Here is a 144,179-nt window from a genome sequence, read left to right as displayed (position 1 = left end):
GAGGCAGAGTCCTCAATGATTGTGGCTCTGCAGGGTAGGCTGAGACAACTGGTGAAGCAGGTAGAAGACCCGGACAGTAGTTCATCTTGTCGACACGAGATGGCAGGGTCGTGAGGACAAAGCCAGGGGTGTCCGAGGATGAGTGGCTGTTTGGGGGATGAGAGTTCCATGAGTTGAATGGTTACGGTGTGGAAGACTCTAATCCGGAGGATGCGTAATGAACCCTGTGCCCAATTGCTACCCATCCAGGGTGTTAATCATCAGGCTTTGATGATTTGAATCAGGTGTGTAGTGCTAGAGAAAAAAACAAAAATGTGCCCCCTTTGGGCCCCCAGGACCAGGATTGAGAACCACTGCTCTAGAGAGAGGGGGCATATTGAACATGATCCAGCTCTCTAGAGAGATAGGGCATATTGAACATGATCCAAGTCTCTATAGAGATGGGGTATATTGAACATGATCCAGGTCTCTAGAGAGATGGGGCATATTGAACATGATCCAGGTCTCTATAGAGATGGGGCATATTGAACATGATCCAGGTCTTTGAGGAAGCAAATTGAACACGACCCAGATCTCCAGAGAGAGGACGCATATTAAACATGATCCTTGTATTCTCTAGAGTGAGTAGGCACATTAAACATGATCCAGGTGTCTGGAGAGAGGAGGTATACTGAACATTGCCCAGGTCTTCTCCAGAGAGAGAATGCATATTAAACATTATCTAGGTATTCTCTAGAGGGAGGAGGCATATTGAACATGACCCAGGTCTCTAGGGAGAGGAGGGATATTGAACATGACCCAGGTCTCTAGGGAGAGGAGGAATATTGAACATTACCCAGGTCTCTAGGGAGAGGAGGGATATTGAACATGATCCAGGTCTCTAGAGAGAGGAGGCATATTGAACATTACCCAGGTCTCTAGTGAGAGGGGACATATTGAACATTACCCAGGTCTCTAGAGAGAGGAGGAATATTGAACATTACCCAGGTCTCTAGAGAGAGGAGGCATATTGAACATTACCCAGGTCTCTATGGAGAGGGGGCATATTGAACATTACCCAGGTCTCTAGAGAGAGGAGGCATATTGAACATGATCCAGGTCTCTAGGGAGAGGGGGCGTATTGAATATTACCCAGGTCTCTAGAGAGAGGAGGCATATTGAACATTACCCAGGTCTCTAGGGAGAGGAGGCATATTGAACAGTGATCCAGGTCTTCTCTAGGGAAAGTGGGCATTTGAGAGGATCCTGACTGAATGCCACTGTAGCTACCCCCAATGCAGTCTGGAAAGGATTAATGTTTCTTTAGACAGTGTAACCAGTCACTAGGTGAGTCAGAGGACATCAGTGCTCCAGTGGAAGGAAATTAAGTGTAATGACAGGGAAGGAGAAGATGATGGTGTGAGCCCGAATGGGACTGCTTGTTCTAACATTGTAATACGAGGTAAATCCTGGGGGACCAGCATATCATTTAATAACATGTCTGATTTAAACGATAGTCTTCAAATTTTACTCTATTACTGTAATCCCACAGTAAGCTTTACTCTAACCCTAAACCGAACCATAACCATAGCATAGCAACAGAGTTTAACCCTAAACCTAACCATAGCATAGCAACAGAGTTTAACCCTAAACCTAACCATAGCATAGCAACAGAGTTTAACCCTAAACCTAACCATAGCATAGCAACAGAGTTTAACCCTAAACCTAACCATAGCATAGCAACATAGTTTAACCCTAAACCTAACCATAACCATAGCATAGCAACAGAGTTTAACCCTAAACCTAACCATAGCATAGCAACAGAGTTTAACCCTAAACCTAACCATAGCATAGCAACAGAGTTTAACCCTAAACCTAACCATAGCATAGCAACAGAGTTTAACCCTAAACCTAACCATAGCAACAGAGTTTAACCCTAAACCTAACCATAGCATAGCAACAGAGTTTAACCCTAAACCTAACCATAGCAACAGAGTTTAACACTAAACCTAACCATAGCATAGCAACAGAGTTGAACCCTAAACCTAACCATAGCATAGCAACAGAGTTTAACCCTAAACCTAACCAGAGCAGAGCAACAGAGTTTAACCCTAAACCTAACCATAGCATAGCAACAGAGTTTAACCCTAAACCTAACCATAACCATAGCATAGCAACAGAGTTTAACCCTAAACCTAACCATAGCATGTTGAGTTAGTCCACTCTAATGTCCAATGGAACACAGAGCCTGTTGAGTTAGTCCACTCTAATGTCCAATGGAACACAGAGCATGTTGAGTTAGTCCACTCTAATCTCCAATGGAACACAGAGCATGTTGAGTTAGTCCACTCTAATGTCCAATGGAACACAGAGCATGTTACCTTTTGACACAATGATTTGAGGATTAATAAAATGGCTCATCTACGCAGTTTGAAGTGTGTTGTTGTTGTTGAAATGTCCACGTTTGTTACTCGTACGTCATTGATGTTGGATTCATGTCTGGCCTGCTTCACTGAAACCCAACCACACGGCTTTCAGACAAGACATTTGGGAAAGCGTTCAGACTGATTAAAAGAGGCCCTGTCTGGAGTGATGAGTTCCTTTACAGCCCAATGTGGGCCATGAATTAAGTCCCACCCATGTGTGGCGCATCGGAAGACAGGAGACGGATAGTCCACAAGGGGAACGAAGAGAAACACGCGTCCATCCGCTACACATGTCATCAAAGGGATGCAGCTGACGTATCCCCCCCTCAGTGTTCATGATCTGGGTTGAAGATGATGTTGTGACCAAACTCATTGGGTTACGTGATGTATGCTACATGTGCTGTATTGATGTGGTGGGCTATTGTCTAAGATATAGAGGTCAGAGGTCACACATTTTTTTTCTGAGTCAAGATCACTTTCGCAGTCAAAACGCAAGCTGAGATTTTTTTTAGCTCAAAATGAACATTAACCTGATAAGACCAGTTCTGTACTAATTAGGTTCATTCAGTAGTTCAATGAAGGTTAAAAGGCCTCCTGGGTGGCGCAGTGGTTAAGGGCGCTGTACTGTACTTCTGTGCCATCAGAGACTCTGGTTTCGCGCCAAGGCTCTGTCATAACCAGCTGTGACCGGGAGGTCCGTGGGGCAACGCACAATTGGCCTAGCATCATTAGGGAGGGCTTGGCTGGTAGGGATGTCCTTGTCTCACACCAGCGACTCCTGTGGCGGGCCGGGTGCAGTGCGTGCTAACCAAGGTTGCCAGGTGCATGGTGCATGGTGTTTCCTCTGACACAGTGTGGCTGGCTTCTGGGTTGGATGCGTGCTCTGTTAAGAAGCAGTATCGGAGGATGCATGACCTTTGTCTCTCCCGAGCCTGTACGGGAGTTGTATCGATGAGACAAGATATTAGCTACTAAAACAATTGGATACCATGAAAAAGGGGTCAAAATCAAAAAAATAACTAAATAATATAGGTTAAAAAAATAAATATAATACAAATAAAGTAATTAGACCTAATACATTAACACATTATATATATATGGTTGTATGTCTGGCCTGCCAACATTGTTCATATAATATTTCTAAACTTGAATTTTGTTAACAAAATAGATCAGTTGGTGCGAGGCACAGCTGAGCATACATTTTTTTTTCTTTTTCTATTTTACTGAACTGCATCTGATGGTCATGGTGCTTTCAAGACATTGGGAAATGTAAAAAAAAAGTCAAATCATGACATCAGTAATCTTCAGGTTGCAAAGTCAGAGCTCTAGAAAGATACCTGAGTTTACGACTTGGAATTCCGAGATGGATGGCTGTTCAAAACTCTTTTTTTGTTTTACTAGTTCTTGAACTCACTGAAGTTGGAAGTCGTAGATTTCAGCGATCCCAGTTGTCTAGAACTCACTGAAGTTGGAAGTCGTAGATTTCAGCGATCCCAGTTGTCTTGAACTCACTGAAGTTGGAAGTCGTAGATTTCAGCGTTCCCAGTTGTCTTGAACTCACTGAAGTTGGAAGTCGTAGATTTCAGTGATCCCAGTTGTCTTGAACTCACTGAAGTTGGAAGTCGTAAATTTCAGCGTTCCCAGTTGTCTTGAACTCACTGAAGTTGGAAGTCGTAGATTTCAGCGTTCCCAGTTGTCTTGAACTCACTGAAGTTGGAAGTCGTAGATTTCAGCGTTCCCAGTTGTTTTCTACAGGGCATTAGACTCAGCGGAGGGAGGGAGAAAGCAGCAGAGGGTTCGCCTCACAGTCCCTGCTCTCTCCTTTCTCCTACTCCAGTGAGATTTACCAGAGAGAGGGGACACTAATTCATGTTGTTCCTATGACCAGAAGAAGTGGAATATTCCTTGATAATAAAATACACAACGAGCTGCTATTAACAATAAAAATGCAGGGCTATCGATACACTTGCCAACCCTTTCATTGCAGCTGCAGCGCGAGTAGAAGTAGGGACAAGAGTGTTTTATGTTTTGTAATGGTGTTGAATAAAAACAGTGTTGGCAGAGCTGAATAAAAACGTAGAAATGACCTCACTCGTAAAAATAGGAGCTTTTTGTGTATTCTTTGACAGTTTCTCTCTCTGGTCATGCTTTTAAAAGTTCTGAAATCTCAAGTAGGCTAGTATGAAACTTTGCTGTGGCTGGGGTCATGGAAGCTGTAGGCACGGTGACTTGAACTATCTGATTGAGCGGCAGGGTAACCTAGTGGTTAGAGCGTTGGACTAGCAGCCGAAAGGTTGCAAGTTCAAATCCCCGAGCTGACAATGTACAAATCTGTCATTTTGCCCCTGAATAGGCAGTTAACCCACTGTTCCTAGGCCGTCATTGAAAATAAGAATTTGTTCTTAACTGACTTGCCTAGTTAAATAAAGGTAAAATAAATTTTAAAAATTGAGCAGTGCAGTAGGCATTGTCGATTTAGCCACAGCTCTTCCGGCCCGGGTAGTTTGTCTTTCAGACAAATGAAATGGTTCAAATAGATAACACTTTGCCTACCTGGTGCCCTGGGCTTTGAATTAACACTTTGCCTACCTGGTGCCCAGGGCTTTGAATTAACACTTTGCCTACCTGGTGCCCAGGGCTTTGAATTAACACTTTGCCTACCTGGTGCCCAGGGCTTTGAATTAACACTTTGCCTACCTGGTGCCCAGGGCTTTGAATTAACACTTTGCCTACCTGGTGCCCAGGGCTTTGAATTAAGTGCCAACAGCAAATCACCAACAACAATAAAAATAATCGCAAGCCTTTATCGTTGGCTTTTCTACAGAGATGTTGGGTGATCGACTAGAAATGGCTTGAAGATCACAATAGACCGGTTGGTGACCACTGATATACAGTAGGTTATTCAAATATTGTGCTGTTTGGTATGCTATTGTCATTAGTTCACATCCATTTCTAATACACTATTGAAAACTAAAATGGTTTAGACATTAATGGCTGTGTGTTGAGTTGTTTTGAGGGGACACCAAATTTACACTGTTATACAAGCTGTACACTCACTACTTTACATTGTAGCAAAGTGTCATTTCTTCAGTGTTGTCACATGAAAAGATATACTCAAATGTTTACAAAAATGTTTACAAAAATGTTTACAAAAATGTTTACAAAAATGTGAGGGGTGTACTGTTACAGGACCATCTGAATTATTAGGACCAATCAGAGTTGACCGTTATGCAAATAGACCTTTGCCACTGTCTTTACAGCATGAGCAGTCATAGGTAGATGAGCTTGTTTTTAAATCAAATAGATAGCTACATGTAGCGAGGTGCACATTTATACATTTGTTCATATTCTTTGCTAGTTACAGAGTTATTAGCCCAGCTATAGATAATTTGTAGTCAGTAATGGGGGAGTAATTGTTTCCTACAAGAACACAACATGTGTGCATTTCTATATTTGAAAAGTGAGTCAAAGAGCTTTTCTCTTAAAGGGGCAGTGTTGTATTTTGAAACAGGCTTGAATAAACTAAGTAGCCAATAGGCAGAGGGCAGCATAATGTGTCTTTCTCTGTAATAATGGTATGGGAATAATAATGCATTTTATTTTGTAAAGTGGTTTCTTGCATCAAACAACACAACAACATTTTCAGTCACCTCCTTGTCAAATCAAATCAAATAATTTGTATTAGTCACATGCGCCGAATACAACAGCTGTAGGTAGACCTTGCCGTGAAGGTATTACTTACAGGTCCTTAACCAATAATTCAGTTCAAGAAATAGAATTTAAAAAATATTTACTAAATAAACTAAAGTAAAAAAAAACATTTTAAAAAAGAACACAAGAAAATGACATAAAAATAACGTGGCTATAAACAGGGGGTACCGGTACCGAGTCAATGTGCGTGGGTACAGGTTAGGCGAGGTCATTTATGAAAGGACTAGGCATCAATAATAAACAGCGAATAGCAGCAGTGTAAAATCAAAATGGGGGGGGGCATCAATTTAAAGCTAAGTTGGGACCAGGCCAGCTAAGTTTTAGGGCCAGGTGAGTTATAGGACCAGCTGTTTGGCCTCCATCAAATGCGTTGGCATGCCTTGCAGACTGCATGTTAGCACAAGGACACTTCGGGCTAGTCTGGCTGCACTAGTAGGTCAGGGGAAAAGGGAAAAAGAGTGCCCCTGATTTTAGAACTCTCTCAGGTATTTCCTTCAATCTCTTCAGGGGGGATACGCTATATATAACTGTTTTTAGATTGATCAGGTAGTTCCTTTAATCTCTTATATACTGTACAGATCGTATGTACTGTACACTATATACTGTAGAATACACACATTCATATGACTGTAGGATGTGAAATTATATTTCTTGTTTTCAAAAAAAAAACATCCTTCTCCTTGTCACACTGTCTGGTTGAGATACCAAACCACGGTCATTGGTCAAAGTACAGACCCCACAAGTTGACAAGCATGCAGTTTTAGTTGGCTAATCACTAGATTCGACAAACAATCTATTCTGACAGGTTTTTTCTGTACAACGCCAGACACATAGGCACCAGTAAGAATTCTGCTAATCTCTTAGCTTTGTGAATCTGTTTATTGATGCAGAATATCTGATGAGTCCAACATCTGGTTTTAATACACTCTTAGATTTAAAAAATGTGCTGTCTAGAACAGAAAAAAGGGTCCACATAGGACAACCCTTTCATAAACCCTTTTGGTTCCAGGAAGAACCATTTTGGTTCCAAGTGGAAATCCTTTTGGGTTCTACCTGGAACCAAAAAGGGTTCTCCTATCGGGACAGCCCAAAAACTATTTTGGAACCCTTTTTTTCGAAGAGTTGTTCCTTTTTCATTCCAAAGAGCCTGTGTATACTATTTGAAAGGTCCAAACTGTCTATGTTCTCAACCAAAACTGAAGATGCGTGATTTAGCAGAACTAAATGTATCTGACCACACTTTCCGCCACTATACACTCAAGTTTAGGTAATGTAGTTATTTTTGTGAATCGTCTAGGTTCTGACTAATTGTATCTCACACGGTCTCCAGCTCTTTTTTCAAAGCGCCATAGTTCATTCTTGAATCTCCATAGTTCATTCTTGGTTCTCCATAGTTCATTCTTGGTTCTCCATAGTTCATTCTTGGTTCTCCATAGTTCATTCTTGGTTCTCCATAGTTCATTCTTGGTTTTCCATAGTTCATTCTTGGTTCTCCATAGTTCATTCTTGAATCTCCATAGTTCATTCTTGGTTCTCCATAGTTCATTCTTGGTTCTCCATAGTTCATTCTTGGTTCTCCATAGTTCATTCTTGGATCTCCATAGTTCATTCTTGGTTCTCCATAGTTCATTCTTGGATATAGCTGGAATCTCTTCTGTCACAGAAGTTCTGTTCCAGCATGATTTTTATTAAGTTGTCCCACAGTCTGTGAATAGGTAGCCTGGAATCTACTGTTCTGTTCCTGCAATGTTTTATTAAGTAGTCCTTCCGCCTGTGAATACGTAGCCTAAGCCTATCCTTTCTGCGGAATGCAAACCAGACAATATACATTTGAATTGGAAAATTGATAAATCCCTCTGAATTGAGCCAATTACGAGGACTCATGCAGAGCCTGCAGCCTGTGGCTAAATTCTCCCCAGCTGGAGAAAGGTTTGACTGGGTACTATTACTCCTGCACTCTCTGTCACAGCCGCATGCATCGCCTTCAGAAAGTATTCACACATCTTGACTTTCTCCACATTGTGTTGTTTTATGGGATTTAAAATGGATTTGTCTTTTTTTTGTTTCTTTAGTCAACAATCTAAGTAAAATACTCTGTAATGTCAATGTGGAAGAAAAAGAATACACTAATATATGTTGATTACATACATATTCAACCTCCTTAGAGGCATCTTTGACAGGGATTATAGCTGGCTTTCTGGGTAAGTCTCTAAGAGCTTTGCACACCTGGATTGTACAATATTTATTCATCAAGCTCTGTCAAGTTGGTTGTGTATCATTGCCAGACAGCCATTTTCAAATCTTGTCGATTTTAAGTCAAAACTGCAATTAGGCCACTCAGGAACATTAAATGTTGTCTTTGTAATGTCATCTTCGTAAGCAACTTCAGTGTATATTTTGCCTTGTGTTTTAGGTTATTTGTCCCGCTGAAAGGTGAATTCATCTCCCAGTGTCTGTTATAAATCAGACTGAACAAGGTTTTCGTCAAGGATTTTGCCTAGCTCTATTCCTTTTTTTTATTTAAAAAAACTCTCTCCTCCTTGCCAATGACAAGCATACCAATAACATGATGCAACCACCACCAAAATATGAAGAGTGCTACTCAGTGATGTGTCGTGTTGTATTTGCCCCAAACAACACTTTGTATTGAGAACAGTCAATAGTAGTTAATTACTTTGCCACATTTTTAGCAGTTTTACTTTAGTGCCTAATTGCCAACAGGATGTATGTTTTGGAATAGTTTTATTCTGTACAAGCTTCCGTCTTTTCACTCTGTCATTTTAGGTTAGTATTGTGGAGTAACTACAATGTTGTTGATCCATCCTCAGTTTTCTCCTATCACAGCCATTTAACTCTGTAAATGTTTTGAAGTCACCATTGGCCTCATGTTGAAATCCCTGAGCGGTTTCATTCCTCTCTGGCAACTGAGTTAGGAAGGACGCCTGCATCTTTGTAGTGACTGGGTGTAATGATTCACCATCCAAAGTGTAATTAAAACCTCTTAAGGATCCGCCCCTTTTTTTCCATTTTCCTCCTAAAATGACATACCCAAATCCAACTGTCTGTAGCTCAGGCCCTGAAGCAAGGATATGCATATGCTTGGTACCATTTGAAAGGAAACGCTTTGAAGTTTTTGGAAATGCGAAAGGAATGTAGGAGAATATAACACAATAGATCTGGTAAAAGATAACACAAATAAAAATAAAAATAAACATTTTAGACTGATCCAATGAACCATTGAATTTCTGTTCAAAATGTTGTATCAACACTGCCCAAATGTGCCTAATTTGTTTATTATTAACTTTTCATGTTCAGAATTGTGCACTCTCCTCTAACAATAGAATGGTATTATTTCACTGTAATAGCTACAGTAAATTGGACAGTGCTGCAGTTAGATTAACAATAATTTAAGCTTTCTGCCAATATCAGATATGTCTATGTCGTGGGAAATTTTATTGTTACTTACAACCTCATGCTAATCGCATTAGCCTATGTTAGCTCAACCGTCCTGTGGATTGGACACAAAACACTATTATTGCACACAGAATGAGTCCATGCAATTTATCATGTGACTTGTTAAGCATATTTGTACTCCTGAACTTATTTAGGCTTGCCATAAGAAAGGGGTTGAATACTTATTGACTGAAGACATTTCAGCTTTTTATTCTTAATACATAAAAAAAAAAAAAAATTATCATAATTCCACTTTGATGTTATGGGGCATGGGGCACAGCTAACACTGGGGACAGGGGGGACATGTCACATTCTAAATTATATATTTTTATCTCCAAGTTTTATTTTAGGAATGTGATACAAAACAACGCAAAGGTGTTCTTTATGACCATGCGGACGCATCTGAGAAGTTGGGTAGGCTGTTTTATCGGTCTGGATAAAAATGTGTAATAAAACAAAATATATATATACATCACCTGTCAAAAGTTTGACACACCTTGTCATTCAATGGTTTTTCTTTATTTTTACTATTTTCTACATTGTAGAATAATAGTGAAGACATCAAAACTATGAAATAACACATATGGAATCATGTAGTAACCAAAAAAGTGTAAAACACATTTTGTATGTTAGATTCTTCATATTAGCCACCTTTTGCCTTCATGACAGTTTTGCACACTCTTGGAATTCTCTCAACCAGTTTCACCTGGAATGCTGAGCACATATGCTGAGCACTGGTTGGATGCTTTTCCCTCAATCTGCGGTTTAACTCAACCCAAACCATCTCCACTGGGGTGAGGTCAGGTGATTGTGGAGGCCAGGTCATCGGATGCGGCACTCTCCCACTCCCCTTCATTGTCAAATAGCCTTTTCACAGCCTGGAGATGTGTTGGGTCATTGTTCTGTTGAAAAACAAATGATAGTCCCACTAAGCGCAAACCAGATGGGATGGCGTATCGCTGCAGAATGCTGTGGTAGCCGTGCTGGTTAAATAAGCCTTGAATTCGAAATATATCACAGACAGTGTCACCAGCAAAGCACCCCCTACACCATCACACCTCCTCCTCCATGCTTCACGGTGGGAAATACACATGCAGAGATCATCCGTTCACTTACTCTGCGTCTCACAAAGACACGGCGGTTGGAACCAAAAATCTCAAATTTGGACTCTTCAGATCAAAGGACAGATTTCCACTGGTCTAATGTCCATTGCTGGTGTTTCTTGGCCCAAGCAAGTCTCTTCAGTTTGGTGTCCTTTAGTAGTGGTTTCTTTGCATCAATTCGACCATGAAGGCCTGACTCACGTAGTCTCCTCTGAACAGTTGATGTTGAGATGTGTCTGTTTCTTGAACTCTGTGAAGCATTTATTTTGGCTGCATTCTGAGGTGAAGTTAACTCTAATGAACGTATCCTCAGCAGCAGAGGTAACTCTGGGTCTTCCCTTCCTGTGGCGGTCCTAATGAGAGACAGTTAACTCTAATGAACGTATCCTCAGCAGCGGAGGTATCTCTGGGTCTTCCCTTCCTGTGGCAGTCCTCCTGGCAACGTATCCTCAGCAGCGGAGGTATCTCTGGGTCTTCCCTTCCTGTGGCAGTCCTCCTGGCAACGTATCCTCAGCAGCGGAGGTATCTCTGGGTCTTCCCTTCCTGTGGCAGTCCTCCTGGCAACGTATCCTCAGCAGCGGAGGTATCTCTGGGTCTTCCCTTCCTGTGGCAGTCCTCCTGGCAACGTATCCTCAGCAGAGGAGGTATCTCTGGGTCTTCCCTTCCTGTGGCAGTCCTCCTGGCAACGTATCCTCTGCAGAGGAGGTATCTCTGGGTCTTCCCTTCCTGTGGCAGTCCTCCTGGCAACGTATCCTCAGCAGAGGAGGTATCTCTGGGTCTTCCCTTCCTGTGGCAGTCCTCCTGGCAACGTATCCTCAGCAGAGGAGGTATCTCTGGTTCTTCCCTTCCTGTGGCAGTCCTCCTGGCAACGTATCCTCAGCAGCGGAGGTATCTCTGGGTCTTCCCTTCCTGTGGCAGTCCTCCTGGCAACGTATCCTCAGCAGAGGAGGTATCTCTGGGTCTTCCCTTCCTGTGGCAGTCCTCCTGGCAACGTATCCTCAGCAGCGGAGGTATCCCTGGGTCTTCCCTTCCTGTGGCAGTCCTCCTGGCAACGTATCCTCAGCAGAGGAGGTATCTCTGGTTCTTCCCTTCCTGTGGCAGTCCTCCTGGCAACGTATCCTCAGCAGCGGAGGTATCTCTGGGTCTTCCCTTCCTGTGGCAGTCCTCCTGGCAACGTATCCTCAGCAGCGGAGGTATCTCTGGGTCTTCCCTTCCTGTGACAGTCCTCCTGGCAACGTATCCTCAGCAGCGGAGGTATCTCTGGGTCTTCCCTTCCTGTGGCAGTCCTCATGAGAGCCAGTTTCATCATAATGCTTGATGGTTTTTGCGACTGTACTTTCAAAGTTCCCGCATTGACTGACCCCCGTGTCTTAAAGCATTGACTGACCCCCGTGTCTTAAAGCATTGACTGACCCCCGTGTCTTAAAGCATTGACTGACCCCCGTGTCTTAAAAACTGACCCCGTGTCTGACTGACTGACCCCCGTGTCTTAAAGCATTGACTGACCCCTGTGTCTTAAAGCATTGACTGACCCCCTGTGTCTTAAAGCATTGACTGACCCCCTGTGTCTTAAAGCACTGACTGACCCCTGTGTCTTAAAGCATTGACTGACCCCCGTGTCTTAAAGCATTGACTGACCCCCGTGTCTTAAAGCATTGACTGACCCCCATGTCTTAAAGCAGACTGACCCCTGTGTCTTAAAGCATTGACTGACCCCTGTGTCTTAAAGCATTGACTGACCCCTGTGTCTTAAAGTATTGACTGACCCCTGTGTCTTAAAGCAGACTGACCCCTGTGTCTTAAAGCATTGACTGACCCCCGTGTCTTAAAGCATTGATGGACTGTCATTTTTTCTTTGCTTATTTGAGTTGTTTTGCCACAATATGGACTTGGTAATTTACCAAATAGGGTTATCTTCTGTATACCATCCCTACCTTGTCACAACACAATTCATTGTCGCAAATGCACTAAGACGGAAAAAAAATCCATAATTTATCTTTGAAGAATCTAAAATCTACAATATATTTTGATTTGTTTAACACTTTTTTCGTTAATACATAATTCCATGTGTGTTATTTAATAGTTTTAAAAAATGCACTATTATTCTACAATGTAGAAAGTAGGAAAAATAAGGAAAAACCCTTGAATGAGTAGGTGTGTCCAAACTCCCCCCCAACTTCTAAAACCACAGTTGCTATGGGATATCTATGGGGTATTGTTTGTAGGCCATTGACATAAAATCTAAATGTAAATCATTTACAATTCAGGCCGTAACACAAGAAAATGTGAAAAAAAGTCACTAGGTGTGAATACTTTCTGAAGGCACCGTATAGCACAAGGGCTATGTTCATTAGGGACCAAACGTACGACAATGGGCTGAAACAGGGAGGGACTGTCTGGACTTGTCCAATACGAAATGCTAATGTACACGACCACGGACATCTGTGCTGTTTTAATGATTATGAGGGTTCTTTTGTTTACCTCTTAAAGACTGAGATCTCAATGTACTGTTCAAAGACTTGAAATATGAGCATTTGGTATCAATAGTGACCCTTAACGAGTGGAGAAAATGGTGCACAATTAGAACCCACATTTCTTAAATTACTCCGTATAATTAATAGCTGCCATTTAACAGACACGTTTTATCCACATCGACTTGCAGACATACATTTTACATATGGGTGGTACCGGGAGTTGAACCCAAAACACTGGCTTTCCAAGCACCACGCGTTACCAACTGAGATTACAAAGGACCTCAAATTGTTGTTGTATGTATACATCCATATTTTTTTGATATCAATGTTAGCTATAGTATGTGTAAGAACAATTTGTTTATCAATTGGTCCTCTCATACAAAAAAATGTTGAGGTTGTATTTTTGTTGTTGCCGTTCATCCAAAGGGCCTTAAGTGCTCAGTTGAAGCCAGTAATCCTCCTGATATCAGTACTAACTCAAGTATGTCGTTTCCCCCTTTATCTGTGGAAACAAAACATAGGCTCATCCTAAATAAGCAATTTTCCCTAATGATGTAATGGGTTTGTCTAAACACTGAGGGGCCCCCACCCCCCTCTCTAATGGAGGATCCCAATCCTATCCCTCTCTAATGGGGGGTCCCAATCCTATCCCTCTCTAATGGGGGATCCCAATCCTATCCCTCTCTAATGGAGGGTCCCAATCCTATCCCTCTCTAATGGGGGGTCCCAATCCTATCTCTCTCTAATGGGGGTCCCAATCCTATCCCTCTCTAATGGGGGTCCCAATCCCATTCCTCTCTAATGGAGGGTCCCAATCCTATCCCTCTCTAATGGGGGTCCCAATCCTATCTCTCTCTAATGGGGGTCCCAATCCTATCCCTCTCTAATGGGGGTCCCAATCCCATTCCTCTCTAATGGAGGGTCCCAATCCTATCCCTCTCTAATGGGGGTCCCAATCCTATCCCTCTCTAAAGGGGGGTCCCAATCCTATCCCTCTCTAATGGGGATCCCAATCCCATTCCTCTCTAATGGAGGATCCCAATCCTATCTCTCTCTAATGGAGGATCCCAATCCTATCCCTCTCCAATGGAGGATCCCAATCAGTGGGTCCATTACATATATTTACATTAGGACCCAAATAAATAACATGGCCTCTTTTTTTCCTTGTTCACCCCCCACCCCCTCCCCCTCCTTTTTGTTTGATGTGGCCAATGAATTGCTTGTCGGTAACTGCTCCTGTTTAGCAGATTGGTCTGTCTGAGGAGGAAGCTAGTTATTGGGTTGACGTTGTATGTATGTTTCCTGGGGTCAAAGGTCAGGGTCAGCACCCCCGTGCTGCATTTTTGTTTAACCTACCTCAGCCACATAAAATACCAAGAACATTGAAATAGTGTCTTTTTGGGCTTGTTGGAATAGGCTCAGTCAAGGACGTCTCGGGTCTGACTTTGGTTTCCTCAATGAAAAGTGTGTTTCTTAATCGTTCAAATTACAACAGCCGAGCAGAATTATGCAGGCTTCGCAAACTGGGCAACAGCCCATTCATAGGTGGCTCATTTCCCCTGCCGTCAAGTAGATACAGAGTATGTGACCACAAATACAACCTGTAGCTACAGATTGATCCAGTGCATCAAATCCCTTAAGATCTGGAAAGCCTCTCAAAAATCTTCATAATTGTGATATTTACTTGTGTCCATCACAGAGCTCATAGCATATGATAAGTGAAAACATTGAAAATGAAAAATGTTTCATTCAGCTAAGTCGATTAATTTACGGTGTGGTAAAAGGAGACTGTACTGGAATGTTCCACTAAAAGTGATAGATTCTTGACTACGAATGCATTGGGCTCCCGAGTGGCACAGCGGTCTAAGGCACTGTATCTCAGTGCTAGAGGTGTCACTACAGACACCCTGGTTTGAATCCAGGCTGTATCACAACTGGCTGTGATTTGGAGTCCCATATTGCGGCGCACAATTGGTCCAGTGTGGTTGATTCATAATGTGTTGATATGCCTGTTTGATTCCAGACAATGTGGTTGATTCATAATGTATTGATATGCCTATTTGATTTCAGACAATGTGGTTGATTCATAATGTATTGATAAGCCTATTGGATTTCAGACAATGTGGTTGATTCATAATGTGTTGATATGCCTGTTTGATTCCAGACAATGTGGTTGATTCATAATGTATTGATATGCCTATTTGATTCCAGACAATGTGGTTGATTCATAATGTATTGATATGCCTATTTGATTCCAGACAATGTGGTTGATTCATAATGTATTGATATGCCTATTTGATTCCAGACAATGTGGTTGATTCATAATGTGTTGATATGCCTGTTTGATTCCAGACAATGGTTGGTTGATATGCCTGTTTGATTCCAGACAATGTGGTTGATTCATAATGTATTGATATGCCTGTTTGATTCCAGACAATGTGGTTGATTCATAATGTGTTGATATGCCTGTTTGATTCCAGACAATGTGGTTGATTCATAATGTATTGATATGCCTATTTGATTCCAGACAATGTGGTTGATTCATAATGTATTGATAAGCCTGTTTGATTCCAGACAATGTGGTTGATTCATAATGTAGTGAAATGCCTATTTGATTCCAGACAATGTGGTTGATTCATAATGTATTGATATGCCTATTTGATTCCAGACAATGTGGTTGATTCATAATGTATTGATATGCCTATTTGATTCCAGACAATGTGGTTGATTCATAATGTATTGAAAATGCCTGTTTGATTCCAGTCAATGTGGTTGATTCATAAGGATCGAACAGGTGAGTGCATTGAGTGTTCTGTCTTGCTCTCACTTGTAAATGTTTCTATTGGCGAGTTCATTTATACATTTATTTATTTATGTATTTGCATTACCAAAGCATAGTGACACAAACAACATTATTGTAAGTTTAAAATTTGTCATTTAATTGAAGATACTGGAAAAGTATTGCATTAGCAATAGAATTGCCAGTGATTGTTGTTCTGGAAATGGCTCATTGGTTAATTGGCAACTCTTTTCATTGAGAGTGAAGGGACTGACAGTGAGAGCAGACCACTACCTCCATCGGTCTCACGTAGTTATGTCCCCTGCAATAACAGGTCCAATCCTAAGCGTCACATTTGCATCTGAAACCATTGCAGAGCCGAGTCAATGGGGACATTGTGTCTGGCTGAGCAGACAGAGTGGAGTCCCAACCTTGGTTCCTTCTGAGAGAAATCCCAACCGGACAAACTAAATGTACAGGAAGTAGCATGTATTCTGCTTCCTGGTTCAAGGGCTAATTCCTGTCTCTGACTATTTGACCTTTGACCTAGTTGGTGTGTAATGGGATACCCCTGGATCGTCATCTTAACGTGTTAAGTCCAAGTGAAGAGGTAAACAGTCTGGGACAATGAGATACACATATACGTTGGTCCAATTATAGTGTTATGACTACTAGTAAATGATTTGCCCCGTGACTCTCACTGAAGGCATTATATTTTTGAGAGGCAAGTGGTTCAGGATGTAGTGCATTAGACATGAGACATGTTTTTTTTTCGGGGGGGGTGTATATTCCATCCATAAAGTTGTTGTTTTTGAAATGGATCAAAAGCCATGATTGATTTCCGATGTAATTTTAGGTGATAAAGAATTACGATTAAATAAGAGAACACCCCGTTTAGTATCGACAGCAAGGCAATTGTGTTTTGTAATGACATTCCCTTTTTTTAATAAATAAAAAAAGCACGTATAATGAATTACTTTTTTGTTTCGTTTTTTTTGCTGACGATGCAAGCCTTCATTCAAATGTGTAGTTTAATGAATTACATGTTTTAGGGCACAATCTGTTGCCGTGTGTTCAATAGTTGATGAATATGTTGAGACCAACCCACTCTATTCTTCTAATAAAGTGAATAGGCAGTCTGTTCATAAATCATTTATATTAAACTTTGTTTGGCGCATGTGTTCTGGCATCGAGCCCACTCAGGAACAGGTGTTTTTTAATAACTGTGAACTTCCTGGGTAGTGAAGGAGCTATATTATCCTACAACTCTCTGACCACATGACCAAGGGACAACTTGTACCTGCCAAACGATGGAAAAGTATTGGTTAACAAGGGTGTGTAGTCTGAAACAACGCAGGTACTGTATACTGCTGGAGTATGAGCTGTCAGCGTTCTCTCTCTCTCTCTCTCTCTCTCTCTCTCTCTCTCTTTGTCTCTCTCTTTGTCTCTCCCTCTCTCTTTGTCTCTCTATCTCTTTGTCTCTCTATCTCTTTGTCTCTCTCTCTCTTTGTCTCTCTCTCTCTCTCTTTGTCTCTCTCTCTTTGTCTCTCTTTGTCTCTCTCTCTTTGTCTCTCTCTCTTTGTCTCTCTCTCTCTCTCTTTGTCTCTCCCTCTCTTTTCTCTCTCTCTCTTTGTCTCTCTCTCTCTTTGTCTCTCTCTCTCTCTCTCTCTCTCTCTCTCTCTTTGTCTCTCTCTCTCTCTCTCTCTCTTTGTCTCTCTCTTTGTCTCTCTCTCTCTCTCTGTGTTATGAGTCTGGTTATTATACTTGGACAGTCAAGACTGGCTGGGACTTTGCCTGGAGTGTTTCCTGTGCTAGTCAAGGATAACAACGTAGCATTGACTTGGGAGCACACACAAACACACCAGGACACCAGCAAACCATTTCTTTTAGAGAGCCTAACCAGAGGAGGTCCATGCTATCTATCATAACGGACTGAAATCGGAAAATAAACCATTTAAAAGAACACGTGAGGTTTAGCAGGCTTGGCCATACCCTTTGTCGATGCAATTTCTCAAGAACCCATCCGAAAATGGGCAGTGGTGATGTCAGCGGCTGAAAGAACCCTTATCCTATTACCTGTCAATCAGAGAGCCAGGATTAAATTACCCAGGGTACCTCTGGTGTCCAATTACCCACATGGCAAGGCGAGGTGTCAAAATATTGATTCAATTAATGTTTCCACTCCAAATAATGACACTTGCTGAAGACTTATGACCACCTAGATAAAGGCTGAACTAATCAAGTGTGGCAATGATGAACAGGGTGACATTTGGGACTCGTACCAAAGCCTTGTGCCGGAACTCTCAGAGCACTCAACACACACACACAAAGGAGATCCTAAGAGAGCAGTGATGTGATCCGTCTCATCCTATTGATCTACTTCAATTTCACTTGGCCTTTTTAGCTAAGGGGGCCTCTGAGTGGCCTTTTAACTAAGGGTGCCATGGAGCTGCCTTTTAGCTAAGGGTGCCTCTGAGCGGCCTTTTAACTAAGGGTGCCATGGAGCTGCCTTTTAGCTAAGGGTGCCTCTGAGCGGCCTTTTAACTAAGGGTGCCATGGAGCTGCCTTTTAGCTAAGGGTGCCACTGAGCTGCCTTTTAGCTAAGGGTGCCTCTGAGCTGCCTTTTAACTAAGGGGACCTCTGAGCTGCCTTTTAGCTAAGGGGGCCACTGAGCTACCTTTTAACTAAGGGTGCCTCTGAGCTGCCTTTTAACTAAGGGTGCCTCTGAGCTGCCTTTTAACTAAGGGTGCCTCTGAGCTGCCTTTTAACTAAGGGTGCCTCTGAGCTGCCTTTTAAATAAGGGTGCCACTGAGCTGCCTTTTAGCCTAGGGGGCCACTGAGCTACCTTTTAGCTAAGGGGGCCACTGAGCTGCCTTTTTACTAAGGCTGCAACTGAGCTGCCTTTTAACTGAGGGTGCCACTGACCTGCCTTTTAACTGAGGGTGCCACTGACCTGCCTTTTAACTGAGGGTGCCACCAGTGATCTCCTGGTTCTGAGGTAATGAGTGTTGACCAATCAGGGCTACTTGGGATTGTACGAATAGAAAAAAACATCTTAACTCAATTCACGTTAAAACGCTTTAGTTGGATTCTTTCTCTTCACAACTGGCTACGTGATAACTGCAGCTCAATGGCTGTAACTGTTGTTGACAGTTTCGATACCTTTTGGAAACACAACACGTTTTAATAAGGAGGATGGGATCCACCCAGAATCATTTGGGTTCCTGGATCCTTTCACAGCATTATAAGGCTGCGTTGAGCCAGTGTCTTATCAATGACCCAAGCCCAGCTCGTTTAATTCTCTACCAGTGTCACCTAGTCGTCATAATGCTTCAGCACATATACATTATCCCAGGGGTGTTGGAAGACACAATGTATGTAACCTAATTTATGTCCCTCTAACTGACCTGAATGCCTCTGCGTAAGCTACAGCTATTGTATGCAGTTATCATGTGTCTATGAACCAGAGTTATACTGTTAGCACTGAGGCGGTGTGCCCTAGAAAGAAAGTCCACTGTGTGCAGCTCACTCTGCACTAACAAAAATAACAAAAATGAGAATATCTACTTTTGCTAAGCTTCCTAGTAAAACAATGAAAACAGATGGCATTCATATTCTGACATATCTCTGAAACACACTTTATACAGTGGTAGCAATACATGGCTATAACATCTACCGAAAAGACAGAAATGCCAATGGGGGCGGTGTTGCGGTCTATATAAAGAACCACATTCTTGTAAAGATTAGAGAACATCTAATGTTAAATACTGTTGAAGTAATCTGGCTACATGTTCATCTGACTCACCCAAAGCCCATTCTGGTGGGAAGCTACAATAGACAATAGACTAAAAGTCAGTATCTGGATAACATGTGTGAAATGCTTGATAACGTACAGTGGTTGCTCAACTTAAAGTTTTGAGATTATGCTGCGGGACTTAGAGGTCATTTGTGGTTTAGTACGGTACCCTGCGTCACTGCTTCATTGCTTCAGAACACCACAAGGGGGAGTTAGAGCACTGACTATGCTTTTGGGTTAGAAGGCGCTAATGTGTCTCTAACTGACAATGAATGGACGATATAAACCAAATAGAAACTGAGAATTGTGCACAACTTCAAAATTGAATTTCAATGAACTGAATGATGTGGATGAAGAAGGTGATATAATTTAGAACAACCGCGCACTACGGGAAAAATACACTTATTTTTTTGTTTCTACTTGTCAGTATTACTTAGTAAAACTGTTGTTACAGTAAGGTTTTTGTTCTAAGAGAAACCAAATGTACCTGGATGGATATACGATATTATAGTCTCTAAAAGTACCAGGATGTACAGTATTATAGTCTCTAAAGGACCAGGATGTACAGTATTATAGTCTGTAAAGGACCAGGATGTACAGTATTATAGTGTCTAAAAGGACCAGGATGTTCAGTATTATAGTCTCTAAATGACCTGGATGCCATGTACAGTATTAAAGTCTCTAGAAGGACCAGGATGTACAGTATTATAGTCTCTAGAAGGACCAGGATGTACAGTATTATAGTCTCTAGAAGGACCAGGATGTACAGTATTATAGTCTCTAGAAGGACCAGGATGTACAGTATTATAGTCTCTAAATGACCTGGATGCCATGTACAGTATTATAGTCTCTAAATGACCTGGATGCCATGTACAGTATTATAGTCTCTAGAAGGAACTGGATGCGAAGTACAGTATTATAGTCTCTAGAGGGACCTTGATGCCAAGTACAGTATCAAAGTCTCTAGAAGGACCTGGATGCCAAGTACAGTATTATAGTCTCTAAATGACCTGGATGCCATGTACAGTATTATAGTCTCTAGAAGGACCTGGATGCCATGTACAGTATTATAGTCTCTAAATGACCTGGATGCCAAGTACAGTATTATAGTCTCTAAATGACCTGGATGCCATGTACAGTATTATAGTCTCTAAATGACCTGGATGCCATGTACAGTATTATAGTCTCTAGAAGGACCTGGATGCCATGTACAGTATTATAGTCTCTAAAAGGACCTGGATGCCATGTACAGTATTATAGTCTCTAGAAGGACCTGGATGCCATGTACAGTATTATAGTCTCTAAAAGGACCTGGATGCCATGTACAGTATTATAGTCTCTAGAAGGACCTGGATGCCATGCACAGTATTATAGTCTCTAGAAGGACCTGGATGTCTTGTACAGTATTATAGTCTCTAGAAGGACCTGGATGCCATGCACAGTATTATAGTCTCTAAATGACCTGGATGTCTTGTACAGTATTATAGTCTCTAGAAGGACCTGGATGCCAAGAACAGTATTATAGTCTCTAGAAGGACCTGGATGCCAAGTACAGTATTATAGTCTCTAAAAGGACCTGGATGTCTTGTACAGTATTATAGTCTCTAGAAGGACCTGGATGCCAAGAACAGTATTAAAGTCTCTAGATGGAAAAATATTACCACTGTCTCTTGCCCGTGTCATTTTCCAGATTTGCCTTAACAAAAAATGCCTATTACATATTAACTTAGAATCCTCCAATCTAAGTGTAATTATTACAGGAGAGTCATATAGATTGCAAAATAGTTGGAAAGAGATTTTCAATGGCACACCCACATTTCCTTTCTTCCTGAACAATATACTGCGCTTCACAATTATTAGGAAAATTGTATTCCTCAGGATTAATTGTATTGTTTTATAAACTCAATGCTCTCAGTCAAACCAAAATGTTATTGAACCTCAAACCTGAACGTTTAACAAAGGAAAAGTGAGTTTTGTCTTTTTCCGGGGAATATATTAGTGTGCAAAATTATTAGGCAAACTAAATTCCAAAAATAATTTATCCTGACTCACTTGTTTATTCTACATTTTTAGAGTAAGTGTAACAAATAAGTAACACAAAATTAGAGTTAAATAACATTTTGGGCCTTTCAAAAATATTCAGTGCCATAGATTTCTGTTGCAGCCCACAAGCTGTATAAAGAAACAATATATGTGATATCAACAGAGAGGTATATTTTCTGGATTATTTAAATATTGACTGGCTTTCATCAAGCTGTCCACTCAAGAAAAAGCTAAACGCTGTAATCAGAGCCTGCAACCTGGTTCAGGTCATCAGTCAACCTACCAGTTACAAACAGCACAGGAATGACATCATCAATATGTATTGATCACATCTTTACTAATGCTGCAGAAATGTGCTTGAAAGCAGTATCCAGATCCATTGGATGTAGTGATCACAATATAGTAGCCATGTCTAGGAAAACCAATGTTCCATATAGTGTATTAGAGGACAAACAGTACATTTTGTAGTAATTCCTATGTTTTTGATGTGAAGAATATTTGTTGGTCGGTGGTGTGTAATGAGGAGCAACCAGATGCTGCACTTCACACATTTATGAAATTGCTTATTCCAGTTACTAATAAGCATGCACCCATTTAGAAAATGACTGTAAAAACTGTTAAATCCCTGTCGATTGATGAGGAATTTAAAAATTGTATGGTTGAGAGGGATGAGAGAAAAGGAATAGCAAATAAGACTGCCTGCACAACGGATTGGCAAACATACTGCAAATTGAGAAATCATGACTAAACTGAAAAAAAAATTAAGAAACTACACTATGAAACAAATATAATTGATATAAAGAATGATAGTAAAAAGCTTTGGAGCACCTTAAATGAAATTTTGGAAAAAAAGGAAACTCTGCTCCATCATTTATTGAATCAGATGGCTCATTCATTACAAAAACAAATGATATTGCCAACTACTTTAATGATTTTTGCAATGACAAGATTAGCAAAATTAGGCATGACATACCAGCAACAAATGCTGACTACACATCCAAGTATTTCTTACCAAATTATGAAGACAATAATTGTAATTTTGAATTCCGTAATGTGAGTGTGGAAGAGGTGAAACAAATATTGTTGTCTATCAACAATGACAAGCCACCGGGGTCTGAAAACTTGGGTGGAAAATGACTGAGGACAATATCAGAAGATATTGCCACTCCTATATATCTTCAATTTAGGCCTACTAGAATCTGTGTGACCTCAGGCCTGGAGGGAAGCACAATTAATTCCCTAAGAATAGTAAAGTCCCCTTTACTGGCTCAAATAGCCGACCAACCACCTGTTACCTTGATAAAGTTGAGGAAAAAAATGCTGTTTGACCAGATACAATGCTATTTTACAGTAAACAAATTGACAACAGACTTTCAGCACACCTATAGGGAAGGACATTCAACAAGCCCAGCACTTATAAAAATGACTGATGATTGGCTGAGAGAAATTGATTAAAGATATTGTGGGTCTGTTGTGTTAGGCTTCAGAGCAGCTTTTGACATTATCGATCATAGTCTGCTGCTGGAAAAATGTATGTCTTATGGCTTTACACTTCCTGCTATATTGTGGATAAAGAGTTACCTGGCTAACAGAACACAGAGGGTTGTTCTTTAATGGAAGCCTCTCCAACATAATCCAGGTAGGATCAGTAATTCTCAGGGCAACTGTTTAGGCCCATTACTTTTTTCAAAACTTTTCCATGTAGAATCAGGAATTCCCCAGGGAAGCTGCCTATGCCCCTTACTTTTTTCAATCTTTACTAAAGACATTACTGAAGGCTTTAAAGGAAAGCCAGTGTGTCTATGTATGCGGATGACTCAACACTGTACATGTAAGCTACTGAAACACTTTTTTAATTTTAATTTTAATTTAACTAGGTGAGTCAGTTAAGAACAAACTCTTATTTACAATGACGACCTACCCCAGCCAAACACTCACCCGGTCGACGCTGGGCCAATTGTGCGCAGCCCTTTGGGACTCCCAATCACAGCCAGTTATGCTACAGCCTGGAATCAAACCAAGGTCTGTAGTGACACCTCTAACACTGAGATGCAGTGCCTTAGACCGCTGCGCCACTCGGGAGCCTAAAACTTAACAAAGAGCTGCAGTTAGATTCAGAATGGGTTGCAAGGAATAAGTTAGTCCTAAATATTTCAAAAACTAAAATCATTGTATTTGCAACAAATCATTCACTAAACCCTAAACCTCAATTAAATCTTGTAATAAATCATGTGAAAATTCAGCAACTTGAGATGACTAAACTGCTTGGAGTAACCCAGGATAATAAACTGTCATGGTCAAAACATATTGATACAACAGTAGCTAAGATGGGGGGAAGTCTGTCCGTAATAAAGCGCTGCTCTGCCTTCTTAACAACACCATCATCAAGGCAGGTACCACAGTTCCTAGTTTTGTCATACCTTTGACTTCTGTTCAGTCGTGCGGTCAGGAGCCACGAAGAGAGACTTAGGAAAATTGCAATTGGTTCAGAACAGGGCACCACGGTAGAGAGCTAATTTTAAGAATATACATGTTATTTTCTCCTGGCTCAAAGTAGTGGAGAGAGGGACTTCATCACTACTTGTATTTGTGAGGGGTATTGACATCTGTCTGTTTAAATGACTATCACTCAATGCATACCCCACAAGACATGCCACCAGAGGTCTCTTCACAGTCCCCAAATCCAGAACAGACTATGGGAGGCGTACAGTACAGACATGACTACATAAAACTCTATTCCACATCAAGTAACTGATGCAGCAGTAGAATCAGATGTAAAAAAACACCTTATGGAACAGTGGGGACGGTAAAGCAACACAACAGGCACAGACACATGCACACACATGCACACACACACACACGCGATAACACACACACTAAAACACACACGTACACATTTTGTGTTGTAGATGTGAGGTAGTGTTGTGAATTCTGTAATTAATGATGGTAATGTTTTTTTAAAAATTGTATAACTACCTAAATTTTGCTGGACCCAGAAAGAGTAGCTGCTGCCTTGGCAGGAACTAATGGGGATCCATAATACATACAAATACCTTAGGGCAATTATTATTAAGGCTTCAGGAGTGCTTCTAATAGAATACAGGCACAGAGAAATATTTGGACAAGAAAAATGAAATTTTATAATATGGTGATAAACCATATAGCACACTAACGACAGGGGGGCTCCCGAGTGGCGCAGCGGTCTAAGGCACCGCATCCCAGTGGTAGAGGTGTCACTACAGACACTGGTTCGATTGCAGGCTGTAACACAACTGGCAGTGTTTGGGAGTCCCATAGGGCTGTGCACAATTGACTGAGCGTCGTCCTGGTTAGGGTTTGGCCGGGCTAGGCCGTCACTGTAAATAAGAAATTGTTGGTAAGTGACTTGCCTAATGAAAAAAATATGTCGTCACAATGGTGGTTTTGCATAGATTTGTACCTTACCCACTCCATCCTCATATTAACACTATGTTGTTAAACTTTGGGTAGCCACGTCAAAGAAATATCACCAGCTGTTTTGGATACTTGTGAGAATTCTTCTAATTGTAATTTTGGATACTTTGAGAAGAAACATTTGACTTATAGTGTGTGTGTGTGTGTGTTGCTTTAATATACCCACTAGAAGCTTCTCTGAATTGATAGCGCTACCAACTGAAGTGGCGTGGTCAAGTGGTCTATAGGAGGATTAAGTTACTACTCTTTTCCACCAATCGCTTCAGAATATTTCCAAATTAATCATGAGATGCACATCTGTGGGAGGTAGGGGTGCTGAGGGTGCAGCTCCTGATAAATCACAAAAAACAAATACAATTTAAAATATATATATATATATATTTACACAGTACCAGTCAAATGTTTGGACACACATTCAAGGGTTTTTCTTTATTTTTTAAAACTATTTTCTACATTGTAAAATAAAAAATAAAATAAAAATCCAAATAAATAAATAAATAAAAAATATATATACATTATTTGAAATGAAATGAAATATCGTAGATTTGATGTCTTCACTATTATTCTACTGTGTAGAAAATAGTAAAAAAATAAATTAAGACCCTGGAATGAGTAGGTATGTCCAAACTTTTGACTTGTACTGGATATAAAATACATCCACCAAATTATTACACTAGGCCTTTATCACCCAAAAATATTTTCCCACAACCATGACTAAAAACGGTATTTTGTATAAAGTCTAGGGAATGGCCTCCTGTGTCTGAAATGGGATTTCAACAACCATCTTGTATTAAAGACCAATGTGGCTCTTTGTGAAACATTCCTGCATTAAATAACAACGAAACTACAAAGTTGGACACCTTGTTACTGCCTTACAAGTTCCTCAGAGACTAGAACAGTGTTTTTTTTGGGACGGGGGAAACAAAGTGTAAATAACAGGTCTGTCTCTATCTCTATCTTACGGCCGGTCAAGCGCAGTGACATGGTTTAACGAAACCTGCAACACATTTAAACATTTACTGGTAGAGAAGGGAGAAAAAAAATAATACTTCTGAAACATTTCATGCCAGAACTGTTTCGCGGCGCCAGGGGGACGAAATTGGTTTACAAGTTGATGCATTAGGAAAAACACTGATGAAAACATGATTAAAAGCACAGGGCTATCCCAGGGTGCCAGCGAGACCACGTATTAATCACGAGCACACAGACAGGTAATAGGGGCTGTGGACAGCAGGTCACAGACAAATAATCGGCACATTTTCCTTGAAAAGAGACGATAGCTAATTCGCACCAGACCGACCGCAAAGTTAGATAGCAACGCTTGTTTATGAAAAGGGACAAGGGTTATTACCTCAGTATTTTATGGCAGTTTGGGGACAGCTCCATTGAGCTTTTAAAGTGTTGCTGTGTTAAAGTGAACGGGCCAAGAAGTGTCTAGCTGGCTCTGTCCAGTCTTGCTCCGTCCAAGCCTCCGAGCAGGTGTGTGTGTGTGTGTGTGTGTGTGTGTGTGTGTGTGTGTGTGTGTGTGTGTGTGTGTGTGTGTGTGTGTGTGTGTGCGTGCGTGTGCGTGTGCGTGTGCGTGTGCGTGTGTGCACGTGTGTGTGTGTGTGTGTGTGTGTGTGTGTGTGTGTGTGTGTGTGTGTGTGTGTGTGTGTGTGTGTGCGTGCTTCTATTTATTACTTGGACTTTTGTTGAAATCTGTATATGGTTAAGTTGGTTGGGTCAGGTATTTAGCATTTAGCAAAGAGTAAATAACAACAATCCTGCTACGTCCAAAACATTTACCACAGTATAACAGATATCTGACTAGGACACATTTACCACAGTATAACAGATATCTGACCAGGACACATTTACCACAGTATAACAGATATCTGACTAGGAAACATTTACCACAGTATAACAGATATCTGACCAGGACACATTTACCACAGTATAACAGATATCTGACCAGGACACATTTACAGATATCTGACAGTATAACAGATATCTGACCAGGACACATTTCCCACAGTATAACAGACATTGACTAGGACACATTTACCACAGTATAACAGATATCTGACTAGGACACATTTACCACAGTATAACAGACATCTGACCAGGACACATTTACCACAGTATAACAGATATCTGACCAGGACACATTTACCACAGTATAACAGATATCTGACTAGGACACATTTACCACAGTATAACAGATATCTGACCAGGACACATTTACCACAGTATAACAGATATCTGACTAGGACACATTTACCACAGTATAACAGATATCTGACTAGGACACATTTACCACTGTTTAACAGATATCTGGCTAGGACACATTTACCACAGTATAACAGATATCTGACCAGGACACATTTACCACAGTATAACAGATATCAGACCAGGACACATTTACAGCTATTTAACAGATATCTGGCTAAGAAACATTTACAGCTATTTAACAGATATCTGGCTAGGAAACATTTACAGCTATTTAACAGATATCTGGCTAAGAAACATTTCAAACTTTCAGACAAGGAAAAGGAGTCAAGCCATTTGAGAACACATCATTCAGCTTTTGTGCCATTTCTCAAGCTACATGAGTTTCTTTTTAATAATCTTGGAATTACAACAACTAAAATGTAAATGATAGGCAGTTGTTTCTGTACTGGGTAAGTATTCCGTTGGCTGACATGAGCAGAAAATTACTGCAGCGGCCAAACAAGTATTTACTCCTTTTAAACATACCCCAATTAAGCCTGTCGAGGTTACATACTTTTAGTCCTTCCAACAAATTGCTGCTCTTGTGGTAAGCTGGCTGGCAGAGAATCCATTGCTAAAATTTTAACTGTGCACACCTGTGTCTGAGAAAGGGTCTGCTTGACTGGATCACTGCTGGGTCTATGCGCTATTATCGACTTTTGTCTAATGCAGAAAACAAACTGTAGTCTTTTTTTTGCATTTTTAAAAATATTGGTACTACATTTAACCCACACTGTTTACCTCCAAACTATATAGAGTGGATCATTTAGGTCTAAATATAATGGGGGATTCATTAATTGGTCATTTTGACGACAAAAACAACACATAATACAGCGTGGTTAATTTGATATAGAAGATGATAATGCGTTATTTAAGTGACAATGCCAGATAAACCGGTGTTTTGGAGGATATATAGGCACGGGTGTTGTTACAGTCGGTCTGAGACGACGTGCCAATATGTCCTCCAAACACCGGCTTCAAGGGCATTATCACTTTTATACAATGGGTTACTAACATATTTAAATTAATGGTTGACATATTTTCATGACATTTTTATTTTATTTGGATTAATTAATTCATCCTGTTTCATCCTTCCATGAGATATACACAACCAGTCAAAGGTTTTAGAACAAAAGCTTTATTTTTACTATTTTCTACATTGTAGAATAATAGTGAAGACATCAAAACTATGAAATAACACATATGTAATCATGTAGTAACCAAAAAAAAGTGTTAAATAAATGAAAATATATTATATGATATATTTAAGATTCTTCAAGACAGCTTTGCACGCTCTTGCCATTCTCTCAACCAGCTTCATCTGGAATGCTTTTCCCACAGTCTTGAAGGAGTTCCCACATATGCTGAGCACTTGTTGACTGCTTTTTCTTCATGAATGCCCACCCTAGTCACACCCTGGCCTACCCAAAATAGAGAATAAAGCCTCTCTATGGCCAGGGCATGACAATCTCAAACCATCTCAACTGGGTTGAGGTCAGGTGATACTTTATTTATTTTATCTTTATTTAACTAGGCAAGTCAGTTAAGAACAAATTCTTATTTTCAATGACAGCCTAGGAACAGTGGGTTAACTGCCTGTTCAGGGGCAGAACGACAGATTTGTACCTTGTCAGCTCAGGGGTTTGAACTTGAAACCTTCCGGTTACTAGTCCAACGCTCTAACCACTAGGCTACCCTGCCACCAGGTCATCTGATGCAGCACTCCATTACTCTCCTTCTTGGTAAAATAGCCCTTACACAGCCTGGAGGTGTGTTAGGTCATTGTCCTGTTGAAAACAAATGATAGTTCCAAACCAGATACTTGTAGGAGTAGGTGTTCTAAAGCGTTTTACCGGTAGTGTAGTCCCGACACAAACCTGAGGTTGGTACCCAAGAGTTTGACTTGTGTAAATATTTTCTTTTGTAATCAGAGTGCACAACAGCAACAAAACGTGTATCACAGCAACTGGTTTGATACGTTGACCTCTGAAGGTAAATCATGTACTTACATTCAGCAATCTGGCTCTGATTTGTCATCCTGAGGGTCCCAGAGATAAAATGTAGCATAGTTTTGTTTTGATAAAATCAATTTTTATGTTCAAATGTAGGAACTGGGTTTTACAGTTTGACCCCACTGTTGTCTCTGGCTCCACACCCACCCTGCCCAGCCATCTAGATGTGTGAAAGTTAGTGTATAAGCTATGTATGATCCATCATGTAGGACATTCCTGGGAGTGTGTAAACTTAAATGTTTTTTTAGCATATCATTTTTGTATGTTCTCTACCGTGTTATAATCTCCTACATTATTTTCACATTTCCACAAAACTCGTGTTTCCTTTCAAAAAGTATCAAGAATATTCATATCCTTGCTTCGGGTCCTGAGCTATAGGCAGTTAGATTTGGGTATGGGTATCAACTTAGGCGAAAATGTAAAAAAAAAAAAAAAAAAAAAGGTTTTCGATCTTTAAGAGGAACCAATCATCATCCAGGATTAGACCCACCCATTGTATAATTATGATCACTCTCCTCACAGTGAGCTCATGCCTGAGTAACCAAAGTGAGGGGCTATTGATGTACAGTAACCATGTTTTCATCAACAGTTTCTACGCAAGTAAAGTCACACCATATAAAATCATGACTGCTGTGATGGAAACAGTTTAGGTACATTTAAAATAAAATGCAGACAAAATAGTTTGTTTGTTCGACATAGTGGGATCTTTTTGTTTCGGTGGAAATGCCTATATGATAACCATCACATCAAAGTAAACTTAGAGTCACACGATGACATAGTGTGTGGTCCTCCCACTACGACTCGGGAAACCATGCAGTTTATTAGGTTAGAGATTAAATACATTTACCTCACAGGGTGATGAAAGTGCACGGTGATGTGCTTGATGCTCCTTTTCCAAAAATATAGAGGGTCTTAATCTGGTGACATGATGATCAATGCTGGACTGCTGTTTGATGAAAAAATTTATCCATAATAATCAATAGTTATCTATAACAATCCATAATAATCCATAATAATCCATAGTTAACCATAGCTTTATATAATAATCCATAGTTATCTATAATAATCCATAGTTATCTATAATAATACATAGTTATCCATAGTTAGCTATAATAATCTATAGTTATCTATAATAATCCATAGTTAACCATAGTTAGCTATAATAATCTATAGTTATCTATAATAATCCATAGTTAACCATAGTTATCTATAGTTATCTATAATTATCCATAGTTATCTATAATAATCCGTAGTTAAACATAGTTATCTATAATAATCCATAGTTAGCTATAATAATCTATAGTTATCTATAATAATCCATAGTTAACCATAGTTATCTATAGTTATCTATAATTATCCATAGTTATCTATAATAATCCGTAGTTAAACATAGTTATCTATAATAATCCATAGTTAGCTATAATAATCTATAGTTATCTATAATAATCCATAGTTAACCATAGTTATCTATAATAATCCGTAGTTAAACATAGTTACTATAATAATCCATAGTTATCCATAAAAATCCATGGTTATCTATAATAATCCGTAGTTAACCATAGTTATCTATAGTAATCCAAAATAATCCATAGTTAACCATAGTTTTCTATAGTAATCCATAATAATCCATAGTTAACCAAAATAATTAATAGTTATATTTAATAATCCATAGTAATCCATAATAATCCATATTTATCCATAATAATCCATATTATTCCATATTATTCCATAGTTTCAATAGTTTCCATAGTTTCCATAGTTTTAGTTTCCATAGTTTCCATAGTTTCAATAGTTTCCATAGTTTCCATAGTTTCCATAGTTTCCATAGTTTCCATAGTAGTTTTCACTATTCCACTATGTCATGATTTCTTTTCTGCAACAAGTCATGTTGGTGGAAACACACCACTGGTAGGGAAAATGCACATATTTTCAGAATATTTTCGCATGAAAATCTGTCGCCAATTGGATGAGAACGTAGCTAGTTGACGAGTCAGAAAGTTATTTAACTTCATTGGAAGGGATGAGAAGTTGTTATGTCTGCTGATAGTAAGGAGATACGACTAATGGGACTCTTTTGAAAAGGCAGAAAATTAAATCAGCTGAATTACTATGACATCACTACAGATGTACAGTTTGTAGCAGTTATTGGAAAAACATACAGCTCCAACCAATGGGATGTGATTATAAAACCATAACTAAATTGTAATGGGATAGTTTAGTAGGTCATGGATAAAGTATCAAGGCCATAAACTATACATTCTTACCGAGACCTGAGACCGGATAAACTGGTTTTCTTTGTGGCTTTAATAATCGCTCAATGGCTCATAATAATCTCACTGTCTATTTGTTTGGGCATCAACTGATCCTCCCACCAAAGGTTTGTTTTGGCGAAACCGCAGGTAGAATACCAGCTCTCTGAAACTATGCGTGGCAGCTTGCCAGTGCAATTATTTTCTCCCCTTATCCATCTGCAAATCCCATTTCTCCCTTCTCCCTCCACCCAGTCAAGTGTTTCTATTCCAACACCTGACAAGCCCATCGGATGTGCGCATGTATTCTTCCTGGAGAGTGATGGACAACATTCCTCTAGATCTGTTAATTCCATCCGCAACCTATTCCCAGCAGCTACAACCATCCAAATAGGCAGTCATCCACCGATGCAGTCATCCACCGATGCAGTCATCCACCCAGGCAGTCATCCACCCAGGCAGCCATCTACCCAGGCAGTCATCTACCCAGGCAGCCATCCACCCAGGCAGCCATCTACCCAGGCAGTCATCCACCGATGCAGTCATCCACCGATGCAGTCATCCACCCAGGCAGCCATCTACCCAGGCAGCCATCTACCCAGGCAGTCATCCACCCAGGCAGCCATCTACCCAGGCAGCCATCTACCCAGGCAGCCATCTACCCAGGCAGCCATCTACCCAGGCAGCCATCCACCCAGGCAGCCATCTACCCAGGCAGTCATCCACCGATGCAGTCATCCACCGATGCAGTCATCCACCCAGGCAGTCATCCACCCAGGCAGCCATCTACCCAGGCAGCCATCTACCCAAGCAGCCATCCACCCAGGCAGTCATCTACCCAGGCAGTCATCCACCCAGGCAATAATTCGCCCAGGCGATCATCCACCCAAGCAGTCATCCACCCAGGCAGTAATTCGCCCAGGCAGTCATCCACTCAGGCAGTTCCAGACAGACACAGCCCAGGAAATCTCTGAAGTAGGTTTTGAGCTTCTCGGTCCACCTACTTCCACATTTGCCTCAGCGGAGCATTCAATGTATTTTATAGGGCTGCCCCCTGGGTTTCCTCAGAGAGTAATGAGATGGTTACGGTGATGTGAGCCCTCAGGGTTGACTGGAAAGACCAAGCGCCATGTGGAATCTCCTCCTCTGGAAGGGCTGATGTCCAGTCAGGGGCTACCTCCCCCCATGCCTCATAATTTGCAGTGTCTTTTCTCTGATCACCGTGACTGATCGCTGATGAATGTGAGTGATTGGATTGTCACGGAGGGTTTGTCATCATGAAATCTACTCCTGGGATTTGGAGAGGAGAGGTAGAATCCATCATAGCAAGGAAGAGAGCTGTCTGGGTAATTTATGCTCAAGTGTCACTCAGCAGAGCGCCATGTTGTGGGCAGACTGAGAATGTACACCTTAAAGGTCACCATTTTAGAGCAATCTGTTGAAGGGTACCCTAATAAGAAACCCACATTGTGAATGAATCCTGACTGACCAAGCACGGGTTCAAATTCATTAGGCATCAAATGGAAGAAAACAGTTGAAACAAGGAGAGAGTACCTGGACATGATCAAGAAACAATATTCATTTTCGTTTCTATAAAAAAAAAAAAGGTTTTCAAAACATTTTCCGTTGCCCTATAATGAAACATTATAACAAGGGGTATGTGTTTAAAAACAATCTGGACCTGGGAAACAGACTAGACTGCAATAAAGACAGTGATATAGAAAGTAGCCATTCATATCTGACACATTCACTCACCCTTGCCAAAGACCTAAGCATCATCTGGCAGGCATGTAGATCTCTCTGTACTTTTAATCCGTGTGAATTATGCTGAAGTCATGTAGCCTCCCTCATCTGTGAGCAATCCCAGACAGAGGATGACTACGGTGGCCCCTAAGGGACAGAGACAGCCGGGCTACAGATAGCTGTCATCAAAACAATCAGACTGCACTGTGGTTGTTCCTGGAATGATGCTGGGCGACCTGCAGGAAGTACAGATTAATGGGCTTTCTCCTTCACCAGCTCAGGGCTTCTCAATCAAAACATTACCCTCAGGTTTTAAACACACACACGCGCACGCACGCACACATGCACGCACGAGCACACACACACACACACACACACATGTATACACACATACGCACTCATGTCAACATGCACACACACATACACACACACATTCCTCCCTCTCTGTATCTGATTAATCTAGTCATTAATCTGAGCGTGGGCGATTGCTATAAAACAGAATTGATAGTCCATGTGGCCTTCATGTCAACATACTCCCCTGTACTTAAGTGAATGGATGCCCATGTGTGCTTCCCCACACAGACGGGTAATTAACATGTTACCACCACAACACCACTTCATTCCAGAGGGAGGGAGGGGTACTTAAGAGTAAAAGGAATTGAATTGATTAGAAGAAGAAAAGGTAGGTTGTTTCAGACAGAACGGTTTGAGAGAGGAAGAGAGAGTGAGAAAAGAGTTTGAGAGAGGAAGTCAGAAAGAGTTTGAGAGAGGGAAGAGAGAGAGAGAAAGTTTGAGAGAGGGAAGAGAGAGAAGAGAGAGAGAGGAAGAGAGAGAGGAAAGAGAGAGAGGAAGAGAGAGAGAGAGGAAGAGAGAGGGGAGAGAGAGGGAAGAGAGAGAGAGAAAAGAGTTTGAGAGAGGAAGAAAGAGAGAGGAAGAGAGAGAGAGAAGAGAGAGAGGGAGAGAGAGAGGAAGAGAGAGAGAGTTTGAGAGAGGAGAGAGAGAGAGGAAGAGAGAGAGAGGAAGAGAGAGAGAGGGAAGAGAGAGAGAGAGGAAGAGAGAGGAAAGAGAGAGGGAAGAGAGAGAGAGAGAGTTTGAGAGAGGAAGAGAGAGAGAGGAGAGAGAGAGAGGAAGAGAGAGAGAGAGAGTTTGAGAGAGAAGAAGAGAGGGAGAGAGAGAGAGAGAGAGAGAGAGAGAGAGTTTGAGAGAGGAAGAAAGAGAGAGGAAGAGAGAGAGAGAGGAAGAGAGAGAGGGAAGAGAGAGAGAGAGTTTGAGAGAGGAAGAGAGAGAGAGGAAGAGAGAGAGGAAGAGAGAGAGAGAGGAGAGAGAGAGAGAGAAGAGAGAGAGAGGAAGAGAGAGAGAGGAAGAGAGAGAGAGGAAGAGAGAGAGAGAGGAAGAGAGAGAGGGAAGAGAGAGAGAGAGAGAGAGTTTGAGAGAGGAAGAAAGAGAGAGGAAGAGAGAGAGAGAGGAAGAGAGAGAGGGGAGAGAGAGAGAGTTTGAGAGAGGAAGAGAGAGAAGGAAGAGAGAGAGAGTTTGCCAGCACTAGGAGTGAAGGATTCCTTTGAAGATGAGAAAGTGAAGGACTGAAAAAGACTCTGAAGAACGACTGGCAAAGCTACAGCATTTTTTTATGGTCTCACTTGTGTCATGTCCAGCTTCAAATAAATCCTTTGTGTTTTTGGGCTTATTTCTTCTTGCATATAAAAAAATATAAATAATCAAATATGCTTCTTTCAAGAAAATAAAAAGTTTTTGTTCCCCTTGGTTTAGGTTGAGAGCAGAATGCTTGTGTTAGTGAGAAAACGCCTCTGGTCGAGCTGTCGAATGCAGTGATTGGAGCTGTGGCCTCTCTCTCTTTCTCTTTCTATCTTCCACTCTTTCTCTCTTTCTGCCTGCCTCTCTCTCTCTCTCTCTCTCTCTCTCTCTCTTGCTATCTCTTTCACTCACATACATCCTCAGACATCATCGAGCCCTCTATCCATTCCCAGGCAGTCCTTCAGGATCATTACAAAGGAATGTGCAGGGTAAATGAATTGATGAAGGTTAAAAATAGCCCTTCTTCCAGAGCCCTATGGTACAATTAAATACTGTTAAAAGTCTTCAAAGTCAGATCAGAGAGCCAGTGGAATTACCTTTTTATCGATGCCATATCGTTTGGGTTCGCTTCGCTTGCAGACTCCATTGCAGACTCCTATACGGCCCTTTTTCCTGATCGTCTGTAAAGACGTGCCGGAACCAGAACGACACGGGCCCGAACCAGAACAACACGGGCCCGAACCAGAACGACACGGGCCCGAACCTGAACGACACGGGCCCGAACCAGAATGACACTGGCCCGAGCCAGAATGATCACTCACTCTCTCTCTATCTATCTCTCAAACTTGTTTCCCTTCTTGTTCTCTGAGAGGCAGACAGGAGGATAGTTAATGGTTATAGTAACCTCCATAACCATAGATCGTCCCTTTATTCAAACTTGTTTCCCTTCTTGTTCTCTGAGAGGCAGAGAAGAGGATAGTTAATGGTTATAGTAACCTCCATAACCATAGATCGCGCCTTTATTCTTTCCTGCGACTGGACAAATTGTTGTTAAAGTCACTTAACTTAAGTGCCTATTTTGATTTGCTAAGCTAATTACGGGTGCAGTAATCGTGCTTGGGTTTCTTGGGTGGAAATTGTTTCATGATAGACAGTGGTAATTACGGAAGTATACAAAGTGGAAACCTTACCATTATAGTTTTGTTATCACTGCTTCATTACACTTGTAATAAAGTACTTTACTTACACTACTACAGTTATGGTTGTATATATATATATATATATATTATTTTTTTTACATTTATTTAACTAGGCAAGTCAGTTAAAGAACAAATTCTTATTTTCAATGACGGCCTAGGAACAGTGGGTTAACTGGTCTAGGAACAGTGGGTTAACTGGTCTAGGAACAGTGGGTTAACTGGTCTAGGAACAGTGGGTTAACTGGTCTAGGAACAGTGGGTTAACTGGTCTAGGAACAGTGGGTTAACTGGTCTAGGAACAGTGGGTTAACTGGTCTAGGAACAGTGGGTTAACTGGTCTAGGAACAGTGGGTTAACTGGCTTGGGTTAACTGGCTTAGGAAGAGTGGGTTAACTGGCTTAGGAAGAGTGGGTTAACTGGCTTAGGAAGAGTGGGTTAACTGGCTTAGGAAGAGTGGGTTAACTGGCTTAGGAGCAGTGGGTTAACTGGCTTAGGAAGAGTGGGTTAACTGGCTTAGGAAGAGTGGGTTAAGGAAGAGTGGGTTAACTGGCTTAGGAAGAGTGGGTTAACTGGCCTAGGAGCAGTGGGTTAACTGGCTTAGTGGGAAGAGTGGGTTAACTGGCTTAGGAAGAGTGGGTTAACTGGCTTAGGAAGACTGGCTTGGGTTAACTGGCTTAGGAAGAGTGGGTTAACTGGCCTAGGAGCAGTGGGTTAACTGGCTTAGGAAGAGTGGGTTAACTGGCTTAGGAAGAGTGGGTTAACTGGCTTAGGAAGAGTGGGTTAACTGGCTTAGGAAGAGTGGGTTAACTGCCTTGTTCAGGGGGGCAGAACGACAGATTTTTTATTTATTTTTATTTTTTAACCTTTGTCAGCTCAGGGATTTGATCTCGCATCCTTTACGGTTACTAGTCCAACGCTCTAACCAGTAGGCTACCCTGCCGCCCCCACGACAGTATACCATTGACTAATCATATACAATATTAATATATAGTATATATTAATATATATTAATACTAAATAGTATTTGTTATACATGACAACCAGGTCAGTGCATCACCCATTATCTGCTTCTACTAAGGTCATGTACAATACATGGTTCTTTAAGAGGATCATATAGCCTGAAATCAAAGTTGTAGCATTGTGGGAGGTGGCAGTCTAGGCACGACAAAGCAGCCTGGACCAAATTACAAAATGGCCGTCGGGGGTGATTGAAGAATATGTGTTCCAATATTATTCTGCATCTTCCAGGCTTCTCCGACACTATTATTAGATTACTTCCTTCACTTCTCCAGAAACACGCAGGAGGCGACATCTTGAAGTCATAGGAGTTCAAACCCAAGCCAGGGATTAGGAAAGAGGTACTGAAAAGGGCATTGGAAGGGGTATAGTTGCCAGGATGCTGCCAATGTGGGAATTAACCCACAGCACTTTATATTTTGTGCACAAAATCCTTTATTTCCCCCCCCCCCAGCTAAAATACTATATACCATGCATACAGAAAGTGATGCTGTAAAAGATAGACTATCAGACAGAAAGAGGAACAGAACTTCTCTATTTCTGTCTTATTCCTCTGTTCTTCCAACGTTTGGCACACGACCAATGTGCGAAACACCGAAGATAAATACTTGTCTTACACATACTTTTCCCCAAACCCAAACTCTCACAAGCCGCAGAACGTACGCACACATGAGTGAACTCCATGCCATCAATTATGCTAATTAAAGATAAGGCTAGGCGAAAAAAGGGGGGTGAGGAGGGGGGGGGGGGCTAGTTAATACCAGGTGGAGATAATGCTGGAGATAGACAGGGGCTAATTCCAAAGGTCTCTCCACGGCTGAAATAGTTCATAAAAGGGTGGTGCGCTGGAGAGAGTGGCAGCTGGGGAATTTAAAGGTTGGTGCCACAGCAACACACGCAGTAGTAGAGAGAGGAGGAATACAGGCAGAAGCAGCAGTCTCCTTGGAGACGAAGAAGCTTATTAAAACAGACTGCCAAAACAATGTTATCATTTTTCACATATTTATTTGCTCAGCTTTGCATGTGTAAGCCTAGACTGCCATTAGTCTCTGAACAGAGAAGGCAACTGAAACAACTTTGTAGTAATGGGGTGATGAGAGAGAGAGAGAGAGAGAGAGAGAGAGAGAGAGAGAGAGAGAGAGAGAGAGAGAGAGAGAGAGAGAGAGACAGAGAGAGAGACAGAGAGAGAGAGAGAGAGAGAGAGAGAGAGAGACAGAGAGATGGTGCATAAGAGAGAGAGAGAGAGAGAGAGAGAGAGAGAGAGAGAGATTCTAAAAAGCACTTTGAGACAGAGAGAGAGAGAGAGAGAGAGAGAGAGAGACAGAGAGAGAGAGAGAGAGAGAGAGAGAGAGAGACAGAGAGAGAGAGAGAGAGACAACCCGCAGAGAGAGAGAGAGAGAGAGAAAGAACATTCTAAATTTAAAGACAGAGAGAGAGAGAGAGAGAGGCCAGTAAAGTGTTACACCTTGAAGGGGGAAAAACAAATTAGGTAGCACGTATCAAAGCTTTGAGGGACTAAAGGACTAAACATAAAAACAACCTTTCACAAGTAAATCCTCCATCTTGTCTCTCCACAAACACCTTGCTCCCTGCAATTTCTGCTTTGTAATCAACTGTATAGAGGAAACCTGTTTAACTGCGGCAAGTCAGATTACCGAAACCTCTCTTGTTTTTCCAGTCCAAGCAGACTGGATCAAAGATGTCTGACCGATGGTGCATAAGAAATACTTCTGGATTCGGCATTGTACTCCATAAATGTTTTTTTTTTTAAATCGGCAACTGGCCCAGGAGGAGGAATGCAAATTGATTCTAAAAATGTGCACTTTGTTTCTCAGACAGGCGAGACAGGTTTTGAAAAAAATCCCTCTCGACTAATCACCCTTCTGGTCCAAGCCAGCAAGCCTTCGAGTTTTAGAGTTTGTCTGCACATTGAAAGTGCCTTTATTCACTGTCTCTGCTTCCATGTCCACGACAAAAACCCACAGATACCACAGTCTACTGATATAAAGTCAAAGGGAACAACCCGCAGTTGAAACCATCAGAAAGGGTGCTTCCTGCACTGTTTGAGTAAAAAAGCTGTGGCATGGGGCTGGAAAAATGTGAACATTCTAAATTTAAAGACAGAGCTATGGATGCAACATCTAACCATCCATGATATCATGGATTATAGTTTTAACCGTGTTTTGAGGCAATTAGCTTTGTTTACAAACAGAGTAAAACAAGCTTGTATTTTTGGGGGGTGTTCTGATGAGGTACCACAGTTGAACTAAACTCATTAGTCATTTATAAGTTATATTCAAGAATCAATGGGTATAGACTGATGTAGTGATAAAACAAAAGTTGGTCAACTGTTATCGCCAGTCGCTCGACAAAAGTAAATATCTCTGTAATTTCAATGCATTTTTCCACACAAGGTGGGTAAAAAACTTAAGTGGGTAAAACGATGTGTACACTGTTAACTCTCCGATACTCCACTGTGTTTACCCTCCACTATGTTTACCCTCCACTACTCCACTATGTTTACCCTCCACTACTCCACTATGTTTACCCTCCACTACTCCACTATGTTTACCCTCCACTACGCCACTATGTTTACCCTCCACTACTCCACTATGTTTACCCTCCACTGTGTTAACCCTCAACTACTCCACTGTGTTTACCCTCCACTGTGTTAACCCTCCACTACTCCACACTGTGTTAACCCTCCACTACTCCACTGTGTTTACCCTCCACTGTGTTAACCCTCCACTACTCCACTGTGTTAACCCTCCACTACTCCACTGTGTTTACCCTCCACTATGCCACTGTGTTTACCCTCCACTACTCCACTGTGTTTACCCTCCACTACTCCACTGTGTTAACCCTCCACTACTCCACTATGTTAACCCTCCCTACTCCACTACTCCACTGTGTTTACCCTCCACTACTCCACTGTGTTTACCCTCCACTACTCCACTGTGTTTACCCTCCACTACTCCACTGTGTTTACCCTCCACTACTCCACTGTGTTAACCCTCCACTACTCCACTGTGTTAACCCTCCACTACTCCACTATGTTTACCCTCCACTACTCCACTGTGTTAACCCTCCACTACTCCACTGTGTTAACCCTCCACTACTCCACTGTGTTAACCCTCCACTACTCCACTGTGTTTACCCTCCACTACTCCACTGTGTTTACCCTGCACTACTCGACTATGTTTACCTTCCACTACTAGCTTCTATTACAGAAGCCGAATCTATGGAACCTCTGCAACCTCTGCAAAACCTGACCCAAACAGAACCTAGAAGGTTGTCCTAGCAGGGTGACCCTGAATCCCCTGGGATAAACTCACCTGAAAGACCAGGAGAGTAATAATCTACTACAGCTCAAGTCAAGAGCATCTGAGGAGGAGATCAAGCGAGCCATCAAGAATACTGAAGTTAGGCAGGGCACCAGGAAATGACACTTGTTCTAAAAACAGACATCAGTGCACCTGCAGAGGTCTTGCACAGCTTACTGAACAAGATCTTGGTAAAAAAATAAGAAGTACCAACAGCATGGAAGACAGTTTTTAATGATTACAATCCCCGAGAGAAAGGAAAACTCAGTGAGTGCAAGAACTGGAGAGAAATTATGCTCCTCTCAATCCCCAGCAGAATCCTCTAGGATGCAGGAAGCACTCAACAAGAGACTAGGAAAGGAGAACTGGCTTTAGGAACAACTCTTCCTGTGCAGACCACATTGAAAACTCAGGATAAGTGTCAAACAGTGCATTGAATTGCAGACACCACTAAACATCAACTTCGTAGGCTTAAAAAAAAAGCTTTCGATAATATACACAGAAACAGTCTATGGAAACTTCTACGGCAACATGGCATCCATCAAAAATATATGTGAATCTGATCAGGAGTATGTACGAAGGGTTCTGACCAGGTCATCTCCAACGGACAACATTCAGATACACTCCACATCTAATTTGGAGTACGCCTGGCAGCTTACTGTCCCTTCTGTTTTTTCTAATAGCATCGACTGGACCATGAGAAGAACCATAGCCCACAAAAAACAGTGAGGTGTTGAGCCATGGTGGATGTGTAATACTCCCAAGGAGCCAGTGAGGTAAAGAGCCATGGTGGATGTGTAATGCTCCCAAGGAGCCAGTGAGGTAGAGAGTCATGGTGGATGTGTAATTCTCCCAAGGAGCCAGTGAGGTGGAGAGCCTTGGTGGATGTGTAATGCTCCCAAGCAGCCAATGAGGTGGAGAGCCATGGTGGATGTGTAGTGCTCCCAATGGGCCAAGAGGATTAAGTCAAGTCACAATAGAATCGTGTCAATAGTTACAGTTGAAGTCGGAAGTTTTACATACACCTTAGCCAAATACATTTAAACTCAGTTTTTCACAATTACTGACATTTAACTGTGTTAGGTCAGTTAGGATCACCACTTTATTTTAAGAATGTGAAATGTCATAATAATAGTAGAGAGAATTATTTATTTAAGCTTTTATTTCTTTCATTACATTCCCAGTGGGACAAAAGTTTACATACACTCAATTAGAACTTGGTAGCATTGCCTTGTTTAACTTGGATGAAATGTTTCGGGAAGCCTTTCACAAGTTTCCCACAATAAGTTGAATGAATTTTGGCCCATTCCTCCTCACAGAACTGGTGTAACTGAGTCAGGTTTGTAGGTCTCCTTGCTCGCACACACTTTTTCAGTTCTGCCCAAAGATTTTCTATAGGATTGAGGTCAGGGCTTTGTGATGACCACTCCAATACCTTGACTTTGTTGTCCTTAGCTATTTTGTCACAACTTTGGAAGCATGCTTGGGGTCATTGTCCATTTGGAAGACCCATTTGCGACCAAGCTTTAACTTTAGCTTCAAACTTTAACTGATGTCTTGAGATGTTGCTTCAATATATCTACATCATTTTCCTACCTCATGATGCCATCTATTTTGTGAAGTGCACCAGTCCCTCCTGCAGCAAAGCATCCCCACAACATGATGCTGCCACCCCCGTGCTTCACAGTTGGGATGGTGTTCTTTGGCTTGCAAGCCTCCCCCTTTTTCCTCCAAACATAACGATGGTCATTATGGCCAAACAGTTCTATTCTTGTTGAATCCGACCAGAGACATTTCTCCAAAAAGTAGGATCTGTGTCACCCATGTGCAGTTGCAAACTACAGTCTGGCTTTTTCTTCACAAGGTCCTTTGCTGCTGTTCTGGGAATGATTTGCACTTCTTGCACCAAAGTAAGCTCGTCTCTAGGAGACAAAACGCATCTCCTTCCTGTGCAGTATGATGGCTGCTTGGTCTCATGTTGTTTATATTTGCGTACTATTGTTTGTACAGATTACAGTGGTACCTTCAGGCGTTTGGAAATTGCTCCCAAGGATGAACCAAACTTTTGAAGGTCTGCATTTTTTTTCTGTGGTCTTGGCTGATTTCTTTTGATTTTCCCATGATGTCAAGGGAAGAGGCACTGAGTTTGAAGGTAAGCCTTGAAATACATCCACAGCTACACCTCCGATTGACTCAAATGATGTCATTTAGCCCATCAGAAGCTTATAAAAGCCATGACATCATTTTCTGGAATTTTCCAAGCTGTTTAAAGGCAACTTAGTGTATGTAAACTTCTGACCCACTGGAATTGTGAAACAGTGAATTATAAGTGAAATAATCTCTGTAAACAATTGTTTGGAAAATTAAAAAAAGTGTCATGCACAAAGTAGATGTCCAAACCGACTTGTCAAAACTATAGTTTGTTAACAAGAAATGAGTGGAGGGGTTGAAAAACTAGTTTTAATGACTCCAACCTATGTGTATGTAAACTTCCCACTTCAACTGTATGTACAATTTTGACAAGACCATTTCTCCATAATATTCATATCCATTTAAGGTATATTGAATAATGGAGAAAATAAATATTCACATTGACCTCTGCTTTAATTCAGTTCACAGTCAGTAGGTTTGTACAGTATTTGTTTTATAAATATTAATATGACAACCAGTGATTGGATGTTATACTGGAGTAATGACACATTTTGAATACTTTGTCTCTCTTACTAAAGCCTCTAGTGTACACTGAAGAGAGTCTAAGATGAACGGTCAGGGAGTGAACAAGCACTCCCTGTGTGTGTGTGTGTGTGTGTGTGTGTGTGTGTGTGTGTGTGTGTGTGTGTGTGTGTGTGTGTGTGTGTGTGTGTGTAGTGTACACTGAAGAGAGTCTTAGATTAACGGTCAGGGAGTGAACAAGCACTCCTAGTGTGTGTGTGTGTGTGTGTGTGTGTGTGTGTGTGTGTGTGTGTCTACTGTACACTGAAGAGAGTCTTAGATGAACGGTCAGGGATTGAACAAGCACTCCCAGGGTGTGTGTGTGTGTGTGTGTGTGTGTGTGTACACTGAAAGTGTGTGTCAGGGAGGAACAAGTGTGTGTGTGTGTGTGTGTGTGTGTGTGTGTGTGTGTGTGTGTGTGTGTGTGTGTGTGTGTGTGTGTGTGTGTGTGTGTGTGTGTGTGTGTGTGTGTGTGTGTGTGTGTGTGTGTGTGTGTGTGTGTGTGTGTGTGTGTGTGTGCATACATAATGTGAAGCGTGTGTGTATCCTTACTGTCCAAAAAGTACCTGCTGAGTGCGGGAGAGAGGCCTTGTGCCTTGTCTCCATGGCGTCCTTCATCACTAATGGCCTCCCACTGGCTGCAAGGCATCCTGGGATTAGGTTTGCACAGAGGCGGCTGATGAGGTGTGACCGTTAATCCACTGATACAGAGTCAGTCCGGCTGATAGGCCCTACCTGCCCCCTTCTCCAGAGTCTGCAGGGGGGGGTGACAGTGGGAGTGGGTGTCATCAGGTTTTGGGGGCTGGTGGATAGCTTTACCCTGCATTTTGGAGGGGATGACGAACGCAAACACTTTGCCTGAGGACCTCCTTAAGAAATTCAGAGCGTATTGGGCCACATAAGGTCGCTGGACAGCTAGCAGTGGAAAAGCATGGAGCTTGTAAGTTTTGTCGAAAGTGATGTTTGATTCATTGGCGTTTTCTCTTCAGTTTGTAAATGTAGCTGTAGGAGTAATGGAGGTTAAGGGTGGTTTTAGTATTATCTAAGTCTCTCACAGAACATAATCGTGGTTAACTCTGTGCGTCGTGGTGAACTGTGTATAGTGGTTAGCTTGTTAATATTACAGGGAGAGCATCAACAAGGTTGAACCGAACCCAGATGTCCTTCAAGTGACAATATTTGGTTGCGTTGACAACCAAGCACAATTTAATATCGCTAAATATCATTACATTTGAAATCGACACGAGCATTAAACCCTAGGCCTATTGTATTGTTGATTTGTTGGTTGAATTATGGTTTGAATTGAAACAGCTGTTGATGACTTTACTATAGGCTGTAAAAGCATTATTGATGAAATGCAGTGCATTGGGAAAGTATTCAGACCCCTTGACTTTTTCCACATTTTGTTACATTACAACCTTACTCTGAAATTAATTAAATGATTGTTTTTTTCACTCATCAATCTTCACACAACACCCCATAATGACATCACAATACCCCATAATGACACCACAATACCCCATAATGACACCACAATACCCCATAATGACATCACAATACCCCATAATGACATCACAATACCCCATAATGACATCACAATACCCCATAATGACATCACAAAACCCCATAATGACATCACAATACCCCATAATGACATCACAAAACCCCATAATGACATCACAATACCCCATAATGACAGAACAAAAACAGGTTTTTAGATGATTTTTTTTGCTAATGTACAAATTTTGGGGGGGAAATATCATATTTACATAAGTATTCAGACCCTTTACTCAGTACTTTGTTGAGACACCTTTGGCTGCGATTACAGCCTCAAGTCTTCTTGGGTATGACGCTACAAGTGGGATGCTCTCATGATCAAATGCTCTCATGATCAGTCAGGTTGGGTGGGGAGTGTCACTGCATGGCTATTTTCAGGTCTCTCCAGAGATGTTCGATCGGGTTCAAGTCAGGGCACTGGCTGGGCCACTCAAGGACATTCAGAGACCAGTTCCAAAGCCACTCCTGCGTTGTCTTGGCTGTGTGCTTAGGGCCGTTGTTCTGTTGCAAGGCGAACCTTCGCCCGATGCTCAGGTCCTGAGCTCACTGGAGCAGGTTTTCGTGAAGGATCTCTCTGTACTTTGCTCCGTTCATCTTTCCTTCGATCCTGACTAGTCTTCCAGTCCCTGCCTCTGAAAAACATCCCCACAGCATGATGCTGCCACCACCATACTTCACTGTAGGTATGGTGCCAGGTTTCCTCCAGACGTGACGCTTGACATTCAGGCCAAAGAGTTCAATCTTGGTTTCATCAGACCAGAGAATCTTGTTTTTCATGGTCTGAGAGTCCTTTAGGTGCCTTTTGGCAAACTCCAAGGTGGCTGTGATGTACCTTTTACGGAGGAGTGTCTTCCGTCTGGCCACTCTATCATAAAGGCCTGATTGGTGGAGTGCTGGAGAGATGGTTGTCCTTCTGGAAGGTTCTCCCATCTCCACAGAGGAACTCTTGAGCACTGTCAGAATGACTATTGGGTTCTTGGTCACCTGCCTGAGAAAGGCCCTTCTTCCCCCATTGCTCAGTTTGGCCGGGCAGCCAGCTCTAGGAAGAGTCTTGGTGGTTCCAAACTTCTTCCATTTCAGAATGATGGAGGCCACTGCGTTATTGGGGACCTTCTGAGAGTCCTTTGTGTCTTTTACTGATGGGAAGCTTCCGTCTGGCAACTCTACCATAAGGACCTGATTGGTGGAGTGCTGCAGAGATGGTTGTACTTCTAGAAGGTTCTCCCATCTCCATCGAGGGACTCTGAAGCTCTGTCAGTGTGAGCATTGGGTTCTTGGTCACCTCCCAGACCAAGGCCCTTCTCCCCCGAATGCTCAGTTTGGCCGGGCGGCCAGCTCTAGGAAAGAGTCTTTGTGGTTCCAAACTCCTTCATTTCAGAATGATGGAAGAAGGTTTGAACTCCAACCCTCTCCAGGTTTGGATGTTAAATTCTCCAGTAGGAGGAGCTGCCTAACATAACATTTTTTTTCTTCTGATAGTGGAAGATCTGACGTTGTTTAAAGGTACAAATATTTGTCTGTGTTGAAATTCGGTTACCATGACACAACCCTGTGCTCGACTCTCTCTCTCTCTGTCTCTCTATGTCTCTCACTCTCTCTCTCTCTCTGTCTCTCTCTATGTCTCTCTATGTATCTCTCTCTCTGTCTCTCTCTCTCTCTCTCTCTGTCTCTCTCTCTCTCTCTCTCTGTCTCTCTATGTCTCTCTCTCTCTCTGTCTGTCTCTCTCTCTCTCTCTCTCTATGTCTCTCTCTATGTCTCTCTCTCTATGTACCTCTCTCTCTATGTCTCTCTCTCTCTCTCTCTTAGATGACTAGCTCCCCCACCTGAACAACCAGGCCAGCTGTCATTTCTGTGCGAGTGCAGACTGCATGCCAATACAGTAGCCAATGAGAAGCCCAGTTCCCGTCGTGACTGAAGGCCTGCACAGCATACAGAGAAGACTGACACTTTACATGTCAGAGCTGTCTGCTTTCCACAGGAAGGCAGGAAGTCAAAAAAAGAAAGATAGTTCGGAAAGTCAAAAAGCTGGAAAAAAAGATTTATTTTTTTTAAATGTTGATTTTCTGACATCACCAATAAACGGTTATTTAAGACTAAGTGAAATCAACAGGGGGGGAAATCATTGCCTGGGTGAGTCGATAAAAGCATGGTGAAGCAATTGTTTTAGACTCGTGCAGCTTACAGTAATGTCTTCCCAGCGCGGAACGTGAAGAGGCCGATGCTGCATGGAGCAGCAGATCTGTCATAATCTGCCAGCCAGTCTGCTATCAGCGCTGCATAGTGCACCGGTAACGAGGTGCCTTCTTTAACTGCCAGTTTCTAACTGCCAGTCTCTCTCTCTCTCTCTCTCTCTCTCTCTCTCTCGGGAGTCCATTATAGAGGTTGAGGCTCTCTCTCTCTCTATCTCTCTCTCTCTCTCTCTCTCTCCCTATCTCCCTATCTCTCTCTATATATATCTCTCTATATATCTCTCTCTCTCTCTGTCTCTCTCTCTCTCTCTCTCTCTCTCTCTCTCTCTCTGTATCTCTCTCTCTCTCGGGAGTCCATTATAGAGGGTGAGGCTCTCTCTCTCTATCTCTCTCTCTCTCTGTCCCTCTCTCTCCCTATCTCTCTCTCTCTATATCTCTCTATATCTCTCTCTCTCGCTCTCTGTCTCTCTCTCTCTCTCGCTCTCTCTCTCTCTCTCTCTCTCTCTCTCTCTCTATATCTCTCTATATATCCCTCTCTCTCTCTCTCTCTCTCCCTATCTCTCCCTATCTCTCTCTCTCTATATCTCTCTATATCTCTCTCAATTCAATTCAATTCAATTCAATTCAAGGGCTTTATTGGCATGGGAAACATGTGTTAACATTGCCAAAGCAATCTCTCTCTCTCTCTCTCTCTCTCTCTCTCGGGAGTCCATTATAGAGGGTGGGGCTCTCTCTCTCTCTCTCTCTCTCTGTCTCTCTCTATCTCTCTCTCTCTCTCTCCCTCTCTCTCCCTATCTCTCTCTCTCTATATCTCTCTATATCTCTCTCTCTCTCTCTCCCTCTCTCTCCCTATCTCTCCCTCTATCTCTCTCTCTCTCTCTCTCTCTCTAGTCCATGGAGGAGTGATGAGGCGGGGAATCCTTCTCCACACAGCGTCCCCCTCAGACATGTCATCACCCGGTTAGGCCCTGCTGGCTTCCACCACCAGGAGCATGTTGGGAAATTGAGACGTCCAGTTCTTTCCTGCTGTTTCCCACTTTGTCTTTCATCTCTCTGTCATTACCTCAGAACATCATGTCTTTCATCTCTCACCGTCTCCACCTGCAGGTGTTTCTCAACTTCAAGTGGCCCAAATATCTTTTTCTTCCTTCCTGGCTGAAGGTTTGTGCGTATTGCTTGGGGTGAGTGGAAGAAGGTTGGGAGCTGGGATGAAAAGCATGTATCCACTGTAAAAGACGTCTGAGCTCCCCTTATGTTCGTGATGAATTGTAAATGTTTCCCAGCTAAGTAAACACAAGACAATTAATGTGAACCTTGAATTCATAGAAGAAGAAATAACTTGATTTGTGTGCTGTTCCATTTTTAGTGAAGAAGAAGAAAGCTCTTTAAAGCTTTGGAGACCAGAGCGGGACTCCATCAAATTCCGTTCATGCATGATTAAACTTTTTTTTTTTTAAATAGTTAACTGAGCTCCTTTTAATCTTTCAAGTCTTATTCTATTATCGTAACTGCTTTCAGAACCCCACTTACCCTAAAGCCATGCTCTGTGGCAAATAATCAAATTAAGATATATTACAGAAAGATATAGATCAAAAGTAAGTAGAAAATCAACAACGGGGAACGGACTGTAATGTGTTATTACTCTCTAGCACATTTCCTCATGAAAGGAAAACTCTTTATGCATGTATACTGACAGAAAACGAGCTATGTAACCCATTACGCAATAGCAATATCAAACCAAATATGTATTATATATACTGTATCATAAACAGCTATTAGAGATAAACTGAAAGGTGTTTTTTTCCTCTCCTGGTGTAGGAAATTAGATAAAGATGTCACGTTCTGACCTTAGTTCCTTTATTATGTCTTTGTGTTAGTTTGGTCAGGGCGTGAGTTGGGGTGGGTAGTCTATATTATTTTTTCTTGTTGTATTTCTGTGTTTGGCCTGGTATGGTTCTCAATCAGAGGCAGCTGTCGATCGTTGTCTCTGATTGAGAATCATACTTAGGCAGCCTGTTTTCCCCATGTTGGTTGTGGGTGATTCTTTTCTGTTTAGTGTTTCTTCATCACCTTACAGGACTGTTCGTTTGTCGTTTTTGTTGTTTTGTTCGGTGTTCAGTTGTTTTATTAAAATAATGGACACTTACCACGCTGCGCATTGGTCCTCCTCCCCTTCCACCTATGAGAAGCGTTGCAGAATCACCCACACCTACCGGACCAAGCAGCGTGGTACTCAGGAGCAGAGGGTTCTGGACTCCTGGACATGGGAGGAGATTTTGGAAGGTAGGGGACCCTGGGCACAGGCTGGGGAATATCGCTGCCCCCGGGAAGAGCTAGCACGGCAGCGCAACAGGGACGAGAGGCAGCCCCAAAAATGTATTGGGGGTGGGCACACGGGGAGTGTGGCTAAGTCAGGTAGGAGACCTGAGCCAACTCCCCGTGCTTACCGTGGAGAGTGGTGGACCGGGCAGGCACGAGTGGCAGTGTTATGCCACGAGGCGCATGGTGTCCCCAGTGCACAGGAATAGCCCGGTGCGCTACATCACCGCCCTACGCACGGTGTCCCCGGTTCGCCAGCACAGCCCAGTGCAGTCTGTTCCACCCTGCCGCACTGGCCAGGCTACGGGGAGTATCCAGCCAGGACAGGTTGTGCAGGCTCGGTGTTCGAGACCTCTAGTGCGCCTCCACGGTCCGGTCCATCCGGTGCCTCCTCCACGCACCAGGCCTCCGGTGGCAGCCCCACGCACCAGGCTGTCTCGCAGTCTCCTCCTTCCAGGTGCTCCCTCCTGTCCAGCGCTGCCAGAGTCTCCCTTCTGTCCAATTCAAATCAAATCAAATTTAAATCAAATTTTATTTGTCACATACACATGGTTAGCAGATGTTAATGCGAGTGTAGCGAAATGCTTGTGCTTCTAGTTCCGACAATGCAGTAATAACCAACAAGTAATCTAGCTAACAATTCCAAAACTACTACCTTATAGACACAAGTGTCAGGGGATAAAGAATATGTACATAAAGGTATATGAGTGAGTGATGGTACAGAGCGGCATAGGCAAGATACAGTAGATGGTATTGAGTGCAGTATATACATATGAGATGAGTATGTAAACAAAGTGGCATAGTTAAAGTGGCTAGTGATACATGTATTACATAAAGATGCAGTAGATGATATAGAGTACAATATATACATATACATATGAGGTGAATAATGTAGGGTATGTAACATTATATTCGGTAGCATTGTTTAAAGTGGCTAGCGCTGCCAGAGCCGCCCTTCACTCCGGCGCTGCTGGAGTCTCCTGCCTGTCCGGCGTTGCTGGAGTATCCTGCCTGTCTGGCGCTGCTGGAATCTCCCGTCTATTCGGGGCCCACTGGTAAGGGTCCCCAGTCCGAGGACGGTTGGGAGGGTCGCCGCTCCAAAGGCGCCACTTAAGTTGGCCGAGACTATGGTGGAGTGGGGTCCACGTCCCTTACCAGAGCCGCCACCACAGACAGACGCCCACCCAGACCCTCCCCTAGAGGTTAGGGTTTTGCGGCCGGAGTCCGCACCTTTGGGGGGGGGGGTCCAGTTACGTTCTGACCTTAGTTCCTTTATTATGACTTTGTGTTAGTTTGGTCAGGGCGTGAGTTGGGGTGGGTAGTCTATATTATTTTTGCTTTGTTGTATTTCTGTGTTTGGCCTGGTATGGTTCTCAATCAGAGGCAGCTGTCGATCGTTATCTCTGATTGAGAATCATACTTAGGTAGCCTGTTTTCCCCATTTTGGTTGTGGATGATTCTTTTCTGTTTAGTGTTTCTTCATCACCTTACAGGACTGTTCGTTTGTCGTTTTTGTTGTTTTGTTCGGTGTTCAGTTGTTATATTTAAATAATGGACACTTACCACGCTGCGCATTGGTCCTCTCAATCTCCAGACGACAACCGTTACAAAAGAACAGTCGCAGCAGTGGTATAGTTGAAGTGTCAGCCGGCCTCTTTGTCTTCTCAGTGGTGTGAAGCTGTGTTCAAAACATTTGTGAAGGAGGGCAAAGGTGCACTGAAGGTGGACCGCATCGCAGGGTGTGAAGCAGTAAAGCTTCTCTCTGTGTGTTTGTTTGCTAAGCTTTCTGTGTGTATATTTGCTAAGTTCTGTGTGTGTGTGTGTTTGCTAAGCTTTCTGTATGTAACTTTGTTAAGCTCTCTGTATGTGTATCTTTGTTAAGCTCTCTGTGTGTGTTTCTTTGCTAAGCCCTCTGTGTGTGTTTCTTTGCTAAGCCCTCTGTGTGTGTTTCTTTGCTAAGCTCTCTGTGTGTGTTTCTTTGCTAAGCTCTCTGTATGTGTATCTTTGCTAAGCTCTCTGTGTGTGTTTGTTTGCTAAGCTTTTTGTACGTGTATCTTTGCTAAGCTCTCTGTGTGTTTCTTTGCCAAGCTCTCTGTGTGTGTATCTTTGCTAAGTTCTGTGTCTGTGTATCTTTGCTAATCTCTCTGTGTCTGTGTATCTTTGCTAAGCCTCTGTGTGTGTGTATCTTTGCTAAAGCTCTCTGTGTGTGTTTCTTTCTATCTCTGTGTGTGTGTATCTTTGCTAAGCTCTCTGTGTGTGTACCTTTGCTAAGCTCTCTGTGTGTGTTTGTATCTTTGCTAAGCTAAGCTCTCTGTGTGTGTATCTTTGCTGTGTATCTTTGCTAAGCTCTCTGTGTGTTTCTTTGCTAATCTCTCTGTGTGTGTATCTTTGCTAAACTTCTGTGTGTTTCTTTGCTAAGTTCTCTGTCTGTGTATCTTTGCTAATCTCTGTGTGTGTGTATCTTTGCTAAAGCTCTCTGTGTGTTTCTTTGCTAATCTCTCTGTGTGTGTTTCTTTGCTAAGCTCTCTGTGTGTATCTTTGCTAATCTCTCTGTGTGTGTATCTTTGCTGTCTCTGTGTGTGTATCTTTGCTAATCTCTCTGTATGTGTATCTTTGCTAAGCTCTCTGTGTGTGTTTCTTGTACATTGAGATTTTTGGGGCTAGATCGTGGCCCCGATAAATATCTTTGACCAGTCCTACAAGCCAGCAGGATGGACCCAGCAGGACAGGCCGAAGGCTGTCTGTAAACTATTTCCTGAATAACAAGTTTGATATCAAAATATTATTCCATATGCAGAGTTGTTCATTGATTTCTATCAGGAAACAGGGAGGGAAGAAAATGTCCTAAAGAGTTTATTTTATGGGGAGGTGTAATGCTTCCTAAAGGAAACATTGCTTCCTTTTAGTTTCACATTACAGTATTTTCAACCCTTCAACTTTCCATTAAAAAAATACAAAAAATAAAATAAATAAATAAAATGAAATAAACAAATTAATTCAGAAGAAAAAATTGCCTTGGCGTACTGAATTATACTGAATTATATATTTGCGTCTCGTTTCTACAGTATCTTTCCATAGGCACAGTTCTATTCCCACAATTAATGTATCTCAATCTCATATCTATAGTTATATGTACAATACAATGTGCAGACAGACAACATTGACTTAACCTTACCCCATATGTTCTCTCACATTCAGGCTTGAGAGCTTTCTCCCACCATTTGGGGAAACCACTGCAGTTCAATAAAACTCAAACTGTGTCCCAGAGCAGATATTTAGTTCTGTCAAGGAGAGCTAGGTTAAGTTCTTCTCTCAGGGGCACAATGTCTCAAACTGTGTACACAGAGCCTGCTCCCTGATGGATATTGTGCTAAGTCTTACTAAAAACGACTGCCCTGGTCTTAATCAAAATAGAGCCTGTCCAGAGACAACCTCGTATCAATCTCCCGCTCTGACAGAAACGAGGGAAGCCAAGGATAGAAAGACCCAAGGCAGTCTGGGGGAATTTATAGTATTTTGGATAAATATATACATAGAGTTCCAAACAGTACAAGCTAAATAACTCCCAGTATATCTTGGCAAGATCTGGTCTCAGATCCGAGGGAAGACAAAGTCTCTTGTCCACTAATCCGTAGTTTGGAGGGGACTCCTGACACAGACCACAGAAACTCTGGGTGGGGGTGGGGGGTGGGCAAATGAGTTGGAGGGGATGAAGTACGTGCTGTTCTATTGCACGTGCCTGTTTGATGAGAAAGGAATGACTTGGCCCGGTCTCCTTCGGAGGCACAAAGCCCAAGTAAAATAAAGAGATCCTTCCGCTTTTAGCTTGATCGACAAAGGTCTAGGGATATCTAATTCTGTCTAGAAATGTACACTTTGTAAACGTGTCGTTATTCCTTCACACAACATGACGTAACACTCATAGCTATATCTGACCAGTGTTTATTTATTTTTTCCAAAACTTTTATTCAATCAGGAGAGACAATTGAGAACAGGGTCTTATTTGCAATGGTGCCCTGAGGACAACAAATTCAATAACTAGAACATAACCCACCCCCCCCGAAAAACAATGCAGGTTAGGTTACTATTTCAACATTTCAAATTTGTTTTGGATTTGAGGACTGTGAAAAGACCCCGGATGGCATGTCGAGTGGGGGAAGTGTGTGTGTGTCAGAGCTGTGGGTAAGTTGACTCTACAAACAATTTGGAATGTATAAAATATTAATGTTTCTTATAAAAATAAGTGAAGCAGTCAGTCTCTCCTCAACTCTTAGCCAAGAGAGACTGGCAGCATAGTATTTATATCAGCCCTCTGATTACAATGAAGAGCAGAGCAAGACGTGCCGCTCTGTTCTGGGCTGCAGTTTAACTAGGTCTTTCATTGCAGCACTTGACCACATGACTGAACAATAATCAAGATAAGATAAAACTAGAGCCTGCAGGACTTGCTTTTTGTAGTGTCGTGTCAAAAAAGCAAAACATTTCTTTGTTACAGACAGACCTCTCCCCATCTTTGCAACCATTGAATCTACAATCTACAATTTAAGTCGGAGGTTTACATACACCTTAGCCAACTACATTTAAACTCCGTTTTTCACAATTCCTGACATTTAATCCCAGTAAAAATTCCCTGTCTTTGGTCAGTTAGGATCACCACCTTATTTTAAGAATGTGAAATGTCAGAATAATAGTAGAGAGAATGACTTATTTCAGATTTTATTTCTTTAATTTACATTCCCAGTGGGTCAGAAGTTTACATACACTCAATTAGTATTTGGTAGCATTGCCTTTAAATTGTATATTTTGAGTCAAACATTTCAGGTAGCCTTCCACAAGCTTCCCACAATAAGTTGGGTGAATTTTGGCCTATTCCTCCTGAAAGAGCTGGCGTACCTGAGTCAGGTTTGTAGGCCTCCTTGCTCGCACACGCTTTTTCAGTTCTGCCAACAAATTTTCTATAGGATTGATGTCAAGGCTCCAATACCTTGACTTTGTTGTCCTTAAGCCATTTTGCCACAACTTTGTAACTATTCTTGAGGTCATTGTCCATTTGGAAGACCAATTTGCGACCAAGCTTTAACTTCCTGACTGATGTCTTGAGATGTTGCTTTAATATTACAATCCTTGTAATTTTCCTACCTCATGATGCCATCTATTTTGTGAAGTGCACCAGTCGCTCCTGCAGCAAAGCACCCCCACAACATGATGCTGCCACCCCCGTGCTTCACGGTTGGGATGGTGTTCTTTGGCTTGCAAGCCTCCCCTTTTTCCTCCAAACACAGCGATGGCCAAACAGTACTATTTTTGTTTTATCAGACCAGAGGACATTTCTCCAAAAAGTACGATCTTTGTCCCCATGTGCAATTGCAAATCGTAGTTTGGCTTTTTTTATGGCGGTTTTGGAGGAGTGGCTTCTTCCTTGCTGAGCGTCCTTTCAGGTTATGTCGATATAGGACTCGTTTTACTGTGGATACTTATACTTGTGTACCTGTTTCCTCCAGCATCTTCACAAGGTCCTTTGTTGTTGTTCTGGGATTGATTTGCACTTTTCGCACCAAAGTACGTTCATTTCTAGGAGACAGAACATGTCTCCTTCCTGAGCGGTATGACGGCTGCGTGGTCCTATGGTGTTTATACTTGCATTTGTTTGTACAGATGAACGTGTACCTTCAGACATTTGGAAATAGCTCCCAAGGATGAACCAGACTTGTGGATAACCACCTTTTTTTTTTCTGAGGTCTTGGCAGATTTCTTTTGATTTTCCCATGATGTCAAGCAAAGAGGCACTGAGTTTGAAGGTAGGCCTTGAAATACATCCACAGGTACACCTCCAATTGACTCAAACGATGTCAATTAGCCCATCAGAAGCTTCTAAAGTCATGACATCATTTTCTGGAAATTCCCAAGCTGTTTAACTTCTCTAGGGTGGGGGGCAGCATTTGGAATTTTGGATGAAAAGCATGCCCAAATTAAACTGCCTTCTACTGAGGCCCAGAAGATAGGAGACTTTTCATTTTCCATTTGTTTTGTCTTTGTCTTACACACCATGTTTCAATCCCCCAATTACCTGTTAATTATTTAACCCTCTGATGCCCCATGTTTGTTTGTGAGTGATTGTTTCTATGTAGGAAGGTCCGTTATTGTGGGCTCTGTTTTTATATTGCATTTATTATGTTGAGTAAAATAAGTTTATTTACTCATATCTGCTGTCCTGCTCCTGACTCCAAAACACCAGCTACACACAGACTTCCTTATACTCTGATTTGATGAAAGTTGAATTCGTCTTTCTGCCCATCATTTCATTTAAAGTACTCCACAGTTTGTTTTTCCCATCATTGTTTATTTATGTCATTGCTTCATACAGTTTCTGCTTTGTGGTGTTTAGTCACATAATATCTCAATTTGCAGTCCGATGTGCAGCCAGACTTACTAGCCACTCCTTTAACCTCATCTCTGTAAACCATCAAATTATGGAGCCTTAACAGTTCTAACAGTCAGTTAATAAACAGGTGTATGTTTATCAATATTTGGAAGAAGCTCTTTCATAAATTCATTGAGTGCAGCGTCTGGATGCTCCTTATTAATCACATCAGACCAACAAATATTTTTAACATCATCAATATAAGAGTCACAGCAAAATCTTCTGCATGATTTCTTTTATACTATTTTTGGCCCAGCTCTTGGAACTTTGGCTTTCCTGGATATAGCCACTATATTGTGATCACTGAATCCAAAAGTTCTACAGTAGTAGTAAAAAATGCAATTGATAAATGTGGATGATCTTGTTCCTGTAGTGTTTGTAAACACCCTGGTAGGTGTGTGTTGGTGTGCTGCATTGTTGAAGCTACGAACCCATAGAATGGGCTCTCTCAACCCTTCCAGGCTTCTGGGAGGAGGGGGGGGGAGACAATGAGCCTGTCATAGCGGATGTAAGCAATGTCCTCACGCGGTCTGGCAGCTTTCATGGCTGGGATAAGTTCTTTCCTCTTCTGGCGCACAGCTTCAGGAAAGTCCTTGTTGAGGAAGATATACGTTTCTCTCAAGTCCTTGGTTCTTTCCAGAACAGCTGCCTTGTCCTTGAACCTCAGGAACTTGACAACTATCGGCCTGGACCTGTCACCTGGGCCGGTGGTGGGTTTTCCAGTTCTGTGGTCGCGATCCACCTCATTCTTCCTGTGGTCCATCTTCAGTTTCTCCAAGACAATTTCCCTCACTTTGTCCTCAGACTCTGTCAAGGTTTCATATGGAAATTCCGCAATTCTGTCCACAATCTTGTTGTTCTGCCTTGATTGTACCTCGAGATAAACTGATTTCTCTGTGCTTCTATATCTGCATTGCTTGCTGTTTGGGGTTTTAGGCTCGGCTGATGATAAAAGGGCTTTATAAATACATTTGATTCATTGTAATCATGGATTCACGTACAGAACCGATGCCCTCTCTCAATGACTCTCCTGTTTAAAGTCATTGAGCTGACCCTGGGAGAACTGCTATATTGAACTACTATAGTTTTCACTGTAGTGTTTTTGTGGACTAAAGTCTGCAAAAAACACTACAGTGAATACTATAGTATTTACTGTAGTAAACTGCAGTATTTGCAGTTTACTATGGTATAAATTCTGCAGTAAAATAAAACTATAGTATATACTATAGTAATTCATGTAGTATTTTTGCGGATTGTAGCCGTAAAACTTAAATTAATAAACCGGTATTTTATGTGCTTTATTCACTGAACACAACATTATTTATTATGTTCATAGATTTTATAGTATATATAATTATAGACAGCCATCTATTTCCTTAATGAACACAGCTTTTGCTCATTTACATAGTTACTTGTTTAACTCCAGAATTCACTTCGGGCATTTCAATACGTTTCTGAATTTCCTGCACTAATGTGTTATCATAAACACACTGGGTCACAAGTCCTTTGGGGTTTTAGGCTTTTTTAGGTTTCTCATCTATTTAGGAACAAAACAAATCTTGACGGAATAATTTTTCTGCTCTTTGTGCATTTTCTTACTTTTGATACTAGAGGGTTATCAGACGATTCCTGGGGGTCTGTACTCCCAAAGTTGTTGACTGTTTTTGTCCAGTTAGCTAGCAGTTCTCAGCTTTTAGTAGCCAATGGCTAGCAGTTCTCAGCTTTTAGTAGCCAATGGCTAGCAGTTCCCAGCTTTTAGTAGCCAATGGCTAGCAGTTCCCAGCTTTTAGTAGCCAATGGCTAGCAGTTCTCAGCTTTTAGTAGCCAATGGCTAGCAGTTCTCAGATTTTAGTAGCCAATTGCTAGCAGTTCTCAGCTTTTAGTAGCCAATGGCTAGCAGTTCCCAGCTTTTAGTAGCCAATGGCTAGCAGTTCTCAGCTTTTAGTAGCCAATGGCTAGCAGTTCTCAGCTTTTAGTAGCCAATGGGTAGCAGTTTCTTACCGGCAATAAAAACATGTTTTACAGTAATTCCTGAATTATTTAATATAACAAATCAAACATTAAACCTCGCAAAGAATTTGTGGTAATTTATGGTAACCTCCTAAACAATTATTTTAGACCCAGCGTTTATATGAAAAAGGCGTTTATATGAAAACGGAGTTTATTTGCTGAAATGTATGCCATTGCCCGGCTATTAAAAGAGACAGGCGGCTATTTGAGACTCTGCATTTATTTTAAGTTTTACGGTACAGTAGTATTTGCTATTTTGTTTTTTGTTTGATTATCTTTGACATAGAAACCTACTGGAGAAATACTAAAAGACCACATTTTCCATAACCTTAAGGTAGGCAGGACTTGGGTCTGAATGGCTAGTGTTTTTTGCAGACATTACTGTAGTATTTACAATAGTATTCTACGGTATACTACCAATAATTCTATACTAAGTACTACACATGTTAGAGGGATGCTAAAGTGTGTGGTACAGTATTCTACAGTACACTGTACTACAATATACTATTGCATTTTATCGTAAGTAGTGTAGTATTCTATAGTAATTATGTTGGCAAGCGAGACATCTCCTTTTGAAATGTTTGCTTTTTTTTTAGCTTCCTCTGAGGAAGTGCTCACATAAATAATGCAGGCATCTCATCAATGCATTAAGACACAAGAAACCTTAGCATGAGCTAATAGTCCTCAGTTGTTGTTCAGATTTTAACTGCGTTTTTTTCTTCTTCTGTTCACTTAAAAGGCCCTAACAGTGATTGTGAGTTATGTAGTCCAGGTCTCGGGGATGACACCTAGCGTTTCATTATTTTTTACAACCATGGGTTTTATTTTCAACTGTTGCCCTGTTAAGTAACACTGCTGTCATACGTAAGGGCCGGTGTAGTTTGTCAAGCCTTAGTTGGGTGAGATCCTGAGACCGATAGTCGTAGGTTTTATGCCCAGAGGCCTCAGCTAATATACGGCACCTGAGTGCAAGATATGCCCTTTGACCCTCTTTAAACCCCCCTCCCCCCAAGCAAGGAGCCAAGGGAAAGGTTTTGTGTTTGTTCTTCAGAAACTGTCATTATTTTAAGTGTCAGTTTTTTTTGTTCGTGTTAGGGTCATTCTAGAGGTATAGAGGTTGTGGGATAAACCACGTTCTGGTAGTAAAAAAAAACCTAGACGGATGTTGTATCGTTACTAAACTAGAGCGAAAGTTGCGCAGAACGTCATCAACTGCAGTGTTCATGTTACATGTCATGTAAATCTCCTTAACTCTAACTAACCCTGCATTTGGATTTTCAGGCAGTGTAGCCTAGTGGTTCGAGCATTGGACTAGTAACCGGGAAGGTTGCAAGTTCGAATCCCTGAGCCAACAAGGTCAAAATCTGTTGTTCTGCCCCTGAACAAGGCAGTTAACCCACTGTTCCTAGGCCGTCATTAAAAATAAGCATTTTTTTCTTAACTGACTTGTCAAGTTAAATAAAGGTAAAAAACAAAATAATTCAATAAAATCTACTTGGTGTCTCTTCTATTGCGTGAACCCTGCCTTTGTCTGCCCTCCTTTTAATTCTCTTCAGCCAGAGAGAAAATCCATTGGACCGACAACTCACTCAGTCAGTTGTCGGACTTCATTTAATTCCCCAAGATGCAGTGGGATCGTGGTGTCTACAGACGGGTCTGATGCAGCAGTAATGATCAAACAGAGAGTCTGTGAGAAAGAGAGTGAGGAATTTAAGGGGTGTCTGTACGAAGGAGAGCGAAAAAACACTCAGCAAAGTCCAATCAGTCCATCCTCTGTCTTCTCTCCTCCTCCATCCTTTCCCATCACCTCTGCGGTGCGTGTTAGGGGCACTGCTAACACACTGCAGAGTGATTTAGGGGCACTGCTAACACACTGCAGAGTGATTTAGGGGCAGTGTCGTCACTCTGCGGAGCGTTTTGGGGGCACTGCTAGCACTCTGCGGGGCATTTTAGGGGCACGGCTAGCACACTGCAGAGTGATTTAGGGGCACTGTCGTCCCTCTGCGGGGCGTTTTGGGGACACTGCTGGCACAAAGTGGGGAATTTTAGGGGCATTGCTGGCATTCTGTAGGGCGTTTTAGGGGCACTGCCGGCTCTCTAAGGGGCGTTTTAGGGGCACTGCCGTCTCTCTAAGGGGCGTTTTAGGGGCGTCTTTAAGGGGCGTTTTAGGGGCACTGCCGGCTCTCTAAGGGGCGTTTTAGGGGCACTGTCGGCTCTCTAAGGGGCGTTTTAGGGCACTGTCGGCTCTCTAAGGGGCATTTTAGGGGCACTGTCGGCTCTCTAAGGGGCATTTTAGGGGCACTGTCGGCTCTCTAAGGGGCATTTTAGGGGCACTGTCGGCTCTCTAAGGGGCGCACTTCGGCTCTCTAAGGGGCATTTGTAGGGGCACTGTCGGCTCTCTAAGGGGCATTTTAGGGGCACTGCCGGCTCTCTAAGGGGCGTTTTAGGGGCACTGCCAGCTCTCTAAGGGGCGTTTAGGGGCACTGTCGGCTCTCTAAGGGGCGTTTTAGGGGCACTGCCGGCTCTCTAAGGGGCGTTTTAGGGCACTGCCGGCTCTCTAAGGGGCGTTTTAGGGGCACTGTCGGCTCTCTAAGGGGCGTTTTAGGGCCACTGTCGGCTCTCTAAGGGGCATTTTAGGGGCACTGTCGGCTCTCTAAGGGGCATTTTAGGGGCATTTTAGGGGCACCGGCTCTCTAAGGGGCGTTTAGGGGCACTGCCGGCTCTCTAAGGGGCGTTTTAGGGGCACTGTCGGCTCTCTAAGGGGCGTTTTAGGGGCACTGCCGGCCCTCTAAGGGGCGTTTTAGGGGCACTGTCGGCTCTCTAAGGGGCGCTCTCTTTAGGGGCACTGGCTCTCTCGGCTCTCTAAGGGGCATTTAGGGGCACTGCCGGCTAGGGGCACTGCCAGCTCTCTAAGGGGCGTTTTAGGGGGGCGTTTTAGGGGCACTGCCGGCTCTCTAAGGGGCGTTTTAGGGGCACTGCTCTCTAAGGGGCGGCTCTCTAAGGGGCGTTTTAGGGGCACTGTCGGCTCTCTAAGGGGCATTTTAGGGGCACTGTCGGCTCTCTAAGGGGCGTTTTAGGGGCACTGCCGGCTCTCTAAGGGGCGTTTTAGGGGCACTGTCGGCTCTCTAAGGGGCATTTTAGGGGCACTAAGGGGCATTTAGGGGCGGCTCTCTAAGGGGCGTGTTAGGGGGGGCACTGCCGGCTCTCTAAGGGGCATTTTAGGGCACTGTCGGCTCTCTAAGGGGCATTTTAGGGGCACTGTCGGCTCTCTAAGGGGCATTTTAGGGGCACTGTCGGCTCTCTAAGGGGCATTTTAGGGGCACTGTCGGCTCTCTAAGGGGCGTTTTAGGGGCACTGCCGGCTCTCTAAGGGGCGCTTTTAGGGGCACTGTCGGCTCTCTAAGGGGCGTTTTAGGGGCACTGTCGGCTCTCTAAGGGGCGTTTTAGGGGCACTGCCGGCTCTCTAAGGGGCGTTTTAGGGGCACTGCCGGCTCTCTAAGGGGCATTTTAGGGGCGTTTAGGGGGGGCACTGTGGACTCTCTAAGGGGCGTTTTAGGGGCACTGCCGGCTCTCTAAGGGGCATTTTAGGGGCACTGCTCTCTAAGGGCGGCTCTCTAAGGGGCGTTTTAGGGGCACTGCCGGCTCTCTAAGGGGCATTTTAGGGGCACTGCCGGCTCTCTAAGGGGCGTTTTAGGGGCACTGCCGGCTCTCTAAGGGGCGTTTTAGGGGCACTGTCGGCTCTCTAAGGGGCGTTTTAGGGGCACTGCCGGCTCTCTAAGGGGCGTTTTAGGGGCACTGTCGGCTCTCTAAGGGGCGTTTAGGGGCACTAAGGGGGCGTTTAGGGGCTCGGCTCTAAGGGGCATTTTAGGGGCACTGTCGGCTCTCTAAGGGGCATTTTAGGGGCACTGTCGGCTCTCTAAGGGGCATTTTAGGGGCATTGTCCGCTCTCTAAGGGGCATTTTAGGGGCACTGTCGGCTCTCTAAGGGGCGTTTTAGGGGCACTGTCGGCTCTCTAAGGGGCATTTTAGGGGCACTGTCGGCTCTCTAAGGGGCGTTTTAGGGGCACTGTCGGCTCTCTAAGGGGCATTTTAGGGGCACTGTCGGCTCTCTAAGGGGCATTTTAGGGGCACTGTCGGCTCTCTAAGGGGCATTTTAGGGGCACTGTCGGCTCTCTAAGGGGCGTTTTAGGGGCACTGTCGGCTCTCTAAGGGGCGTTTTAGGGGCACTGCCGGCTCTCTAAGGGGCGTTTTAGGGGCACTGTCGGCTCTCTAAGGGGCGTTTTAGGGGCACTTTAGGGGCATTTAGGGGCACTCGGCTCTCTAAAGGGGCACTGCCGGCTCTCTAGGGGGGGCTCGGCTCTCTTTTAGGGGCACTGTCGGCTCTCTAAGGGGCGTTTTAGGGGCACTGTCGGCTCTCTAAGGGGCGTTTTAGGGGCACTCTAAGGGGCGGCTCTCTAAGGGGCGTTTTTTTAGGGGGGGCACTGTCGGCTCTCTAAGGGGCGTTTAGGGGCACTTTTAGGGGCACTGCACGGCTCTCTAAGGGGCGTTTTAGGGGCACTGTCGGCTCTCTAAGGGGCGTTTTAGGGGCACTGCCGGCTCTCTAAGGGGCATTTTAGGGGCACTGTCGGCTCTCTAAGGGGCATTTTAGGGGCACTGTCGGCTCTCTAAGGGGCATTTTAGGGGCACTGTCGGCTTCTAAGGGGCATTTTAGGGGCACTGTCGGCTCTCTAAGGGGCATTTTAGGGGCACTGTCGGCTCTCTAAGGGGCATTTTAGGGGCACTGTCGGCTCTCTAAGGGGGCATTTTAGGGGCACTGTCGGCTCTCTAAGGGGCGTTTTAGGGGCACTGTCGGCTCTCTAAGGGGCGTTTTAGGGGCACTGTCGGCTCTCTAAGGGGCGTTTTAGGGGCACTGTCGGCTCTCTAAGGGGGCACTGTTTTAGGGGCACTGTCTCTAAGGGGCATTTTAGGGGCACTCTAAGGGGCATTTTAGGGGCACTGTCGGCTCTCTAAGGGGCGTTTTAGGGGCACTGCCGGCTCTCTAAGGGGCGTTTTAGGGGCACTGTCGGCTCTAAGGGGCGTTTTAGGGGCACTGTCGGCTCTCTAAGGGGCATTTTAGGGGCACTGTCGGCTCTCTAAGGGGCGTTTTAGGGCACTGCCGGCTCTCTAAGGGGCGTTTTAGGGGCACTGTCGGCTCTCTAAGGGGCGTTTTAGGGGCACTGTGGACTCTCTAAGGGGCGTTTTAGGGGCACTGCCGGCTCTCTAAGGGGCATTTTAGGGGCACTGTCGGCTCTCTAAGGGGCATTTTAGGGGCACTGTCGGCTCTCTAAGGGGCGTTTTAGGGGCACTGCCGGCTCTCTAACTGGGGCGTTTTAGGGGCACTGTCGGCTCTCTAAGGGGCATTTTAGGGGCGTTTTAGGGGCACTGTCGGCTCTCTAGGGGCACTGTCGGCTCTCTAAGGGGCATTTTAGGGGCACTGTCGGCTCTCTAAGGGGCGTTTTAGGGGCACTGTCGGCTCTCTAAGGGGCGTTTTAGGGGCACTGTCGGCTCTCTAAGGGGCACTTTTAGGGGCACTGTCGGCTCTCTAAGGGGGGGCGCCGGCTCTCTAAGGGGCGTTTTAGGGGCACTGTCGGCTCTCTAAGGGGCGTTTTAGGGGCACTGTCGGCACTTTACAGTGATTTACTGTGATTTGTTGCTTTCTCACTGCTCTTCCTGTATTTTCAGTACTTTAGCCGGCACTGTGGGCCACCACTTCAGACCCTAACGATCATTTCCCTCCCTGAAAGAAGTGGTGGTGGTGTGTGTATTCATTGGACACCAGATACCCTCCGGTCCTCGGTGTGTCTCCGTAGGTTGTCTATAGGACGGAAACAAGCAGAAGGATGGAAGGACTTAGGCTGAGCTAATGACCCGGGAAGAAATCAGCACTGGGATGAGGTCATCTCTGACCTTTAGACAAATCACTGGATAAAGCAATGATCCATTATGTTTAACCCGCACACACACACACACACACACACACACACACACACACACACACACACACACATACACACAGGCGGTTTCTTTTGTACCGTGATGGTCGGTTAACCTCCTATAAAGTGATGAGGGGGGTCTAAATGGGCGGGGGGCTCCTGAAGAGGAAGTAACCGATTGGAGGGGCAGAAACAATGTTTTCATCACCCAGCATTTAACCATCTACTCTTCCTGTAAGCCCTTTTCAATGTAGAGGCTCATGTTGTTTTCACATAGGGGGAACTGTAGGGCACAAGGCCAGAAAAGTATAGATGGGAACACGTCACAAACACACTCACTCACTCACTCACACGGACACACACGGACACACACACACACACACACACGGACACACACACACACAAGGAACCAAAAGAAACATCACACACACACGCTCACTCATTCACTCACTCACTCACTCACTCACACACACACACACAAACGGACATACACGGACACACACACACACGGACACACACGGACACACACACACACACACGGACACACACACATGGACACACGCACATGGACACACACATGGACACACACACAAAAAAGGAACCAAAAGATGTCATAAAACTGAAAGTTAATCAATTGAACGTAACCCACATGTCCAGTCTGTCACAGTGACTCCTCATTTTGTAATAACACACCTGAAACACGGCCAAAATCTCTGGGCCAGCCCAGAGGAGACCCCCTTCAAAGTAAGGCTTCTTTCCATGTAAAACATCTTCAGGGAACGCCCTGCACCTGACCATCAGAGAAACTACATGTGTTTCCATTACCGCAGCGCCCCCAAAGACTGTCATTTGTAAAAACACTCGCCTCAGTGCTACACTTAAGTCCTTTCATATGTTAGTGATTAGTCACAATTCCATACGCATTGATTACTACTGTCAGAGAAGCAGCAATGTGCAAAATCTCAGCAACCAGCACCTGTTTTACGAAGGGATTTTAATTCCGTCTTCTCGGAGTTCTCACAACGAAGAAGCCATAGGGTTTCTGAATTTGATCCAACCTCACAAATAAAATGAAATCGTCTAGAAAACAAAGAGTTGCCTGTTTTTGGTACTTTCAGCACCATCCCTTAAAATCAAAGGGAACCAAAACCATTTTTCTGGTGCTTCTATTGAGATTTACCTGATGTTACCGGGCAGGTTGGGGACGGAGATGAGTGAAATATACTGTAATTGAGACTTCTTAGGATTGGTGATTATTGGCCGCTCAATGTAAACCAGCCTTGAGAAACCATATCTGAGTCCGTGAGAAATATTATGGGTAGTAAAAAAAATTAAAAAAAATTTGGATTTGCTCAGTCATTTCTGTTTTCTCTTCTCCCCTCTAACTCTTATGAATCAGGGGTCCGTAAAGGGAACAATAACCCTTTGAACTTTAGGAATTAGGTAGGGAGTTGAAGATGGAAAAAATTAGAGAGAGAGAGAGCGAGAGAGAGGGGGCGACGGGTAAGAGGGGAGAGACGTGAAAAACGAAACCCTGTTATTCACACCCATCTCCAAAGAGTCAAGGGTCTGACATTGAAATTTGATGACTACCAGGGACTATTATGGGGGGAACGTAACCAAGGACCGCCCTCTGTGCATTCCATTCCCCCTGACCAATTGCCGCCCAGGTGTCTCACCTCTCCCGGCTCTCTTCATTAAATTAAAGGCCAAGATTTATACCCGGGTGCCAAAGCAACAGCTTCAGTCGGATTAGGAATCATTTATCCCGTCAGAGTGGCTGAAAGCATGGAGTTTGATTGATAGACCCAGAGCGATGGGGAAGTATATAGTTACACACGGCTGCCTTTCCGACTGGGGCTCCTGCATCTTTAATTCAGCACTGAATCCCATTATCCAACCCAGCCAACAATATGGTGCAGGTAACCAATTCCCCTGACTACCGTAAAGGTAGATGACTGTGGGTTGGGGGTTGTTCTGGGCTTCTATAAGAGGGAGTGGGTTAAGGAACAGACTGCAGGATATGCTTTGACAAGGATTCCTGCTCGTGGAGTTTTGTAGATAGTGGCCTTGTTATGACTCCCCAGTGTCCCCTCAAACAGACTGGGGCCTTGGCTTTCTCTCTGTGGTGCCTCCCACCAGATGGCACAAAACATACACACATCTGAGCTCTCATCACAGTGATCTTTGAGGAAAACATGGCTTTGTGGCAAAGTGCACTGCTCATTTTATGGAAAGGTGTGGGAATCTGTTTGTATAAGCGTTTGAATGCAGTCCATCCTAGGTAAATATAATTCATTGTCTTCCGTTAGGGCGCAGGATTTGGAAATCCTGTCTTGGAATTTTAACAGAACTTCAACAGGGTGAATAAATATCTAAGACAGACAGACAGGATACAAACACTGTGTGAGTGGACAGTGTTTTTATTTTCTCGGTTACTATATGAACACAAGTATTGCTGTGGAAAATCATCAAAGGAAAGTGGGATCATGTGAGGGTGAAAGTGGAGGGTGAAGTTCCCCCCCTGGGCTGTATTTTCCCAAAAGTTTTTAAACGGTTGAGAGCCCATTATTTGGAACTGGAAGCCCAGACGAAAGGTGTAGACACAATTAGGTGATTGAAATGGGAGCCGTCAGAATCCAAACCATATGATCTAATGCGTTTGACTTAATGCAGTTAAGAATCAGAGAGATGGAATTAAACCTCCATGCTGACTATTTGTTCAGCAAACCCGAACCTGGGCTCAAACGTTTGTGACATCACCACCATAAAAAGTCACTGTTGGAAATTCACACTACCGCAGAAGAGGGGAGTCAATCCATCCCATGTCTTCAAATGGATATCCACTGACACAACAGTAAGAAAGTAGAAGATTAAAGGAGTCTTCTCATTTCGTCAGATGTTGCTGTGTAAGGACGAGGCAAAGAATTGGGCAATAACAAAACAAATATTTTGAGGTCGGCCCACATATTTCCAGATGGATGTAATGGTTTCCCTTTGGACTGATTTCCAGAATCCTGGCCCTGATTGGATCAAACTCGTACGGCGGTTGTAATGATTGGATCAAACTCGTACGGCGGTTGTGATGATTGGATCAAACTCGTACGGCGGTTGTAATGATTGGATCAAACTCGTATGGCGGTTGTGATGATTGGATCAAACTCCTACAGCGGTTGTGATGATTGGATCATACTCCTACAGCGGTTGTGATGATTGGATCATACCCCTACAGCGGTTGTGATGATTGGATCATACCCCTACAGCGGTTGTGATGATTGGATCATACTCCTACAGCGGTTGTGATGATTGGATTTGAGGAGGAATCTGTTTTGGTTGGAGAACAAAAAAGAGAACCTGGCTGCACTCTATTTAACCATGGTGGACTTCATGAGTGACATTTCTAAATGTCTTTTTCATAGTCAAAGTCATCATGCAGTATGTTCTTCATTGAGTACCATAGTTTTTCATGCAGTATATTCTTCATTGACTATCATAGATCTCCATGCAGTATATTCTTCATTGACTATCATAGATCTCCATGCAGTATATTCTTCATTGACTATCATAGATCTCCATGCAGTATATTCTTCATTGAGTATCATAGATCTCCATGCAGTATATTCTTCATTGACTATCATAGATCTCCATGCAGTATATTCTTCATTGACTATCATAGATCTCCATGCAGTATATTCTTCATTGAGTATCATAGATCTCCATGCAGTATATTCTTCATTGACTATCATAGATCTCCATGCAGTATGTTCTTCATTGACTATCATAGATCTCCATGCAGTATATTCTTCATTGAGTATCATAGATCTCCATAAAGTATGTTTGTGAATTGATCGTATATATGGATTATATTTTTGGTCTACAAAATGCCATAGATTAATTCATCTCCAAGTCCCAATTAAACATGATTGTGTCCAACCTCATGCGGATGAGATAGTATTTGTCATGGCTTACGAGGAAAGAGTTCCAATAGCAAAGTATTGCTTGATAGGTCCCCATATCACATGACACATGTGACTCCGATCAATACTTTGCTCTGGAACTCATGCGGATGAGTTACACCTGCACCGAATCAGTCTTAACACTTAACGAGGAAGCAGCTGTGGATGCCGTATGGCACCTGGATGACGAATGTGATATGCCGTATTTGAAGTCTTATATCTATCATATGCTACAGTTTAATTTCCAGGTTAGAAGTTGAAATGGTCTTTGTTTAGGTCGACACCCTTTGCTAATGTTGTGACATGTTTTGAGGATGTTGTCCTGAAGTGAATTAATATGGGGGAGGAAAGGATGCAATTAGCAAGTGCAGGAATTATAGAGATGGGGTCAAATAGAGTGAAATATCTTGTCACTTTACACCTGTTGCCAGATCACACAGTTTCCTCTTGAGAGGCAACATGTGAACCAGCAGTTTGGAGCACACAGGGACAACACAGCAACAGCTATCAGGCTGTAGGAACTAAACCTAAACCTGACCCTGGATAGGTCAGAACCTCCTCTTCTCCACCTTCCCCTCTTCCTGAGAGAATGGCGGGGGGTGCATTTTTCTTTTCTTTTCTTTTTCTGAGGGGAGACAATGTCATCTGTTTCCAGTCAGTGTTCACACCGTAGGCATTGAAAAAAAGTGACCAAAGAGGGTGGTTTGAACCCTGTAGAATTCCTACTGACTTCGTGGAATTCTGTCAACTGGACTGCAGGTGTGAGCTGAGCGGTGCTGTAAAATGCCACATCAGCTTCCCACGTGTCATACTGTAAGTCGAAGGATTAGTGTCGAACAAAACGACATCGCTGACAGTCGGAGAATGAGATTTGATGCTTTCTGTTGATAGTTTCGCTTTCATTGACGCCAGACACGTTCATATGCCAGGTTCGCTGGTGAGCCAAATAGTTACGTCTCCAAGTGCCAAAATCCGTGTCATACACCTAGACTGTGATGAGTCACAGGAGAATGCATAAAACCTTGGCGGCATAACTCCTCAACTGCTCCTAAACCTTCAGTGTCGATTCCATCTCCTTACAGCACACACTCAATCCATTAGGCCAGATCACAAATGTTCTTCACGACCGTCATAGACAGAGTACAGCATCGTCATAGACAGAGTACAGCATCGTCATAGACAGAGTACAGCACCGTCATAGACAGAGTACAGCACCGTCATAGACAGAGTACAGCACCGTCATAGACAGAGTACAGCATCGTCATAGACAGAGTACAGCATCGTCATAGACAGAGTACAGCATCGTCATAGACAGAGTACAGCATCGTCATAGACAGAGTACAGCATCGTCATAGACAGAGTACAGCATCGTCATAGACAGAGTACAGCATCGTCATAGACAGAGTACAGCATCGTCATAGACAGAGTACAGCATCGTCATAGACAGAGTACAGCATCGTCATAGACAGAGTACAGCACCGTCATAGACAGAGTACAGCATCGTCATAGACAGAGTACAGCATCGTCATAGACAGAGTACTACAGCATCGTCATAGACAGAGTACAGCATCGTCATAGACAGAGTACAGCATCGTCATGTGACTTGCTGCTTGACTTCAATTTGAAAAGAGATGTAGTTCCTGGCTCCATCCTTTCAACAAACTCTGGCTGGTAATTGACCATTACTCTGGAGCAGAGAGAGGTGTTGTCCAGAGGGCAAACTGCTTATCTGGAAACAATCATGGAGTTAGCAGGCTGGCAGACACTGTAGTCCCCTGCAGTCCTCTTCACCATCCCCACCCCTGCCCTATCCTCCCCATAGAATGCTGCCTGGGCTCTGTCTGTTGCTGCAGGATGAAGACTATAACAAGCCCTCTCTATGGAGAAAAACATGTTAGCCCTCAAACCAGGCAGAAAATGCCGGCCTGTCTCGAGCTGTCGTAGAGAGTGGGCTTCGTCAACGACAATATGACATCATTATCGTTGTGGACTGCTTCTTTTCGACTGAGGCGATGATAGTCTGATGATACCCCCGTCTCCATTTTAAAACAACATCCAAATGTCTACTCTTACCTTTTAGATATTAAAAATGCTCTTAATCACTGTGTTCATTGTACATACAACATGTACAGTATGTTATGACGATAAGCATTGGGTGAGACTGAATTACTTCAGATAGTTTACAAAGACTGGCTGAAAAGAGCACTGTTTAAATGGAACATTTTTTTTGTCAACATGGGGATGCGCTGCCAATGTGATGCCGGGTTAGGTAACTGTCAACAAGTGGCTACAAAATTACCAAAGTGCACGCGAGTTATGTCGTGCGACCTCCCCTCATCTCGCCAAACCCAAACATCACAGTAGAAGAACAATAATACCAACTGACTTGTCTACCTCTGGCGCAGAACTGGCCCCAGATGTGGAGAGCATATCAATAGTGTTCTACTGGGAGTTATCCAAACAAAGAGGCTGCCGCTTTTCACTCCTAAAGCTTTTCCCCCTTTAAAAACTATCCCCAGCATAAGGTACCAACAAATATATACACTCCAGTCTCCAGTTTATTAGGTACACTACCCCCCCTGTTCACAAAATGTTTTTTCTCTCTAACAGATAGTTGTTAGTCGGTCAAGTGGCCGAGGCTTTCTGTATAAAGCAGGCTGACAGGCATCAAGGCATTCAGTTACTGTTCAATTGAACTTTAGAATGGGCAAAACAAGTAACCATGGAGACTTTCAGCGTGGTATGATTGTCGGTGCCAGATGTTCCAGTATCTCAGAAACGTGCTGCCTCCTGGGCTTTTCACACACGATGACTGTCTATAGCTCCAAAACACAGACACGGGAAGAACTGTATGTGCTAACCCTCCTGGTCACTTGTGATACATATATGCACACAAGACCAATGACCCATGACTCCAACATACAGTGCCCTCTAGTGTACAACACAAGTAAAAAATAACCCTTGATCAGACAACATACACAACTCATGAACAGGCCAAAATTGCTCCTACACTGACATCATGCCTATTTCTGTATGCTTTTGTTCTCTAGAGATCTGTGCAGGTACAGGCAGATGGCTTTATGGGTAATGAGTTGAGATGGCATGAGGCTAAAGTATGGTTTTGGACCCACTGTTGGATTGGATGGAGTACATTGACCCACTGTTGAATTGGATGGAGTACATTGACCCACTGTTGGATTGGATGGAGTACAGTGACCCACTGTTGAATTGGATGGAGTACAGTGACCCACTGTTGAATTGGATGGAGTACAGTGACCCACTGTTGGATTGGATGGAGTACAGTGACCCACTGTTGAATTGGATGGAGTACAGTGACCCACTGTTGGATTGGATGGAGTACAGTGACCCACTGTTGAATTGGATGGAGTACAACAGAGATGCATTGGGCGCAGTAGTCAGAGAAAGAGACCCCCCCCCAACACACATACTAATTCAAAACAGACACCCACATTTTCCTTACTGCAACTAAGTGTGGCCTGCAAGAAAGAAGTGGTAGTGCTGGTGACCCAGACATGCTCATCCAGCGATTAATTAAACCACATGACTGTAAGCATGGATCTCGCTGTACAGCCATCCCGCTGACTCATGCTCGGGCCTCCTGAAGCAAAGCATTAATAACTCACTGGGCACAGACGTCAATTCAACATCTATTACATGTTGGGTCTATGTAATTGCGTTGAAATTACACGGAAACAACGTTGATTCAACCAGTGCCGTTTCATCCTTGAAAAGTCGGATCTCACAGCGTTCAGGTCGAGCTCTTGTGGTCTGCGGCTGGGAGGCTTTCGGAATCGTCTCAGAGTCTTCACAACCACTGTCTACCCTCCCTCCCTCTACTTTCGTTCCCATCTGACATCCTGCAATGTGACCGCCTTTTGGTTCCTTGCCTGTGTTGCTCACTTCACTTCTCTGTGTACTTTAGGATGTTTAGTTATGGATATTTCCATCCGTTCTGTTTTTCTTCCTCAGGCTAGCCCTCATGTGTACCACGGCCCGTGTTGAGTTGCAGATTCTTTGAAGGAATGTCCTGGTGAATGGGCAAGAGCTGCAACCCACTGTAACAGACTGATTAGAATCACCGCATGGGATGGTGGTGGGGCTCTACTTTGACCCACCGTGAGGAAGTGAAGAGAGTCACCCTCTTGAAGGAAGCACATGCACAGGGGGGCACGAGCGGACGGCAGCATCAGTGCTCTGGGACCCGTGGGTGAACCCCATGGCTACTGTTCTTTCTCACATTCAAAATAAAAATGCTGAGCTCAGCCACATTCACCAGGATGTGGTGATTATGTGTCAGAGGGTAAAAAAAAAAAGAAGAAGGTGTTTGGACAGAGATTTACAGCGCAAGGGGACATTTACGTGATAGAAGTATAGAAATGACACAAGTAAAAATGTGTTTTAGGAACTTATGCCATTGAGTACAAGGTAATGGTATGGTGATCTAGGCCATGTTCAAGTCTCCATAGTCATACAGAACACTGATATACTTGAGTCATTCAGCAGACACACTTATACAGAGTGACCTACAGGAGAAGTTAGGGTTAAGTGGCCATGCTCAAGGATACATTGAGGGTCATTTTTCACCTAGTTGGCTCACGGATTCGAACCAGTGACCTTTCGGTTACTGGCCCAACGCTCCTAACAGCTAGGTTACCTGCCGCCAAGGTATAGGTCATTTTAAAATACCAATACCTATATCAGTATAACGGTAGGTATGTTTATAGTATGTATACCTATATCAGTATAACGGTAGGTATGTTTATAGTATATATACCTATATCAGTATAACAGTAGGTATGTTTATAGTATATATACCTATATCAGTATAACGGTAGGTATGTTTATAGTATATATACCTATATCAGTATAACGGTAGGTATGTTTGTAGTATATATACCTATATCAGTATAACGGTAGGTATATTTATAGTATGTATACCTATATCAGTATGTAGGTATGTTTATAGTATATATACCTATATCAGTATAACGGTAGGTATGTTTATAGTATATATACCTATATCAGTATAACGGTAGGTATGTTTATAGTATATATACCTATATCAGTATAACGGTAGGTATGTTTATAGTATATATACCTATATCAGTATAACGGTAGGTATGTTTATAGTATATATACCTATATCAGTATAACGGTAGGTATGTTTATAGTATGTATACCTATATCAGTATAACGGTAGGTATGTTTATAGTATATATACCTATATCAGTATAACAGTAGGTATGTTTATAGTATATATACCTATATCAGTATAACAGTAGGTATGTTTATAGTATATATACCTATATCAGTATAACGGTAGGTATGTTTATAGTATATATACCTATATCAGTATAACAGTAGGTATGTTTATAGTATATATACCTATATCAGTATAACGGTAGGTATGTTTATAGTATGTATACCTATATCAGTATAACGGTAGGTATGTTTATAGTATGTATACCTATATCAGTATAACGGTAGGTATGTTTATAGTATGTATACCTATATCAGTATAACGGTAGGTATGTTTATAGTATATATACCTATATCAGTATAACAGTAGGTATGTTTGTAGTATGTATACCTATATCAGTATAACGGTAGGTATGTTTATAGTATGTATACCTATATCAGTATAACAGTAGGTATGTTTGTAGTATGTATACCTATATCAGTATAACGGTAGGTATGTTTATAGTATATATACCTATATCAGTATAACGGTAGGTATGTTTATAGTATATATACCTATATCAGTATAACAGTAGGTATGTTTATAGTATATATACCTATATCAGTATAACAGTAGGTATGTTTATAGTATATATACCTATATCAGTATAACGGTAGGTATGTTTAAAGTGCCTATTCCTATGTTAGTATGACGCAAGATTATATATAAATCCTCAAAAACAAAATGGCTATTGGTGGTTTTCTCAACATCTCCACATTGATATCTAGACTGATTTGGCCCTTTAAACTTGCTCCCTAGATATACAAAAGGCTTGAAATAGACACCCTCAATGCCATGCTTCCAATATTAGAGATATCAGATTAAGGGAATATAGGATGATATTCATGTCAGTTTCATTTTGCCATGACAGTGTGATCATTGAGGAGGTATTAGCAGCAATGACCTAACTGGAACACCAAGGCACACACACACACAGATGTCCTACATATCTAGAGTTAAGTCTGAGAATCTCCAGAGATTTGCATCTTTATCTTTAAACTGTCTAAATCAAAGCTGATATTTTCAAAGGATAGCCCTCGTCTATGAGGAACATCTCATTCTCCTATAGTCCATATCTGTGCAGAACATTTTATCCATCCAGACTTGTCTCACAGCATGGGAAGACGTACGGGACGAGACGCCTGACATGTTTGCCTGTGGGATACGGTTTCCTCCGGGCTAAGCGTTGGACCAGGCGAGCTGCGGTGGGAATCGGTGAGGCGGCGGTCTCCCCTGAGGCACAAGCCGCCACTCTCCCCGGTGACATCACCGCGGTTCATCTCCTCTGCCAAAGAAAATGGCGCACTCTGGCTGATGAGGCGAGAGACAGGAGTCCCTCGGAGCCGACAGCATTCTGGCAGTCGGCCAACATCAACACACACCCCAGAAGTCTATAGGGCCAGAATGCAGTGATATCGCTGGACTAGAACCGTTTACAGCCCAACGGGCCCGAACGCCATCCATCATAGGCAAAGACATGTGCATGGTTTATGACCGCAGGATTGACACACCAATAACAAAGACTGAAAATACGGCTACCATTCAAATGCCTGGGGAGTTTCTACCATTCAAATGCCTGGGGAGTTTCTACCATTCAAATGCCTGGGGAGTTTCTACCATTCAAATGCCTGGGGAGTTTCTACCATTAGAACGCCTGGGGAGTTTCTACCATTAGAACGCCTGGGGAGGAGTTTCTACCATTAGAACGCCTGGGGAGTTTCTACCATTAGAACGCCTGGGGAGATTCTACCATTAGAACGCCTGGGGAGTTTCTACCATTAGAACGCCTGGGGAGATTCTACCATTAGAACGCCTGGGGAGTTTCTACCATTAGAACGCCTGGGGAGATTCTACCATTAGAACGCCTGGGGAGTTTCTACCATTAGAACGCCTGGGGAGATTCTACCATTAGAACGCCTGGGGAGTTTCTACCATTAGAACGCCTGGGGAGTTTCTACCATTAGAACGCCTGGGGAGTTTCTACCATTAGAACGCCTGGGGAGTTTCTACCATTAGAACGCCTGGGGAGTTTCTACCATTAGAACGCCTGGGGAGTTTCTACCATTAGAACGCCTGGGGAGTTTCTACCATTAGAACGCCTGGGGAGTTTCTACCATTAGAACGCCTGGGGAGATTCTACCATTAGAACGCCTGGGGAGATTCTACCATTAGAACGCCTGGGGAGTTTCTACCATTAGAACGCCTGGGGAGATTCTAACATTAGAACGCCTGGGGAGTTTCTACCATTAGAACGCCTGGGGAGTTTCTACCATTAGAACGCCTGGGGAGATTCTACCATTAGAATGCCTGGGTAGTTTCTACCATTAGAACGCCTGGGGAGTTTCTACCATTAGAATGCCTGGGGAGTTTCTACCATTAGAATGCCTGGGGAGATTCTACCATTAGAACGCCTGGGGAGTTTCTACCATTAGAATGCCTGGGGAGATTCTACCAATAGAATGCCTGCCTGGGGAGTTTCTTAACATTAGAAAGCCTGGGGAGTTTCTACCATTAGAATGCCTGGGGAGATTCTACCATTAGAACGCCTGGGAGTTTCTACCATTAGAACGCCTGGGGAGATTCTACCATTAGAACGCCTGGGGAGTTTCTACCATTAGAACGCCTGGGGAGTTTCTACTATTAGAACGCCTGGGGAGTTTCTACCATTAGAACGCCTGGGGAGATTCTACCATTAGAACGCCTGGGGAGTTTCTACCATTAGAACGCCTGGGGAGTTTCTACCATTAGAATCCCTGGGGAGATTCTACCATTAGAACACCTGGGGAGATTCTACCATTAGAATGCCTGGGGAGATTCTACCATTAGAACGCCTGGGGAGATTCTACCATTAGAACGCCTGGGGAGTTTCTTAACATTAGAAAGCCTGGGGAGATTCTTAACATTAGAACGCCTGGGGAGATTCTACCATTAGAACGCCTGGGGAGATTCTACCATTAGAACGCCTGGGGAGATTCTACCATTAGAACGCCTGGGGAGATTCTACCATTAGAACGCCTGGGGAGATTCTACCATTAGAACGCCTGGGGAGATTCTACCATTAGAACGCCTGGGGAGATTCTACCATTAGAACGCCTGGGGAGATTCTACCATTAGAACACTTGGGGAGATTCTACCATTAGAATGCCTGGGGAGATTCTACCATTAGAACGCCTGGGGAGATTCTAACATTAGAATGCCTGGGGAGATTCTACCATTAGAACGCCTGGGGAGTTTCTTAACATTAGAACGCCTGGGGAGATTCTACCATTAGAACGCCTGGGGAGATTCTACCATTAGAATGCCTGGGGAGATTCTACCATTAGAACGCCTGGGGAGATTCTAACATTAGAATGCCTGGGGAGATTCTACCATTAGAACGCCTGGGGAGTTTCTTAACATTAGAACGCCTGGGGAGATTCTACCATTAGAATGCCTGGGGAGATTCTACCATTAGAACGCCTGGGAAGATTCTACCATTAGAACGCCTGGGGAGATTCTAACATTAGAATGCCTGGGGAGATTCTACCATTAGAACGCCTGGGGAGTTTCTTAACATTAGAACGCCTGGGGAGATTCTACCATTAGAACGCCTGGGAGATTCTACCATTAGAACGCCTGGGGAGATTCTACCATTAGAACGCCTGGGGAGTTTCTACCATTAGAACGCCTGGGGAGATTCTACCATTAGAACGCCTGGGGAGTTTCTACCATTAGAACGCCTGGGGAGATTCTACCATTAGAACACTTGGGGAGATTCTACCATTAGAATGCCTGGGGAGATTCTACCATTAGAACGCCTGGGAGATTCTAACATTAGAATGCCTGGGGAGATTCTACCATTAGAACGCCTGGGGAGTTTCTTAACATTAGAACGCCTGGGGAGATTCTACCATTAGAACGCCTGGGGAGATTCTACCATTAGAATGCCTGGGGAGATTCTACCATTAGAACGCCTGGGGAGATTCTAACATTAGAATGCCTGGGGAGATTCTACCATTAGAACGCCTGGGGAGTTTCTTAACATTAGAACGCCTGGGGAGATTCTACCATTAGAATGCCTGGGGAGATTCTACCATTAGAACGCCTGGGAAGATTCTACCATTAGAACGCCTGGGGAGATTCTACCATTAGAACGCCTGGGAAGTTTGTTAACATTAGAACGCTTGGGGAGATTCTACCATTAGAACACCTGGGGAGATTCTACCATTAGAACGCCTGGGGAGATTCTACCATTAGAATGCCTGGGGAGTTTCTACCATTAGAATGTCTGGGAGTTTCTACCATTAGAATGCCTGGGGAGATTCTACCATTAGAACGCCTGGGGAGTTTCTACCATTAGAATGCCTGGGGAGATTCTACCAATAGAATGCCTGCCTGGGGAGTTTCTTAACATTAGAAAGCCTGGGGAGTTTCTACCATTAGAATGCCTGGGGAGATTCTACCATTAGAACGCCTGGGGAGTTTCTACCATTAGAACGCCTGGGGAGTTTCTACCATTAGAACGCCTGGGGAGTTTCTACCATTAGAACGCCTGGGAGTTTCTACCATTAGAATCCCTGGGGAGATTCTACCATTAGAACACCTGGGGAGATTCTACCATTAGAATGCCTGGGAGATTCTACCATTAGAACGCCTGGGGAGATTCTACCATTAGAACGCCTGGGGAGTTTCTTAACATTAGAAAGCCTGGGAGATTCTTAACATTAGAACGCCTGGGGAGATTCTACCATTAGAACGCCTGGGGAGATTCTACCATTAGAACGCCTGGGGAGATTCTACCATTAGAACGCCTGGGGAGATTCTACCATTAGAACGCCTGGGAGATTCTACCATTAGAACGCCTGGGGAGATTCTACCATTAGAACGCCTGGGGAGATTCTACCATTAGAACACTTGGGGAGATTCTACCATTAGAATGCCTGGGGAGATTCTACCATTAGAACGCCTGGGGAGATTCTAACATTAGAATGCCTGGGGAGATTCTACCATTAGAACGCCTGGGGAGTTTCTTAACATTAGAACGCCTGGGGAGATTCTACCATTAGAACGCCTGGGGAGTTTCTACCATTAGAACGCCTGGGGAGATTCTAACATTAGAACGCCTGGGGAGTTTCTACCATTAGAACGCCTGGGGAGATTCTACCATTAGAACGCCTGGGGAGTTTCTACCATTAGAACGCCTGGGGAGATTCTACCATTAGAACGCCTGGGAGATTCTACCATTAGAACGCCTGGGGAGTTTCTAACATTAGAACGCCTGGGGAGTTTCTACCATTAGAACGCCTGGGGAGTTTCTACCATTAGAACGCCTGGGGAGATTCTACCATTAGAATGCCTGGGTAGTTTCTACCATTAGAACGCCTGGGGAGTTTCTACCATTAGAATGCCTGGGGAGTTTCTACCATTAGAATGCCTGGGGAGATTCTACCATTAGAACGCCTGGGGAGTTTCTACCATTAGAATGCCTGGGGAGATTCTACCAATAGAATGCCTGCCTGGGGAGTTTCTTAACATTAGAAAGCCTGAGGAGTTTCTACCGTTAGAATGCCTGGGGAGATTCTACCATTAGAACGCCTGGGGAGTTTCTACCATTAGAACGCCTGGGGAGATTCTACCATTAGAACGCCTGGGGAGTTTCTACCATTAGAACGCCTGGGGAGTTTCTACCATTAGAATCCCTGGGGAGATTCTACCATTAGAACGCCTGGGGAGATTCTACCATTAGAATGCCTGGGGAGATTCTACCATTAGAACGCCTGGGGAGATTCTACCATTAGAACGCCTGGGGAGTTTCTTAACATTAGAAAGCCTGGGGAGATTCTTAACATTAGAACGCCTGGGGAGATTCTACCATTAGAACGCCTGGGGAGATTCTACCATTAGAACGCCTGGGGAGATTCTACCATTAGAACGCCTGGGGAGATTCTACCATTAGAACGCCTGGGGAGATTCTACCATTAGAACGCCTGGGGAGATTCTACCATTAGAACGCCTGGGGAGATTCTACCATTAGAACACTTGGGGAGATTCTACCATTAGAATGCCTGGGGAGATTCTACCATTAGAACGCCTGGGGAGATTCTAACATTAGAATGCCTGGGGAGATTCTACCATTAGAACGCCTGGGGAGTTTCTTAACATTAGAACGCCTGGGGAGATTCTACCATTAGAATGCCTGGGGAGATTCTACCATTAGAACGCCTGGGAAGATTCTACCATTAGAACGCCTGGGGAGATTCTACCATTAGAACGCCTGGGAAGTTTGTTAACATTAGAACGCTTGGGGAGATTCTACCATTAGAACGCCTGGGGAGATTCTACCATTAGAACGCCTGGGGAGATTCTACCATTAGAATGCCTGGGGAGTTTCTACCATTAGAATGTCTGGGGAGTTTCTACCATTAGAACGCCTGGGGAGTTTCTACCATTAGAATGCCTGGGGAGTTTCTACCATTAGAACGCCTGGGGAGTTTCTACCATTAGAATGCCTGGGGAGTTTCTACCATTAGAATGCCTGGGGAGTTTCTACCATTAGAACGCCTGGGGAGATTCTACCATTAGAACGCCTGGGGAGATGATACCATTAAAAGTCCAGGGTAGTTATATTTATCAGCAGCAGAACCCTGTCACGTCAGCGCCTACCAATCAATTTGAGGATAAACTCTCAGTCGAGACTCAATGGGATGGCTATACAATTACAGCCTGTTTCAAGTGTAGCTTACAATTACTTCACCAAAAGGGCTTTTGAAGTTAAATTTTCTCCTCTATCTTAAGCAGCCTTCTAAGTCCCGTATCTGCTTCTACTCCTGAAGAGTTCTAACTTATTTTCCACAAACACTTCATTGGCAGAATTTTTATTTAAAGTGTTTCCCACCAAAGTACACAGATGTACAAAAAATGAACTTTTTTGAGTTTTTTTTTTAATCAAGAAATCACTCTTTGGAAACAATCCGAAGACTATAAACAGGTATGACCTCACCATACATCTCTTTCACTTCTCTTCATCTATTCATCCATCCCACCCTCTTTGGCCTGTAGCGTGTGTTAGATGTTATAGCTCTGACCCTTAGGATGACAAATCAGAGGAAGAGTTTCAAAAAGTAAGTGAATATTTAATCGCTATTTGTGAATTTATGAAACCTGTGCCGGTGGAAAAATATTTTGATGTGGGGCGCCGTCCTCAAACAATCGCATGGCATGTTTTAGCTATAAAGCCCACTGTAAATCTGACAGTGCAGTTAGATTAACAATAATTTAAGCTTTTAACGGGTATAAGACACTTGCATGTACCTAAATGTTTAATATCCATAATGTTTATGATTATTTATTTGAATTGCGCGCCCTCCAGTTTCACAGGAATTTGTCCCGCTAGTGGGACACCTATCCTTTCATTAAGACTGAACTGTTGAATTGTACTCCTTGCAAGAAATATGAACCTGTTCACTGTCTGTTCAGGAAGACTGCACTGAGTCATAAAAAACTATGTGACGGTCTCCATCAACAATGGGAAAGTCTCCCCCAACAATGGGACAGTCTCCCTCAACTATGGGACAGTCTCCCTCAACAATTTGACAGTCTTCCTCAACAATTTGACAGTCTCCATCAAACAATCGGACAGTCTCCCTCAACAATGTGACAGTCTCCCTCAACAATGGGACAGTCTCCCTCGACAATGGGACAGTCTCCCTCAACAATGGGACAGTCTCCCTCAACAATTTGACAGTCTTCCTCAACAATTTGACAGTCTCCATCAAACAATGGGACAGTCTCCCTCAACAATGGGGCAGTCTTCCTCAACACTGGGACAGTCTCCCTCAACAATGGGACAGTCTCCCTCAACAATGGGACAGTCTCCCTCAACAATGGGACAGTCTCCCTCAACAATGGGACAGTCTTGCTCAACAATGGGACAGTCTCCCTCAACAATGGGACATTCTCCCTCAACAATGGGACAGTCTCCCTCAACAATGTGACTGTATCCATCAGCAATCTGACAGTCTCTCGAATGTCCAAGACAAACACAGGAGTTGACGACCGGTCATGCATGTTCGACAAGACAAGGCTAAATGTGTTTTCAGAGGATTGTTGTCAATATCACAGAGGTCCTGTTAACTGGCCCCTAACACACAGCCAGAGGTCCTATCAACTGGCCCCTAACACACAGCCAGAGGTCCTATAAACTGGCCCCTAACACACAGCCAGAGGTCCTATCAACTGGCCCCTAACACACAGCCAGAGGTCCTATCAACTGGCCCCTAACACACAGCCAGAGGTCCTATCAACTGGCCCCTAACACACAGCCAGAGGTCCTATCAACTGGCCCCTAACACACAGCCAGAGGTCCTATCAACTGGCCCGTAACACACAGCCAGGGGTCCTGTTAACTGGCCCGTAACACACAGCCAGAGGTCCTGTTAACTGGCCCCTAACACACAGCCAGAGGTCCTATCAACTGGCCCCTAACACACAGCCAGAGGTCCTATAAACTGGCCCCTAACACACAGCCAGAGGTCCTATCAACTGGCCCGTAGCACACAGCCAGAGGGGAAAAAAGGATGTTATGTGTACTCACTTAGAGAGGGGCTTTGATTGAAGTGAGGAAAAAACATTCTGTGAGGGCAACGGTTACAGTATGTCTGAGTTTCGCCATGTTTCTGTTGGTTGAAATCTTTGGTGTCGCTTTGCCATTGGTGTTAATGCTAGCTAGCTCCCTGCTTCAAATCTAGCAGAGATGCTTCAGCTACTTGATTTTATATGGTGGTAGGGTAGACATACTTTTAGCGGAAAGTGATGTAATAACTACACAGGATCAAGCTGCCCCTCGCAAAAGTATTGGATTTATGTCAGAGAGGCCGGGCTACACTTCATCTTGGTATATTTTCCTTCAAACAGGCGCTCTCTTTTATTTCCTTCACCTCATTGTCAGCGCTTGAGGAGTCTGGGGAGCAGCTGGACAGAATGAGAGCAACTTGGCTACGTATCACCTGAGTAGAAACACACCCACCACACACACACACACACACTCACCACACACCACACACACACCACTTACAACACCACATACACATCACACATACACCCCACACACACACACACCAGACAGGTAGCCTCACTTACCAAGCATCCATTATAAGTACTATAGGTATAAGCAGTAAGTATAAGTAGTACATCTGATCATGTCATAGCATCATATTCCCCAGGGCTGTGAAAGATTTGGACTACAGAATTTGGGCTTAGACACACACACATAAAGTACCAAAAAATTGGGGCATTGTTGTTCTGGACATTTTTCGGATTTACTGACCTTCATGTCTTAAAGTAATGATTGACTGTCATTTCACTTTGTTTATTTGAGCTTTTCTTGCCATAATATGGACTTGGTCTTTTACCAAATAGGGCTATATTCTGTTTACCACCCATACCTTATCACAACACAACTGATTAAGTCAAACGCATAAAGAAGGAAAGAAATTCCACTTTTTTTTTAACAAGGCACACCTGTTAATTGAAATGCATTCCAGGTGACTACCTCATAAAGCTGGTTGAGAGAATGCCAAGAGTTTGAAAAGCTGTCATCAATGCAAAGGGCGGCTACTTTGAAGAATCTAAAATCTGAAATATTTTTTTATTTGTTTTACACTTTTTTGGTTACTACATGATTTCATATGTGTTATTTCATAGTGTTGATGTCTTCACTATTGTTCTACAATGGATAAAAACCCTTAAATGAGTAGGTGTGTCCAAATTTTGACTGGTAGTGTATGTCAGATTAAATATTATGGTGTAAGGAACAAAACATTGAAATTCAACTTTGTGAAATTGATATCCCCTAACGAAAATATCACATGGCTCTAGATGAAACAGTCAGTAATTGATATCTAGATGATCTAGTGGTCTAATGACAATACTTTTAGAGCCACAGAAGATTAATACAAATGCATGTAAATAAATATCAGCCTATTTGTAACGGGCCTTTCTCACATTAAGTAACTATGATAGATCCTGATTCTGAGACCTTTAACATATTTGAACCTCGTCCACTCCTTTGCTTTAGTCAGCGGACTGATAAACTCCACTCACCCTTCCTCATTGTGCACAGTGCGCAGGCCCTAGACAAACAGACAGAAAGCCTGCATTCTGGGTCAGGATCGCAGTGAGAGGGATGGTGGTTAGTGATTTAAACGGCAGTAGGATTCCCGGACATGCTATATCACTCCACAGCATTTCCAGGCAACAATTAGAGCCAACCGATTTGTCTTCGTTTGGCTCTACGGCTTTTAAAAATGGGGATGACCTCTTGACCTAAGCCGGGACAAAAGATTGGTTACTATAGAAGTGGGGACAGGACCTCTCGCGGCGGGTTTTTATTAGAATACTTATCAGCGGGCCAGACAGACAGACTGGGTGAGTTCACTCAGGTTAACAAGCATTTGACTCTGTGGAGAGGGGCCAGAGGAGTGTGTCTCTGTGTGTGTGTGTGTGCGTGTGTGTGTGTGTGTGTGTGTGTGTGTGTGTGTGTGTGTGTGTGTGTGTGTGTGTGTGTGTGTGTGTGTGTGTGTGACAGTGGAAGAGACTCCTGGGGATTGTCTGACAGCATGACTGTCCAATATCACATGATATTGACGACCCCCCCGCCGCCGCCACTCTCTGTCAGGTGACCGGGGCATGACACCCTTTCAGACGGATGCACCATACCCTCTATGGCCTCACTCCCCCCCAACCCTGCCCATCCTCCAGCCATCAGGGGCCCTGGAGGCGTCTGGCTGGCCGCGGCCCACTAGAGCCCTGGTGACTCCTGTTGGCTGGCCCAACAACGATATGTCAAGGGGGCAACCAGAGATGTTCCAGTTATCATCCTTGTCCCGATGCTACACCGCCTGGCCCTATTGTTTCAGAGAGCTTCCTCTTTCCTGAGCAGAACTGTCCTGCTGGTGGGGGGGGGCAGCCCACACGCTGATGATCTGACCAGGAAAGGTTCCGGATGGGGTGACAGAGCCGGACTTTCCCTGTCTGTTATCACGTCGTTTGACAAGGAGAACCTCATCACACGGTTGTTTTTTATTCCACCTCATTTTCAAATGCACATACTGACATATCAGTACTTATTAATTTATTTACTTGTTTCCTTTTATATACCAGAGAAACTGAGGCAGATTTTAGAGATAATAGTTCTGTATGCACAGTGGAAATAGAGGCAATTGAGTGAGGACACTGCATGAGAGCATGAGTTTAGAGTTACATTGACGATGTTGTCTTTCTCACAAGGTGTATATCATCATGTACGCACAGATATTAAGAATTAATTCACTGTACACATGTATCTATGAAGCAGAAGACCTAAATCTGTTTGGTTTGGGCTTCTAAAATTATTCCTACTAAACATTCTGATTACTCCAATTAGACTGCGATAGGAACATTGAAGACTTGAAAGTGATTATGCTTCATAACAATTGTGACGGAGCAAAACGCTGTTGCAAAGCAGAGTCATTGCTAAGGTTTCAAATAATAATATACCAAATTGTTTTACGAGCGGCTCATGAGTGACTTGCTAAAGTAAATAAAAAAAACTGAGCAGGAAGAAGACCGTCAGTTTCCAAACGCTGCCCAATTAACTTCCCCCTCTCTTGGCCTGCCCGGGTGAACGTAGGAAGAAATCTTTTTTTTTCATTGTTGGCACTGGTCCTGGATTGATGAGACGTCTGAGCAAGTGAGGGTGTTTGCTCAAGTGGAGCCAATTACTTTCAAATAAATTGGGTCTTCCTCTCTTTCCCCCGTCTCTTTCTTCATTTACCCTTCTCCCCTCCCTGATCTCTCTGGCTTGGTGTCCGTCGGCCCTGGTTCGAGGCCATGAGAACCCCCTTCCAAATAAACAGTGTGGTAATGGTGGTTTACCTACGGCGCAAGAGCCATTATGCTCCAGGAAGTTAAACATCTCCGACAGCCAAAATCGCCGGAGACAAATCACTGTTGCTCTTTCTTCATCATCGCAGATTGATTGGGAAGGATGCTTGATGTCTCCTAACTGTTACCAGCAGCAGCAGCCGTCAAAAGCTATTCCCTGCCGCCCGTCTTCTCTTCAAGACCAAGCCAATGGGATGGTGTAAGGATTCCAATCAAGAGTCTAAGTTTGTCTCCAATTACAACCATAGAGAACCGGGTGACCTCGGCCGATGTGGATTTCATCACGCTTACCGCCTCAGAGCAGACCTCTGGGAAAAGTGTTTCAGGAGATCATCACAGCCCACCTCCTTTCAATCACCCCACAGGATCTGGAGAGCAGAATGTGGAAATGTGGGAATATGGAAAATGAGAGGTTGGGGGGGCTCGTCAAGTGCAGTCAAGGCCTTTTGTAATGAGCGAAAGACCATTCTGTTAAGTTATTTTCAGATCAGAAAGGAAGGTAGAACAAATTGGAGTGAATGGCACCATTCTATGACTTGGGGTCTAATTGGAGTCGAAACGGTTCTGTAAACAGAGTTATGCATCTCCTCGTACATGTGTAGAATGTACTGAGTACAATCACAGTCTAAAGGAACTATTACCAATATTCATTCTGGCCTTGGACGATTTTGTGTAAATAAAATTTTAAAAAGGTACAAGGTCACTGTTTTAGTAAGCATGTTGAGTTAAGGTTAGGAAGGGAGTTGGGTGGGAACCAGAATGTTGAGTTAAGGTTAGGAAGGGAGTTGGGTGGAAACCAGCATGTTGAGGTGAGGTTAGTGTGGGAGTTGGGTGGGGACCAGCATGTTGAGGTACGTTCAGTGAGGGAGTTGGGTGGGAACCAGCATGTTGAGGTAAGGTTAGGAAGGGAGTTGGGTGGGGATCAGCCTGTTGAGGTAAGGTTTGTGAGGGAGTTGGGTGAGAACCAGCATGTTGAGGTAAGGTTAGGAAGGGAGTTGGGTGGGTGGGTGGGAACCAGCATGTTGAGTTAAGGTTAGGAAGGGAGTTGGGTGGGAACCAGCATGTTGAGTTAAGGTTAGGAAGGGAGTTGGGTGGGAACCAGCATGTTGAGGTAAGGTTAGGAAGGGAGTTGGGTGGGGATCAGCCTGTTGAGGTAAGGTTTGTGAGGGAGTTGGGTGGGAACCAGCATGTTGAGGTAAGGTTAGGGAGGGAGTTGGGTGGGAACCAGCATGTTGAGGTAAGGTTAGGAAGGGAGTTGGGTGGGTGGGAACCAGCATGTTGAGTTAAGGTTAGGAAGGGAGTTGGGTGGGGATCAGCCTGTTGAGGTAAGGTTTGTGAGGGAGTTGGGTGAGAACGAGCATGTTGAGGTAAGGTTTGTGAGGGAGTTGGGTGAGAACCAGCATGTTGAGGTAAGGTTAGGAAGGGAGTTGGGTGGGAACCAGCATGTTGACTTAAGGTTAGGAAGGGAGTTGGGTGGGAACCAGCATAACTTCCGGCGTCGACAGAGATTGCCGCCTCGCTTCGCGTTCCTAGGAAACTATGCAGTTTTTTGTTTTTTTACGTGTTATTTCTAACATTAGTACCCCAGGTCATCTTAGGTTTCATTACATACAGTCGAGAAGAACTACTGAACATAAGAGCAGCGTCAACTCACCATCAGTACGACCAAGAATATGACTTTCGCGAAGCGGATCCTGTGTCCTGCCTTTCACCCAGGACAACGGAATGGATCCCAGCCGGCGACCCAAAAAAACGACTTCATAAAAGGGGGAAACGGAGCGGTCTTCTGGTCAGACTCCGGAGACGGGCACATTGTGCACCACTCACTAGCATTCTTCTCGCCAATGTCCAGTCTCTTGACAACAAGGTTGATGAAATCCGAGCAAGGGTAGCATTCCAGAGGGACATCAGAGACTGTAACGTTCTTTGCTTCACGGAAACATGGCTCACTGGAGAGACGCTATCGGAATCAGTGCAGCCAGCTGGTTTCTCCACGCATCGCGCAGACAGAAACAAACATCTTTCTGGTAAGAAGAGGGGCGGGGGCGGGGGCGTATGCTTCATGGTTAACGTGACGTGGTGTGATCATAACAACATACAGGTACTCAAGTCCTTCTGTTCACCTGATTTAGAATACCTCACAATCAAATGTCGACCGCATTATCTACCAAGGGAATTCTCTTCGATTATAATCACAGCCGTATATATTCCCCCCGAGCAGACACATCGATGGCTCTGAACTAACTTTATTTGACTCTTTGCAAACTGGAATCCATTTATCCGGAGGCTGCATTCATTGTAGCTGGGGATTTTAACAAGGCTAATCTGAAAACAAGACTCCCTAAATTTTATCAGCATATCGATTGCGCAACCAGGGCTGGAAAAACCTTGGATCACTGCTATTCTAACTTCCGCGACGCATATAAGGCCCTGCCCCGCCCTCCTTTCGGAAAAGCTGACCACGACTCCATTTTGTTGATCCCTGCCTACAGACAGAAACTAAAACAAGAAGCTCCCACGCTGAGGTCTGTTCAACGCTGGTCCGACCAATATGATTCCACACTCCAAGACTGCTTCCATCACGTGGACTGGGATATGTTTTGTATTGCGTCAGACAACAACATTGATGAATACACTGATTCGGTGAGCGAGTTCATTAGAACGTGCGTTGAAGATGTCGATCCCATAGCAACGATTAAAACATTCCCAAACCAGAAACCGTGGATTGATGGCAGCATTCGCATGAAACTGAAAGCCCGAATCACTGCTTTTAATCAGGGCAAGGTGACCGGAAACATGACCGAATACAAACAGTGTAACTATTCCCTCCGCAAGGCAATCAAACACGCTAAGCATCAGTATAGAGACAAAGTAGAATCTCAATTCAACGGCTCAGACACAAGAGGTATGTGGCAGGGTCTACAGTCAATCACGGATTACAAAAAGAAAACCAGCCCAGTCACGGACCAGGATGTCTTGCTACCAGGCAGACTAAAGAACTTTTTTGCCCGCTGTGAGGACAATACAGTGCCACTGACACGGCCCACAACTAAAACATGCGGACTCTCCTTCACTGCAGCCAACGTGAGGAAAACATTTAAACGTGTCAACCCTCGCAAGGCTGCAGGCCCAGACAGCATCCCCAGCCGCGCCCTCAGAGCATGCGCAGACCAGCTGGCTGGTGTGTTTACGGACATATGCAATCAATCCCTATCCCAGTCTGTTGTTCCCACATGCTTCAAGAGGGCCACCATTGTTCCTGTTCCCAAGAAAGCTAAGGTAATCCTGATCTCTGGCCCAGGAGTGGGAAGGTGAACGGAAAGGATCTGGAGCAACGAACCGCCCTTGCTGTCTCTGCCTGGCCGGTTCCCCTCTTTCCACTGGGATTCTCTGCCTCTAACCCTATTACAGGGGCTGAGTCACTGGCTTACTGGGGCTCTCTCATGCCGTCCCTGGAGGGGGTGCGTCACCTGAGTGGGTTGATTCACTGTTGTGGTCATCCTGTCTGGGTTGGCGCCCCCCCTTTGGGTTGTGCCGTGGCGGAGATCTTTGTGGGCTATACTCAGCCTTGTCTCAGGATGGTAAGTTGATGGTTGAAGATATCCCTCTAGTGGTGTGGGGGCTGTGCTTTGGCAAAGTGGGTGGGGTTATATCCTTCCTGTTTGGCCCTGTCCGGGGGTGTCCTCGGATGGGGCCACAGTGTCTACTGACCCCTCCTGTCTCAGCCTCCAGTATTTATGCTGCAGTAGTTTATGTGTCGGGGGCTGGGGTCAGTTTGTTATATCTGGAGTACTTCTCCTGTCCTATTCGGTGTCCTGTGTGAATCTAAGTGTGCGTTCTCTAATTCTCTCCTTCTCTCTTTCTTTCTCTCTCTCGGAGGACCTGAGCCCTAGGACCATGCCCCAGGACTACCTGACATGATGACTCCTTACTGTCCCCAGTCCACCTGGCCATGCTGCTGTTCCAGTTTCAACTGACCTGAGCCCTAGGACCATGCCCCAGGACTACCTGACATGATGACTCCTTGCTGTCCCCAGTCCACCTGGCCATGCTGCTGCTCCAGTTTCAACTGTTCTGCCTTATTATTATTCGACCATGCTGGTCATTTATGAACATTTGAACATCTTGGTCATGTTCTGTTATAATCTCCACCCGGCACAGCCAGAAGAGGACTGGCCACCCCACATAGCCTGGTTCCTCTCTAGGTTTCTTCCTAGGTTTTGGCCTTTCTCGGGAGTTTTTCCTAGCCACCGTGCTTCTACACCTGCATTGCTTGCTGTTTGGGGTTTTAGGCTGGGTTTCTGTACAGCACTTTGAGATATCAGCTGATGTACGAAGGGCTATATAAATAAATTTGATTTGATTTGATTTGATTTGAACCAGCATGTTGAGGTAAGGTTTGTGAGGGAGTTGGGTGGGAACCAGCATGTTGAGGTAAGGTTAGGAAGGGAGTTGGGTGGGGACTAGCATGTTGAGGTAAGGTTTGTGAGGGAGTTGGGTGGGGACCAGCATGTTGTTTTGAGGGAGTTGGGTGGGAACCAGCATGTTTGTGTTAGGAAGGGAGTTGGGTGGGGACCAGCATGTTTTGAGGGAGTTGGGTGGGAACCAGCATGTTGAGGTTGGGAAGGGAGTTGGGTGGGGACCAGCATGTTGAGGTAAGGTTTGTGAGGGAGTTGGGTGGGAACCAGCATGTTGAGGTAAGGTTTGTGAGGGAGTTGGGTGGGGACCAGCATGTTGAGGTAAGGTTTGTGAGGGAGTTGGGTGGGAACCAGCATGTTGAGGTAAGGTTGGGAAGGGAGTTGGGTGGGAACCAGCATGTTGAGGTAAGGTTTGTGAGGGAGTTGGGTGGGAACCAGCATGTTGAGGTAAGGTTGGGAAGGGAGTTGGGTGGGGACCAGCATGTTGAGGTAAGGTTGGGAAGGGAGTTGGGTGGGGACCAGCATGTTGAGGTAAGGTTGGGAAGGGAGTTGGGTGGGGACCAGCCCTGCCCTTAGGTGTTGAACAGTCATCTAACTGGACGGTATGCACAACAAGGCTGAGGCCAGTTGTTGCATTTGGCTCACAACAGTTGACTGTTCTGAGATCAGAGACTTCAAACACACTATGTTGAATAGTGTTTGATTCAAACATTCGTTATTACTCAAATCATAGAGGATGTGGACAGTTGTACAATATGGAGTTACAGTCCTGGCACAGCACAAAACATCAATTTTTTTCTCATGGATTTCCAAGTGAATAGTTGGCAGGCTAACACAGAATCTGCCATCTGTTGTCAGCGATGTGTTTGTGGTGTGTATGTTTGTGTGTGTGTGTGTGTGTGTGTGTGTGTGTGTATGTGTGTGTGTGTGTGTGTGTGCATCTGTCAATGTACTGTATGTGTGTCGGTGTGTGTGTGTGTGTGTGTGTGTGTGTGTGTGTGTGTGTGTGTGTGTGTGCATCTTTCAATGTACTGTGTGTGTGTGTGTGTGTGTGTGTGTGTGTGTGTGTGTGTGTGTGTGTGTGTGTGTGTGTGTGTGCGTGTGTGTGTGTGTGCATCTGTGTGTGTGTGTGTGTGTGTGTGTGTGTGTGTGTGTGTGTGTGTGTGTGTGTGTGTGTGTGTGCGTGTGCGTGCGTGCGCGTGCGCGTGCGCGTGTGCGTGTGCGTGTGCGCGTGTGTGTGTACTGAATGTGAGTGCCTGTGTATTTATTCTCTCCATTGTCAATGTGCCAGAGAGCAGTCAAAACCTGGATCAGCAGGACTCTCCCTTATGCTCATCTCCTCATACACAGTCGAGTGATCTTTATTCCCCTGCAGAGAACAGACGACACAGCTGCTTTCTTTCCCAGTGTTAAAAAGGACCTTACAGCCCACGATAGACTTGCCAACTAACCAATCGTTGCTCTTGTGTGTGTCCTATAATTACCTTGCTGGTGCCCACCTTACTGTTTTGCAGGGATTGGTGTTTGTACTAATGTATGTGCTTTGCTTGCTAGGCTAATATTTTGTTAGTATGACCTGCCTAGCCTGCTAAATGTTTGTTAGCATGACCTGCCTAGCCTGCTAAATGTTTGTTAGCATGACTTTCCTAGCCTGCTAAATGTTTGTTAGCATGACCTGTGTAGCCTGCTAAATGTTTGTAGCATGACCTGTGTAGTCTGCTAACTGTTTGTAGCATGACCTGCCTAGCCAGCTAAATGTTTGAAACATGACCTGCGTAGCCAGCTAAATGTTTGTAGCATGACCTGCCTAGCCTGCTAACTGTTTGTTAGTATGACCTGCCTAGCCTGCTAAATGTTTGTAGCATGACCTGCCTAGCCAGCTAACTGTTTGTAGCATGACCTGCCTAGCCTGCTAACTGTTTGTAGCATGACCTGCCTAGCCTGCTAAATGTTTGTAGCATGACCTGCGTAGCCAGCTAAATGTTTGTAGCATGACCTGCGTAGCCTACTAAATGTTTGTAGCCCACCGCTAATGATAATGCTAAGGCTACATGGGGGCTGTTCAGCTGATGTCATTGTCTCACATTTCAGTCCTTATTGTGCAGATAGTGCATACTTTACTCGTGTGGTTGTATGGTACTGGTGTGGTTGTATGTTACTGGTGTCGTTTTATGCTACAGTGGCAGTGCCTTCCCCACATGGTGGTCATTACCAGGCCTTATGGTTTATAGCATACCTGACATGGCTAACGCTAGCTTCAGGCTCTACCTGGGCCTGTTAGCTTCAGGCTCTACCTGCTCCTGTTAGCTTCAGGCTCTACCTGGGCCTGTTAGCTTCAGATTCTACCTGGGCTTGTTAGCTTCAGGCTCTTCCTGGGCCTGTTAGCTTCAGGCTCTTCCATGGCCTGTTAGCTTCAGGCTCTACCCGGTCCTCCTCACTTCAGGCTCTACCTGGGTCTGTTAGCTTCAGGCTCTACCTGGGCTTGTTAGCTTCAGGCTCTTCCTGGGCCTGTTAGCTTCAGGCTCTTCCATGGGCTGTTAGCTTCAGGCTCTACCCGGTCCTCCTCACTTCAGGCTCTACCTGGGTCTGTTAGCTTCAGGCTCTACCTGGGCTTGTTAGCTTCAGGCTCTTCCTGGGCCTGTTAGCTTCAGGCTCTTCCATGGCCTGTTAGCTTCAGGCTCTACCCGGTCCTCCTCACTTCAGGTTCTACCTGGGCCTGTTAGCTTCAGGCTCTACCTGGGCCTGCTTAATGTTTAGCTATCAATATTCATTGATATGTGATTCAGTCACTGCAACATTATCCACGTTTAGATTCACACATATTGTTTATCTTTATACTGTTCATTTGAGAACACTATTTATTGTATTTATCTTAACTTGTGTGATGCAGTACTGTGTAAATATATATATGGCTATTTTCCTTGCAGAGCCTTTTTGTGTGTATAACTTTGCATGGTTAATTGTATTCCTCTGTACCTATTTCCTCCTCGAAACCACATTACCCTGTTATAAAAGTCCCCAAAGTGAACCGGAGTGTGTTGTTGTACGGTGACAATAAAAACCTCTTTGTCTCTGTTCTTGTCGGACTTCCCTGTGGTCCTTCACACATCCCTGAAACAGTACATGGTGTTTAGTAGAGGTCATCCAGTATTGAACAACCAGCTCCATGCAATCGGCTAATGTAACTGAGCTCCAAGCTTGTTTCACCGAGTACACAATCCCTTGATTTTATTCATGAGAACTATGGTTGCATTACCTTTTAAAATGTGTTTTAAATTGCTTTTTTTCCCGGGTGTGTTGCATGTGTTCAGTGACAAAGTGGAGTACTCGTGAGGTTCTGATATCACCACAACAGTCAGTGATACTCAATGTCCTGTTGTTGTGAGGTCAGTATAGCAGTGCTGTCTGGACTTTGTTAATTGTGCCAACCATTTGTTGAAGCCACACTGGGAGAAAAATACAGCATTATCAAAGAGATTTTTGGATTCATCTCTGCAAGACAAAAAAAAGATGCTTTCTTTGTTCAATAATTAATCCAAGACGCAGGAGTTACACAGCACAAGCTTTGTTCTATAGCCACAGCCGGGGTCAATCCGACAAGGTGTTCATTTTTCAGTCGAAGCCTGTAGGTCATGCTTTAGTCATTTTAATCCATTCTTACAGAATCAAAACAATACACTATTTGAACTTCTTAAGATAGTTTGGTTGAGTCAACCTGAGGCCTGTGTCATGATGGACAATAACCCCCTGGTCCATACCTCCCAGGTGGCTTATTACAATCCTGAATAGGAACATGCAACCTTGTTGGCAGCCAGTCAAAAGGACAGACTGCCGCCCACATCCCTCAGTGCAGACCAGGGGGTTGATTTCAGTGGGGTGAATGCCTCTGTCTCTCAATTTCTTTCTCACAGACACTCTCACACGGAGTCTTCACCCACAGTATTAACATAGCATCAAAGGGAACGGATTGAAAAAAACTATCCCTTTCCATTGACAGAGGTAAATCTATTGGTGGAGGAATCGGAATCGAATAGACACGTCTCTCACTTCTCATACCACCAGTCCCATGCCTCCAAACGTTGGGGCGGTTAGTTCATCATTAATGCCAGCTGCTGTTCAAGTGACAGCGGATGTCTTTAGTTCTGTAGGCGCAGAGGGATATCAATACCCGCGGCCGACTCAGAGGATAGTAGTAGAGAAGGACCAGGAGTATTTAATACAAACTTAATTACACGACTACTGACATGTCTCGCCCAAGCGGAATACTTAGCATGCTTTCTCCATGATCTCTCTGCTCGGAGACCGAGAAATGATACTCTTGAGTTTTCAATGTGGAAATTCTCCTAGTGTCATATTTAATGAATGAGGTTATCATTATAGCATCTGAATTTCCCTTTGAACCCCAGTGAGTAGAGGTTCTGATTTGTACCGGTAGTTGGCCCTTGGAGACACTCCAACTCTTTCTCTGGGAGAGTTGCGGTGCTTAGGGCACGGAGAGGGTTGGTACACAGTCGATGAGGGCGTGACGTTGAGGGACTCCGTTGAAGGCAACAGGGCATTTCTGACGTGCTACTTTATTTGAACTTCCCCCTCCTATCAACTATTCTCTATAAACAAAGCACTGTACTGCATATTTTCCTCACTCCTTTAACAGTAACTCAAAGCCAGCTTTGAGCTGAATTATCAGTACGTGTTGGTGAACATTGGAATTGCAGAGGCACCGGCATTTTTGCTGAAGAAGTCATTCACAGAGGAAAATGGGAATAAATGAGAGAAGCTGGGATACCAGCAGAGACAAGGTGCAGATGAGTGCACTCCAGATAACAACAACCGCTCCCACACCTTTAGTGAGCGTTCCTTTAACGTTCCTTTAACGTTCCTTTAACGTTCCTTTAAGAGTCTCATAATGTCCTTACCTAAGGTTTTCATAGGAATGTTCTAGGAATGTTCAAGGACTGTTACAAAAGTGAATGACAATGCTTGTGTTTCCAATGAAATATCCCTGGAACATTTCCTTAACATCAATGAGAACATACCCAGTACTTAGTTTACAATGTTCTCAGAATATCAGACATTTATACTTTTATTTTGACAGGGACTCATCCTGAAACTAGGGCTGTGGTGGTTATTACATTTTGTCAGCCGGTGATTTTCATGCAAATAACTAACAGTCTGACAGTTATTGACCATTAATTAACATAAACCTGCATTAGCATATCCGGCTTCCACATATAAGCTTCAAGCCATTGATGTGGATCTTTGGAACATCCACATTAAAAAAGTCTAATAAATCAATTGAAAATAGCCCACACCATCACAAAAAATCCATTATTTATTTTAGGCAGGTTTTAACAAACATTATGATGTGAATTTAGATTTTATTGCGAAGAGACCGAATCAATAGGTAATTTATTCTGGTATTGACCCTAATGTAGCTTGTTTCTGGTCACAGGTTCAGGAATGGTTAAAAAAAATCACAACATCCACTTATAATGAACCTTACAAATAGCGTTGTTGGGCGATCTGGAAAACTAGTCAGTCAATAAATAATATAATAACACTCAGAGGAAAGGTTTTCATCTTTAGCTCACAATCTGTGGATTGGAAAGATTCAAACTTTTTGTAAAACATCACAACACAATTTAAAAATACATGGCACATGGAAACCAAACGAGGTCTATGGTGATAGATGGGATGGGCTGAGAGGGTGGTCTATGGTGATAGATGGGATGGGCTGAGAGGGTGGTCTATGGTGATAGATGGGATGGGCTGAGAGGGTGGTCTATGGTGATAGATGGGATGGGCTGAGAGGGTAGTCTATGGTGATAGATGGGATGGGCTGAGAGGGTGGTCTATGGTGATAGATGGGATGGGCTGAGAGGGTGGTCTATGGTGATAGATGGGATGGGCTGAGAGGGTGGTCTATGGTGGTAGGTGGGATGGGCTGAGAGGGTGGTCTATGGTGATAGATGGGATGGGCTGAGAGGGTGGTCTATGGTGATAGATGGGATGGGCTGAGAGGGTGGTCTATGGTGATAGATGGGATGGGCTGAGAGGGTAGTCTATGGTGATAGATGGGATGGGCTGAGAGGGTGGTCTATGGTGATAGGTGGGATGGGCTGAGAGGGTGGTCTATGGTGATATATGGGATGGGCTGAGAGGGTGGTCTATGGTGATAGATGGGATGGGCTGAGAGGGTGGTCTATGGTGATAGATGGGATGGGCTGAGAGGGTAGTCTATGGTGATAGATGGGATGGGCTGAGAGGGTGGTCTATGGTGATAGATGGGATGGGCTGAGAGGGTGGTCTATGGTGATAGATGGGATGGGCTGAGAGGGTGGTCTATGGTGATAGGTGGGATGGGCTGAGAGGGTGGTCTATGGTGATATATGGGATGGGCTGAGAGGGTGGTCTATGGTGATAGATGGGATGGGCTGAGAGGGTGGTCTATGGTGATAGATGGGATGGGCTGAGAGGGTGGTCGTTGGTGATAGATGGGATGGGCTGAGAGGGTGGTCTATGGTGATAGGTGGGATGGGCTGAGAGGGTGGTCTATGGTGATAGGTGGGATGGGCTGAGAGGGTGGTATATGGTGATAGATGGGATGGGCTGAGAGGGTGGTCTATGGTGATAGGTGGGATGGGCTGAGAGGGTGGTCTATGGTGGTAGATGGGATGGGCTGAGAGGGTGGTCTATGGTGATAGATGGGATGGGCTGAGAGGGGGGTCTATGGTGATAGATGGGATGGGCTGAGAGGGTGGTCTATGGTGATAGGTGGGATGGGCTGAGAGTGGCTGATGGGATGGGTGGGATTAAAGAGCTGAGGTCTATGGTGATAGGTTCGATGGGCTGAGGGTGGGATTAAAGAGCTGAGGTCTATGGTGATAGGTTCGATGGGCTGAGGGGTGGGATTAAAGAGCTGAGGTCTATGGTGATAGGTTCGATGGGCTGAGGGGTGGGATTAAAGAGCTGAGGTCTATGGTGATAGGTTCGATGGGCTGAGGGGTGGGATTAAAGAGCTGAGGTCTATGGTGATAGGTTCGATGGGCTGAGGGGTGGGATTAAAGAGCTGAGGTCTATGGTGATAGGTTGGGCTGATGGGCTGAGGGGTGGGATTAAAGAGCTGAGGTCTATGGTGATAGGTTCGATGGGCTGAGGGGTGGGATTAAAGAGCTGAGGTCTATGGTGATAGGTTCGATGGGCTGAGGGGTGGGATTAAAGAGCTGAGGTCTATGGTGATAGGTTCGATGGGCTGAGGGGTGGGAATAAAGAGCTGAGGTCTATGGTGATAGGTTCGATGGGCTGAGGGGTGGGATTAAAGAGTTTGTTTGGTAATGTATTGTTGTTATATATAAAAGTAAAATGTATATGTAAAATGTATAGGTAAAATGTATAGGTAAAATGTATAGGTAAAATGTATAGGTAAAATGTATAGGTAAAATGTATAGGTAAAATGTATAGTTAAATGTATAGGTAAAATGTATAGGTAAAATGTATAGTTAAATGTATAGGTAAAATGTATAGGTAAATATATATGTAAAATGTATAGTTAAATTGTATAGGTAAAATGTATGTATCTGTAGCAGAAAAGCTCTAAATAAAACTGGAGGGGTGAAAGTCAAACAGGTAGGCTGCACCGTTTGTAAAGCACAATACAGTATGGCCTTTCTCTTGCATTTCAAAGATGATGGTACAAACAATAACGGTTGTTTTTATCTTCGTATTATCTTTTACCAGATCTATTGTGTTGTATTCTCCTACATTCCTTTCACATTTCCACAAACTTCAAAGTGTTTCCTTTCAAATGGTACCAATAATATGCATATCCTTGCTTCAGGGCCTGAACTACAGGCAGTCAGATTTGGGTATGTCATTTTAATTTTTTAAAAAGGAGCAGATCCTTTTGAGGTTAATGTGCTTAATTTTAAAAAATTTAGCAAGAAATATAGAAAAAGACAGCTGGGATCCTCTTTTAAAATAGTGGACAGTCTTTGTTTTCACGCGCGACTGATCAATGACTGGGCTTATAAGAACACGTTTCTCTCACTACACTATGGTCTCTCCTACCGTGTTCCAAGGTAAGTTGGGCCTATAGAGTACGTTTGGAGTTATTTGGCTACTTTAGTTGGGATTACAAACCTTATAAAAACATATATGGCTAAGGGCTAGGCTATAGGATGCATGTGACAACTATTTCTTGCCTTAGAATGCACACTCTGGGCATCATTTACAAGTGATAATATTGTCACCCATCAGGCTATTCTCAATGTAATCTTGTCCTTACATAAGTAAATTACATCTGTGAAATACGTTCGATTTAGAATAGGCCCATTATCATGCACCGAACAGAACAGGGGCGGGGGGAGTGGAGGGGAGTGGTGGGGGGGCAGCAGCTGTCTGCCTGCACTTGAATATTAAATGGGGGACACATTTCCAGTGGATCATTTTCATGCCAGCAAGATAGGCTACTCCGGTTTAGTACTTTGGTTGTAAAGCAAAGTAATGTGCTTAAAAAAAAAAACTCTTAAGAAATCAAAACCCTTTTTTTTCCCTCTCTCCTCCACTTTCTCCTTAAAATGACATACCCAAATCTAACTGCTTGTAGCTCAGGACCCAAATCTAACTGCTTGTAGCTCAGGACCCAAATCTAACTGCTTGTAGCTCAGGACCCAAATCTAACTGCCTGTAGCTCAGGACCTGAAGCAAGGATATGCATATTATTGATTCCATTTGAAAGGAAACCCTTTGACCTTTGTGGAAATGTGAAATTAATGTAAGAGAATATAACACATTAGATCTGGTAGAAGATAATACAAAGAAAAAAACTGAGAAAATGTTGAAAAGCAAGAGAAAGGGTCAAAATGTATTATTCCAAGTTATGCACATTTTAGATTTTGGCCAGTAGATGGCAGCAGTGTGTGTGTGTGTGTAAAGTTTTAGACTGATTCAATGAACCATTGCATTTCTGTTCAAAATGCTGTATCAAGACTGCCCAAATGTGCCTAATTGGTTTATGAAATACATTTTTGAAATTGGGTAGCGCATCATCAGATTTCATCTTTTCATGTCAGTCATTGCAGACCGAGCAGGTTTCCCAAACCTTGGTAACAAATGTATAGAGTAACAGCCAATCATCGTTGAGGGGAGCTGAACTGTGAACCAAAAACATAGTGTCAAGGGAAGACAGTTTGGATTTGGCTTCCCTCCAATCACATCACATCAAAAGCAATACATCATCGACAGAAACAACTTGAATTTTTGCATCTCGTTGTGTTGTTGTCCTCTGGTGGCTAGCTAGCTAGCTAAAATTGTCCCTTTTCTAAATTAGTCATGGATGGAGATAGGAATTTAGACTTGTGATTTTACTTAAATCTACGTACTGGCCAATGATTATAACGGTAATTCTGATCTATCCATAAATTCATACATTGTGCCCTTGGCCTGAGAGGATGGAAGTTCAATATATAGCTCGATGTAGAAGGCTAATGTTAACTAGCTAACGTTGCCCATGACAAATAGTTTGGCTAGCGACCAAGCATTTTAGCCAAGTAGCATACAACAACAAAGATTAAAAGTGTGTACTGTATACACATCAATACAAATATGAAATGCAAATCAGAGATACAAAAGACCATAGAAAACACACACATTCTTCAGTAAAAAGGTCCTCATTTACTTCAACATTTCAAGAATATTCATGTGTTTTCTAAAGGTTAGCATACTATTTCATCAATGTCACACCAAACATACAACAGAACATGGTTGCCAGAATATAATATATTAATATTCTAGACACGTTTCATGGAAACGTTCTACCAACAATTTATTTATGTATTACAAATAACCTTGTAACTGTTGCCGAGCCCATCCAGGCCTTGACTGGTTTGCCAGTGATCCATTCACAGCTCATTGTCTGTTGGCAAGGTTAGGGAAGTGTCTAGGACATTCTTTTCTAAAATTCTGAGAACATGGGGTAAGTTCTGGATAAGTTCTGTTGGATATTAAGGGAATGTTCTCCTAAATCTTAATGCCAAACAGGTTCTCACTAAGATATTTAGAATGTTGCCAGTACTAATAGAAAGCTGGGCAGTCAAACATTATATAAGTCAAACATTATTTTATTTTTTTCAACCAGGCAAGTCAGTTAATTAAGAACAAATTCTTATTTACAATGACAGCCTACCCCAGCCAAACCCTAACATCACTGGGCCAATTGTGTGCCGCCCAATCACGGCCAGTTGTGATACAGCCTGGAATCAAACCTGGGTCTGTAGTGACGCCTCTAGCACTGACGCCTCTAGCACTGAGATGCAGTGCCTTAGACCGCTGAGCCTCTCGGGAGCCCCCTAAACATCAAGGGAACATTTTTTTTTTTAAATCAGTCATTTAGCAGACGCTCGTGTCCAGAGAGACGTAAAGTAGTGAGTGGATTCATTTTTGTAATTTCTTTCTGTACTGGTCTCCCGTGGGCATCAAACCAACAACCCTGGCATTGCAAGCACCATGCTCTCCCAACTGAGCCGCAATCTACCAACTGAGCCGCAATCTACCAACTGAGCCGCAATCTACCAACTGAGCCACAATCTACCAACTGAGCCACAATCTACCAACTGAGCCGCAATCTACCAACTGAGCCACAATCTACCAACTGAGCCACAATCTACCAACCAAACCAACTGAGCCGCAATCTACCAACTGAGCCACAATCTACCAACTGAGCCGCAATCTACCAACTGAGCCACAATCTACCAACTGAGCCGCAATCTACCAACTGAGCCACAATCTACCAACTGAGCCACAATCTACCAACTGAGCCGCAATCTACCAACTGAGCCGCAATCTACCAACTGAGCCACAATCTACCAACTGAGCCGCACGGGACCTATTACAGGTGACATTACATTGTATGTAATGATTACAGAAACATTCTCCCTCCCTGTTAGCTGGGTTCCACAGTAATATATTAATATAATAATATTATTTTCGAAAATATATTGTGAGCGTTAAAGTAGTAGAAAAAATATTATTAACTTAAAACATGAACTTTCCATGACATCGACTGGCCAGGTGAATCCAGGTGAAAGCTATGATCCCTTATTGATGTCACTTGTTAATAAATACACTTCCATCAGTGTAGATGAAGGGGAGGAGACAGGTTAAAGAAGGATTTTTAAGCCTAGATAATTGAGACATTGATTGTATATGATGTGTATGTGTATGTGTGCCATTCAGAGGGTGAATGGGAAAGACAAAAGATTTCAGTGTCTTTGAACAGGGTATGGTAGTAGGTGTCAGGCGCACCGGTTTGAGTCAAGAACTGCAACTCTGCTGGGTTTTTCACACTCAACAGTTTCCCATGTGTATCAAGAATGGTCCACCATCCAAAATACATCCAGTCAACAAGACACAACTGTGGGAATCACTGGGCGTCAACATTGGCCAGCATCCCTGTGGAACGCTTTTGATGCCTTGTAGAGTCTATCGCCCGACAAGTCCATATTAGGGAGCTGTTTTCAATGTTTTGTTCACTCAGTGATTTTAGTGTCTATAAGGGCAACAGGTCCCTGGAACACAGCTACTGATATTTTAAACCATGAATATGTATTAATGACGTAATCACATCTTTAAACACATTCTCATTGGACCCTTCAGCATAGGTATACATTAATTATATTAATTTAGGAGGACAGGAATAGATTCAACGCTCCCCAAAAATGTAAAGACACTCTGTGTTGTGTCTGACTCCACATCCAGATCAATAAGGCCAAATGCCACGCCCACTAGCATTTCATCTTCACCATGAGTCTGGATTTGATATCTTGTAGAATACGTTCGGACTGTTCTGATTGGTACCAGAAACAGATGGGTTGGGCTAGAGCTGGCCTACATGATGACGTTATCAACTTTGATACTCTTGAGTAATTTGTTTTGTATAACGCCCCCTAAAATTGAGGTCCTTCTAAGATTTATTTATCTATTTGTGGAGTGGCAGGGCGGCCTAGTGGTTAGAGGTGGCAGGGCGGCCTAGTGGTTAGAGGTGGCAGGTAGCCTAGTGGTTAGAGGAGGCAGGGCGGCCTAGTGGTTAGAGGTGGCAGGGCGGCCTAGTGGTTAGAGGTGGCAGGGCGGCCTAGTGGTTAGAGGCGGCAGGGCGGCCTAGTGGTTAGGCGGCAGGGCGGCAGCGGCAGGGCGGCCTAGTGGTTAGAGGCGGCAGGGCGGTCTAGTGGTTAGAGGAGTCAGTGGTAGCCTAGTGGTTAGAGGAGGCAGGTAGCCTAGTGGTTAGAGGAGGCAGGTAGTCTAGTGGTTAGAGGTAGGCAGGGCGGCCTAGTGGTTAGAGGAGGCAGGTAGTCTAGTGGTTAGAGGAGGCAGGTAGTCTAGTGGTTAGAGGAGGCAGGTAGTCTAGTGGTTAGAGGAGGCAGTTAGCCTAGTGGTTAGAGGAGGCAGTTATCCTAGTGGTTAGAGGAGGCAGGTAGCCTAGTGGTTAGAGGCGGCAGGGCGGCCTAGTGGTTAGAGGAGGCAGGTTAGCCTAGTGGTTAGAGGCGGCAGGGCGGCCTAGTGGTTAGAGGAGGCAGGTAGTCTAGTGGTTAGAGGCGGCAGGGTGGCCTAGTGGTTAGAGGAGGCAGGTAGCCTAGTGGTTAGAGGAGGCAGGTAGCCTAGTGGTTAGAGCAGGCAGGTAGTCTAGTGGTTAGAGGTAGGCAGGGCGGCCTAGTGGTTAGAGGAGGCAGGTAGTCTAGTGGTTAGAGGAGGCAGGTAGTCTAGTGGTTAGAGGAGGCAGGTAGCCTAGTGGTTAAAGGTGGCAGGGCGGCAGGTAGTCTAGTGGTTAGAGGCGGCAGGGCGGCCTAGTGGTTAGAGGAGGCAGGTAGCCTAGTGGTTAGAGGAGGCAGGTAGTCTAGTGGTTAGAGGGGCGGCCTAGTGGTTAGAGGAGGCAGGTAGTCTAGTGGTTAGAGGCGGCAGGCGGCCTAGTGGTTAGAGGAGGCAGGTAGTCTAGTGGTTAGAGGTGGCAGGTAGCCTAGTGGTTAGAGGAGGCAGGTAGCCTAGTGGTTAGAGGAGGCAGGTAGCCTAGTGGTTAGAGGAGGCAGGTAGCCTAGTGGTTAGAGGCAGGGCAGGGCGGCCTAGTGGTTAGAGGAGGCAGGTAGCCTAGTGGTTAGAGGAGGCAGGTAGCCTAGTGGTTAGAGGTGGCAGGTAGCCTAGTGGTTAGAGGAGGCAGGTAGCCTAGTGGTTAGAGGAGGCAGGTAGCCTAGTGGTTAGAGGAGGCAGGTAGCCTAGTGGTTAGAGGAGGCAGGTAGCCTAGTGGTTAGAGGTGGCAGGTAGCCTAGTGGTTAGAGGAGGGGGCCAGGTAGCCTAGTGGTTAGAGGAGGCAGGTAGCCTAGTGGTTAGAGGAGGCAGGTAGCCTAGTGGTTAGAGGCGGCAGGGCGGCCTAGTGGTTAGAGGAGGCAGGTAGCCTAGTGGTTAGAGGAGGCAGGTAGCCTAGTGGTTAGAGGTGGCAGGGTAGCCTAGTGGTTAGAGGCGGCAGGGCGGCCTAGTGGTTAGAGGTGGCAGGTAGCCTAGTGGTTAGAGCGGTGGACTTGTAACCGAAAGGTTGTAGATCAAATCCCTGAGCTGACAAGGTAAAAACTGTCGTTCTGCCCCTGAACAAGACAGTTAACCCACTACTCCTAGGCCATCATTGAAAATAGGATTTTCTTCTTAACTTGCCTAGTTAAATAAATTAAATAGTTAAATAAACGAATATGTAGCGATGGATTGAGCAGTGGAATTAAATTCAGGATGAGCTGTCAAGGAAAAAGCCCCAGAAGGCTACTTAAATTGAAGTAGTACCCTGAACTAGTGACCTCATCATCCTCCAGAGCTTTTGAAGAGTAGTCTGTGGCCGTGTTCCCCTGCTCAGATGACGCTGAAATAAGATCTTACAAGGCCTGGAAAGGTATTTTATGTATCAACTAACCGCATCATACGTTATAGCAATCTGGTGCCTGACGGCTCAGTCGATGACGTGGCAGGCAACCATTGGTTGGACAAACCATTCCCAGGACTAATAAAAAACTGGGCACTCAAACATCAGGGGGACATTATGGGTAACATAAATGACATTGTATGCAATCTGGCGACCGACGGTCCAGTCGATGACGTTGGTAGGCAACCGTTGGTTGATACATGCAACGTCTGAGCAGGGGAACACAACTTGTAAAAGTCTGAAGAGTGACGTTGTAGCCTGCAGCTGTAGCTGAGCCAGGGACCGACGTGGAGGAGCAGGTGGCTGTGGGTAAATCCAGTGGATTAGCATGGCTATGACAGACACATCAGACCTCACAGGAATCAAAGACCAGATGCAGCACAGGGTCGCTAATGATCTGCAGAAAGGAGCGATTCAGAGATGGGGAGGGTAGAGGCATCCTCCTCAAAGTCTATAGGTTTTCTTCTCTGTTTCATATGATAATGTCATTTCTTTGTGGGGAAAGTTATGTAATAATAATGCTTTGAGTTGTGAATAAATCCATTGTTATTGGTAAGTGTTTGTTGATAAAACATTCAGTAGCATTGCAGTATGCAACTCCATGACTGAAATGAAGAAATACAGAAAATGTCCAAGAAATCCACTGACAAATTTGAACAAGATTTGAACAAAAAACTGAGTACTGTACTATTATATCAAGAGATTTTCATATAAAATATGCACATTTTTCCACCGGTAATGTGTTTCCATCAAACCTTTTTGAGGATAAAAATCAGGGAGATAATTGATGACGTTGTTTTTATAATAATGAGAATAAAAATCTAAAGTTCGATGTGTTTCCACAGTTTGTCACAACTGGTTTAATAGCAGATGTGTCGACTGTGGTCTTGACAGGTGGGCTCTAGTCAACAGCTGGCAGATGCAGTGCGGGTAAACTCTGCTAGTCTTCACGATGAGATTATTATGGATGAGAGCCAGAATATTTGTATTTCTTAAATGTAAGTCAAGTATCGATCATCACCAGAATAAGACCCTCAATATTGGAAAGGAGCATCAAGATCAGTTCTTCACCCTGTGAAGTTCATCATAACTTACTTCGTCTGTAGCCTAAAAAACGGCTTCCTGAGTTGTAGTGGCAGGACCACACACCATGTAATCGCGTGACTCCAAGTATACTATGATATGATGGTTATTGTATCAATATTTGCGCATAAAGACTTGTCCACCACCATTTCTCACATAATCAATTTTAACGACACAAAAAGATCTCACCATGTCAAACGAACAAAATCTCTGTCGGCATTTATAAAATCTGTTCCAAAACTTCCTGTTTTCATCACAGCTATGGTGTTTGTTTGTTTGTTTGTTTGTTTTAAACGGTATGACTCGTGGAAACGTTATCAAAGCTTTGGTACAAAGCAGCTATCAGCAGGACAAAGAAGATGAACGGGAGATGGCCCCTAGTAGTTTTTTATTTCTATCATCTTCGATCATGAAACAAAGAAAATTCCAATGTATCTAGACAGAAGTTCATATGCATTGTGTTCATTCTTAGAAAAAAAAAGGTTCCAAAATGGTTCTTTGGCTGTCCCCATAGAAGAACCCTTTTTGGTTCCATCATAGAACCGTTTTGGGTTCCGTGTAGAAACCTCTGTGGAAGGGTCCGACATGGAACGCAATAAGGTTCTATGATGGAACACAAAAGGGTTCTATGATGGAACCAGAAAGGGTCCCCCCTGATATCAAAAAGGGTTATTCAAGGGTTCTTCTATGGGGACAGCCGAATAACTATTTCACGTTCTAGATAGCTCCAATTTTTTAACGAGTATACATTATCGTGTGATATCCGAACTTGTAACTGTTTGAGTGAAACCTGTTTGCGTTATGTAGAGGTCCCCCAAATGTCAGGGGTTATGTCCAACACACTTCATTTTTTTCTGATACAGTCATTTCACTGTGAATGGTCAAACATGTACTATCAATATATTCACGTCACCAAAGAGTTGATTAAAACTGTTTTGCAATTAAGGTCTACAGAGGCATCAACATCACTCTGTAGGGAAGAACTATGGTGTAGACGGAGGACAGCTAGCTTCCGTCCTCCTCTGGGTATATTGAATTCAATAGGTACATTGAATTCATGGTTCTCACCCCCTTCCATAGACTTACACTGTAATTATGATGACTTCCAGAGGACATCCTCCAAACTATCAGAGTTCTTCCAGCATGAACTGACATGTTGTCCACCCAATCAAAGGACCAGGTAATTAATCTAGTACTGAAACCATAAACTACAGCTAGCTAGCACTGCAGTGCATAAAATGTGGTGAGTAGTTGACTGAAAGAGAAAGACAATAGTTTCAAATGCATTTCTTAAAAAATGAGGAGAAGCAAAAGTGAGAGAAAGCTATATTTTGTAAAAAAAAAAAAGTTCATATAGCTACCGAATACAGCTAGCTAGTTTAGCCTACTCAAACACCCGGATCAAACAGAGAGGGATGCTATGTTAGCTAGCTGGCTATGGTTATCCAGCAGAGAGGGATGCTATGTTAGCTAGTTGGCTATGGCTATCTAACAGAGAGGGATGCTATGTTAGCTAGCTGGCTATGGCTATCCAACAGAGAGGGATGCTATGTTAGCTAGCTGGCTATGGCTATCCAACAGAGAGGGATGCTATGTTAGCTAGCTGACTATGGCTATCCAACAGAGAGTGATCCTATGTTAGCTAGTTGGCTATGGCTATCTAACAGAGAGGGATGCTATGTTAGCTAGCTGGCTATGGCTATCTAACAGAGAGGGATGCTATGTTAGCTAGCTGGCTATGGCTATCCAACAGAGAGGGATGCTATGTTAGCTTGCTGGCTATGGCTATCTAACAGAGAGGGATGCTATGTTAGCTAGCTGGCAACAGAGAGGGATGCTATGTTAGCTAGTTGGCTATGGCTATCTAACAGAGAGGGATGCTATGTTAGCTAGCTGGCAACAGAGAGGGATGCTATGTTAGCTAGTTGGCTATGGCTATCTAACAGAGAGGGATGCTATGTTAGCTAGCTGGCTATGGCTATCCAACAGAGAGGGATGCTATGTTAGCTAGCTGGCTATGGCTATCCAACAGAGAGGGATGCTATGTTAGCTAGCTGGCTATGGCTATCCAACAGAGAGGGATGCTATGTTAGCTAGCTGACTATGGCTATCCAACAGAGAGTGATCCTATGTTAGCTAGTTGGCTATGGCTATCTAACAGAGAGGGATGCTATGTTAGCTAGCTGGCTATGGCTATCCAACAGAGAGGGATGCTATGTTAGCTAGCTGGCTATGGCTATCCAACAGAGAGGGATGCTATGTTAGCTAGCTGGCTATGGCTATCCAACAGAGAGGGATGCTATGTTAGCTAGTTGGCTATGGCTATCTAACAGAGAGGGATGCTATGTTAGCTAGCTGGCAACAGAGAGGGATGCTATGTTAGCTAGCTGGCTATGGCTATCTAACAGAGAGGGATGCTATGTTAGCTAGCTGGCTATGGCTATCCAACAGAGAGGGATGCTATGTTAGCTAGCTGGCTATGGCTATCTAACAGAGAGGGATGCTATGTTAGCTAGCTGGCTATGGCTATCCAACAGAGAGGGATGCTATGTTAGCTAGCTGGCTATGGCTATCCAACAGAGAGGGATGCTATGTTAGCTAGCTGGCTATGGCTATCCAACAGAGAGGGATGCTATGTTAGCTAGCTGGCTATGGCTACAATATGCTGTGTTTCTATATGTTGACGTTACTAATATCGTTAGCTAATATGGTGACAGTGATGTAGGCTATGTGTAGTGGTTGGCTGTTATAATAAGGTTTTTTCGCCTAGTCACAGACGTCAATGTTTTTTTTTTTAAGTCCACAAGCGAAGGGAAAAGGTGAGAGGAGGAGAGAGCGTAGATGCGAGAAGGAATTATACGTATGTGTGTGGCTGCTATGAAAGTGAACTGTGTTTGCGTTTGATCAGTGGTGTATTCATTCCTCCGAAACCGAACGGAACGAAACATGGATGAACATATACCTTAACAGAGGGAGGTGTTATGTCCCAGGGTCCTTAGCTTAGTGATGAGCTTTTAGGGCACTATGGTGTTGAACGCTGAGCTGTAGTCAACGAACAGCATTCTCACTCTCACGTAGGTGTTCCTTTTGTCTAGGTGAGAAAGGGCAGTGTGAAGTGCAATTGAGATTAAGTCATCTGTGGAAATGTCGGGGCGGTATGCAAATTGTACTGGGTCTAGGATTTCTGGGATGATGGTGTAGATGGTGTTGATCGTGTTGATGTGCGCCATGACCAGCTTTTCAAAGAACTACAGTTGAAGTCAGAAGTTTACATACACCTTAGCCAAGTACATTTAAACTCAGTTTTTCACAATTCCTGACATTTAAAGTCCCTGTTTTAGGTCAGCTAGGATCACCACTTTATTTTAAGAATGTGACATGTCAGAATAATAGTAGAGAGAATTATTTATTTCAGCTTTTATTTCTTTCATCACATTCCCAGTGGGTCAGAAGTGTACATACACTCAATTAGAATTTGGTAGCATTGCCTTTAAATTGTTTAATTTGGGTAAACCATTTTGGGAAGCCTTCCACAATCTTCCCACAATAAGTTGGGTGAATTTTGGCCCATTCCTCCTGACAGAGCTGGTGTAACTGAGTCCGGTTGGTAGGCCTCCTTGCTCGCACGCGCTTTTTCTGCCTACAAATTTTATATGGGATTGAGGTCAGGACTCTGTGATGGCCACTCCAATACCTTGACTTTGTTGTCCTTAAGCCATTTTGCCACAACTTTGGAAGTATGCTTGGTATCATTGTCCATTTGGAAGACCCATTTGCGACCTAGCTTTTACTTCCTGACTAACGTCTAGAGATTCAATTTATCCACGTAATTTTCCATCCTCACGAAGCCATACATTTTATGAAGTGCACCAGTCCCTCCTGCAGTAAAGCACCCCCACAACATGATGCTGCCACCCCCATGCTTCACGGTTGGGATGGTGTTCTTTGGCTTGCAAGCCTCCCCCTTTTTCCTCCAAACATAACAATGGTCATTATGGTCAAACAGTTCTATTTTGTTTCATCAGACCAGAGGACATTTCTCCAGAAAGTACGATATTTGTCCCCATGTGCAGTTGCAAACCGTAGTCTGGCTTTTTTTATGACAGATTTGGAGCAGTGACTTCTTCCTTGCAGAGTGGCCTTTCTGGTTATGTCGATTTAGGACTTATTTAACTTCACAAGGTATTTTGCTGTTGTTCTGGGATTGATTTGCACTTTTCGCACCAAAGTACGTTCATCTGTAGGAGACAGAACGTGTCTCCTTCCTGATCGGTATGATGGCTGGGTGGTCTCATGGTGTTTATACGTACTATTGTTTGTACAGATGAATGCGGTACCTTCAGGCGTTTGGAAATTGCTCCCAAGGATGAACCAGATTTTTTTTCTGTGGTCTTGGCTGATTTCTTTTGATTTTCCCATGATGTCAAGCAAAGAGGCACTGAGTTTGAAGGTAGGCCTTGAAATACATCCACAGGTACACCTCTAATTGACTCAAATGATGTCAATTAGCCTATCAGAAGCCTCTAAAGCCCTCACATCATCATGGAAAAACTAGTTTTAATGACTCCAACCTTAGTGTATGTAAACTTCCGACTTCAACTGTATATGGCTACAGACGTGAGTGCTCTGTGGCGGTAGTCATTTAGGAATGTTGCCTTGGTGTTCTTGGGCACAGGGACTATGGTGGTCTGCTTGTAGGTATTACAGAAACATGTAGGTATTACAGACCTGGTCAGGGAGAGGTTGAAAATGTCAGTGAAGACTCTTGCCAGTTGGTATGCACATGCTCTGAGTATGCTTCCTCGTAATCTGTCTGTTGACCTGTTTAAAGGTCTTACTCACATCGGACACGGAGAGCATGATCCCACAGTCGTCCAGAACAGCTGGTGGTCTCTTTCATGGTTCAGTGTTGCTTGCCTCAAAGCGAGCATAGAAGGTATTTCGCTCGTCTGGGAGGCTTGCATCACTAGGCAGTTTACGGCTGGGGTTCCCTTTGTAATCCTTAATAGTTTGCTAGCATAGGCACATCCGACAAGCATCAGAGCCTGTGTAGTAGGATTCAAGCTTACAGTAGTCCTATATTGACACTTTGCATGTTTGATGGTTCATCAGAGGGCATAGCAGTATTTCTTATAAGTGTCTGGATTAGTGTCCCGCTCCTTGAAAGCGGCAGCCTTAGCCTTTAGCTCAGTGCGAACTAAAATGTGTCAATGTCTGTCAACTAGAGTACTCAAAATGTTATCTTGACCTGTGCACCTACATTGTAAACTTTAATTCATAGGCTAGGTTGTAAAAACCTCATGATGGGTGTAGTGAAAATTTGAGTATAATGTAGATAAACCTAAATCTATCAATGTAACATTGTGCTGGGTGAATGGAATATGAATTATAGTCATCCAATATGCTGTAATAGAAATAAAGCTCCTAAAAACATGTTGCGTCCTCCCTCAACTTAAACTCCACCCACCGCCAATGGCCCTTAAACATAGATATATGGTGTTCCAAACATAGGGATTCTAAATGAACCAGTTTTGGTTCAGTGAAGAAGATCCCTGGTGTTCTGATCAAAAGAATCCTACAAAAGGGTTCTATATAGAACCTTTCTGGGTATCATTTACATATAAAACAAGCCCTTAGAACCCTTTTTGGTTCTACCCAGAACCTTTTTTTCCAAATACTGTATTAAATCAGTGTTAATGTAATACACTCTTATACTTCTAAATTGTATGGTAATCATATGGTTCCAACAGTACTGAGTAATACCGTTTGAACATGTCCCTACAAGTTGAAATGCCTGACCGCCTGTTCCAACGGTAGATTAATGGGAAAACGATGAACCTTCAAAGCTAGCAGAAATTGACAAATTAAACACAGGTGCCAAAAGCACATTAATCTGTCTTTTGACGAATTAAGAATGTACGAAACTAAACCTCCCCTGACCACGTCTGTAACCGAGCGTGAACTTTTCCAAACTTGACTTGATTACATTTTTTTCCTTGCCAGACAGCAATTAGGCGAAACAAACCAGAACCTTCTCCCACATTCACCCCTGTCATTTCTCCTCTTTGATCTCTACCAACCCCATTCATTAAGCAAATACAACACACTGCCACTTAAAGTTCACAATGGAGACCTTAACATCTAATTAATCATCTATTCAACCTGCAATCGAAACTTGAGACAAGCTTTGAGTGAATGACATGAGCATAGCTCTGACAAGGCCTAGTGTGGGCTGAAGAGGAAGAGGAAACAGATGAGGACAGATGGAGGGATTACGGTACATTTTGGATTATTAGAAGTTATTAGGAGTACAGATTGGGTACCGTTACCCCTAAGTGTTGGATTATCAGGAGTAATTAGGAGGAGGACAGATTGGGTAACGGTAAACGTTGGATTATTGGAGTTATTAGGAGGAGGACAGATTGGGTAATGGTAAACGTTGGATTATTGGAGTTATTAGGAGGAGGACAGATTGGGTAACGGTAAACGTTGGATTATGAGGAGTTATTAGGAGGAGGACAGATGGAGGGGTACCGTTAAACGTTGGATTATGAGGAGTTATTAGGAGGAGTACAGATGGAGGGGTAACGGTAAACGTTGGATTATGAGGAGTTATTAGGAGGAGGACAGATGGAGGGGTAACGGTAAATGTTGGATTATGAGGAGTTATTAGGAGGAGTACAGATGGAGGGGTAACGGTAAACGTTGGATTATGAGGAGTTATTAGGAGGAGGACAGATGGAGGGGTAACGGTAAACATTGGATTATGAGGAGTTATTAGGAGGAGGACAGATTGGGTACCGTTAAACGTTGGATTATGAGGAGTTATTAGGAGGAGGACAGATTGGGTACCGTTAAACGTTGGATTATGAGGAGTTATTAGGAGGAGGACAGATTGGGTAACGGTAAACGTTGGATTATGAGGAGTTATTAGGAGGAGGACAGATTGGGTAACGTTAAACGTTGGATTATTGGAGTTATTAGGTTGCAGATGTTGTTTGTTTTTACTTGTCAAACTGAAGCGTTGTACAGTATGAACAGCATGGTGACGTAGGTGAAATGAAAGCCAGAGTAGAAATGTTGGCACTGTCATTGAGCCACGTTTAACCTGAGGATACATGGTCTAAAAAGCATATCTGAGCCGTCCTCCTGGGAGACAGAAGTAAAAAAAAAAAAGGGTCAGTAAACAAAACATGAGAAAACTACAGATTCCATCAGTCAAAACCACAAAACCCATAATGCTCTCTTGATGTTATATTGCCTTTTGGCAGAGAATGTGGTGTTTATGTTGCCATGGCATCCGATCCCAGTTGGGGGTGGCCTTCCGGCAGCATGGTGACCAGAGCCGCTAGGAGGTCTATTTTATTTCAGCTTGACTTCATTACTCCCTAAATCCTCCTGTGACCTCTCCCTGTTCTGTTCAAATAAACATCCAGCAAAAACTGTTATTCCTTTCCTTGCCCAGTAAAGGTTGCTGTGGTCCTTCCGGGTTTTTCTCACTCTGATCACTTTTCCCCTTTCTTCATCCCATGATGGGAGACATGCCCCCCCTCCCCTATCTGTAAGTGGTTCAGGCCAGTGAATGGGTTATGCTATATGTTGACTTTGTGTCCACTGGGTGTGAGACCCCAGGCATGATATCGCTCTAATATATTAATGATCCCCTATAGCAGTCAGCTAAGGCCTTGATATGGTCTACGAAGGTGGGTGGGGGAACGGACAACTTTTGTTTAGGCTACAACCCCTCCATAAACCAAAGCTTTTTTGGACGTTCACACGGAGAAGAAACAATAATGATTTGTTTTATAAAAAAAGACAGGAAATGGTTCTATCAAATGACCATCCACATTGAGACCTAAAACTTGGTTTCAATCTAGGACGCCAACACAGGAAGCACCTCCATCCTAGCACTCACAAAACCTTATAATTGTTACATCATCTGCACCACTTTCACGATTGACATATGGGCTGTGTAAAATTCACATTTTAACTCAAAAGAGGTCATTTTAATAATGCTGCCCTTTGTACATGGTAAACTCCCCCAATCCTTTTCTTAGTTTTTTGTCCTGTCTGTTTTCCGCAGTTGGAAAACTGTCTGTCGGCCTTCGACGGAGAGACCGCATCCAGATCATTTCCACCATCTTGGCGAAACGCAAACATGGTCAGGTCCTTTTCTCATGAAGAGCCTCTAGGCTCAGAGATGTTTATTTTCCCCTTTAATGACCCCCCCCCCTTTATTAAAGCAGGGTAAAAACAATTAGGGGTGTATAGGTTGTGTGGCTTTAATAAGGGCTTTATTGAATAACTGTCCTCCTAACACACCAAGGGAAGGCTTCCAATGGAGACACAATGTTTTAAAAGGGGTGGGCACCTAGACGGATTGGCTAAGTAATTCAATTAGATGTAATATGCACCAAACCCCTCAAATTGTGAGCTGATTCTTTTTCTCTGATAGAGAAAATAGTTTCCCAAAGGCCTGAAACAGACGGAGATGGATTCACAGAGTGTCCAAATCCATAGATCATGATGAAATATCTCAATCCTAAATACAACAGAAGGGGATAAACCCTCTTGAGACTGGTAATATGCTGTACTTGTTTCTCATCGCATGTGAACTGACTTAACCAGGAGAGGGGCCATAGGGCCCGAGGGAAGTCCCAGAGATTTGTTTAACCAGGAGAGGGGCCATTGGGCCTGAGGGAAGTCCCAGAGATTTGTTTAACCAGGAGAGGGGCCATAGGGTCAGAGGGAAGTCCCAGAGATTCGTTTAACCAGGAGAGGGGCCATTGGGTCCATACTTTCTATACAGACATCATATACAGTGCATTCAGGAACTATTCAGACCTCTTGACTTTTTCCACATTTTGTTACATTACAGCCTTATTCGAAAATGTATTACATTGTTTTTTTGCCTCATCAATCTACAAATCAAATGTATTTATATAGCCTTTCTTACATCGGCTGAGATATCAAAGTGCTGTACAGAAACCCAGCCTTAAACCCCAAACAGCAAGCAATGCAGGTGTTGAATCACGGTGGCTAGGAAAAACTCCCTACAAAGGCCCAAACTTAGGAAGAAACCTAGAGAGGAACCAGGCTATGAGGGGTGGCCAGTCCTCTTCTGACTGTGCCGGGTAGAGATTATAAACCTAGAGAGGAACCAGGCTATGAGGGGTGGCCAGTCCTCTTCTGACTGTGCCGGGTAGAGATTATAAACCTAGAGAGGAACCAGGCTATGAGGGGTGGCCAGTCCTCTTCTGACTGTGCCGGGTAGAGATTATAAACCTAGAGAGGAACCAGGCTATGAGGGGTGGCCAGTCCTCTTCTGGCTGTGCCGGGTGGAGATTATAAACCTAGAGAGGAACCAGGGAACCACTGTGCCGGGTAGAGATTATAAACCTAGAGAGGAACCAGGCTATGAGGGGTGGCCAGTCCTCTTCTGACTGTGCCGGGTAGAGATTATAAACCTAGAGAGGAACCAGGCTATGAGGGGTGGCCAGTCCTCTTCTGACTGTGCCGGGTAGAGATTATAAACCTAGAGAGGAACCAGGCTATGAGGGGTGGCCAGTCCTCTTCTGGCTGTGCCGGGTGGATATTATAAACCTAGAGAGGAACCAGGCTATGAGGGTGGCCAGTCCTCTTCTGGCTGTGCCTGGGGTGGAGATTATAAACCTAGAGAGGAACCAGGTGCCGGGTGGAGATTATAAACCTAGAGAGGAACCAGGCTATGAGGGGTGGCCAGTCCTCTTCTGACTGTGCCGGGTGGAGATTATAACAGAACATGGCCAAGATGTTCACACACAATACCCCCCAAAAGGACAAAACAAAAACATTTTTATTCAAATGTATTAAAAATGCTTAACTGAAATATGACATTTACATAATTATTCAGATCTTTTCGTCATTACTCTGTTAAAGCACCTTTGGCAGCGATTACAGCCTCGAGTCGTCATGTGTATGATGCTACAAGCTTGGCACACCTGTATTTGTGAATTTGTAAGATGACTTGTTCGATATTACTGCATATTACAAGCATCACTCGCATTAAACATCTGCTAACAATATGTATGTGACCATTTCATTTTTGGGAGCTCCCACTTTTCTTCTTTATTGGCCAGTCTGAGATATGGATTTTTCTTCGCAACTCTGCCTAGAAGGCCATCATCCCGGAGTCGCCACTTCAATGTTGACGTTGAGACTGGTGTTTTGCGGGTACTATTTAATGAAGCTGCCAGTTGAGGACTTGTGAAGCATCTGTTTCTCAAACTAGACACTCTAATGTACTTGTCCTCTTGCTCAGTTGTGCACCGGGGCCTCCCACTACTCTTTCTATTCCAGTAAGAGCCAGTTAGCGCTGTTCTGTGAAGGCAGTAGTACACAGCATTGTACGAGATCTTCAGTTTCTTGGCAATTTCTCACATGGAATAGCCTTCATTAAGACCAGTTGTATTGCTTTTTTAATAAGCACAACAGCTTTCAGCTGTGCTAACATAATTGCAAAATAGTTTTCTAAAGATCAATTTGCCTTTTAAAATGATCAACTTGCCATTGGAACACAGGAGTAATGGTTGCTGATAATGGACCTCTGTACGCCTATGTAGATATTCCATTAAAATCATCTACAATGGTAATTTACAACATTAACAATGTCTACACTGTATTTTTGATCAAGTTGATGTTATTTTAATGGGCATAAAATGTGCTTTTCTTTAAAAAACAAGGACATTTCTAAGTGACCCCAAACTTTTGAACGGTAGTGTATGTGCATATTATGCGTTGAGAAGTGAGTGTTTGTGTGTGTGTGTTGGAGTGCCAGTGTGTGTGAGTGTGCAGGGCCCTGTGAGTGTGTAAGGCCCTGTGAGTGTGTAAGGCCCTGTGAGTGTGTAGGGCCCTGTGAGCGTGTAGTGCCCTGTGAGTGTGTAGGGCCCTGTGAGTGTGTAGGGCCCTGTGAGTGTGTAGTGCCCTGTGAGTGTGTAGGGCCCCTAGGGCCCTGTAGGGCCCTGTGAGTGTGTAGGGCCCTGTGAGTGTGTAGGGCCCTGTGAGTGTGTAGGGCCCTGTGAGCATGTAGGGCCCTGTGAGTGTGTAGGGCCCTGTGAGTGTCTAGTGCCCTGTGAGTGTGTAGGGCCCTGTGAGCGTGTAGGGCCCTGTGAGTGTGTAGGGCCCTGTGAGTGTGTAGGGCCCTGTGAGTATGCATAGAGACAGTGCAAAAATACAATTAAATAGGGTTAGGTCAACTCAGATTGTCCATATAGCCATTTTGTTAGCTATTTATTTAGCTACTGTTTTTATATCTTGGGGATAGAAACTGTGAAGGAATCTGTTGGTGTCAGGCTTGATGAACCGGTACTGCTTGCCAAGTGAACACTCTACGGCTTGGGTGGTTGGAGTCTTTCACGATTTTCTGGGCCTTCCTTTCACAGCGCCTGATATAGAGGTCCTGGATGGCAGGGAACTCGGCCCAAGTGATGTACTGGGCTGTCCGTACCATCCTTTCTAGCGCCATGTGATCAAGGGTGGTGCTATTGCCATACCAAGCAGTGATACAGCCAGTCAAGATGTACAGCTGTAGAACCTTTTGAGGATTTGAGGGCCCAAACTTTTTCAACCTCCTGAGGGGGAAGAGGCACTGTCGCGACTTCTTTATAACTTTGCGCGTGTGCGTGTGTGTGGACCATTTTAACGCTTCAGTAATTTCAACACAGAGGACATTTAAGCTCTCGACCGTCTCAACTTCAGCCCGGTCGATGTGGATGGGGGCGTGCTCACCCCCCCTTGTTTCCTGTAGTTCACAATCAGCTCAATTGTCTTACTGACGTTGAGGGAGCGGTTGTTCTGGGTGAACAGGGAGTACAGGAGAAGACTAAGCACACACCCCTGTGGGGCCCCCGTGTTGAGGGTCAGCGTGGCAGAGGTGATGTTGCCTTCTCTTACAACCTGGGGTCAGCCCGTCAGGAAGTCCAGGATCCAGTTGCAGAGGGAAGCGTTCAAGTCCCAGGGTCTTGGTGACGAGCTTGGAGAGGACAATGGTGTTGAACGCTGAGCTGTAGTCAATGGACAGCATTCTCACTTATGTATTCCTCTCATCTAGCTGGGTGAGGGCAGTGTGGAGTACAATTGAGATTGCGTCGTCTATGGATCTGTTGGGGCGGTGTGTAAATTGGAGTGGGTCTGGGATGATAGAGTTGATGTGAGCCATAACCAGCCTCTCAAAGCACTTCATGATTACAGAAGTGAGGGCTACAGGGTGGTAGTCATTGTGGCACGAAGCCTTAGAGTTCTTGGGGACAGGGATGATGGTTTTCATCTTAAAACATGGGGATTACAGACTGGGGACAAGGAGAGGTTGAACATTTCAGTGAATACGCCTGGGATTTAAAAAAAACTATATACAGTGGCGATTTTAGCATGTAAATCTTGGTGGGGCAAACTCCCCCAATTTTTTTTTTACATGCATGCCAGCAAATCCTCTACACAACACAATACTAAACAATATATTAATTGCACTATAAAGGCGACAAGCAGTGCCCACAAACTATTAGGGTGTACATAAAGCTGTCCCAACATTAGAGCTTTCTTTCCAACACAATGGAATGAATCTGTCACGTTCTGAAAAAAGTTATTTTGTGTTTTCCTTGTTTTAGTGTTGGTCAGGACGTGAGCTGGGTGGGCATTCTATGTTGTGTGTCTAGTTTGTCTATTTCTATGTTTGGCCTGATATGGTTCTCAATCAGAGGCAGGTGTTAGTCAATTGTCTCTGATTGGGAACCTTATTTAGGTAGCCTGTTTTGTGTTGGGTTTTGTGGGTGGTTGTTTCCTGTCTTTGTGTTTGCTGCACCAGATAGGACTGGTTTGGGTTTGTCACGTTTTGTAGTTTGTTAAGTTTTGTAGTTTGTTAAGTGTCTCTTATTAAAGAACTAGGAACTTCAACCACGCTACGTTTTGGTCCTCCTCTCCTTCTCAGGAAGAAAGCCATTACAGAATCCTTACCACTGCTATCAGTGGAGCCTTTTCTGGCAGCGAAACAGTTCATTCAGCCTCATACTGCATTTAAATTTTAAAAAAACATAGCCGATATGGCTGACCATATCTCCCTGACATATTACATCATTTATTCCACAGCATATAAGACATTTTTGGATGTGTTGCGTGTGGCGGTCCGTCGTTGGCACATGTTGCAATTAAAGAAAGAGACAGATTTACTGTGGGGGATGGAGGGTAAGCTGCTGAGCGCTTGTTTCACATTATTTATTCAGTTGCTGTATCAGATATTCAAATGATATAGTGGGAGGGTAGAAATGTCATTAAAGCCCACGCTGGCATTACGCTTTTACTCTGCGGTGGAGGCAGATATAACAAAGGAGTCCTTTACAAAAAGCCTGTGTAGTCTACAAGCTAGGAAACTATGGTAAACTGCATCTTCAAATGCATTAACAGGAAGGGTCAAAACTCTTGGTTCAACTTTTTGTTTCCTGTAACGAAGTCTGCATCGTCCAATTAAAAAAAAGTTGCCGTAGTTGGACATGATTAGAACACTTTGTCATTAAAGCGTTCTTTAACAGAGGTAAAATGGAGTCAGCACGATGTGCTAATCAATGTTACTAAAACCACTGGCCAAATGAAGATATAGATAATGAGGAGCTGTGTCTTTCTTCAGCCTTGCAGACAAACACAGTTTAAAAAAAAAGATATATATAAACAAGTCTGTTGCTAAGGAGACTCATTTGAGTCCACCAACTTAGCAGACGACACCACCTGGTAGTCATTATGAAAGTGGTACTTTCCTGCTATTTGTCATTCATAATGAAAAGGGTACTTTCCTGCTATTTAACAAGAACATCAGTCTCAGACAGTTTTTTTACCGTGTACAAATTAATATAAATGTACATGTTGTATAAACTTATCTTCTTTTCTAAAAAAAAAAAAAGCACATGAATAAGTAAAAAAACATGGAATTGTTTCATATCCGGAAATGTGCCGTTAAATGTTGTCTAATGTTAGTAGGGTACATCATGTAACATACAGTAGCCGTCAAAAGTGTGGCTACACCGACTCATTCAAGGGTTTTTCTTTATTTTTACTATTTTCTACATAGTAGAATTATAGTGAAGACATCAAAACTATGAAATAACACATATGGAATCATGTTGTTACTAAAGAAGGGTTAAACAAATCAAAATATATGTTATATTTTAGATTCTTCAAAGTAGCCACACATTGCCTTGGCATTCTCTCAACCAGTTTTCACTTTAAATGCTTTTCCAACAGTCTTGCAGGAGTTTCCACATATGCTGAGCAGTTGTTGGCTGCTTTTCCTTCCCTCTGCGGTCCAACTCATCCCAAACCATCTCAATTGGGTTGAGGTCGTGTGATTGTGGAGGCCAGGTCATCTGATGCAGTGCGGCATCACTCTCCTTCTTGGTCAAATAGCCCTTACACAGCCTGGAGGTGTGTTGGGTCATTGTCCTGTTGAAAAACAAATGATAGTCCCACTAAGCACAACCAGATGGGATGGCATATCGCTGCAGAATGCTGTTGTAGCCATGCTGGTTAAGTGTGGTGCTGTATATTGGCACATTTGACTTGTTACAGAACAACCTACACCTTGAATTTGGAGGTTTGCATTATCCCTCTGGTGGCCAAGTTGACCTATTTAAAAAATAAATGCCATTGGTTGGTGGCTATACTGTCTAAGATCTTTGATTGGCTGATTTTGAATTTGTTACAGGAAATAATCATGCTGGTCAACTGTTTGTGTTAGCATAATGACTATGTGTTGTGTGACACTCTCATGGGAAAAAGCTGACAAATAGCATTTGAAAAAAAAAGTGTAAACCTTAAGTAAGGAAACAAAAAAGTTTGTGTTTGTTGTGTTCACAATGCTAAACTCAAACCCTGGTGGGGCAATGTCCATCACTCGCCAGCCACCCTCAATTCCAGTACTCCCCTGTGTGACAATACTGGCTGTACCCCCTGCATGCAATTAAAATGGTAGCTGACTAACATTGTCAAAATATATTTTTTTTTAAATTATAAAACAAATTCTAAAGGTTCTAAAGGTTCTAAAATCTTGAAGGAATCTAGAATCTTCCTGCTTAAAAACACATCTAACTCTTTCCACAAACATTTCCCCCAAACTGTTTGAATAGACACACATTTCAAGGAGACTCATTAAGATCAGGTGTGCCAAATAAAAGGCGTGTCCAACTACCTGAACACACTTAAATTACCAAGACGAACACCATTAAAGAGCAACTGAACGCAAAAAAAACCTACTTATCTGGTTGTAAACGACCTATGTGGCATCAATATGAGTCAAACATTTATTCCAGTGCCAAAATTTACTAAAACGTGTATGTAGGATAACTAAAGTCAGTATATTCCAAACCAGAGTTTTGTGAGATTTGTGTAACTGAGGTCGGCACGACGACCTACAGGTCATGATGGTTGGGTTACAACCATGCCCACTAAAATGACATGGTAAAGCCTAGGGAGAATTGTCATGCACTGAGATGTCAGCTGCACTGATTTGTGCTCTGTCCAATCGCAGAACCTGAGATGGAACTACCTATTACACAGCGACTCAGACTTGTTTACATAAGACAACACGTAGACAAACATTATGTTGAAAGTTCTTTATGGGAGTGGCCACTTGCTGCTGTGTTTGGTAGGGATCCCTCTCGTCTGCCACGGTTTTTGGGCAAAATTAGAATTGAGATGACAGTGCACTTGCATCCCAAATGACACTTATCAATATTCCAAAATTCAAAACTCATTTGCGAGCATCTCGTGTCCCACGTGACTTGCTTAGTAACATAATTCATTATGAAACACTGAGACACAGTCTGGTAATAGATAAATTCATTATGAAACACTGAGAGACAAAGTCTGGTAATAGATAATGAAAAAGTTGTGAACAATCAAACAGCAGTGAAGCACATGCATCGCCATTCGCCAGTGACTTGATAAACTGATTGTGGTCTAGCTGCTCAATGTGCCTAGTAGCTACTATTAGCTAGCTTCATTGGCAAACACAGAGATGACAAATAGCTTGCTAGCTTGTGGTTTTGGTCACTGATGATAAACAGTGTGTAGCTTGTGCTTTATTTACAATAGTTGGACAGCTTACTGATGACGTTGTGAAGACATGTTCTCAGAAACCAGTCCTGAGCACAGCCAGCAGCAGCAGCTGACTAGATACTGTCTGCAGTGCACTGAATATAGTTTTCATGCACATTTTTTTACGGGAGAAATACTGCACCAAACACCTTAACTAGATGTAAAATTGCAAACCAAGACCTCAAAATTACAGATTTCTTGATTGATCTTAGATTAGTTCCGACTATTTTGAGGGAGTGGTAGTGGCTATGTTGTTGCTACGGTGACTCGAGATACAAACAACAGTAACTGCCTTGTACGATATGCAAACATAACACACCCACATCGAACCACACCCGCAAATCTAGTTTTTTCTTAATAAGCAGCAGAAAAACATGCAGAATCGGTGCATTCAGTCCCCGACATCTGCATTATTACAACAGTAACCAGGCCCTGCTATGCTACGCTACGCTAGCCCAGCGTCTCCCCTCTACAGGCTACATTTATTTGACTAATTTGAGGAAATTAACAACAATGTTAATTCAGCTGAAATGTAGCCTATATGAAAAGCTAGGTATAGTGTAAGAAAATATGCTGGCAAAACTTAATCTATTTTTAATTGTGAGGGAAATTTGAATGCTGTAATTTTTTACATTGTAACTTTCTCTTACCGACCAAAGTGGTCAACTGTCCGTGTGGAGCACCACAGAGCCCTTCTCGTTGAAAAAACCTGCTGGGTTGTGCTAGGAGGCGGTGATGGGGATGTGGCACCCATCTATTGCTCCAGTGAGGTAACTCTGATCTCTCCTCGGGGCCATGGGTGACTTCCCGCAGTCAGTCGATGGAGACGTAATATCGCAAAATGGACCGCAAGCCAGAGGTCAACTCATGAATGATGTTTGCACACAGATGCCTTACTTAAACACAACAAATGGGCAAGAAAACTGTGTTGTCCATTTAGTTTATACTGAGTGGAAAACTGTGTTGTCCATTTAGTTTATACAGAGTGGAAAACTGTGTTGTCCATTTAGTTTATACAGAGTGGAAAACTGTGTTGTCCATTTAGTTTATACAGAGTGGAAAACTGTGTTGTCCATTTAGTTTATACAGAGTGGAAACTGTGTTGTCCATTTAGTTTATACAGAGTGGAAAACTGTGTTGTCCATTTAGTTTATACAGAGTGGAAAACTGTGTTGTCCATTTAGTTTATACAGAGTGGAAAACTGTGTTGTCCATTTAGTTTATACTGAGTGGAAAACTGTGTTGTCCATTTAGTTTATACAGAGTGGAAAACTGTGTTGTCCATTTAGTTTATACAGAGTGGAAAACTGTGTTGTCCATTTAGTTTATACAGAGTGGAAAACTGTGTTGTCCATTTAGTTTATACAAGGTGGAAAATTGTCTTTGGAGCTCTGGCTTACCTTAAAAGAATAAAAACGTACATAAACAAACACGCGTTAAGCGTTTAATCGTCAGTTCACGTTAAGCGTTTAAACGTCAGTTCACGTTAAGCGTTTAAACGTCAGTTCACGTTAAGCGTTTAAACGTCAGTTCACGTTAAGCATTTAAACGTCAGTAGTTGTACATTTTCTCAATTTGTAAAGGAAAAACCTACATTCAAGCCAATATCTTTTAAGTAGCTAAACATGTTATTACTCAAACTTCGTGACAAACTGACACATTTTCATTTTTGTAAAAATAAACACTTCATATCGAAGGTGTGCCTCTGATTTGACAGCATGCTGTTTTGTGTTGATTTATACAGTTTGTATCTTAAGGGGAGGTCCAAGGTGGGGCGGCAGGGTAGCCTAGTGGTTAGAGTGTTGGACTAGTAACCGAAAGGTTGCAAGTTCCTAGGCCGTATATAAATAAAATTAAATGTAAATTAATTACTTAAAAATCATAAAATGTGATTTTCTGGATTTTTGTTTTAGATTCCGTCTCTCGCAGTTGAAGTGTACCTATGATAAAAATGACAGACCTCTACATGCTTTGTAAGTAGGAAAACCTGTAAAATCGTCAGTGTATCAAATACTTGTTCTCCCCACTGTACAGGGAGCTGTTCTATTCTAAAGTCACAGATGAGCGGTTATTGTCATCTTTGACCGAGTCAAAGATACCCTTTTGTCTGTGACCAAGTGTTTAGCTAGCTAGCAAGCTAGAAAAGTTGCTGGCTGGCATTTGCGGTAAGGTAATAATGGAGAGTGAATGAAAAACTACATTTTATGTGAATTTTCAAAATGATTTTTTTTACGAATAAAAAATACAGCAGCATTTACCAATTGCTGGTCAGATTTCTCCAGGTAATTATGACGCGTATGGATAATTACTCTGATGCACATATCTGTTCCATCCACGCCTACACAAAAAAATATTGACTCTATATCCTTCTCAATATATAAAAAAGTAAAGACTCATGAAAGTGTAGCCTAATTGAGCTGACATGTGCCTTGTAACGGTCCATGTATTGACTCCTGGCTGTCCGTCTGTCCATGCAACAGCTGATGATGCGCACTAGTGCATATTTGAAAACACAGGTGGGTCTGTTTGCTTTGACGTTGCTAGCTTGTGTTTTTGAATACAACATGAATTGTGGGCGATTCATTCAGCAACGAAAATTCTCACTTGCTGGACCATGTTTTTAGACTGGACAGTGCCAATAATAATTATAAATTCACTCTGACTGTCTACTCCGATTTTAGATCACTCGTTACGTGGAGCAGCACAGGGGAAACCCAAGACCGGACTTAGACGAAGAAACAGACGAATAAACCAAGGTATTTATTGTAACACAGGGAGATATGGAGTGCAGATCCAGGGAAGCTTGGATGAGTTGTAGGAAACCAGATATGGAGGCTGAGGTTGGTGTGTGCTGGGTTGGGACAGGGTAAACGGGTCCAGAGGGGAATCCAAGGGAGTGGTGAGTCCAGAACAGAGTAGCAGGGTGGTGAGATGTGGAACAAGAGACAAAGTCAGGGCGGCAAAACTGCAGTGAGAGGATAAACAGCGTCACGCAGGGAAACAGGATCTTGAATAAGAATAATAATAATATTGGCAAGAAGCATAAACTGACTGAGCAGAGATTACGAACTGGCAGAGTGGAAGTGGCAAAACTGAGTATTTGTAGAGGTCTTGATTATGGAACGAGTTGCAGCTGGTAGGGATCTGCTCTGACTCCAGCACACCTGTCTCCAACCACACAATCAGAGAGAGAGGGAGAGGGAGAGAGAGAGAGTGTACAGGGGGAATGACTGCAGGTCAAGCAGACACCGGATGACCACTAGGTGGTGTGGCAGGAGCAGATGTGACAATTCTCATTTGAGTGTGCCAGAGCGCAGAATAACTGATGAATAACTGACGAACTCTCAACACCCCTTGAATATGGCTGGTGTCAGTAAATTACAGTAAACGTGTCATTAAATTGTTGCCAGCAGCACGGTTATAGTCACCAACACTCTGGATAACACGAAAACACCCTAACCAGCTCTGCTAGGCCAAAAATAACCAGAGTGAGATTTTTCTCTAATTTGTATCAGGAAGTAGTTAGCCAGCTTGAGAACGTTAGCCAGTTAGCTTGGGTGCTAGCAGATAAACTGTTGTCCTACAGTATATTGTTGACTTTGTGCATTGTAATATATGCGTGTACTATTAGTAAAAATGTACTTTGTTCAGTGTAATACCTGCATGTTCTGTTTGTCTTGAAAAAAACAGGAGCAGGTGGGCTCTTTACTTCAAATCACAGGCGTGCAGGTGCACAGGCAGTCTCAATATCTCAAACCAATTTGATCCACAATCTGTCAAAATTGAGATGCAAATCAAATTAATTTTGGATCAGTCAAAAGGTTTGCTCTCAATAGATTTGTGATTTGCATTTGGAAAGCTCATACTTTTCACACATTTAATTCCATCTCTTCATACTCGGAATGCTTTGCCAAGCCCTTGTCTTTTTTTTTTTTTTACATAACCTTTGATGCAGTAAGAATACCAAGCAGAATACTGCTCATTGAATCCAAATGTGGACATTTAAATGGAGAGTAAGTTGGAACGCTAGGAGAAAAGATTAATGTACATGTACATGGGTTTCAAACAAGTTAAACTAATATAAGGTAAATATTAAATCACTTAAAGGAAATAAAAGTTTGTCCCATCCACCTCATGAGGTCTTTAGATAAAAGCTAGTTAAATGCCAATTTTTGGTAATTACAGTATATTTATCCACAGTAATTGCATATCATGAATTTGCTATAACCTTAATACAGGCTAATTATAAAACCATATGCATTTCTGATTTCTCTATGTCAGCCAAACAGTTGAACGATAACGTCAAGGTTAGGAGTAAAGGCTGAATAAATGCATTCACATAACCAGACCTCGTTTCAAACAGTATTTTCTTTACTGTTTAAATACATGTAACTTTTGAATGCGCCTGCGTGGCAGTGTCATATGGGCGGGCTTTGCACTTTTTGGGACTGTTCCATTGGCTCCATTGTGCCAAGCCTGTTCAACCAAGTGCAGCTGAAGTACTTAAAAGAAAATGAATACTATTTGAATCCAGTTCTGCTCATAATTTGACGCAGCACCTTGACAGGCCTAGTCTATTGTGTACAGTACGGCGACAATTAAAGCAGACAGAAAGAGGAATAATTTTGACTGTGAGGATGAAAGTGATACCTTTGAAGTGCAGGCCTGTGACAATGCATCAGACCGTGGAGACATTATCAAATTTGTCAAACATTTGGTTGATTAAAGCTCCTCTAATTCAAATGGGCAGACAGACGGTTCACTGAAGCGGCCTATAAAAATCAAAGCCTTATTTACCCTGTCGGTGGATTGGAGCATATGGAATAAATATGTAAACCTGACCTGGGCCGCAAAGGGAACATGTCTCCTCTCGTTTCCCATCACGCTTGGTCCCGAATTTCATGCTTTTGAGCTCCATTAGCAATAATGAAGTGTAAAATAGTCTTTAATAAACCTTCTGGAAGGCACGGATATGGCAGGGCTGAAAAGCGCAGCAAAATTCCTCTCAGCTCAGATCATTTTTGGATTGGACCGTCGTCTGAAGCGTTCGAAAAAGAAGCCCCCTCCTTTGTTTCTGGTTTGAATCAAAGGCTTACGGAAATATGTTTTGATGGTAGTTAACTGTTCTCAATGGGAAACATGTGACCTCAGGCACTCCAAAAGGGAACAGTGAGTGGCCACTTTCTCTTGAGAGGGGCGTCAAAAAGAGTACCACCAAAACGGCAGGGAGCCTCTTTTGTTTGTGTTACAAAGAGCCCTGGGAGGTGCAGAGGTCACAGTGATAATCACATGTGTAAACACGCTCCTCCTGATTGGTAACACTTTTAAAAATGCTTCAAATTGATCCCCTTTGTCTTCCAGGTGACTGTGAATTAAACTTCCTTTCGAACAGCTTTAATAAACTATTTCTTTAGAATTAAAGGGTCCATTCACTTTGATGAGAATGAAGGTATCGAGATGTGTCGATTCTAGAGAGACATTACTGTGAAGTTGCATATTGTGTGCACGACACTCACCCGACAGTTCCGCCCCTTCAAGAAGGACTATTTTATTGTCTTGCAAGCTACATTTAGCTAACGCAAGCTACATTTAGCTAACGCAAGCTACATTTAGCTAACGCAAGCTACATTTAGCTAACGCAAGCTACATTTAGCTAATGCAAGCTACATTTAGCAAACGCAAGCTACATTTAGCTAATGCAAGCTACATTTATCTAATGCGTGTACGAACGAGAAAATAAACTCTTTAATTGTCTGCACACGCTTGTGAATTGTTACATTAGTCAAGAGTGTAATATGGTTTTGTCAAGAGTGTAGCTAGCTAATATGTTTAGAGGAAAAGTTGCTTGCAATGTTGAACAGTTAAGTTTGCGCGCTAACTGGCTAACTGGCTACCGTGATAATGATATTTACAGTAGATTTGGAGCTGCAGAGCAAGAACGTCACTTTGACAGCCACAACGAAGGCAAGAATGTAATTCAAATGTAACAGTATGTAAAGTACATGTTGATGTAAATTGATATCTCATCGTGCTCATCTTTGTCATTGAGAATACCCTCTAATTTAATGCTGATGGAATAGAATGTGATCCGTATCTTTAAAGTCAGAATCCTTAATGCCACGTCCATTTGCGATATTACAAGAACAAAGAAGTTACTGCAAACAACCAACACTGTTTTTTTCCTATCACTGGATAGATAGGAAATACAATCGAAGAACACATGCTCAACACTCCTCTGCTCTAAAACAAAAACAACAGTAGTTTCCCCTTACTTCTATGAAGTCCGCTATTCAGTTCTGGGTGTTCGATATTAGCTGAATGAAGTCATTTACAACCTAAAACTACAAAATAGTTTGGGTGGATTTTTTTGTTTGAACAAAAATGTTCTGTCTCTATTCGCATTGTAATTATGGTGATAGATTTCTAAAAAGTGAAAACTAGCTGTTATTGGTAGAGAAGTTTGGAACTTTCTTTCTTATTGGTCTATTAACTAATTTACTGCAAGGTGATATCACCAGGCAGGCCAAAACTACATCCCACCTAAACAGACTCAAATGTTTTACATGGAATTATCATCATTTTACATGGAATTATCATCATTTTACATGGATTTGTCATCATTTTACATGGATTTGTCATCATTTTACATGGAATTATCATCATTTTACATGGATTTGTCATCATTTTACATGGAATTATCATCATTACATGATCCAAAAACAAATGATGATTAACAAATAAATGCAAGACACGTTTTTTTCTGGTAGTCACAAAGTAATATGTGGAGTTACAACAAATGTTGTCACATTCACAAAAAAAAATATTTGGTTACTGTTGTATTTGCAAAGTAAGAAATATGTATGTAAGATATTCTGTTAACCAGAAAAAACGTGTCTTGCATTTATTTTTTAATCATCATTTGTTTTTGGTAATGACTCCTTTTCTTTTGGATCATGACATATTATATATTTTTAAAGCCCAGTGCAGTTAAAAATGTAATTTTTCTGTGTTTTATTTATATTTTCACACTATGAGGTTGGAATAATACTGTGAAATTGTGAAAATGATGATAATTCCATGTAAGACATTTGAGCCTGTTTAAGTGGGATGGAATGTTCTGCTGCAAGGCAGTAAATTAGTTAATAGACAAATAAGAAAGTATGTTCCAAACAGCTAGTTTTCACTTTAAAAAAATCTCATCTAAAACATCCAGTACAGTATACTGTAACCTCCTCAGTTTTGTCCCTTAAGAAAAAATATTGTATTCAGAGTAATACAGTAATTGAGGCAAATACTGCATCCAAAATACCACAGTCCATAAGTCAATAAAGGGAAAAAGTGGGATGAAGAAGAATATAGAAGAGTGTCCAGAGTCTTATTTCCTTCTTCCAAAAGAACCAGGCCTCTGGTCCCTCTCTTTCTATCCTTGCTGTCCCCAGTCTACCTGACCGTGCTGCTGCTCCAGTTTCAACTGTTCTGCCTTATTATTATTCGACCATGCTGGTCTTTTATGAACATTTGAACATCTTGGCCATGTTCTGTTATAATCTCCACCTGGCACAGCCAGAAGAGGACTGGCCACCCCACATAGCCTGGTTCCTCTCTAGGTTTCTTCCTAGGTTTTGGCCTTTATAGGGAGTTTTTCCTAGCCACTGTGCTTCTACACCTGCATTGCTTGCTGTTTGGGGTTTTAGGCTGGGTTTCTGTACAGCACTTTGAGATATCAGCTGATGTACGAAGGGCTTTATAAATACATTTGATTTGATTTGATTTCTGCTCTGATTGAATCCATATGCTCTTACTGGATACTAGGGGTCAACACCCTACTTACTCGCTCCACACTGAAGTACTGACACTGGTGAGAACGATTTAACACCACACAGTTGCACACATACACTTGGTACAGCAACTGCTGGGCATTCGACCGCAAGGCGCTACAGAGGGTATAGAGTATGGCCCAGTACATCACTGGGATCAAACCACCTGCCATACAGGACCTCTATACCAGGCGGTGTAAGGCCCTAAACGTTGTCAAAACTCCAGTTACCCAAGTCATTGACTGTTCTCTCTGCTACCGTACGGCAAACGACACTGGGAACACTATGTTTGAACCAAAATGCTCCTGAACACCTTCTAGCCACAAGACTGTAAAATAGTTAACCAAATAGCTACCCGGACTATCTGTATTGACCATTTTTGCACTTACTATTTTTGAATCTACCCCACACACTGGACTCTACTTAACACACTGGACTCTACTTAACACACTGGACTCTACTTAACACACTGGACTCTACCCAACACACTGGACTCTATCCAACACACTGGACTCTACCCAACACACTGGACTCTACCCAACACACTAGACTCTATCCAACACACTGGACTCTACCCAACACCCTGGGCTCTACCCAACACATTGGACTCTACCCAACACACTGGACTCTACCCACACACTGGACTCTACCTACACACTGGACTCTACCCACACACTGGACTCTACCCCACACACTGGACTCTACCCCACACACTGGACTCTACTCACACACTGGACTCTACCCAACACACTGGACTCTACACCCATCACACTGGACTCTACTCACACACTGGACTCTACCCAACACACTGGACTCTACCCAACACACTGGACTCTACTCACACACTGGACTCTACCCAACACACTGGACTCTACCCAACACACTGGACTCTACGCACACACACTGGCCTCGACCCAACACACTGGACTCTATGCACACACTATACTCTACCCAACACACTGGACTCTAACCCACACACTGGACTCTACCCCAAACACGAACTTACACTAACATCCACACATACACACCCACACATACACACACTAATACACTCCCATACTCACCACATACTGATGATACTGTCTATTATCTATCCTGTTGCCTAGTTACTTTACCCCTACCTATATATATTTAAATACAGTGGGCAAAAAAGTATTTAGTCGGCCACCAATTGTGGGCCAAAGTTCTCCCACTTAAAAAGATGAGAGAGGCCTGTAATTTTCATCATAGGTACACTTCAACTATGACAGACAAAATGAGAGAAAAAAATCCAGAAATTCACATTGTAGGATTTTTAATGACTTTATTTGCAAATTATGGTGGAAAATAAGTATTTGGTCAATAACAAAAGTTTATCTCAATACTTTGTCATATACCCTTTGTTGGCAATGACAGAGGTCAAACGTTTTCTGTAAGTCTTCACAAGGTTTTCACATACTGTTGCTGGTATTTCGGCCCATTCCTTCATGCAGATCTCCTCTAGAGCAGTGATGTTTTGGGGCTGTTGCTGGGCAACACAGACTTTCTCAGACAGACCGTGAGGTCGTAAATTTGAACCTGAAGACAGAGAGCAAATTGCAGTCAAACTTGCAGGGAACAAATCAAGGCCAGGAGGGCGAGGGAATTAGCCTAACCTCCTCCAGCCACCCCCCCCCACACACACACACACACACACTTCCTCTTGTCCTCTTCTTCCACGCACATACGTGGAAAAAACACACACATTATGCACTGTACAATCTAATGCGAACACATACAGTGCATTCAGAAAGCATTCAGACCCCTTGACTTTTTCCACATTTTGTTACAGCCTGATTCTATCGTGTCTTCCATTTCTCTCCCCACGTCATCATTATACACACACATTATACACACAATACTCCATAACGACAAAGGTTCTTCGATTTTTTCGCAAATAGTTAAATATGACAGTTGCATAAGTATTGAGACCCTTTACTCAGTACTCAGTCTCACCTCCCTTATCTCACCTCATTTGCACACGCTGTATATAGATTTTTCTACTGTATTTTTGATTGTATGTTTGTTTATTCCATGTGTAACTCTGTGCTGTTGCATGTCTCGAACTGCTTTGCTTTATCTTGGCCAGGTCGCAGTCAACTAGCCTACCTGGTTACATAAAGGGTTATATAAAGGGTTATATATATAAATACCTGGTTAAATAAAGGGTTATATATATAAATACCTGGTTAAATAAAGGGTTATATATATAAATACCTGGTTAAATAAAGGTGAAATAAAAAATATTAACTTTGAGACATCTTAGGCAGCGATTACAGCCTTGAGTCTTCTTGGGTGTGACGCAACAAACTTGTAACTTGCACACCTGTATTTGGGTAGTTTCTCCCATTCTTCTCTGCCGATCCTGTCAACTCTGTCAGGTTAGGTGGAGAGCGTTTCTGCACAGTTGTTTTCAGGTCTCTCCAGAGATGTTCGATCGGGTTCAAGTCAGGGCTCTGGCTGGGCCACTCAAGGACATTCAGAGACTTGTCCCAAAGCCACTCCTGCATTGTCTTGGCTGTGTGCTTAGGGTCATTGTCCTGTTGGAAGGTTAACCTTCACCCCAGTCTGAGGTCCTGAGCTCACTGGAGCAGGTTTTCATCAGCGATCTCTCTGTACTGCTCCGTTCATCTTTCCCTCGATCCTGACTAGTCTCCCAGTCCCTGCCGCTGAAAAGGCCAAAGAGTTCAATCTTGGTTTCATCAGACCAGAGAATATGGTTTCTCACGGTCTGAGAGTCCTTTAGGGGCCTTTTGACAAACTACAAGCGGGCTGTAATGTGCCTTTTACTGAGGAATGGCTTCCGTCTGGCTTCTCTACCATAAAGGCCTGATTTGTGGAGTGCTGCAGAGAGGGTTGTCCTTCTGGAAGGTTCTCCCATCTCCACAGAGCAACTCTGGAGCTCTGTCAAAGTGTACATGGAATTCTTGGTCACCTCCCTGACCATGGTCCTTCTCACCTGATTGCTCAGTTTGGCCGGGTGACCAAACTTCCCCAGATCTGTGCCTCGACACAATCCTGTCTCGGAGCTCTACGGACAATTCCTTCAATCTCATGGCATTGTTTTTGCTCTGACATGCACGGTCAACTGTGGGACCTTATGTAGACAGGTGTGTGCCTTTCCAATATCATATCCAATTAATTACATTTACCACAGTTGAACTCCAATCACATTGCAGAAACATCTCAAGGATGGTCAATGGAAACAGGATGCACTTGAGCTCAATTTCAAGTCTTATAGCAAAGGATCTGAATACTCTTTTCAGAAAACTAGGCGTATGTCGCGGATCACTGCTTCACATGAGAGCCATTTGAACGTAAACTTTCTTTATCAAAGTGTGTTTTTTTGGCAGAAATGCTTTCTGGAACATGTGAACATGTGTCTTAATAAAAATATTGAATGCCATCTGTAAATACACTTGTTAATTTACGAGTCTAGTTGGTTTCGCCACAGAAAAAGTAAGCAACCTTCCCGTTAGCCATGATTGGCTGAGATAATGAGTGGGCTGGACATGCCGAGAGATGAGTTTGGATTGGTTTGGCCATATAGCATGCTTCTGTCTATTTGAGGTGGTCAGTATGTGTATGCAATCCTGTCTAACATGGTTTAAAAATATATATATACAGTGGGGAGAACAAGTATTTGATACACTGCCGATTTTGCAGGTTTTCCTATTTACAAAGCATGTAGAGGTCTGTAATTTTTATCATAGGTACACTTCAACTGTGTGAGACGGAATCTAACACAAAATTCCAGAAAATCAGATCGTATGATTTTTAAGTAATTAATTTGCAAATGGTTTTTGTGCGTGTTTGTTTGTTATATTTACGTTCCGTATTTGTGGGCTCGGTATTATCGACTTATTTGAAAGTCTTGAGTAAATTTCCGTGTATTACTCATCTCTGTTGTCCTGCGCCTGACTCCTCTGCACCAGATACACCCAGACCAATTACACACTGCTTTGCTTTATCTTGGCCAGGTCGCAGTTGTAAATGAGAAGTTGGTCTCAACTAGCCTACCAGGTTAATTAAATAAAGGTGATATAAAAAAAAAATATAAAAAATATTGCATTGTATGATATACCATTTTGTAGCTCTGAGTCTCAACGTTTATCAAATGTAAAAAACACCATTTCAAACGTTGCTACATAAGACCGAATCAAGCCGGTCTGTATTTTATTTTAATAAATATGTGAACATTTCTACAAACCTGTTTTTGTTTTGTCATTATGTTTTTGTGTGTAGATTGATGAAGAAAGCTGTAACGTCACAAAATGTGGAAAAAGGGAAGGTTTCTGAATACTTCCCAAATGCACTGTACATTTAACAGTCACTTAGAACACACACAGACATGGAACAGTCACTTAGAACACACACAGACATGAAACAGTCACTTAGAACACACACAGACATGTAACAGTCACTTAGAACACACACATCCATGAAACAGTCACTTAGAACACACACAGACATGAAACAGTCACATAGAACACACACAGACATGGAACAGTCACTTAGAACACACACAGACATGGAAAACAGTCACAGTAGAACACACACAGACATGTAACAGTCACTTAGAACACACACAGACATGAAACAGTCACTTAGAACACACACAGACATGGAACAGTCACTTAGAACACACACAGACATGGAACAGTCACTTAGAACACACACAGACATGGAACAGTCACTTAGAACACACACAGACATGTAACAGTCACTTAGAACACACACAGACATGGAACAGTCACTTAGAACACACACAGACATGGAACAGTCACTTAGAACACACACAGATGAGCGTTCACACAGAGACAGCATAACAAACACAGACTGTAAAAACAGACAGCAACTGGCAGGACACTCAATCAAGTTACCACATACACACACACACGTACAAGCGAGGGACACTCAAAAACCTGTTTTAATCAATCCATCTCTGTGTCTGGACCTTGTCAATGACCTCTGGAAACTGAGTCTGTCTCAGTTCTGACATCACCTGATCATAACTTTTAAGTGTCGTTGGTGAAATATGAGTATGTCAGTCGATGATGATGTACCAGGGAACTCAGCTGACACTGAATTCTTAACTCTCCACTGGTCTATAGTGAACAGTAGAAAGATCATCAGTTACTGCTGTTTTGATCTCCTGACTTCACAGACTGTAAAGTAAAGAAACAGGCAACCAACCTGCTCAATGATATATTGGTGCTTGAAATAATTTTACCCCTGCTTTCCCCCGAAGGGGCAGGTTTTCCCAAAACAATGGAAGGTCACTCCTCCGTGTCCAAATCCATATACACTTTCATCTGGGGAAACGAACGTTTGCACAGGGGATCAGAGATCAAAGTGATTTCACCGACCAGAGATTTGTTGGCGTACCTCAACCCCTCTGTGTTCACGAGATGAGAAGGGAATGGATGATTTTATAAAGCCCCCGTCTAAAACAGAAACTTCCTGTTCATTTAATCCAATAAGAAAAAACTCTCATTAAAACTCTTGCCCTACGAACTGGGAGCTTAGTGGGAGAACTTTGATTTGTCAACGATGACCACAACAAAGTGGATATAATCGCTTGGCCACTGCCCTCAGCAGAGTGGAGGGTGCAGGGTGGAGGATGGAAGGGGAGGGGTGTTGTTTCACTGTGGCTTGGGGATGTGCTAAAGGTATCCCAGTCACATTTTGATTCGTGTGACGGTTGAGAAGAGGCCGAAGAGTAGAGTAGTAGAGGCGTACGTACACGCCACAGAGGCCACTGCCTGCAAATGATCCGGAGAACCCCCTCCATCCCTTTCTCTCTGGTAAATCCTTCAGTAAACAATGGCTGAGAAAAAAAACAAATCTCAGAGTGGCCCCCACATGTTAGACCATACAGTTCCCAGCTCCTTAGGGAATGGAAGGAGTGCAAGCCAATTTGGTTATTGTTTTTATATATTCGAAACACAACTTTTATTAGAGGTGACTTACAAGCATCAACCTCCATGAAATGATATAATCAGTACAAGCTTGAGGGCAGTCTGGAATGAGATACGTTTTATAATGGCATTAGCATTGATTGTATAGAACGCTATAAAAATCTAATCAAAATGTATTAGTCGCGTGCACAACATTTGCAGATGTTATCGCAGGTGCAGTGAAATGCTTGTGTTTCTAGCTCCAACAGTGCAGTGATACCTAGCAATACACATTAAAAAGCAACATAGTATATACACATACAGGGGGGAGAACAAGTATTTGATACACTGCCGATTTTGCAGGTTTACCTACTTAAAAAGCATGTAGAGGTCTGTCATTTTTATCATAGGCACACTTCAACTGTGAGAGACGGAATCTAAAACAAAAATCCAGAAAATCACATTGTATGAATTTTTAAGTAATTAATTAGCATTTTTATTGCATGATATAAGTATTTGATACATCAGAAAAGCAGAACTTAATATTTGGTACAGAATCCTTGGTTTGCATTACAGAGATCATGTTTCCTGAAGTTCTGGACCAGGTTTGCACACATACACAGTGCATAAGATAACAGTACCAGTCAAAAGTGTGGACACACCAACTCACTCCAGGATTATTATACATTCTGTTACTGTATTCTACATTGTGAGGGAATCAAAACCAATAAATAACTAAGTAATAACTAAATAACTAAATAATTTAGTAACCAAAACAAAATCTAAATAAAATAAATCAAAATATATTTTCGTTTTGAGATTCTTCAAAGTAGCCACCCTTTTGCCTTGATGACAGCTTTACACAATCTTGGCATGTTTAACACTTTTTTGGGGGTTACTACATGATTCCATGTGTATTATTTAGTAGTTTTGATGTCTTCACTATTATTCTACAATGTAGAAAATTGTAAAAAAAAATATATAAAAAAAATAGAAAAAAATGTAAATAGAAAAAAATGAAACACAATTTAATGAATAGGTGTGTCCAAACTTTTGACTGGTACTGTAGGTTAAGAGAGGAAGACAGACAGATAGGTTGCGTGTGTGGATAGATGGGAGAGAAAAGGGACAGAATTCATTAAGAGACAGGAGAGAAAAGGGACAGAATTAACAAAGAGATGGGAGAGAAAAGGGACAGAATTAACAAAGAGATGGGAGAGAAAAGGGACAGAATTAACAAAGAGATGGGAGAGAAAAGGGACAGAATTAACAAAGAGACATGAGAGAAAAGGGACAGAATTAACAAAGAGACAGGAGAGAAAAGGGACAGAATTAACAAAGAGATGGGAGAGAAAAGGGACAGAATTAACAAAGAGATGGGAGAGAAAAGGGACAGAATTAACAAAGAGATGGGAGAGAAAAGGGACAGAATTAACAAAGAGATGGGAGAGAAAAGGGACAGAATTAACAAAGAGACATGAGAGAAAAGGGACAGAATTAACAAAGAGACATGAGAGAAAAGGTACAGAATTAACAAAGAGACATGAGAGAAAAGGGACAGAATTAACAAAGAGATGGGAGAGAAAAGGGACAGAATTAACAAAGAGATGGGAGAGAAAAGGGACAGAATTAACAAAGAGATGGGAGAGAAAAGGGACAGAATTAACAAAGAGATGGGAGAGAAAAGGGACAGAATTAACAAAGAGACAGGAGAGAAAAGGGACAGAATTCATTAAGAGACAGGAGAGAAAAGGGACAGAATTAACAAAGAGATGGGAGAGAAAAGGGACAGAATTAACAAAGAGATGGGAGAGAAAAGGGACAGAATTAACAAAGAGATGGGAGAGAAAAGGGACAGAATTAACAAAGAGATGGGAGAGAAAAGGGACAGAATTAACAAAGAGACATGAGAGAAAAGGGACAGAATTAACAAAGAGACATGAGAGAAAAGGTACAGAATTAACAAAGAGATGGGAAGAAAAGGGACAGAATTAACAAAGAGATGGGAGAGAAAAGGGACAGAATTAACAAAGGGACATGAGAGAAAAGGTACAGAATTAACAAAGAGATGGGAGAGAAAAGGGACAGAATTAACAAAGAGATGGGAGAGAAAAGGGACAGAATTAACAAAGAGACATGAGAGAAAAGGGACAGAATTAACAAAGAGACATGAGAGAAAAGGTACAGAATTAACAAAGAGATGGGAGAAAAGGGACAGAATTAACAAAGAGACAGGAGAGAAAAGGGACAGAATTAACAAAGAGATGGGAGAGAAAAGGGACAGAATTAACAAAGAGATGGGAGAGAAAAGGGACAGAATTAACAAAGAGATGGGAGAGAAAAGGGACAGAATTAACAAAGAGACATGAGAGAAAAGGGACAGAATTAACAAAGAGATGGGAGAGAAAAGGGACAGAATTAACAAAGAGATGGGAGAGAAAAGGGACAGACACTATTTAAAAAATAAACCCTGTTGTAGACAATCTGACAATTGTTTTATTTTTTATTTTTACATTTAACTTTTTTAAAAACATTTATTTAACCTTTATTTAACATTTATTTAACTAGGCAAGTCAATTAAGAACAAATTCTTATTTACGATGTTGGCCTACACCGGCCAAACCCTAACGTGGATGTCAATGGGCCGATTGTGCGCCGCCCGACGGGACTCTCAATCACAGCCGGTTGCTATGCAGCCTGGAATTGAACCAGGGTCTGTAGTGATGCCTCTATAGCACTGAGATGCACTGCCTTAGACCGCTGCGCCCAAAATAAAAGGAAGGGAGAAAGGAGGATGAGTTTGATATGATTGATACATGGGGTGGCAGGGTAGCCTAGTGGTTAGAGTGTTGGACTAGTAACTGGAAAGTTTCAAGTTCAACCCCTCCTGTCTCAGCCTCCAGTATTTATGCTGCAGTAGTTTATGTGTCGGGGGCTGGGGTCAGTTTGTTATATCTGGAGTACTTCTCCTGTCCTATTCGGTGTCCTGTGTGAATCTAAGTGTGCGTTCTCTAATTCTCTCCTTCTCTCTTTCTTTCTCTCTCTCGGAGGACCTGAGCCCTAGGACCATGCCCCAGGACTACCTGACATGATGACTCCTTGCTGTCCCCAGTCCACCTGGCCATGCTGCTGCTCCAGTTTCAACTTCCACCTGACTGTGCTGCTGCTCCAGTTTCAACTGTTCTGCATTATTATTATTCGACCATGCTGGTCATTTATGAACATTTGAACATCTTGGCCATGTTCTGTTATAATCTCCACCCGGCACAGCCAGAAGAGGACTGGCCACCCCACATAGCCTGGTTCCTCTCTAGGTTTCTTCCTAGGTTTTGGCCTTTCTAGGGAGTTTTTCCTAGCCACCGTGCTTCTACACCTGCATTGCTTGCTGTTTGGGGTTTTAGGCTGGGTTTCTGTACAGCACTTTGAGATATCAGCTGATGTACGAAGGGCTATATAAATAAATTTGATTTGATTTGATTTGATTTGACGTTCAAACCCCTGAGCTGACAAGGAACAAATCTGTCGTTCTGCCCCTGAACAAGGCAGTTAACCCACTGTTCCTAGGCTGTCATTGTAATTAAGAATTTGTTGTTAATTGACTTGCCTGGTTAAATAAAGGTAAAATAAATACATGATTAGATCCTCTGTCATCAATCAGTGCTTATTCCTTATCCAGTGGATATTAAAACATGTTCCTTTACTATGAATTGGGGGATACAACTCTGTCTTTATTTGGTTACATGTATCAGCCCCTCTCTCTCTTTCCATTAACAAAGTCCTCATCTTAAGAGAAAAATATATGAGACTCGAGATGTTTTAGTTACTTGGAGTTTGGAAGTTATGTTCATTTGAACATAACTTAAAGCAATCATTTTGGAGTTTGGAACTGAGTAAGCATGCAAAGCTATTTTTCATCTCACCAATACAATTTGTGAAAAATTGAAGTACAATATAGATTTGATTCTGAACAATTTTAAGAAGAGTAATTTAGACTTACAAGTAAATCAATTCTGAATATTACGTGATCCCGTATTGGCTGTTTTCAATGGACTTGCCAGTACTGAAAACAACGACATGTTTAAAATGACACACATATACTACCTACGTAGTTGAAGTAGCCATCTACCCAGTCAAGTGGTGGATGGAAAAACACTTTCCCATCAGATCAATTCAACAGTTAATGGGTACATGTGCCAGCTCTGTCTTGGTGGTCTGATAGGAGACCCCGAGGCTCACAGCCTGTTAGGCGTGTAAACACAGCCGACCAAAGCAGTTGTAGTAATCCCAGACATCTCACCTCTGAACCCTCCCGTTCTGTCAGCTGGGGAACTCGTTCCGCAGGGGGAAAACCCTGGTTCTGCTCGACTCGAGGCCCACTACACAGATTTGACACTCATGTGATGGTGGTCCGACAGTACATGAAGCTGAGGTAACGCAGGGCGAGGTGTTCCGAGTTCCCTTTGGGGGCTTGAATACGAGAAGGGTCTTTTTTTTCTTTATTTACTGTGTGGCCCCGGCTTTTGAGGTCTCCAAGATATCTAGGCTAAAAGGATCTCCAAGATGTCAGATCGCTATGCTAAACGGGTCTCCAAGATGTCAGATCGCTATGCTAAAAGGACAATCCCCTGGGTACACTGAGAATTGGGTAGGTGAGGGTCATAAGCAGAAAGTTCATGTTATGTATACGTTCACAAATGCTAAAGATTCACTCTCATGCTTAAAATCCCAATCAAGAGTGAGATTACACAGTGACTGCATCACTTATGTTACACCCTCAACACAACACCCATAGCTTGGCCAGTCTATTTCACCCTCAACACAACACCCGTAGCTTGGCCAGTCTATTTCACCCTCAACACAACACCCATAGCTTGGCTAGTCTATTTCACCCTCAACACAACACCCATAGCTTGGCCAGTCTATTTCACCCTCAACACAACACCCATAGCTTGGCCAGTCTATTTCACCCTCAACACAACACCCATAGCTTGGCCACTCTATTTCACCCTCAACACAACACCCATAGCTTGGCTAGTCTATTTCACCCTCAACACAACACCCATAGCTTGGCCAGTCTATTTCACCCTCAACACAACACCCATAGCTTGGCCAGTCTATTTCACCCTCAACACAACACCCATAGCTTGGCTAGTCTATTTCACCCTCAACACAACACCCATAGCTTGGCCAGTCTATTTCACCCTCAACACAACACCCATAGCTTGGCTAGTCTATTTCACCCTCAACACAACACCCGTAGCTTGGCTAGTCTATTTCACCCTCAACACAACACCCATAGCTTGGCCAGTCTATTTCACCCTCAACACAACACCCATAGCTTGGCCAGTCTATTTCACCCTCAACACAACACCCATAGCTTGGCCAGTCTATTTCACCCTCAACACAACACCCATAGCTTGGCCAGTCTATTTCACCCTCAACACAACACCCGTAGCTTGGCCAGTCTTTGTCACCCTCAACACAACACCCATAGCTTGGCCAGTCTTTGTCACCCTCAACACAACACCCATAGCTTGGCCAGTCTTTGTCACCCTCAACACAACACCCATAGCTTGGCCAGTCTTTGTCACCCTCAACACAACACCCATAGCTTGGCCAGTCTTTGTCACCCTCAACACAACACCCGTAGCTTGGCCAGTCTATTTCACCCTCAACCTCAACACCCGTAGCTTGGCCAGTCTATTTCACCCTCAACACAACACCCATAGCTTGGCCAGTCTATTTCACCCTCAACACAACACCCGTAACTTGGCCAGTCTATTTCACCCTCAACACAACACCCATAGCTTGGCCAGTCTATTTCACCCTCAACACAACACCCGTAGCTTGGCCAGTCTATTTCACCCTCAACACAACACCCGTAGCTTGGCCAGTCTATTTCACCCTCAACACAACACCCGTAGCTTGGCCAGTCTATTTCACCCTCAACACAACACATGTAGCTTGGTCAGTCTATTTCACCCTCAACACAACACCCATAGCTTGGCCAGTCTATTTCACCCTCAACACAACACATGTAGCTTGGCCAGTCTATTTCACCCACAACACATGTAGCTTGGCCAGTCTGTTTCACCCTCAACACAACACCCGTAGCTTGGCCAGTCTATTTCACCCTCAACACAACACATGTAGCTTGGTCAGTCTATTTCACCCTCAACACAATACCCATAGCTTGGCCAGTCTATTTCACCCTCAACACAACACATGTAGCTTGGTCAGTCTATTTCACCCTCAACACAACACCCATAGCTTGGCCAGTCTATTTCACCCTCAACACAACACCCGTAGCTTGGCCAGTCTATTTCACCCTCAACACAACACATGTAGTTTGGCCAGTCTATTTCACCCACAACACATGTAGCTTGGCCAGTCTGTTTCACCCACAACACCTGTAGCTTGGCCAGTCTGTTTCACCCACAACACAACACATTTAGCTTGGCCAGTCTTTTTCTCCCTCAACACCCGTAGCTTGGCCAGTCTTTTTACCCTCAACACCCGCAGCTTGGCCAGTCTTTTTCTCCCTCAACACAACACCTGTAGCTTGGCCAGTCTTTTCACCCACAACACCTGTAGCTTGGCCAGTCTGTTTCACCCACAACACAACACATGTAGCTTGGCCAGTCTTTGTCACCCTCAACACCCGTAGCTTGGCCAGTCTATTTCACCCTCAACACCTGTAGCTTGGCAATTCTTTGTCACCCTCAACACCCGTAGCTTGGCCAGTCTATTTCACCCTCAACACAACACCCGTAGCTTGGCCAGTCTGTTTCACCCACAACACAACACATGTAGCTTGGCCAGTCTTTGTCACCCTCAACACCCGCAGCTTGGCCAGTCTTTTTCTCCCTCAACACAACACCTGTAGCTTGGCCAGTCTTTTCACCCACAACACCCGTAGCTTGGCCAGTCTATTTCACCCTCAACACCTGTAGCTTGGCCATTCTTTGTCACCCTCAACACCCGTAGCTTGGCCAGTCTATTTCACCCTCAACACAACACCCGTAGCTTGGCCAGTCTGTTTCACCCACAACACAACACATGTAGCTTGGCCAGTCTTTGTCACCCTCAACACCCGTAGCTTGGCCAGTCTATTTCACCCTCAACCCAACACCTGTAGCTTGGCCAGTCTTTTTCACCCTCAACACCTGTAGCTTGGCCAGTCTTTGTCACCCTCAACACCCGTAGCTTGGCCAGTCTTTTTCTCCCTCAACACAACACCCGTAGCTTGACCAGTCTTTTTTACCCTCAACACCTGTAGCTTGGCCAGTCTATTTCACCCTCAACACAACACCTGTAGCTTGGCCAGTCTTTTTCACCCTCAACACAATACATGTAGCTTGGCCAGTCTGTTTCACCCACAACACAATATATGTAGCTCGGCCAGTCTATTTCACCATCAACACAACACCTGTAGCTTGGCCAGTCTTTGTCAACATCAACACCCGTGGCTTGGCCAGTCTTTTCACCCTCAACACAACACCTGTAGCTTGGCCAGTCTTTGTCAACCTCAACACCTGTAGCTTGGCCAGTCTATTTCACACCCCCAGTCTGTTTCACCCACAACACCTGTAGCTTGGCCAGTCTTTGTCACCCTCAACACCCGTAGCTTGGCCAGTCTTTGTCACCCTCAACACCCGTAGCTTGGCCAGTCTTTTTCTCCCTCAACACAACACCTGACATGTAGCTTGGCCAGTCTTTTTCACCTTCAACACAACACCTGTAGCTTGGCCAGTCTTTTCACCCTCAACACCTGTAGCTTGGCCAGTCTTTTTCTCCCTCAACACAACACCTGTAGCTTGGCCAGTCTATTTCACCTTCAACACAACACCTGTAGTGTGGCCAGTCTTTTTCAACCTCAACACCTGTAGCTTGGCCAGTCTTTTTCACCCTCAACACATGTAGCGTGGCCAGTCTTTTTCAACACAACACCTTTAGCTTCAACACCATAGTGTGGCCAGTTTTTCACCCACAACACAACACATGTAGCTTGGCCAGGTCTTTTTCACCCACAACACAACACATATAGCTTGGCCGGTCTTTTTCACCCACAACACATGTAGCTTGGCCAGTCTGTTTCACTCACAACACAACACACGTAGCTCGGCCAGTCTTTTTCACCCACAACACAACACATGTAGCTTGGCCAGTCTTTTTCACCCACAACACAACACCTGTAGCTTGGACAGTCTTTTTCACCCACAACACAACACCTGTAGCTTGGACAGTCTTTTTCACCCACAACACAACACATGTAGCTTGGCCAGTCTTTTTCACCCACAACACAACACATGTAGCTTGGCCAGCCTTTTTCACCCACAACACATGTAGCTTGGCCAGATTTAGACAGGTCTTGGCACTCCAGCTGCATGTCAGGATTAAGCTATTAAATGTTAATTCATATGACTAGAAGAATCAATTCGAAACATCTGTCTGCGCCTTCACCTATTTTCCAGGTCACATGTAAATGAAAATTGAAAACCAACGAGGGAAATGAAAAGGATGCTTCATGCAGGACTCATCTCCTTGAACTAAACCAGATTGTTAGCATCAGTTGCTAGGAGATGTAATGTAATGCATGTCATTTGGGAGGGAGAGCTCTTCTTTGTGAATATGATCGTTTCGTGGTTTATGGAGGTGAATGGAGATTTCTCATCATATGTTTGAGGAGCAGAAAATCAAAACAAAATAAAATAAATAAACCAAATCAAAATTATAATTAAAAGAAAAACATAACCAGCAATTGCACGTTTTCTCATACATCTCCACACCATACATCTTCACACCATACATCTTCACACATCTTCACACCACACATCTTCACACCATACATCTTCACACAACACATCTTCACACCATACATCTTCACACCACACATCTTCACACAACAAATTTTCACACAATACATTTTCATACATCTTCACACAATACATTTTCACACCATACATCTTCACACAATACATCTTCATACATCTTCACACCATACATCTTCACACCATACATCTTCACACCATACATCTTCACACAAAACATCTTCACACCATACATCTTCACACCATACATCTTCATACAATACATTTTCACACCATACATCTTCACACAACACATCTTCACACCATACATCTTCACACCATACATCTTCACACCATACATCTTCACACCATACATCTTCACACCATACATCTTCACACAATACATTTTCACACCATACATCTTCACACCATACATCTTCACACCATACATCTTCACACCATACATCTTCACACCATACATCTCCACACCATACATCTTTACACCATACATTTTCATACATCTTCACCCCATAATGACAAAGTGAAAACATGTTTTTAGATTGTTTTGCAAATGTATTACAAATGAAATGAATACATATCTAATTAGCATAAGTAGTCACACCCCTGAGTCAATACATGTTAGAATCACCTTTGGCAGCGATTACAGCTGTGAGTCATTTTGGGTAAATCTCTAAGAGTGATTACAGCTGTGAGTCTTTCTGGGTAAGTCTCTAAGAGCTGTGAGTCTTTCTGGGTAAGTCTCTAAGAGTGATCACAGCTGTGAGTCTTTCTGGGTAAGTCTCTAAGAGTGATTACAGCTGTGAGTCTTTCTGGGTAAGCCTCTGAGAATGATTACAGCTGTGAGTCTTTCTGGGTAAATCTCTAAGAGTGATTACAGCTGTGAGTCTCTCTGGGTAAGCCTCTAAGAGTGATTACAGCTGTGAGTCTTTCTGGGTAAGCCTCTAAGAGTAATCACAGCTGTGAGTCTTTCTGGGTAAGTCTCTAAGAGCTGTGAGTCTTTCTGGGTAAGTCTCTAAGAGTAATCACAGCTGTGAGTCTTTCTGGGTAAGTCTCTAAGAGCTGTGAGTCTTTCTGGGTAAGTCTCTAAGAGCTGTGAATCTTTCTGGGTAAGTCTCTAAGAGCTGTGAATCTTTCTGGGTAAGTCTCTAAGAGTGATTACAGCTGTGAGTATCTCTGGGTAAGTCTCTAAGATTGATTACAGCTGTGA

Source organism: Oncorhynchus tshawytscha, linkage group LG06, assembly GCF_018296145.1.
Source record: "Oncorhynchus tshawytscha isolate Ot180627B linkage group LG06, Otsh_v2.0, whole genome shotgun sequence".
NCBI lineage: Eukaryota > Metazoa > Chordata > Actinopteri > Salmoniformes > Salmonidae > Oncorhynchus > Oncorhynchus tshawytscha.
This window is presented reverse-complemented; position numbering follows the sequence as displayed.